Source organism: Varanus komodoensis, unplaced genomic scaffold, assembly GCF_004798865.1.
Source record: "Varanus komodoensis strain SLA01 unplaced genomic scaffold, ASM479886v1 scaffold120, whole genome shotgun sequence".
Taxonomy (NCBI): domain Eukaryota; kingdom Metazoa; phylum Chordata; class Lepidosauria; order Squamata; family Varanidae; genus Varanus; species Varanus komodoensis.
In genome coordinates this window covers 285,031-429,209 of record NW_025335350.1, presented here as the reverse complement: position 1 = coordinate 429,209, position 144,179 = coordinate 285,031, and the positions used below count along the sequence as shown (strand labels likewise).

The 144,179-nt window shown below is 44.9% G+C and overlaps 2 protein-coding genes across 2 annotated transcripts; one reads left to right on the top strand and one right to left on the bottom strand.

Annotated features, from left to right (window-relative positions):
* Positions 1-1,664: 1,664 nt before the first annotated feature.
* Positions 1,665-10,603, bottom strand: LOC123019364 (major histocompatibility complex class I-related gene protein-like). The gene is given in 5 exon segments (XM_044422191.1): positions 1,665-1,927; positions 3,877-4,152; positions 5,223-5,313; positions 5,315-5,484; positions 10,549-10,603. Coding segments are annotated over 5 exon segments (855 nt in total).
* Positions 10,604-30,373: 19,770 nt separating this feature from the next.
* Positions 30,374-91,506, top strand: LOC123019363 (vomeronasal type-2 receptor 26-like). The gene is made up of 4 exons (XM_044422190.1): positions 30,374-30,520; positions 81,839-82,075; positions 89,475-89,601; positions 90,596-91,506. Exons 1-4 carry the CDS (start codon positions 30,374-30,376, stop codon positions 91,504-91,506), a joined length of 1,422 nt encoding a protein of 473 aa, XP_044278125.1.
* Positions 91,507-144,179: the final 52,673 nt, after the last annotated feature.

Sequence of the window (144,179 nt, the reverse complement as noted above, 5' to 3'; positions counted from 1 at the left end):
TGGTGCGAAAATCCCACTGAGTGGCCCCACAACTCCATCGGCTCCACATCGCCAATACTGCAGGTGCTCCCGAAGGCGCTGACAGAAGGTGGGACAGGACAGAGCAGCAAATGGGCTCTGAAGTCGTCCCCCGACTGACTTCCCCACCCAAAAAGGGGGGCAAACGTGGCAAGAAGGCTCACTTACTGTGCAAACAGATGCCCCTGATTGCAGCTGCCAGGAGGAGGATGACAAGGACGAGCATCCCCACAATGCCCCTGACAAGGTGCCCTGGGCTGGGTGATGACACTGAATTGAGACAATAGTGCACCCATTGAGGGGAAGCAAAAAAACAGCATGGAGCTGTCCCATAATTATTATTATTGCATTACATTTCTACACCACTCATCCTGACTTCAGCCAGGCCGAACCTACTTAGCTTCCAAGATAAGGCAGGATCAGGCACTGCGGGCTATTTAGAAACTGTTGGGGGGAGGCCTGCAATGGCTGAAGGACTGGGGAGTCAAGCGAGGAGACACTGAAGATGGTGGAGAGGGATCTCCATGAAACAGCCCTGCCCCCTCATTCCCCCAGCAGGTTTTGCAAAGTCCTGCTGGGGCTGTGGTGGAATGAGGGGAATTTTTTTTAATATTTAGCCTGTATGCTCTGGCCGTTTTTAATTGTTTTCACAGATGTTTAGTTTATTATGTTTTAATTGGTTTTATAGTGCCCTGATCACTGCAGATGGGGACTGCAGCCAAGAAATTAAAAGACGCTTGCTCCTGGGGAGGAAAGTTATGACAAATCTAGATAGCATACTAAAAAGCAGAGACATCACCCTGCCGACAAAAGTGCGTATAGTCAAGGCTATGGTTTTCCCAGTTGCAATGTATGGCTGTGAAAGTTGGACCATACAGAAGGCTGAGTGCTGAAGATTTGAGGCCTTTGAATTGTGGTGCTGGTGGAGACTCCTGTGAGTCCCTTGGACAGCAAGGCGATCAAACCTGTCAGTCCTAGAAGAGATCAACCCTGACTGCTCTTTAGAAGGCAAGATACTGAAGATGAAACTCCAATACTTTGGCCACCTAATGAGAAGGAAAGACTCACTGGAGAAGAGCCTAAAGCTGGGAACAATAGATGGCAAAAGAAGAAGGGGACAGCAGAGGATGAGGTGGCTAGATGGAGTCACTGAAGCAGTCAGTGTGAGCTTAGGTGGACTCCGGGGGCTGGTGAAGGACGGGAAGGCCTGGAGGAATGTTGTCCATGGGGTCTCGATGGGTCGGACACAACTTCACGACTAACAACATAGTGCCCCGAATACCGCAAGTGCTGGCAAAAAGTCTCACAGCTCCGCAGATGTGCAAGCCGACGGAGGGGGGGCAGCCAGGTTTTGGCTCTGATATGACTGCAGCTCACATCCAGCAAAGCAGGAGTGCCCAGCCAGAAAGGGCCATGTCCCTCTTATTGTCTGCACAATCCAACTAATTTGCACTCAAGAGCACACACAGGGGGGCTGCGCTGTGGCCTGTGAGGCAGCCAGGTTCTTGTTTCCACACCCCCTCCCCACACACCTTGTGCAAAAAGAGCAATCTCCCCCCTCCACTCTGGAAGGAAGACCCCCCCCCCCCACAAACACACCCACTACCAGTCCAGACTCTCACCTCCGGGCTCCTCCCAGGCAAAGTTCACAGATCCTCCAAGCTGTCATGCCCCACACGGCACCGGAAGCGCTCCCGGTCCCTGGGGTCAATCTTGACACTGGCCCAAGTGAAGTAGGTCCCGTCTGAGTTGGGGGTCATGAGGCCACGGAAGGTGTCCTGGGTCCAGACCTCCTCATCCCTTGTCCAGGCGATCTCCATCTCCTTGGGGTAGAAGCCGTGGGCCCGGCAGAGCAGGGTCTCCATGCCATCCTGGTCTGCTCGGCTTGTCACCTTCAGCGTGGGCTGCTCTGAAAAGGAAAAAGGCAGCCTCAGAGTTAACACAGAACCCTCCCAGCGCCGGGCAGGATGGATGCACTATAGCGAGCAGGAAAATACTCCTGGGGGAGCTCACCCTGTTAGACAGACTCGGACCCCTCCTGCAGAACCCCAAGGAGCAAAACCTTGAAGCCTCAAAGGGATGTCTCAGCCTCTGCTGTCATCCTGACACGAGTGGAAAGTCCTTAAGTGCAGCGTGTGGTTCACAGACCCACCTCAGGCATCTTAGAGGCATATCCCACCCCATCTCCATGGCTGCATTTGAACCCCCTGAAATGAAGCTCAAAAACGACACACCGCTGAGGCTGGTCAGGACTGCCCCTTTCATGGGAATGACCTGCAGGGGCTTGTCTCAACACTCTTGTCTCTTGGGTCCTTCCCTACGCCTATGTCAGACTTTATGCAGGTTGCTGTCTATTTCTGTGAAAGGCCCTGAAAGAGACAGAATTCCTTATACTGCTCCAAGTTGCTCTGAAAGTTGGAAATGCAACAATTCTCTTCTCTGCTCTTGATCTTCCAGCAGCTGAGACAACGGAAGTGTTACAAAGCAGCCTACACAGAATTTCAAGAGGATGCAGAGCCAGGAGAATAACTATGGGCCATTTTTTGTTATTTTCCACTAGTTCTATTTTAGAAATGTGGACTCCCAGACAGGCCAGTCTGCACATGCTCTGGGGCACTGAACTCTTACAAGGACTTTTAAACACCTGTCCATATCAGAAATAAAAAGGCACTCTGCACATGCTCACAGACATGGATCCTGAAGAGTCTGAATGCAGAAAAAGAAAGCACAGCTTCTTCAGGCAACCTCAGGCATAAAACGCTTGCAGAGAATTGGATGTTTGAGGCACACTGGAATGGACTTGCCTCCTCCAGGGAGCTTTAGGGTTCCCTTTTATTTGTATAATTGATTTATGTCCCAACTTTTTCGTTCTTTTAAAGAACTCAAAGTGGCTTACATCGTAAAAGCATAAGAAAAGCCCTGCTGGTGTTGGGAAAATTTGGATAAATCCTGGCAGAAAATGTTGCTTATGTGTGCTTCTGTGTTATAAAATCAAACCTGCATTCCTTCTCAAAAGCATTGGCTTTCCAAGTCTAGTCACTGTTCAATATTACTGTAGCTTTAAGAAAATGGCTCTAGTTCTTCTTGCAGTAAGCCAGAGCAGACAGGCCATTCAGTTGAATATCTATTATATACATTCACAACATAGCTAAATAACCCCTGTAGGAATTCAGTTTACCAGGATGTATCTATTTTGCTGGCCCAGAGCGCTCCATGAGCCCTGGCCAGTCAGAAAGGTGCGGATGGGTCACTCAGGATCTCGGCCTTCCTGATAATGGAATGAAACACATGGGCTTATGATTTCAGGGACGATTTCTCAATAGCCTGACTTTACATGTCTAAGCAGACCCAGAGATGGGTTCAAGTTTCTGGATTCTACTGAACTGAAATGTCAATACACTGCAATTAGAAATGCTGTAATCTCATTGTCACTGTATGATTGGCTGATCTTCCTTTATCTGTTCTGTATATGATGACCTCAGAATTTCATTGTAATGTCTGCATTCTGTCATCAATTGCCCTGTAGCCTGTGTACGTGACCAGGAGCGTATAAAATATCCTGTACTTGTATTGAAACCTCGCAGTCGAGTCCACCTCTGCCTGCCCGGTAATGCATTATTGTGAGTTCTACCAAAGGAACCTGGGGTAAACAATAAAGCAGCAGATGGTCTTAATGCTTGACCTTTCCCACAAACCCGAGTTTTATTTCCTCCTCACAAATTGAAATTCCGGGATTCGGTCACTGGATCAGAGCAAGGGTTTTCTAGTCCAGTACTCAATATGAACGATGGCAAACCAGCTGCCTGCAGGATCCCTCCAGCTGGATGGTGCAACACCTCCATTTGCCCCCTGACACACCTGTCCTCAGCAGAGCCTCCTTCCCATAGTGCAGGAACCTCTGCAGCCACTCAACACACTCCTCCTCCAGGTAGGCCTCCATGTACCGGTTGTGCCTTGAGTCTGCATCCCACTTCCTCTTGCTGCTTTGGGCCGTGGCATCCGTGGCCGTCCAGGTGAGGGTCTCCTGGTCAAAGGTGAGGTAGTCCTTCCCGTAGTAGCCATTCTGCCAAAACTCTCCTTTCCTCCCGTCCCTGCTCAGCTCACAGCCATACATCTCCTGTCAGATGTGAAGCCCTGAAAGATGTGTGCAGGAGCTCAGCAGAGGGTGGGGGATGTGGGGATGATGGGTCACCATTCCCTCCCCCTATATCTCCCCTGTGTGGGAAAGCAAAACAAAAAAGTGTACTTCATGCCCCAAGTGAGCCTCCTCATTCGCCTAAGTACCCCTTCCCAGCTCGATGGACACTCCTCACTGCTTTGGGGTATTCTTGTCCCTCCCCTGTGCCAACATAATGACCTTTATGGAGGACAGAGGGGGCAGGGATGGGAAGTGAGGATGCCTGCAATGGTCAATAAGCTGCATGGGATGCTAATAAGCTCCTCATTGATTCCTCCCTACTTAAGGTACAAAACCCCGAAGATGTCCATCCAAATTGCTGCCACGTCACACTGGAGGAACGGAGACTGGGGGAACCCAGACCGAGGTCAAAATGGAGGCTGGAATTGGGCTCACAGGCAGCAGGGACAATTCCATGGCAGCAGCCACTGGCAAAGAATGTTGGAGGAGGCCCACATCCATCCACGCAGAATGAAGAAATCTACGCCCGAGCACACCTGAGCTTCCTCTTGGGCTGTCTTTTGGCTGGACATTAAATGCAGCTCTAAATCCACGCAGTTGCTATCAGAAAGGGAGCTTTGATCACTTCCTCCAGAGTTTGTGTCAAATGCAATACTCCTGTGCACACCAGTTGTTGGGGAGCATGGGTGTGGGGGCTGCCACACTCCCTTCCTGCATCCAGATTCCTTGGGCAGTGGGTGCTTGCTCTGAGAGCAGAAGGCTGAGCTGGGTGGCCCTGTGGCCTGATCCTGCACCAGCGCTCTTCGCCGTACTGATGACAGAGCCCGGCACCCTTGTGCAGGACAGAAATGGCCTCTCTGATTCTGCCTTCCAGCCTTCCTGCTCCCGATAGTCTCTCTGGGGTGTGCGTGCAAGTGGAGAATTGTCACCCCACTTCTCTCAAGCACCCCCTTCTGGAGTGGTTAAGCTGACGGGGGAGTGGGAAGAGCGGAATCTTGCCAGGGACCCCCATTTCCCCCTCCCAGTACCCCCTTCTTCCCAACTCCCACCTGCACCCCACACTCACCACCACCATGCTCATAGTGGGAGTTCGCGGCCTGCAGGCTCTTTCTGAAAAACACTTCATTGTCCCTCGCTACCACAGTCTCTTTCTCCCACGTATGTAGGATAATTCTCTGTGACCTTCTGCATCCAGGGCACCAGAGGCTCCTGCCTCCGTGTGTTGCTGTTGTAGCAAGTGATGGGCTGGTCATCCAGGAAGACCACAACGAAGAACCCAGACTCAGACACCATGGTGTAAAGATAGTGCAGGCTGTGGGATGAAGACCCTGGAAAAGGCACAGAGATGGGGCAGACTTAGAGTTTCTATTTCAACCCCACCCCCTTAGCCACAATGGGTCTCAGGGCAGGATACAAAGCATGTTATAAAACAACAAATAAATGATACTTACTTAAGAAACAAGCATCCTGAGAACATCTACAATAAATCATCTCAATGACCTCCCTATAACCTGATTTCTTAACCACTAAAAACACCATAAATGGTGCAATAGGATAAAAAATAAACAATCACTATAAAATTGATAAAATTGTCTTTAGAGATCTTTTACCAATTAAAATATCAAGTTAATAAAAATATGTTCACCTAGTGCTGAAAAGACAAAAGAGATAGCTCCAGGCAAACCTCCTTGGGTAACTGATTCCAAAGTTGGGGTGCCACTGCTGAGAAGGCCCTTCTCCTTGTTACCCCCTTCCTTGTCTCCTTCAAAGGGCCTCCTTAAGAAGGACTCTGAAGAGGACCTGAACAGCCCAGGAAGGCACATATAGAAGGAGGCATGCCTTTAAATGTCCTGGCCTCAAGCAGTTGAGGACTTTATATATCAATGTCACCACTTTGGATTGGGCCTGGATTTCAGTGGTGTAACGAAGGGGTTGTCAACGTTTTTACAGCTGGGGACTGGAAAAAATAGGAAAATTATTACAGGGACTGCTGAGGCAGAAATAAAATTAAAAGCATCACCTATAAAATATAGCAGTTTGTGTATTACTTTTTAAATATAATACCAAAAAATGAAAAATACTCTAAAATAACCAGAATCCCAGCAGTAAAAATCCTAATAAAAATAAAATAGTGAAATTAAATGTAATCAAATACAACTGAAATTTTTAGAGAGCAATATTTAATTGGAATAAGCATAGCACAAAATCTGCTCTCACTTCTTTTCGAGAATATGTGATCACAGATTTACAATAGCAAAATACAAAACCAATATAAATGCAATTCTATACCCACAGAAAATGCAAATTCAAACACAATATTAACAACGGAGAAGTCCAAAATCAACCAAAGTAATTACAACCATATTCATAATGTTAAATCATGATATTTAACACCCTTCTCAAAGTGCCATACACACCAGCACAGACTGGCTGAGAAAAAACAACCCTGCAGAACGCACTTCCCTCCCCAGCAGAACACACGGCAGAGAAGGACCTGGTCTCAGACCCTGCCCAAAGGGTGGACCAGCATGGCTCCCAGCTGGCACCCCTTAAGCTGCCTCTCCCCTCCCCAACCTCCTTGGCAGAGGAAGAGGGGGAGAATTGGCAGCAAGAGCATAGCCAGCCCCCACGCGGCTCCATAGCGAGTGCAATGCAGCTGTTGTGCGTGAGCAGGAAGGGCCAGTGACAGTCCACAGACCACCAGCTGACAACCACTGGTCTAATGGAATGTTGGCTGAGATGTCTCCAATGTGCATTGACACCCAGCTCCTTCGGCCGCTGCTTTCCTCCAAGACAGGTGAGGCCGTGACAGGGCTGAAGCAGCACCTGGGCCCTGGAAGAGGCTGCACAAAGGCCAAACCACGGGGCCCAACCCGGATGGTGCACCACCAGTGGATGGGGTGTCTGGCCCACTGTGAGGGGGTCACTCCCCCTCCTCAAGAATTGCATTTGTGGTTTAGGGGTGCTCCTGGGTCCAGCAGCGAGAGAGCCCGGAGGCACAGACAGACCAAGTAGCATGGGACTCCTTTGCCCAGTCGCCTGGGGAGCAGACAAAGAACATCCCTATCGGGGCAGAGCCAGCCTAGCTGCAGGGATCCATACTCAGGTAATCTCTCACTAGATTCTAGATGTTTCTGCAGAAGTATTTGAATACTGTAATACAGAAGCTTCAGCTACAAGGCTGCTAGTGAAAGTGGCTAACATGTTTGAACTGCACCCGTATTTTTTCACCTGCCAGCCCTTTTCTGATGCCAAGTCAAAGCTGAAAGGGTTGGTATTACCTGGTTTGGTGCCAGGTTACCTGAGGCATCACCCCTTCCCACAGATATCTGCTGAGAATGGAAACATGCTAAAATTGTGCTCAGCAGACTTCCTGCACAGGCCTGGCCTAAGAAGTGAGGTGAGTGGCTGCTGAGAGGGTGGTTTCACTCTCCAGAGTAAAACTTAGTTTTGTGGCATCTGCAAATACAGGAAGCAGAAACACCGGAAATTAGCCAAAAGGGTTCTTTGGACGGATTCCTTTCTGTTTGTACGTTGGGGGCAGAAAACATGCATGGAGTACTACAGAACCAAACAAAAACATGACAGCCAGGGGACGGGGGTCCAGAACGATTCAAGAAAAAAACAAAAACAATAGTTTTTTCTCCATTTTGCCTTGAATGCTTTTTATTTTTATTTTGTATTTTTTTGCTTTTTTCTGAAGCACTGAAACATTTTGAATATGAAAGGAGGCAGAGACCCCCTTTTTTCCACAGTTAATTTCTTAAAAATGGTCAGATCTTTGTCTGCTTGACACATAAGGAGAGGTCAGTTTCTTGCAAGGGCAAATAGGTTTATTTACAATTCAATGCATGGATCCATGGGTGCCCAAGACAGGAACACCCAATGCTAATTCCATTAGGGTTATATAGAATACACAAAAGGGGAGTGAATACAATACACAGGAAAGTGATTGGATGCTTTGATATGGATAGGAAAGTGATTGGATACAGTCACAGCACCATAAAGAAAAGTTACATTTCACTCTAATTAGATGCCTTTGACAGGCCTTCTAAACTAAAGTTGCCTTGAACAGGCTGGCCAAGTTAAGTAAACAAAAAGGTTACATGTGTGAACTTACAGGATTAGGAGGGGCACTTTAGTAAGTCTATAAAACACAGAGATTACACTTTGACAGTTACCCACTAATGGAGTGGGGTCATCTGGTCTTCACCACCAGACACGAGGCATCTCTTGATGTGTTTATGGCAGGGCAGTGAGGTGGGATGGTAGCACTTGTTTTTCTGAGTACAGAAGTAGGAATACATAGGTTGGTTGTCAGTTTTGTTTTCAACATTAACTTGTGGCCTGTTTCCTATAGACTGGGCCAAACTTAAGGGGTGCCAGATTCCTGGAGTTCAGCAGCCTGTAGCTGCATTTTTAACAAAAGTTTGCAGAATTTAAAAATGATCAGGATGCAGTCCTACAGCCCAAAGTCACCCAGTTGCCTCCACAGCTGAGTGGGGAATGGAGCCTAGACCTCCTGAGCACCAGTCCAAGACTCTAACCACAATGCTATATTGTGGGGCTGAATCAGAGGGATGCCCAAAAGGGCTTATTTGACATGCCTTTCATGGGTGGCATGAAGCACAGAGAGTTGTGCTTCTTTTTTACCCCCAACCCAGTTTTCCCCCTGGCAACATGCAGCTGGTGTGTTCCCAGAGCCTTGTCTTGCAGACAAGGGAGCGCAAGATTTGCTCATGTGACTCCAGACAGCTAAATTGGGGACTGAAGCTGAAGCCCCCTTTCTTTCAAGGGGGGACAAAACAGGGAAGGAAAGATCCTTTTCCTCAGAATGGGGTGGGCCCGGGAAAGGGAATCAGGCCTAAGAAAGTCCCAAAAGCATCCTGGAGTTGGAATATTAAAGAATTAATGACAAATTTAGTAACAGCTGCAAGATTAATCAAAGAATTGAAAAGTGCAAATTGATTATCAATTGAGTGACTGCTGTAGAGAAGTTTGGAATATAGGTATTAATGACAAATTGACTTGTGAGATTAAAGTGAAAAGGGTATATTAAAAAGCATAATTTTGATGGTACTTGGGGTCCATTTATTATGTGTTTTATAAAAGGGAAATGATTTGAACCTTCATAAGAATTATTGCAAATCTGGAAAGGGGACAGAGCTTTTTGAAATAGTTTGTGAAAGATTTTTTAAATCATACATCCAACGGTCCTGGTGGTGGGACGCAGGGGTTTTTGTTGTTGTTGTTGTTCTATCTTAATAGTATGTTTAATGTTGTTTGCTTTTACTTTAATGTATGTGTTTAATTGCATTCTATATTTTTAAAATTAATAAAAAGAAAACGTAGAAACAGAATGCATAAGGGTGCTGCCTTCATTTTCAGTTCAGGAAAGGAAGGATGAGAGGACCGAAATACCAAACATCCCATTCAGAGCAAGAATATTAGCTTATGAGCGCATTAAGCAATCCCACGCCCTCGCTGCCTTCTTCACACTTAGGGGGAGACGGTTAAGATTGCAATTCAGGCAGGAGGAGGCCTTTTAATGCATATATCGGCGCGTGGGTCTCCGGAAAACATCACAACGCGGCCGACTGTAGAACAGCCTTTGCAGCCAAAAAGGACCGATGGCTCTTCTCACCTCCCGCTGCCCTTGCTCCGCCCACTCAGACAAGGCAGCCAATCAGACAGCTACCCCCTCCCGCTAGCTACGAAGAAGATGCTCCCCGATAAGCAAACGCCCCTTCGCACCCGCCGCATCCGTGACTTGTTTTGCGTGCTCCACCGCTGCGAAGCTGCCGGAAAGAATCGGAGCTGAGTAGCAAGAGCGAGGGACCGGGTTCCGTCGCTTCGGGTTTGGAAGCCCAGTTCTGGCTGCTCAGAGGCGCCCGGGCTCTGCAAACGCCGCTTCAGAAAGCCATGTTCTCAGATTGCGCGCATGCCCGGGCCCTGCCTTCTTGCAAGGGACCCGGGAATCCTGGGGAGCGCCTCCGCCTCATCCTCTCCGCCTCGCAACGGCCTCTGCGACAGGTTGGGCTGCGCGGCACTGACTGCCCCACGCACTCCGCGAGTGCCCCGGCCGAGATCCCGAAACCTCCGCCGAGGGCGGTCGGAGCTGCCCGGCGTCCCTTCAGGGCGGGCCGGCCCCAAGCTCCGAGCGCCAGCGCCTCCGTGCGGGGCGAGGGTGACGCGCGCTTTCCCCGGCGTTGGGGCATGCATGCGGCGGGCGCTGCCCGGTGGGAGCGCAGGCAGGGAAAGGCGCGTCCGTCAAGGGCTCGGGCTCTGCCTGGGAGCGGGGTCGGCGCCCCTCCCGCTCCGCATTTTAGGGGAAACTGGGGGCCAACGTCTCTCCTTTGCACTGACAAAGATTGAACCCCGGAGGGACTCACCGGCAGGGTCTCCCAGCAGGAGGGCAACAACCCGCAGCAGCAAAAGGATCCCCATTTCGGTCTGAGAGCGGCTGCCCGCCTTGATCCAGCTAGTCTGACTACTCCGGATACTGACACTTGTCCTCCCACTCCGCAGTAACCGTGCCGAGAGCGGGGATTGGCCGAGGGGAAAGTATCCAGCCAATAAGAAGGAGAAGTTTCCATTTCCATCGTGGTTCCTTGGAGGATCACGAGGCGGAGATTTTGCAGTAAAAGGGCGGTCTGCTCGGACGTTGCTACCGGAATGCGAGTCTATCAGGTGTTTTTTTCGAGAATGAGGGAGGAGGTGGAGCTGGGAGGTCGAACATACACGGTTAATGCGCATCCTGATGATGCCAACTTTCTGGAGCAGTCCTGGACATAAGAACCAAAGGGGGGTGGTGCTGTACCGGACCAGGTCCACCCCGCCCAGCCTCTGTTCCCGCAGCGGCCAACCAGCTCCCAAAGAAAGTCTGCCAGCAGGACTTGAGGGCAATTGCACCCCCCTGCCTGTGCTCCCGGGCACAGACAGATGGCCTCTGAAAACCAGAGAGAGCACGTGGCCATGAGGACTAGTAGCCTTGAGTGGCCTTTTCCTCCATGGATTTGCCCAATCGGCCTTTCGAGCCACCCACATTAGCGGCTATCCATCCCAATACCTTGTGGTGGTGAGTTCCACAGGAAAATCTGTGCTGCCTGAAGAAACCCTTCCTTTCTTCCCTGCTGCTGGAGAGAAGGTGAGCAGGGTGTCAAGCAGTCCTATTGGGGAAGAGGGGATTGCCTGGTGGGATTCAGGTCATGCTGGGTGTCTAGCACTTAAGGCTTTGGAGAACCACAGGCAGGCCACTGGTTGGGTGTAGGTGGAAGATGCAGCGGCCTCCACTGCTCAAGAAGGGAAAACCCTGCAGCAGTTTCAAAAGCTGTAATCAGAATGGAGGGGCAGGATGAGACACTGAAGTCTGTTTACAGAGATCAGGAAAGGGCCAATGAGCTGCAAGTTTCCAGCCAAAAACCAGAAGTGTGTAAAAGCCACTGCCTTGCTCAGCATGTTTATAGTACATGTGCGTGATCATAAAATCCAGGTAAGCTTTGCTTTCCTTGTTGGGAGGCCAACAGCCCTCTCTCCTTGGCACATGGGCTGTTCTGAATGAGGCTTACTGGCCTTTTTATGGAAATTGTTCCCAGGTCCCATTTCCTCTTTGTCAGTTGGCATAGTCAACGAAATGTTCCACATCCTCCCCTGGTTCTTTGCTGAGCCCTAGCTGGATGTCACAGGGGCTGAGATAGGGCAGGGTTCATCTCCTGGGAGCATCCCAAATTCTGGTCAGGATGGGTTGGAGCAGGCACCTCCAGCTGCGCTCGCCATCCAAGGGCAGCCCAGTTGGTGCAATGACCTCTGTACATGGACTGCCATCTGTAGATACCTGGTATAAATGCGCTCTTCCACAGCTGAGCTTCAGGTTTGCCATTGAGTAGGGGGCAGGTTTTAAGGAAGATGCACCCCAACAAGAGAACAGGTGGCACCTCTGGGAAGGGGAAGCCAAAACACTTTGGCAAATTTCCAAGCAGCTATTTTACAGGAAAAACAGTTCAGGGAAAAAAAAACTTAAAACATCTGGCAGAGGCTTGTAAAGAGGCCTGCACACCTGCATCTCTGTGGAAGAGTCAGGGTGGCCCAGTGGTTGAGAGTGCCAGATGGGAATCAGGAGAGCTGGGTTTTAGTCCACTTTTTGATTTTTAATTCTATTAATAACAATAATCAACTAGGACAAAGTAATGCAAATGTAAAATGCATCATAAAAATAGAGGGGAAAAAACAACACAAGATACAAAAAAGCTATATATACAAAACTAGTGAACCCCTCCACCAGGAGCATGGCTGCACACTATTTATTCCTTCATTTCTGTCTTCCCCTTTGCTTCTAGCCCTGACTTTGCACTGTTTCAGGAATGCCCCCTTCCATCCAGAATTGCACTGAATCAGCCAAAGGTTTGATAGCCTTCCCTCTTATTAGTACATACTCAAGAAACAAACCCCATGTATCAGTAATATCATTTTCTCTCAGTCCATTTTAAACCTTAATTCCACATGTAAACAGCTGTGTTCCAAACTTCTTTATACTTTTCAGTTAACTGAAGACTGCATTTCTCCTTCCAATTCTTTCCCCTTATCAGTTTTCCTGCTTTTACCACATTTCTTATTAATTCTTTTATATTCCATTAATTTTCCAAAAATATGCTCCCCACGGAGGTTCGCTTGGCACCATCGCTTTATTCTTTTCAGCGTCAGGCAGACCTTTTTAACTTCCCATTATTTTAGCAGTTAATTGATTTTATCATTATTTATCGGATGCAATGTGCTGTGTGTTGCTGTTGTGTATTAATTAATTAATTAATTAATTACAATATTTATATCCCATCCTTTACAAAATGTTCCATGATGGCTTATTAACTATAAATATTCAAACAATAAATAGTTTTAACAAAATACAACATAATAAGCTTAGCAAAACATAGCTGAGCATATGATGTTAAACCCAAATTAAAATATTAAAACATTAAAATATTGGGCAAATAAAAAGGTTTTAATTGTTTATTTATTTATATGTGTTTATTTTATTTATACTTATATGATTGTTTTGTTTTTGCTTTTAGTAAGCCATCCAGAGACTTAAGTATTGGGAGGCAAATAAAAATGTTAAATAAATAAATAAAATATTAAGTGCAATAGTATTTCTTGGTTCTAGTCCCAGAAAGATCTGCAAGATTCACAGCCCCATTACTGCCCAGCCTTCCTCATGGTCCAACTGTTTCAGCTGTAACTAGGAAAACCATAGCCTTGACTGTATGAACTTTCGTTGGCAGAGTGATGTCTCTGCTTTTTAGCATGGTGTCTAGGTTTGCCTTTGCTCTCCTCCCAAGGAGGAAGTGTCTTTTAATTTCTTGGCTGCAGTGACCATCTGCGGTGATCTTGGAGTCCAAGTAAATAAAATCTGTCCCTACCTCCATTTCATCCCCATCCATTTGCCCAGGAAGTGATAGGACTGGGTTCCATGATCATAGCTTTCTTAATGTTGAGTTTCAAGCCAACTCTTGTGCTCTCCTCATTCACCCACCTCAAAAGGCTCTTTAGTTCCTCTTCACTTTCTGCCATTGGAGTGGTATCATCTGCATATCTGAGGTTGTTGATATTTCTCCCAGCAATCTTAATTCCAACTGGTGATTCATTTAGATGCCAGGAAGCACTTCCTGACAGTTAGGACCCCGAGGGTGTGGAATGGGCTTCCACGAGAGGTCATTGAGGCCCCATCTGTACGGGTGTACAAAGATAGGCTGGACGGTAATGGCAGAAAGATTAAGAAAACATATAGAAAAACAGATCCAAACAGACAAAACTGTATTTGTGCTTAAAAGAAATATGAAAGGCCATATAAGTTTTGTGACTGATGCAACTTAATGGGTGAAGAAGAATAGGAAAGAGTCTGCCTTTCTTTTTTTAGATGCAAAGAAAGCCTTTGCTAACATGGCTCAGTTCACAACGGGCAGCTCTCCTCCCCCCGCCACACAGTAACCAGGGGCCATTGCAGCTGGGGGGCACTCCGGCTGACCCCCTGGCTGCTCTGCCTGACCGGAGGGGCACAGGTGGATTGGGCAAACCTCTCTGGCAAGATCGGCAGCAGCACCGGCGGCTCCCCAAGCTTTGTGAGGGCTTCTCTGGGCACCCCGTGGGCAGGGCAGCTTCTGGGCACCAGTCAATGCACTGTGCAAACCCCTGATGGTGCTCCCCTGCTAGGCCACCTCCCCACTGGAGCCTTGGCAAAGGGGGGGCTCCTGTTCACCAACCGGACACGTGCCTCAAGGCAGGCTTCCCGCAGAGGATTTTTCCCTGCAGCTACGAAGGCGACGTGGGGCAATTTCAGGAAACACCCAGAAAGGCATCCTCAGTCTTGGCCCCAAGAAAAAACTCACACAAGGAAGCTTACAAATATAAACAATATATATTAGTTATTATTAATATATAGTACCTTTGCATATAAGTTAGATTATGAATGAACGTTATATACACATAATACATAGAATATAAATTAAGAGACGAGAAGAGTGAAGGCTGCTTTGAAAAAAGGCCTCCCGCACCAGGACTTCCACAGCCAAATAGTGCTTTTTTGGGCAGGGTGGGGCGAAAGCAGCAGGAGGGACAGTGTGGGGCTTAATGCAGGGGGTATTTTCCACCATAAAATGCTTTTTATGCTGGACTTCCTTCTGGCTTCCCCAGCCCCTCAGCACCGGGGGTCCTGTCAATCATCACAAAGCAGGATTATGTTTGCTGTGCACCAGAGGAGGGACTGGAGTCCACAGAGCTGATGGCAGTGTGAAGGTTTAGGGACTCATGAGGAGGCAGAGGGGCTCGCCCCGTTTCCTGGGATGTTTAATGGAGCAGTGCTGAAGACTGGAGGGCATAGGTAGGCATCTGCTTGGGCAGAACAACATGTGGGCTGTGGGAGATGCAGGTGAGTGGTGGCTGTGCAGCATTGCTGGCCGGGGAAGGAGTAGCAGGGTTGAAAGAAGGAGATAAAGGAAACAGAGGAAGGGAAAAGGGAGGGGGAGAGCAGGACCAAGGAAGAAATGTGCTCCTCTTGGGTGAATCTGACCAGGGTTGAAGGCAAACAGGAACTCTTCGAATGGGAAACCCACAGCATGACTTTGGTGGGCTCTTCTGGTCTTAACATGCTCACAGAAATGCTGCAGGAGAAACAAAAAAGAGGGTGGAGTTAAATCAACACGATGGATCTCTCAGCGTGGGGGCACCAAAATTCTTCTGGTCCAAGCCATGGAGGAGGCCGTTGGCCATGGCATATCACACAAAACATGTGCTGGAGGGGAAGAGCAGGAGCACCCCCAGAGCACGCCTGTGGCAGATGGCCCGAGCAAGTGAGCCAAGTTGCACACTCTATGAAGGCAACAGATGTGGAGGGGGAAATCCCATCCTGTCCCCAAAATAGGACTCCCATACTGGCCCCATGCAAAACTGGTCCTTCAGACTGACAGCACAAAGGTGCAGCCATGGATGGTTTGTGTAGATATCATTCTCACCCCACAGTTCTGGAAAGCCCGAGATCTGGGCCACAGGAGGGAGGAAGCCCCTTAAAATCTGGGCACTTCCCCAGCATGTCCAAACCCATTTCCCTGCAACATGCACACACGATTGTCAGGGGGCAGAAGCTCCATGCTACTTGCAGCAAATGGAGCAAAAAGAGGGAATCAGTATCAGTGTTCTTGCTCAGGGGAAGAGTCCCCTTCTCTGCAGTCCCTTTCCTCCCCCTTCCCCCCACAGCTTCCTTCCCTCACATTACAGATTTGGACATTTGCTCATTTAGCCAATTTCTGCACCTCCCAAGTGCCTGGGACAACTGCTTAGTCAAGGGGATCTTGCTGGCCAGGCAAGGGCACGTGCCCCAGAAGGCCAAGAATGGGGGTGTCCCAGCCCTCCTGCACTGTCTCAGCCTGCTCTTCAATCCCAGAAGTTTGCCTTCATCCCTGGGAAGCTGCCTGAATTCCAAGATGCCTGTTTCTGGGAACCCCCTTTGCTCTCCCGTCACACACCCCGGGCATCTCATGGCCTCAGGGTGGGGCAGGAGGGCAGTCATCAGCCCGACTGCTGCGGGTGCATGGCTGGCATTCGGGGTGTTACTCCCACTCTGGGGTCCCAACAAAAAGTTTCTCTCAAAGGTAATTTGTCCAGCCAGGAGCCCCCTTCCTGGGGAGCAGGAGGGCTCCCTCCTCTCTGCCCTTCAAGCAAAGACCTGCTGGAGGATGAATCTTCCCCCAGATGGCAGCAGGGCAGGAAAGAGTTAAATAAGGACAGGCTCTTCCGAAATGGGGACGAAGTGACCTGCAGGGGGCTGCACCCCTCTATCCTGTGCCCCTCTCGAGGGCAAGATGCCCCAAGCGCCCCATCGGCTCTGTGCTGGCCAGGCACATTTTGCAGAGGCTGGGATGGGGCAGCTGTGAGCAAAGCAACTCAAAGAGACTGGCCTCCGATGGCAGGGAGAATGCAAGGATGCTTCACACTCTGGAGAGAAGAGGGACCTCACCCGGGCACTGCCGCAGCACGGCCTTCCTCCCTTTGCAGGTGGGCAGGTGCTGATGGGGCTCACAAAGCCACGAGAGCTTCGTGTACTGTCCAAGCCTGCCACGGTTCTGGCCACATGCCTGACTTTTGGCTGATAAGCCCTTGACAAGCTGTGGCTGTTCCAGACCATGATTTAATGCCCTGTCATGGAGCCCAAGCCCAGGAGTGGCGGATGGGGGTATGAAGCCCCCCGCTCGGTGTGGCTTGGGAAGACCCCCTGCTGCTCTGGCCAGGGCGCTCAAGCACTTGGGGCAGCCGGCAATGGCGGGCGTGAGAGCTGCTGCCACTCAGTGCAGCTTTTTCTTCCTGTACTTTTCCTGGAGGGGGGAGTTTAACATCCGGCTCTCCACCATCCCCTCCCAAGGGGCCACAGCTGTAACATGGGGGCTGCCTCCAGCAGTCTCCGCTTTTGCTGCAGCTCAGGGTGCCATCAGAGCCCCCTCCACCCCAGACAGGGGGCACGTACTTGCTCACAGGCACTGCACTGAGTCCCCAAAACTTTTGGGTCTGGGAAAATCTGGACCATGGAAACCATGGTGCCAGGTTTGGATGAAGGGAGAAACCATGGTGGTGGAAACCAAGGAACAGGCTGTCGCCTCTTTCTCCCATGCGGAAATGCTACAACAGCGTTTGGAGGACATGACAAACCATCCTTCACAAGAACCCCCGTGGCCTGTTGTGTTGTGTTGTGTTGTGTGAACCTGTCTACTGTACACATTCAGCTGTCAGAATCCAACTTCAATCAAAGATTGTGAATTCATCTGCTCCATCTCTGTTCCAATAATGAGTAAGTGCTGCCCAGACTTTTGCTAAAATGTGCATTATTTTCTCCCATAGATGGAAGCTTTTCATGTAATGAAATTCAAGGGGAGTCAGGTGCCAAGGCTGCTGGAGGACCAGGAGGGGCAGATAATGAAAATACGGGGTACTGTAAATTACATCCAAGGACATGGAGTTTCACACTCCCTGCGAGAGCCGGAGATTTAGGGGCTGAAGGCAAACGCTTCTCAGCTAGTGAACGTCAGGAGGTGTCCCCCCTTGGGCTATCTGATGGAGCACCAGGGGATATATGGCAGGAGCTCAGACAGCTCGTGGTTCCCCTTTTTGGAGAGGCTCCCTGTTGCTGCTCGAGGACACCCCGCTATCTTGCTGGAGAGGAGGCTGTACCAAGGACTGCACTCTGCATCAGAGTTGGAGCAGTGCAGTTTGCTGTTTTCTGCCCATTATATTTCCCCCCAAAAATTCCATCCACTGAAGCATTTTGGTGCTGCGATTCTGGTGCTCCCACAACGGCCACAGCGACTGAAGGCAGAGCTGGGACAGGTTCGCCTGCTGAAACGAAACTCCTGCTAAGGCCACACCATTCAAGCACACCCAAGAGAGTCCAGAGGACGTCTCTGCGTCTCAGGCTCCCACTGCTGCCCGCTAGACATCCTGCTGGTGAGAATAATACTAATGGAAGCAGGAGGATTGAAATGGATAATACATGGAAGCACAGGGGTTCTGATGAAGACTGAGTGTGAATGCAGCTGGAATATCTGGAATACCTGGAATACCTGAAACACCATGCTTGTGGGATTTGTTGGTTTGTCGTATCTCTGCCAAGACAGAATTAGAAAATTAGAGCTGGAAGAGACCCCTGGAGAAACCCTGCCTTCTCCAATGAAATAAGGCTTTTGGAAAATAAAACCCCCCAGTCTTTTTTTATAATAAGTTAATTCAAAATAACCCTAAAACAAAAGAAAACTAAAAACAACTTCAATCATCAGAAACATCGGACATGCTGGGTCAGCCCCCACATTCTTTTCTATTTATGATAACTTAAAAACATATTTAAATAATATTTAAATATTAAACCCAAAGACTCTCTTGTGCCTTCCAGCCACTGGGATTTGGGTTTCTGTTCCGAACTTCAGAGGTTTTATTTATTTATTTATTTATTTATTAAAACATTTTTATGCCGCCCCATTCGCCGAAGCCTCGGGGCGGCTTACAACAATAAGTTAAAAATAACTATAACATTAAATTTAAAAATATAAACATTAAGTTAAAAATACAAATTACCAAAATAAAATAAGCCACCCTGGCCAGATAAAATCCAATAATATTAACAATTAAAATGCCGCTTAAATAAAAAGGTCTTCGCTTGGCGCCGAAAAACAAATAACGACAGCGCCAGGCGGACATCTCTTGGGAGCGCATTCCGTAACTTAGGTGCCACCGCAGAGAAAGTCCTCCTCCGAGTACCCACCCTCTTAATTTCTTTCATGGAGGGTTCCCGGAGAAGGGCCTCTCCCACCGATCTCAAGGGGCGGCCGGGCATATATGGATGTAAGTGCTCCTTCAGGTAACCAGGACCCAAGCTGTTTAGGGCTTTATAGGTCATCACCAACACCTTGAATTGGGCCCGGACTTCAATGGGAAGCCAGTGAAGCTGACGGAGAACTGGAGTCAAGTGAACATAACACCCAGTCCCTGTCAGCAGCCTGGCAGCTCTATTTTGAACCAATTGAAGAATCCGGACCGTCTTCAAGCGTAGCCCAACAAAGAGCGCGTTACAAAAGTCAAGACGGGAAGTCACCAGTGCATTTGTCACTGTCGCGAGGCAGTCGTACTCCAGGTAGGGGCACAGCTGATGAATCAGCCAAAGCTGAAGGAAAGCGCTCCTCGCCACTGCTGTCACCTGAGCTTCCAGTGAAAGCTCCGGGTCAAGGAGCACTCCCAGGCTGCGGACCTTGTCCCTAAGAGGGAGTGCAACCCCATTCAGGACTAGGTTTAATTCACCCTCTCCGAAGCCCGATCAGCCAACCAACAGGACCTCCGTCTTGTCTGGATTGAGCTTCAGTGTATTGGCCCTCATCCAGCCCATAACCTCGGCCAGGCACTGATTCAGTACAGCCACTGCCTCACCTGGATTGGTGGAAAACGAGAGGTAGAGCTGGGTATCATCAGCGTACTGATGGTTCCGTAGCCCACACCTCCTGATGACCTCTCCCAGTGGTTTCATGTTGATGTTGAACAGCAAAGGGGACAAAATGGACCCCTGCGGTACTCCATGGCATAACTGCCATGGCGCAGAGCCATAGTCCCCCAGCACCACCTTCTGGAACCGGCCATTGAGATAGGAGCGGAACCACTGCAAAGCAGTGCCTCTGACCCCCAATCAAAAAAGCCAATCATGGTGGCTTTCCTGGCCAGGAAGCTGCCTGGTACAGTCAACAAAGCAAAGCTGATCACCTTCAGCATGCTGGTCTTCTGCAGTGTCTGGGTGTCTTTTGTGCCCTCCTACCTGAGTACCAAGGGGAAGTACATGGTGACCGTGCAGGTCTTCTCCATCTTGGCCTCCAGTGCTGGGCTGCTGGGCTGCATCTTCCTTCCCAAGTGCTACATCATTATCCTGAGACCTGACCTGAATTCAAAGGAACATCTCATGATCAAAAACAATGATACCCTTTGACTGAAATATTTCAGCTTTCGAATGGGACTTTGCACATCTCCTAACAGGGTGGTCTTTTCAATAGTGGCCCCCAGGTATTTCCATGCACCCTCCAGAGGACCACACTTGGCTACCTACTATGTGACTTTCAGGGCTATGTGAAGTCTTTTGTATTCTATGCATGAGAGTTCTTCAGCATTTCTTACATGTAACATGTAATAGTAGCTTGAGATCCTTGCAATATTGCTGGATTTCACTGTGACTTTTAATTAGTTTTTCATGGCTTTGAAAAATTTTTATTTTTCATGTTGCTGTATTTGGTCCATTTTGACCTTGTGAATCACCAATTTATTGGCTTGCTACATTAAAGAAATATAGATAACAATCCAGCAAGCACTGCCACTTGTCTTTTGTCAACAGGCTCCTGATAGTCTTACATTCATTTCCCGCTCTTCATCTTCTTGCATGGTGGCCAAAGCAGCTCACATGCTCCTCTAAAGTTTATCCTCAAAACAACAATTTAACTGTTGTTACTGCTTAATGATCACCTATTGAGGTTCATGTCCAAGTGGGTACAAGTACCTAACTCTTCCCAAAAAAAGACGAGCATGGTTGGAGCCCCTTTATTGTCAAGCCACTTCTCTCCTCTCCTCAAAAAAAGAGAGGTCACCCTGTTGAGCTTTAGTCAGGCTGTATCTTAAGATCTGCTGTCTGCCAGGTAATTTTGAGCTTCAGAACCCCTCAAAAGGAGGCACTTGGCTTCCAGAAAGCATTGAATGGGTTGAGATCTGGTGCTGGAGTTTAGTGTATGCTGCCAGGCAGAACAAGGTCTGGTTTTGCATTGAAGCAAACCCACACACATGACTTGCAATGGAAAGGAAAATTGATTCCTGTGAAAAGCAGAGGACTGGCCCAGGCTTTTTTCTTGATGGTTTCTGGACAGCAAATATGCCTGTTGCATCCCGATCTTCCTCTGGATGTTTGATAAGACAAGGAGAACAATGCTGGATAAACCCAGTTCCTTAGCCTGTTGCTATTGCCCTATGTGGGCAAGACATGATTCACGGCCTTGACAAGTAGGAACCCACCTGCATCTGAGGGCAGCTTGACACTTGATTTCCATGTTTGAGTTTACAAATGTGATTGGCCATCAATATGGATTTATCCGTGTGGTTCAAACGGATGTCCTGGAGCAATTGGATCATCCTGTGCAATTATCCTGTCTCCTGATATAGGACAGCCGCAAGTTCCTTGTGGGGTGGGGGTCATTCAAGTTTTGGTCCTGATTGAGGTTAATGAATGAGTTCACTTTTGTTGCTTTTCTCAAATAGGGAAACTTCTTCAACCTCCCTACCCAGTCTAAGCTTTTCAGGAAATGCTGCTTATCAGAACATACACTCCTGGGGCAAGGAGACCTGATTCTGACTTTGGAGAAGTACAATCCTGCAACCTAAAGGGAAAGGTTGGCCACATCAGCCCATGTGGGATCTCTGTTAAAATTCCTGGCCAAGCAGAATGGCCCATTTGCTGCCCTTGCACAGATTGCAGGGTGGTGCCAGCAGCTTTGCGGAGCCTTTTCCCCCTCCCTGTACTGCTCCCAGAGCTGCACCAAGCCCAGGACGTTCCCACACTGAGGCTTCTGCTCCCATGGTTGTTATGTTCTGGATCTCACTAGCATCCCAAAGGAAGTGTGCAGTTAAATGAAAGGGGATCTCGTCCTCTTGAAGCACCATACCCATGAAACTCCCCAGTCTCGAAGTCCCCAGTCTGCAAGGCCCACGTGCTGTGACAGGTGATGTGACTGCAGTGCTCAGTGAAGTCTTCATTGACTTAGGCACCTGATCAGTTTGACTGTAACTGTTTTGCTATGTGTTTTATTTGCAATGACGCCCTCCTCTCCTGTGATTTCTTCTTCTGAAGGACTGGAATGAGGACTTACATCATGCTCAATCCTATTCATGCATCATAAACCAAGGGCAGTGCCCAGTTTCTGATTGCCATTCTGAATGGCATGAAGTGAGTTGCAAGAAAAGGCTGGGGAGACCATGCATGGAGTAGGATACCCTGCCTTGAGTTTAATTTATGTTCCCTGAGCTCTGTATCCAGTGGAGGAAGGCTGGACCATTTGTGTCTCCAGGCTGTGCTGCACAGACTTCAGACACCTATGGAGAGCAAGCTTCTTTCCCCTGGTCTCAGTCAGGACTTACCTGCTTTGTTTTCTATAAGGATTCATTATTTCATTCATTATATTTAAGTCCAATCTTTTCATTTCATCCAAGCAATGGAAGGAGGGTTAAATAATACTCCTTCCCTCTATTTTATCTGCACAAAAACCAGCTGGATGGGCCACATCTGGCCCAAGGCCACCAAGGGAGTTTCATGGCTTAGTCGGAACCAGAATCCTGATCTGCTGTGTTCCAGTCCAGCAACCCTAACAACTAGCCCTCACTGGCTCCCCTTCGTGGAAAACCCTCTGATACTGTTGCAATTGTGCGGCTGTGCAACAGGGTTTGCTTGGTGGGCATGGGTGATCTTGAGTTTGTCTGCTTTGCTGCTGCCCAAGGTCAATTCAATGTTTTCTCCTTTCATTTTAATATGTTTTAGTGTCATTTGTGTTATGAGCAACTGTAAACATGTTAGATACTATGCACCATGAAAAATAAATAAATACATGAAGAAATAAACAAAGCATTTTACCAAAACAGCAGATGTATTCGCAAGAGAAACCAGGGAGGTTTGGGGAACAATTGCTAGTTGGGTTTTAATAGCAAGGCTGAGCAGAGGGCACTGGGCCCCAGCAGAGCAGATGCAAATGAAAACCAGTGGTTCAGCCTCCCTGGAGTGTGTTGGGCTTTGCACAGTAAAATCTAATCAATTCATTGAGGCCCTCTTGAGTGTTTGGTTCAGACAGCCAGGACTCCATTCTGTCCTTCAGGGATGAATTTCCTTGTCCCAGAGAGTCTCTCTAAGCAAAATGTGCATCTCCTCTCAGAGAAGATTTTCCTCTCTCCCTGCCAGAACACACATGATTCTTCCCCAACATCTCCCACATCCACATCTTCACTTCATATGAGAACTCAGGCTGTTCTGCATGTCCCATTGATGGTGGCAATGCTGAACTCCCTTTCCTTCTTTTCAGATGCAGAGCTTTGCACCAGGTGCCCAGAAGATCACCACCCAAAGAAAGGCCAAGACCAATGCATCCCCAAGGAGATAGACTTCCTCTCCTATGAAGAATCTTTGGGTATCTTTCTGGCTTTTTTGCCCTCATCTCTTCTTTGATCACAGGGTTCATGTTAGGAATTTTCATCAAATTCCTTGAAATTCCAGTAGTCAAGGCCATCAGCCAGGAGATTACCTGTCTTCTTGGTTTCCCTCCTACTTTCCTTTTTGTCCTCCTTCCTGTACATTGGGCAGTCAAGCAAAGTGACTTGACTGCTCTGTCAGACCACAATGACCGTCATATTCCCAGTGGCTGTGTGTGCTGTGCTGGCCAAGAACATCATAGTGGTGCTGGCTTTCTTGCCCACCAAGCCTGGCAATAAATTGAAGAAATGGGTGGGCAAATGTTTCGCATGCTCCATTGTAATGTCCTGTTCCAGTGTCCAGGTTGTCATCTGCTCCATCTGGCTGGGGGTCTCTTTGCCATTCCCTAACTTTGACATGCATTCCTTGCCTGAAGAGAGAATTCTGTGTGGCAGTGAGAGATATTTTTCCATATTTTGCACAGCCCTTGGATACATGGGCTTCCTGGCTGCCATCCATTTCACTATGGTTCTCCTTGCCGGGAAGCCGCCAGAGGCCTTCAACGAAGCCTAGCTGATCACCTTCAGCATGTTGGTCTTTGCAGTGTCCTCCTGCCTGAGCACCAAGGGAAGTAGAGGGTTGCTGTGCAGGTCTTCTCCTTTCCGGCCTCCAGTGCTGGTTACTTGGCTTCATCTTCCTTCCCAAGTGCTACATCATTCTCCTGTGGCCTGATCGAAATGCAAAGCAGCATCTCACTGTCAAAACTAAAGATGGCATCTGATTGGTGTATGAGATGCTGAAGGATTTTATCCCTGAACCTTTTGAATAGGATTCACATCTTATGGTGGAGATGAAAGATATAGCTGTAATTTCTGGGGCATGTTTCTCTGGAAGGACTTATTAATTTATATAATATTCCTCTTTTTTTCTTTTAGTGATTTCAAGGCCGCTTATCTATTCTTCCCCCTCCTACCATTAAGTAAATCCTCAGACTTACTGAAGTATTCACAGGCTTCCTTGTCTTCTTGACCTGGCTTTCAATAGCAAGCTGGTGGGGGAAAGCACATCTTTTTTTTTTTTTTTTTGAAAATTTTATTAAGATTTTTACAACTAGAACCACAAACAACAATCGTCACACACACCAGATTTACTGGATCAGCCCCCTACTATGTTTTAATAACAATAACAATAACAATAATAATACATATCTTTTAACATTTTATGATCCAACTAGAATCCATTTATAATAACTTGAAAGCATCATTAGATCAAAACCAAGTCCCTAGCCAATAAAATAATAATGATGATAGTAATCCAAATTGGATAAAAGTCAGTATCTTTCTCCTCCACATCCATAAAATCAAGTTCATCATTCCCTACAAAGTCCTATTTCTCTTAAACAATGTCAAAGGAAAGCATCTCCAAGTTAAATGAGATTACAATATTTTCTTTCTCCTTCAGTGGTAAATTTGATCTAAACATTTCTGGACAATTCAAAATCTTTTCAATTCTCTAACAGCAAATAACTTCCTCACTACCACAATTACATATAAACATCAAAAAATATCCATTTAACATCTCTACAATTTTCTTACCTACTCTACTTAATAATGAGTAATACTTACAATATCTTTTAGAACATTTTTCTTTAAGCTAAATTACTAGTGTTTCATCTCACTTTAACACCATTTAATCAAGTATGGTTAGTTCCATATAAAAGTCCAGCTGTTTACAGTCTTTAACATATACCATCAACAACAATAGCTTATTAGAAATACAGTCAAAGATATCCATTTAACAATAGTATCTTTTAAACAGAATTTCATCAAGCTAAATTGCTACTATTTCACCAGCAATAATAGCTTAGCCTTTCTACATCACATGTGAACATGTCAAGCTATATGAATCACCCTTTTAATTATTTATTTATTAATTAATTATTATTATTATTATTTATTTATTTTGGAATAGAATTTCTCTTATCTTTAACACGCCTACCATGTTTATTTTTTCTTTTTCTTTACCCCTCTACCAGACCTTTCTGTTTTTTGTTTTTTGTTTTTTTTTTTTCCATTAAACCACTGTAATGTCTGTAATGGAGTCTTCAGTTGCAGCCACATAAACATAAGCTCTTTCAGATGATCAGCTAGATTGTCCTTCTCTAAGATAACATGCAGATCCCACAGAAGCTTGCTTCATAATGTCTGCAATAAATCATGTGTCTTGAGTTGTGGCCAAACTGTCTTCTTTTCCAGCATACCACGCAGCTCAGTTGCACTTATTTTCTCTCCAGTTTCAGATTTTCCTTCTGCTTGTTGGATATTTTGCATATTCTGTTCAGGTGTAGGTTGCTTATCTAAGGTGAAATTGATAGCAATATATAATTTAGCAAAGCCACTTTTCTGTTCAGTTAAAAAACAATCAAGTTGCTCTAAAACAGTTTTCTGACGCATTATTATCTCCTGCTGGGATAACTGCAACACTATTAGCGAAGATCGTATTTCCAGAAATGAACTCTGTATTTCCTCCATGATAGCAGTAAATTATCAAGACTTGGCAAATGTCCAAGGGTCCCTGGAACAAAGAGAAAGATGGCCACTACTGCTTGGCAGCAGTCCAAGACCAACAAATGGGAGAAAGATCCTCTATTACTCAGTTCCACAGCACAATTATTTGCCCTTAGAGAGATTAGAAGAAAATAAAACTTTTCCTTATTTACAAGCAGTTCTATCTTTCTCTCCATTATGCAGTTCGCTGCTTCAACTCCATGGGGGTGGGGAGAGGTTTTATTCCCCCTCCATCCGAAGGCCTTTTTAATTAGCAAAAAAATACAGCTTATTCCACAGGTATCATTGCAGAGAAAAAAAGAAACAAAAATACGTTCCAATAGATCCGGTATGTTCACAAAAGCTAAAACAAAAACTAAAAAAAGTAGCATGTCGAGAACTTATAGAGGGCAGCATTCCCTCTGGTGCTGGCTGACTGAAGAAAGCTTGATTTCCTCCCACTAAATGTGGAATTGCCATTTCCACATCTTATGGGGGATTCTCCAAGTAATCTATATTAGCTCCTACAGAGCTTAGATTGAGTCCCACAGCCCTCGACCAGGCCGGTACCAGCATGATAATGGAGGTTTGTTAATCATGTCTGTATTGTTCCGACGCCATACTTCTTCTCCCGGGAAAAGCAAATCTTCAAGCAGATCCCCTGTTATACAGCAGGCAAACTTCTTTGGAATACCCTGCAGATTTTCTAGTGGTGGTTAAGGGAACCCCAAGTCTTTTTTTTTTTTTTTTTGCATATTTTGCATGGGCTCAAAGGGCTGGAACTGCCCTGAGGGTGGAGTCCAGACATTTTGGGTATTTTCATTTTGGAAGAGGCCATTCCCATGGACAAGAATGGCTGCCTCACATCAGGGAGATCATTCCTTGATGGATGCTAAATGTGAACATTCCTTCTAGAAGAAATGCTGTATTACCATGAAACCTGCCAAGCTCTAATAAAGGATGAATGAAAAAAGAAGCAGTCTCTAAGGAAAGCAAGAAAAGAGATGTTCTGCTCACCTGGTAGAGCTGCTGCTCCACCTTTGGGCAGCTGGAACATGCCAAGAGCGTGCTTGTGCTGGAACTGAGTGGGGTGGTTGCCTGATGCAACAACGCAGTGCTACCATATGCCTCAGTTAGCAAATGTGTGAAGTGTTCACAGATCAGATGAGTTCATTGGTGGTCCTGTCCAGGAATGGGGAAGGAAGTAGCTTTCCAGCTGTGCATCATTGGTTGTTTCCAGAAATGTGTGAGAAGTGGACTGTATGTCATTGTGGTAGGAATCACCTGGAAACCCTGGATTTGCTCCCTCTACTCTGCTCCTGACACTGACAATTTGCAGGCTGAATGCCAGGAGTAGAGCCCCACACTATCACTGCCTGAAAAGCATTCTGCTTCTGTGCTTTTCCCTGGACACAAGTTTCCTTCAGTGGGCATTTGCAAACTTCCTGCAAACTTGGCTCATTTTCCAAGAGTGAGCAATGCAAGAAGAGAAACCTTTTAATGCTAGATTGGTGGATTCCATCAGACTTCAGCAGAACCCTGGTCATTGCCACAACTCCACATACCATATGGCTACTCTTGTCTGGTGGGAAGGAGCCAGAGGTCCAGGCTTACCAGCTGTGGAAATCCAGCATGCCTATCAATTGAAACAATGAGGAAAGCTGCAGAGGGCCACATGTAGCCCACAGCTCGGGTATCAAAAGAAGTTCACCATATGGTTCAAAACAAGTTCACCCACGTTGGAAGGTGGGTCCCTGAGAGAGCTTTGGCCAAGTTCTCGTATACCACACGTTCTGATGCAAAAAGAGAACTAACAACATGTTTTTCCCCCTCTGTGCCCCTGAGCCATGAGACACACCATGGGTCCAGAGCAATTACAGTTGATTCCGGCCAATACACAAGGGGCTATCTCGAGTTTACTTTTGAGACAAATAATGGCAATGCCAGGAGATACCATGCCTTTTGTCTGAGAGTCTGACTGTGCGGAATGCCCACAATGCTCTTCAGGGCCTGGGATGAGACTCAGAGCAGGCAAAGTGATGCAGGAACTGTGCACAGGTGAAGTTTAGAAAAGCCCCATTTGGCTCTGATAAGAGTGCATCTGTGGGACTTCAGGGTCAGAGAATTCTGGTTGAGCTGGGTCTGCAAGTGAGAAGAGTAGGCACATGGGGCATGTGGGAATCTCGTCAATGTATCCCAATGCCAGTGTTCCTGCTGATTCTGCTTCTGCTGTTGCTGCCTCATGCAGTTTCTGAGATGCAGAAGACAAATTGTCCAGGGGATATGTTTACAGAAGGAGCTTATAACTATCACCAGCAAGGAAACTACCTGATCAGTGGTGTTGTTTCTTCACAGTCTTTTCAGCATCAGCCACTCTATTTTTTTTCTGAATCACCAGCCAAGTCGAGGGAGAGGTAAGTCATGATGCTCACATGCTTTCCAACCGCCACTCCAGTTCTGCCCCTCTCTGGGTTTGAGCCTTAGGGAGAAACATTTGTTTGCTTTAACCTGCATGACATGACCCAGGCTGAAGCCAAGTGGGCTTTTCCTTGGGGCTACCCAAAGCATTGCTGGCATCACATAGTTCCATTGCCACCCCTGCAGCACTGCTTATTATGTAGCAGCAAATGAGCTGGATTTCTCTGAGTTTTGCCATTCTGAATGAGATAGCATGAAAACCATTGTGGACCATGTGTGGAGAAGTCAGGGAGGGTACAGACCAGGCAAGCTTTCTTGGCATGAGAATGGGGATGTTTCCTTCAATTACTTCCCCTTGGCATCCTTGGGAGGAGAGATTATGCCTCCCAAGACCTTCTTTGGAAAAAGTCACAAAGACCCTGTTGGAAAAGGACAGTTAGATGACTGCCCCATCTCTGGAAGTACTCTGGTACTGATCAGAAAATCAGATACTTCTGCTGGAAAGGAAAGTGAATGCCAAAGCCTCTCCACATCTTGCGTGAAAGGCAGGTTCTTGTGCAGCAGGAGTTTGAAATAACTCTCTCCATGTGTGTGTATGTGTGTGTTTGTGAGAGATTATGCTTGGTGCAAATATTTATTCATGGATCATGGTCCACCACCACTGGGGCTTTTCTTCTAGCCTTCAGCACCCCAAGAATAAATGAATATACAGTGAGCCATGATGCACCAGACCAATGGTCCATGCAGGCCAGGATTTGATGGTCAGAGTACCCAATGGGGGGAGAGTGGGAATCTCAAAAGCAGGATAGAGAGCAATAAAGCCTCTCCACATGCATTTCCAGGAGGGGATGTTCATATGATCCTGCCTCTGATAGGGATGTGTGAACAATCTCTCTGTGGGATCAAATCCATTGCATTCTTTCTTTTTGGCTCTCTGGGGGACAGCTCACTTTGCTTTAGCCCAGAGTCCAACTTCCTGGTGAGTGTGTCCAGCACTTGTGAATGCCCTCCAGGAAGTGAGCCACATGCCTTGTGCAACCAGCACCCACTCATGCAGCTAATGCAGCTGCCCTCTGAGTGGCAGAAAATGTTGCTGAAGAAGGCAGGTGTTGGGGCTCACTGGGAATGCTGCCCTGTGACTGCTGGCAGCACAACACTCAAAGGCCAGGAGTAGCTTCCATTTCAGCGGTCATCACAGATGTGGAAGCTTGAAGAAGGGGTGGTCTGCAAGCATTCACACACTTCTTCTCATGTCCGCATAGTTTGGAAGAGCCAGTTGAGCACATGAGGAAGCCTTCAAGTGCTCAGAGTAGGGATTTGAAGAAGGGATTCTTTGAAGTTTCATCCCAACTCCAGCCTCTGATTGCTAAGGCAGCACAGACTCATTAAAACTCACATAAAGTCATCAGAGTTAATAGCCCTGACTAGGGTTGGTATGAACTGTTCAGGAATCCACCCCTGCAGAATCTGTGGACTTCCTCCCATGCTTGGCCCAGCCATGCAATGTAAGCTGAGTAAAAAGGAAATCCATCCAAAATTTTTCCTACTAACTGGTGTCGGTGTCACTGGTGGTCATCGACGAAAGGGACTGATTGTGCAGCATGCGGGGCTTAATTCCTTTGTAAATTCCTGCAATCTCGGGGTGTGCTCGGGTACTGTAATGAACTCAGACTCTTCATTGTTGTCTATCTGGGAAGCCAAAACCAGGGAATCCAACAGATTTTCTGCATATCCTAAGCTGTAGCTGCACCAGCTGCAAGCGGAATCCATGATTTAACTGCATGCTGTCTGATTTAACCCTTCTCAGTATTCTCATCATGCATCCTGAATTATTTATGAACCTTCTTCTTACAATGAGCATAATTTCTATTTCTCTCAAGTTGCAGTTTCCACATTCTGTTTTACTGGCACGTGCTGTCCTTCCTGCTTTCCATTCATGAGATCAACAAGAAACCCAGGCTCTTACGCAACTTCAGCTTGGGCTACGACATTTATGAGAGCCATTCTGATGCTTGGACGGCTTCCTATGCCATGCTAGGCCTGCCTGCTGGTGGGGAAAGCCACCTTCCCAACTTCAGCTGTGGGAAGAAGAAGAACCTGCTGGCCATTCTTGAAGGAAGTGAATCAGAAGTGTCCACTCTCATTTCTGCCATGTCAGGCATCTACAAGATTCCTCAGGTAAGCCCTGGGAGGGTAAGAGAGCCCAGCTCCACCCAAATCCAGCTAGGCTTGGCTTGGCTCAGCTCTTTTCCTAAAGCACCTTCACCCACCTACAGAACATGTCCTCTGCTGAGGGTGTTGCAGCTGGGAACTGGTGCTTTGAAATGGGAAGGGATTACAACCAAGGGTATTCTCCTTGGAATACAGAAACCACATGCAAGAAGTACATAGCAAATATCATAATGCAGAATGGAAAATTGTGTGTGTAAAATCAAAATACATAACTCCTAATACAGTATGACAATTGAAAAAATCCCTTTTTGACAACTAAGGAAGAGGAAACCCAACATATACAAAAGCTGTGAAGTGAAAAGTCAGGCAAACATATTTCAAACAAGGCAACTGACCAATGAGCAAAAAACTGTCCAATGAGATTTTCTTCCATCAAACTAGTGCCTTGAAAAAGGAGGAAACCCTTGGTCAGTCCAAAGCGAAAACAAAAAGAGCCATTTCAGGATGCTCACCTACTGGTTACTGTTCTGGTCCTGCATAGGCACTTGCTAGGCTGGGGTCAGCTTGGGAGAGGTCTTGTCTCTCAGCAGAGGAGGGCCCCACTTTTGCCCAAGCAACTATTGATTTGCTATCTTAGAGATGATCCTTGAGATGTTTAGTCCCTCCGTTCTTCCTCAACTTCCACTTCTCTTGTGATGAGCTTTTGCTAAGAGATTTCATGTTCTTGCGATTCTGATGTTCATCCGAATTACAAAAGAGTGCAAACTTCCAGGCTCTTCCTCTCTCCATTAGATCAGTTATGGCTTGGTTGACCCTTTTCTGGAGGATCAGACTCAGTTTCCATTCATCCACCAGATGGCCCCAAAGGAAGAAACCCAATACTTGGGCATTGTCCAACTGGTTGCAAGTTTTGGTTGGACATGGATTGGTCTCTTTTCCCCCGACAATGAAAATGGAGAAAAATTTGTGAGGTTGATGATCCCATTGATGATCACTCATGGAATCTGCACTGCCTTCACAAAAAGACTACCACAAAAAAACCTTGCCACAGTGCCTGAAGCTGATCTGTATTTTTCGTGGGGACAAGTGAATGTTGCTGTTTTCTATGCAGACTCTTATTATGGCTGTGCTCCAATTTTCATCTTCCCAATAATACATGGAGGGGGACCAATTGGAGGAAAGGTCTGGATCACCACCACTGTGACAGACATGAATATGTATTTACTGTATGATTCCAATTTCCTTCAGCCTCTCCATGGATCTTTGTCCTTTGTCATGAAGAGCCCCCAGAAGACAAGACTTGACCACTATTATCCACGTTCTCATGCTACAGATCAATTTTGGCAGAATGCTTTTCATTGTTTTTATTCAAAGCATGCTTTTTCCATGAAAAATTGGTCAAGGTATTCAGAGAAGCAGAAACTGGAGGTGCTTCCCCATGAAGAGCTGGAAAGGGTCTTTTCACAAGACAGCTTTCTTATTTACAACAGTGTCCAAATTTTAGCCCATGCCTTAAATGCTGCATCTTCATCCCGATTCAATGGAAAATTGATGGCTGGAAGAGGAGACAGACTGCAAATGCAGAAGCTGCAGCCCTGGCAGGTACTCCTCTATTCTGTTCTTTTTTCACAGAAAATGGCAAAAGATTTGGGTTCAGCTGAGCATATTTGTGGGCCAGGGTATCATCATGCCTATTGCATGGCATTGCAGAAGGGGAAATTTAGCTGACTTTCCTGCCTTCACTCTACCCTGAAAATGCTACATGGGCATGCACTCTAAAATGTCCTGGGAGCAATTTCTCTTTCCTCTGAACCATATAAGGACACTGAGAATGTTTTTCTAACAAAACTGTTCTGGACTCCAAGAGTTTCAGGTACTAATACCGAGTTGCTAGCAAATCCTTTTTGGCTCAGTTTCTTGAGAAGGTGTTGTCGGGGAATGTGCAGGCAGTGTGAATGATGCCCATGTTCTACTAGTTGCTGGTCTAACTCCAGAATGAATCAGACTTTCTCCCCTTATGGATAACCTCCATATACGTGAGAGGGTGACTTGACCCAGTTCTTTCCACCTGCCCTATCATTCCACTTTGATCCACTCACTTTTAAAATGAAACCTGTTATACATTGGATGGATTTCAATAATGTGTATCTAGTTGCTGGTATCTTCTTTTTGGCTCAGGTTCCTGAGAAGGTCCTGTTGGGTCATTTGCCACTATCTTAAGGATGCCAATGTTCCAGAGGTTGGTGGTCTAGTTCTAGACCTCAGAGGGATGACCTGGTCCCTATCCTAACATTTGACTTAGTCCAGGATGGATGAACCTCAGAGAGAAAACTGAGTGGGCTCAACTTAGTTTTTTCAATCTGCTCTATCATTCAACTTGTATACACACATCCCTGGTATCCTGCAGGGCTAGCTTCATTTTTGCAATGTTATGGGTACTGCTCCAACCTGCACAGCTTGTTTCAGAGAGGTCAGTGTTTCACCCCTCCATCCCTGAGCTCTTCAGTCCCACAAAGCACAGTCTTGCTCGCAATCATTCCTTTGAATGTTGAAAAAAGTCAGCTTGCAGGTGAGATGTGCCACTATATCCCTGTAATCTCTGCTGGTACAGCCATGATGGTCCCTGACCAGTGCCAGGATTCAGTAATGTGCTGGATGAGGGTCAGTGGCATATTTTTGGATCCTGGCAAAAACAGCCTGAGTCCAAGACATGGTGCAGGAAGAGAACTTTGTGGTTGCTTAGGACCAAAAATAAGTCTAACAAGTGAGTCCTGGAAAAAATCAGGCCAGGCTTTTTCCTGAAAGCAAGCTTGATGAAAGAGAGACTTTCTTGTTTCAGACACACAATGAGAAGGGAAGGCTCCCTGGAGAGGACCATGATCTCAGGGAAAGCTGAGGGTCAGGAAGGTATGGAAGACTAAGTATGAGTTGGATTACTTCCATGAGGAATCCCCGAGCCTTGAATTTGCAAAAGCTTAGCAGGGCAGTGAAAGGTGGGACACTGTGGAGGGCCTGTATTCCTATGGTTGCCGTAAGGGAATGAAATAACTAGAGAAAGATCAACAGCCTCTTTCAAGTGGTTCCCACTTGATGACCTTGGTAGCTGGTCTTGCATTCTCCCTTGAAGGAGTGGTCTCCTGGCCTGGTCTACACACAGAAGTCCAAGCTCTACTGGAGGATTGATCATTTTGGCAGCTCAAATGCTTTTGCACCTCCTTGTCTTGCATTCCCTCTGTGAGTATTCATGGAAGGTACAATTTGGCTCCACTGGTGATGGTAGGCATTGTTCAACTCAGTCCTTTATTTCTGCAATGTGCTCTGTGCAGAGCTACCCCTGAAAGAAGCATGAGAGCTCCCACCATGGCAGAATGCTACTTTGAAATCCCCCCCTTGGCAACCATCAGAAGAAGACTGTTGAATGTCGATATTCCCACGCCACCACTGGTATGGATATGTCTTTCCAGGCAAGCATGAACTAATGGAGACATCTTGCCACCATGTTCATGAGCATTTTGCTTTCTCACTTCATTCTGATATTGTGTATTTTTCAGTATTGTTTTGACCTTGATTGATCATTGATCTGATCAAGTGTTTTTGGTATGAAGCAGCTTCAAATACTGAGGAAAGTAATCAGGAAGTTCAAACTGTCACACAACCAAAGAATCATGATCCTGCACACAGGCTCCAAGATTCACAGATGTTTGCCCAACCTTGTGGGAAAAGTCCAGCTTGTCATGCTCCCAGTGGACTTATAAGTTTCTGCAGTCAGCTTAATGTGCTTTATGATGCCTGGCACTTCTTCCGGCTCCATCCATTCCATTGATTTCCAGCAGCTCACTTAGTCAAAGTGTTTGCAGTGATGACTCTGAGTGTTGTTCTCCTGTTGATTTCCTATAGTGTAGTAGCGTTGATTATGCCATTTCCTTCTTCCGAAAACAAAACAAAACAAAAAAACCCAGTATGATAAACCCATTCTTACTCAAAACACTGAAGTCTTCTCTTCCAGTGGTACTGTCATTTTCAAAGAAACCTCTTATAGATTGGATGAATTTCAATCACAAGTACCTAATTCCTGGTACCGCCTTTCTTGTTAAGGTGTTGTCAGGTCAGTTGCAGCTGGGATGCCCATGTTCTAGAGGCTGCTGGTCTAGTTCTGGTCCTCAGATGGATGACTAGAACCCTATTCCTAAACATTGATGCAATCCCAAGATGGATGACCTGCTAAGAGAAAATTATAGGGCTGGAACCAGTGCTTTCTTACGTGTGGTATCATTCCACATGAATATGCTCATCCCTGGCATCCATAAGTGCAAGCTTGAACTTTGGGATGTTTTAGGTACCAAATTTCTGTGATTCTGCCCAAACCTGCGCTGCTGCTTTTAGGAAGTGCATAGAGAATCCTGATTCTGCATGCTGGAACAACTCCTCAGGGAAGAATTTGCCCACCTCTTTGAGACAAGTGCAGCTTGTGAAGCCATCAGTGATGTTCCAAGGATCTTTCAGCCATGGTGACATGGAGACTTCCAGCCAGAGCAAAGGCCCATCTTCACATGATTTCAGTGAAGATGTACGAACTTGGGATCTACTCCCTTCCAAGCAAATAGAATCACAGCATCATAGGATAGTAGAGTTTATTTTTGAAAATTCCTTGTGTGGGAGAGCCCATCCCCTCACTAGGCAGCTGTTTCCACTGTCCTAATGCTGTGATAATGAGGAAGCTTTCCTGATGTCCAGCCTGAATCTGGGTTTTTGCAACTTGAATTGATTCTTCTGGGTCTTACACTGTGGGATCAGGGAGAAGAGAGCTTGACGTTCCTCTTTGTGACATCCTGTGAGTTTCTGATAGAGGGACATCATGTCCCCTCTCAGCCTTCTCTTTTCAAGGCTGAGCATGCCCAATTCCCTCAGTCTCTCCTTATAGAGCAGTGTGTCAAGTCGTGGATCATATTATTGCCCTCCTCAGGGCTACTTTCTTAAATAATACATTATCTCAATAACACTGGCCATTGGGCAGGTGTTGTTATGTCTTCTTCATCTATGTTATGTCTTCTTTTGTTTGTTATGTAGTAAATTCATATCCACCTCAAGGCCCTGGATTGCTTTACAGATTCAATGCAACTCATATTTGGACTCCCCATTCATCTTCTGCTTTCAACTCTCCCTAACAGAATTGTCTTCTCCAGAGTGCCCTGCCTCCTTTTGAAGTGCTTGTGGAGACAAAAAGTGGAGGGGAGAGAGGAGACAGCATTTTCATGGAGACCACCATAATACTGAGTGTAGCAATTTCACCCTCAATGGATGGCCTTCAACAGGGAACCCCTACCTCAACGGAATCCCTGTCTTGTACTGCTGGTGGCTTTTGTAGCAGGGCATTCCTGAGGTCAACTATCCCTCTAAATGCCTCTATGTGACTGAGAGGTTTTCTCTCTTCAGCCCCAACCAGCCTGGTCCAGAACAGGAATCTGAGAGACTTCTGGAGGGACCAGCTGGGAATGCTGGGTTTCAGTGAAAGGGAGCTTCTCTGCATGAAATCACTGATTCTGCTCATCTGCAAAATGCTAAGGGGAATAGATGGAGATCAAATACGGTGTCTCAACTGGGAAATCTGAGTGCAGATGGGATGCTCCTTATCTTCAGTAAACTGAATTCAGACCGAAGGAGGCTAAACTACTGAACATCCTTTCAACCCAGGGAGTTCTAGGGCTATGGAGTGGCAAAGAGATGCAATTAAGTAATAAATTAAGTTAACATGTTGTCTTCTCTTTCAAACTAGTTCCACCATTTCTTAAGAGGCATCAGACATTCTAACACTTCCATGGATGGGCTTCATTTGGACAAGAATGGATGGCTGGAAGTCCAATTTGTTATTGGGAATTGGGTGCTGTTTCCAAATCACACCCCTGAAATAGTGACGATTGGGAGTTGGAAGACAGTGGAATTCTCAGGGAGAAAGCTCAGCATTAACCCAGGTGCCATTGTGTGGCCCAAGCATTTTAACAAGGTGGGGGAAATCATTTCTGTCCTATTATTGCATGTGGATCAGTAATGATATATTAATATGTGGGTCAACATGTATAGGACCTGTATTACCATTCACTGCAAACCTATGTGGTGAAGGCAGCACATAACACATAACAAGAGTTGCACTTGTGCCCATACATGCAAAATCGCCTTTCCATGAAAACCTCCTCATTGTACCACAGGCAAGGGAGGGCTCTGCTCCCCCAGAATTTCCCATGATTGTTGCTCTAGTACCTCAGTGCACAAGAAGCAGGTTGAGTTAGGAATCTTTTCCTGATATCTAGCATGAATATTGTTTCCTTTAACTTGAGTCTAATATTCTGTGTCCTGCTCTGTGGGATGATGGAGAAGAGATTCTTTCCTCCTCTTTGTGAAAGCCTTTCAAGTACTTGTAGAGTGCTTTCCTATTGCACCTCAGTCTTCTCTACTCAGGGCAAATCTAGCTAATTGCTCTCAGTCTCTCCTTACAGTGCTTTGTTTCCAGACTTTGGGTCATCTTTATTGTCCTCTCCTCAAATATACTGATACGGATACCTGTAATGTAACAGCAAATTGTGTCAAGCATGCCTTTTGAGTCAATTCCATTATCAATCGTGCGGCTACAAGATGATATATAAAAGTGCTAAATATATAAATAAATTGCACAGTTCAGTTATGTTCAATTCACATTGAAAAGATCAATTTCAATGCTCGAACAAATGAGTGCATGAAACTGGCTTCCTTGCCATTCATACTGTATAAAATAGCCGCACTCCAGAATCATTTCAAAAGGGTCTGGTTGTCAGTGGGAATTGAGCTCCCACTGGGCACATCAGACCTTACAATTCACTGCCAAGAAATGGACTCCTCACACTGTTCCCTCTCCTCACTGCCAGGTGGCGCCTCATTCTAGGTGCGTGGAGAGCTGCCGCCGTGGTTATGCCAAACAGATTCAGGAGGGGAAGCCACCCTGCTGCTACACCTGTGCCCTGTGTGCATATGGGACTATCTCCACAAAGGAAGGTGGGTCTCCACAGAGGAAGTGCTTTTCCTTCCAGATGTAGGATAAATGGCTGCATTTTCCTAAACTCTCTGTGTAACTAGTGCCTCATTTCCAAAGGAGTCATCAACCCTGAGTGAGCTGTTCAGTGAGCAAGCAGGAACCCTTTCAGCTCTAGCTGCCTGTCAATGGAACACCCTGAAACTCATGTACTGCCAAAGGTGATGTTATCCCTGAGGCAGGGGAAGCCTTCTTCATGTGGTCAGCCTTTTTATCAGTGTTGATGACAAAATGCATCATCTCAATTGTGATGAAGTCCTTTTCTTCTTAGGAATTAACCAATGTTCCCTTCAGGACATTACTGGGGAGCATAGCTTGTGAAGTCAGGTCTGTACCCAAGTGGGTCTGCAACCATGGCCAATCCATGGCCAATCCATCCTGTTCCTGTGATTTGGAAGCAACCTCCGCAAGATGTTGAGTCAGATCCTGACCCTTTTTAGGAACTAGACAAATTGTCTACTCAACTCTGCATTGTAGGCCACATAACAAGGTAGTAAAATAAAATGAAGGAAGGCCATTTCCTTCCACATGAAGTTGGTTCACACAACCAGTTGCTGTGGATATGAACATGGAAAACTGCAGATCTACTCCCTTAACCTTTTGGGCTTTGGCACAGCTAAGCATCACCCACCCATCTATCCATCCATCCATCCATCCATCCATCCATCTATTGGAGTTATATTCCAGACCTTTAGCCAGAATCTCCAAACTTTATCAACATTTCATTGAACTCATATTGACTCTTAAGTTGTGACTTTCACTATCTCCATCATGTCCTCCAGAGATGGGGTGGCATGTCCTGAAACTGCAGGGCCTCGCGTGATTGGTGATGCAACACACACAGCCAGGGAAGCAAAGGTGTGTCCTATCCCTGGGGAATTTGGCCTCTCCAGCTCTCGGACCACATACAATTATTTTCTGAGGTTCCCCACATCCTTTTTTTTACAAAATGCAGTAGATGCTGTTCTGGATGTACCATTGATGGTGGCATTGGTGGCTTTCCTTCTTTCCAGATGCAGAGCAATGCAGCAGGTGTCCTGAAGATCAACACCCAAACAAGGACCGAATTCACTGTGTCCCCAAGAGAATTACCTTCCTCTCCTATGAGGAAACTCTGGGAATTCTCCTGGCTTTCTTCACCCTCATTTGGGTTTTAACTGCAGGCATTACGTTGGGAATCTTCATTAAATTTCAAGAAACTGCAATTGTCAAAGCCAACAACAGGAACCTCTCCTACATTCTCCTCGTTTCCCTCCTGCTTTCCTTCTTGTCTTCCTTCCTCTTCATTGGTCAGCCAAGGAAAGCAACTTGCCTGTTCCGACAAACAGTCTTCAGCATCATCTTCTCAGTAGCCACCTCTAGTGTGCTGGCCAAAACCATCACTGTGGTGCTGGTGTTCTTGGCCACCAAGCCAGGCAACAGAGTGAAGAGATGGCTGGGACAAAGCTTGGCCAACTCCATTGTCATTTCGTGTTCCACTGTCCAACTGGTCATCTGCTCCATCTGGCTGGCCATAGCTCCACCCTTCCCAGACTCAGACTTGCACTCCCAGCCTGGACACATCATCCTACAGTGCAATGAAGGGTCTCTCATGATGTTCTACACTGCCCTAGGCTACATGGGCTTTCTGGCCACCATCTGCTTCATGGTGGCCTTCCTGGCCAGGAAGCTGCCGGGTGCCTTCAATGAAGCAAAGTTGATCACCTTCAGCATGCTGGTCTTCTGCAGTGTCTGGGTATCCTTTGTGCCCTCCTACCTGAGCACCAAGGGGAAGTACATGGTGGCCGTGCAGGTCTTCTCCATCTTGGCCTCCAGTGCTGGGCTGCTGGGCTTCATCTTCCTTCCCAAGTGCTACATCATCGTGTTGAGGCCTGAGCTGAATATGAAGGAACACCTCATGATCAATAGCTATGATACCATCTGACTGAAGTGTTTCAGCTTGGGATTGGGATTTTGCATATCTCCTAACAGGGTGGTCTTTTCAGTAGTGGTCCCCAGGTCATTCATTAACCCCCCCAGAGAACATGACCTGGCTCCCTACTTTGTGACTTGTGGTGCTATGTGAAAACTTTCCTCTTCTTCAACGCATCACAATTCATCAACATTTGTTGTTTTAAATCTGGAATGGTAGCTTTAGATCATTGCATTATTGCTGAATTTCAGTGTGGCCTTTAATTACATTTTCATTTCTTTGAATTTTTTTTAAATTTTTCATGTGGCTGTATTTTGTGCTCTTAGTCTTATGAATCAGCCATTTATTGGCTTGCTACAATAAAGGAATGTAGATAATAATCCAGCCAGCACTGCCACTTCTCTTTTGTCAACAGACTCCTGATATTCTTACATTCGTTCCCACTCCTCACCTTCTTGCATGGTGGCTGAAGCAGCTCATGTGCTTCTCTAAAGTTTATCCTCAAAACAACAACATTTTAACATCTGTAACTGGTTAATGATCACCTTTCGAGGTTAATGACTGAGTGGGGATGAAAACCTAACTCTTCCCAAAAACGCCAAGCATGGTTGGAGCCTCTTCATTGTCAAGCCACTTCTCTCCGCTCCTCAGAAAAGGGAGGTCTCCTTCTTGAGCTTCAGCCTGGCTGTATCTTAAGATCTGCTGTCTGCCAGGTAATCTTGAGCTTCAGAACCCCTCAAAAGGAGTCACTTGGCCTCCAGAAAGCATTTAATGGGTTGAGATCCGGTGCTTGAGTTTAGTGCATGTTTCCAGACAGAACAAGGTCTGGTTTTGCATTGAAGCAGATACACTCACATGACTTGCAATGGAAAGGAAAATTTCTGACTTCCTGGCTGTCATCTGCTTCAAGGTGACTTTTCTGGCCAGGAAGCTGCCTGGGGCCTTCAATGAAGCGAAGCTGATCACCTTCAGCATGTTGGTCTTCTGCAGTGTCTGGGTGTCCTTTGTGCCCTCCTACCTGAGAACCAAGGGGAAGTACATGGTGGCTGTGCAGGTCTTCTCCATCTTGGCCTCCAGTTATGTGTTGCTGGGCTACATCTTTCTCTCCAATCTGATTTAACATCTGATTAATATGATCAGTGTTTAGCCTGGGAGTGAGTCTCTAGATGCCTGCTAACAGGATGGTCTTTTTGTAGTGGCCCCAAGGTGATAGAATGCACCCCCTAGAGGTCCTTACCAACTTGTGACCTTTTGATGGCATGTAAAGACTTTGGTATTCTGAGCATATGAAGTTGTTCAGCCTGTGTTGTTTTCAGAGTTGCCTTGTAGATTTAGATCTTTGCAGTGTTTCTGTTTTTCAGTCTGGCTTTTTAGTTGGAGTGTCAAGGTTTTGAGTTTTACATTTTTATCTTGCTGCATTTTCTCCCTTTAACAGTTGTGAACCACCGAGAGGGTTTTGGCAATCAGATTGCTGCATTAATAGAAGATAGGAAATAATCCAGGCAATGCTTCCATATCTTGTTTTTTCAGCAGACCCCCTGGCACCAATTGCACCTCATATTGTTGCTTTTCTTGTTATTGGATCTGTTTCTCAATGTTCTTCCTCTTGCATGGTAGCCCCTCTGGGTCATGAGTTTATCCCTTCCTGCATTCCATTCTCCATACTATTCCCTACTATTAAAACATAGATGTGGCTCGGAGTCTGTGACTTGCTCAAGTTTCCCTTCTCAGATCCATGGCAAAGTGGGACTACAACCTGCATCTTCCCAGTCCAGGAATCAAATGGGACAGAATCCTGCTGACTTTGCACTTGATGGCCAGAGTGCTGAAGGGATTGGGGGTGGAGGCAATTGTCAAAGTCCACAGTAAAGTTTACATCTGGTTTCAGATGCATGTTAACCCACTCTAGCTTCAACAACCCATAAAGCAAGTCACGAACTGCCAAGGGATGTAAAAATACACCACCCCACCATAAGCAGTCTGAATTCAGGTGACCACATACAGCCCCATGGTTTCCTGTTGTGCAAGCTCACTGCTTGGTTGCACAACATGACAACCAACCCTTTTTAGTCATCATACTCCACGGTTTCACCATGGTTTACCCAAACAATGACCTACAGTTTCTTTGTTAAAGCAATTTTATCATTTCTGCATTTTCATGGTGTTCACCACCTTGAATGTTGTTTCAAATCACTTGGTTTCAAGTCATGTTGCCCTTTGGAAATATTTGAATGAATGGAAGCAGCTGTTGGAAGAGTTCTAGCTTTGGATTTGATGCTGCTGTTGGAAGAGAAGCCACTAAGAGATCTGCTGCCGGCCCATCATGTGGCATCAGCTTTGTTTATGTCACCAGGATGAACTGGACAAAACAATTGTAGAGATGCATCTGACCAAAGCCACCACAAATGTCGCTTTAGGAATACTATCCAAACAGCATTCCTGAGCACCTCCAGGGTGTGATGTTCCTCCCAGTAACACTTGGTGAAGAGCATCTTAGGACCAGAGAGAAATTGAACCAGAGTCCAGGGAGCAGAGCTCTGGAATTCATTGCTAAGGCCGGAACAGCAAAGCTGAGATGAATGTAGGACTCTGTATATCCTGTGCAGTTACTCACAATGAAACTTTGAAAATAATATTTAGGCTTCTCCTGCTTGAAGGCATTTTCCCCAAGGCAGAGAAATGCAGTGTGTTGCAAGTATATGAAGCTGGTGCAGGGCATGAGCTTAAAAAAGCTTTTGGACTTTTGAATACATTGCAGAATAGTTCAATATGGTGATCAACACCATTGAGGGAGCAGGATTCCTTCAGAGAGGTGGTCCTGACCATTCCTTAACATATAGGGCTGGAAGAGCAGGGCTTAGTGAAGAATTCAAGAATGGGATGTATGTGCCACACCAAATGAGGAAAGAGTGAGCAAACACTTTCTGCCCTCCATGACCTGTGGGGGACTAACCCATCCACATTCATGCTCACCAAACTTAGGGTCAGAGTTCTTTCCCTTCCCCACAGATATGATTTTATGTCTTGATAGGCTTGGTTATTGGGCAGTACAGAAGTGGAATCAATCAATCAATCAACCAGTCATGGCTTCAGAGGCCTGGCATGAGCACATGTGGGAGGCATTCCATTCTTCCTTTCTGGGACAATCAACACTGAAAAAGGAAGAACAATTGTCCCAGGGCTCCTCTACCCACGTGCATCTCTTGGGGCTGAAGAGGGAGGGTGAGCACAAAGAAAAGGGCACTTGCCCAGCAAGAATGGTGAGACGAATCAACGTTTTCCCATGGGGGAAGAGAGTGGAGGCAAGGGAAGCGGGCCAAGCTTCCAGGAGGGCCACAGGAATGGCAGGTGGCAGGAAATGTGCTGGTGTTCAACTGGGCCATGCATCTTTGCCCTGCAAACAGTCCTCTCACTTCCCAGCAGTGGATCTGCTATTAGGAGATCCCTGAGGGCCCTACTCTCCAAAGAGATCTTCTCCACTGCTCAGGGCTCCCAGATTGTGACCCCAAAACATCTGGGCCACAGTGTGTTGGGGGCTGCCTTATTGAGCAAAACACTCTTTCCACTCATCCTCGAAGTGGTGGCAGAGAAGCAAGAGATTCAAGGATGGTGTCTCCACTAGTCCATATGACCATAGACAAACAGACAGATAGAAAGAATGTGAGTGCTGAAGGCAACAGAGGGAAAAGGGAACATATTGATGAATGATGTACTCAGGGCTGTTGTCCCAGCACTAATAACTGAATGCCAAACATAGTCTCAATTATGTTTTTCTCTCTCCCTACTCTGGACCCAAGGGGCACAGAATGGGTTCAGCAGCAGAGAGGATGCTTTTGCTGTTAGGGATATTCAAAAAGATGATGAATTACTTTGAAACCTGTCAAAACACTGGAGGTGTCCTTGAGATTGCTTTTTGGGATAATCAACAAAACCTCAAAGACCTGTGTCTGGCAAGAGCTTGCACTATGCGTGGAAGCATGGTCTGCCCCTGCTGGCAAACCTTGAAAGTAGTCCAAAGGGCAGCAGAGAGATCCTGGTGGCCCCTTGTCCAATCTGACCCTTTCTGGGCTATGGTCAGGGGTGAAAAATTCTGGACCTGCAGATGCTCAAATGGTGGTCATGGGGTTATGAGGACCACATCCAGCCTTTTTTGCATAACTTGCTGCTGCTACTCCTTTGGGGAACTGGAGTGTGTCACCAGCTTCGGTGTTCTGGAACTGAGTGGGGAAGCTGCCTGTTGCAGTCAACTCAGCCCAACCAAATGCCTCAGTTACCAAAGAAAAAATTCACATATCAGATAAACTCCCTGGTGGTCCTCTCAAGAGGTAGGAAGGAAGTAACCTGACAACTGTGCACCATTGGTTTTTTTCCAGGGATGTTGGAGAAGTTGATTGCATGCAACTGGGGTAGGAATCTACTAAAAACCCTGGATTGCCTCTCCCTACTCTGGCGCACATTGCAATGCCACAAACTCTGACTTCCTGCCCAACATTTGTGCGCTGATCTCCCGGAATGAAGCCACTCACTACCACTGCCTCAACAGCAGCCCCTTTCTGTGCACATAGAAACAGAGAAAAAGAGTGAGTCAGAAGGGGTCCCCCAAACCATCTAGTCTGATCCCCGACTCCAGCCAGCTCCACTAACAAAATGCCCACCATGTGCATGTCCAGCCTATCTTTGAAGACCCTCACCGATGGAGCCACAACGACCTCTCGTGGAAGTCCATTCCACACCCTCGGGAACCTAACTGTCAGGAAGTGCTTCCTGGTATCCAAATAGAACCTTGGTTCCCTGAGTTTTGCTCCATTGGAGCATGCCCTGCCTTCCTCTGCAGGGGATAACAAGTCTCTACCCATCTCCGTGTGACATCCCCTCACATACATATATGTTGCCAACAGATCCCCTCTGAGTCTCCTCTTCTCCAGGCTGAAGAGACCCAGTTCCCTCAGTCTCGCCTCATACCCCATCCCCTGCAAACCAGCCACCAACCTTGTGGCCGTACCCTGCACTGACTCTAACCTGGCTATATCCTTTCTGCAATGAGGGGCCCAAAACTGAGCACAATACTCCAGTTGTGGGTGCACCAGAGTCGTGTAGAGTGGTAGCAATACCTCTCTGGATCTAGAAGCCATGCTTCTGGCTATGCAACCAAGGGTGGCGTTTGCCCTCTTGACCACCGCATCATGCTGATGACTCATGTTTAGCCTGCAGTCAACCAGTACCCCGAGGTCCCTTTCACAAGTGCTGCTCTCCAGTCACTTGTCCCCTAAGCTGTACTTATGGCACCTATTCCTATGCCCCAAGTGCAAGACCTTGCACTTATTCATATTGAACACCATTCTGTTGTCTCCTGCCCACTTCCGTAGGCTGTTCAGATCCTTTTGGATCTGGAGTACCTGCTCCTCAGTTGTGGCCACTGCCCCAGTTTTAGTATCACCTGCGAATTTGATCAGCAGACTGTTCACCCTTTCTTCCATGTCATTTATGGAAAGATTAAACAGGATCAACCCCAGGACAGAGCCCTGGGTGACCCTGCTTGTCACTGGCCACTATCCTGACAATTCCCCACTAATGGTTACCCTCTGCTCTCGATCAGTCAACCATTCCCTAATCCACCTGACAGTGCTTTGGTGTATCCCAAAACTCCTCAGTTTCTCAACTAGGATATCATGGGGCACTTTGTCAAAGGCCTTGCTGAAATCCAGCTATACCATTTCCACTGCATCCCCTCCATCTAGCCAGCTTGAAACCTTGTCATAGAATTCCACAAGGTATGTCTGGCAGGACCTGTTTTCACGGAAGCCGTGTTGTGTGGCTGTCAGCCTCCCTTCCCTATCTAGCATCACTAGATCTCTCTCTATTATGAGCCTTTCCATTGTTTTTCCTACAATGGACATAATGCTAACAGAGTTGTAATTCCCCATGTCCCTTCTACTACCCTTTTTGAAAATTGGGACCGCTGATTCCACCCTCCAGTCCTCTGGCACTTCACCCGTTCTCCACGAGGCCTCAAAAATGGAGGCCAGCAGGCGTGAGAGAACCCCTGACAACCCTCTAAGTACTCTTAGGTGTAACCCCTCAGGACGTAGCACCTTTGTAATGTCCAATGCCCTGAGGAGCCACTCGACTTCTAGGGGGTGACTCTAATCTGTGCCCCTAAATCCCCAGCCTCATCTAATCTCCTATGCGGATCTCCCCCATCCTGCTTTGGGGAGAACACACAGGCAAAATAGTCATTAAGCATCTTTGCCTGCTCCCTCATATGAGTCACTGGGTCTCCTTCCTCCTTATTTAGTGGTCCCACCACTTGTCTCCCCTTCCTCTTCCTATTTACATGCTGAAAGAAGCCCTTTTTGTTGCTTTTGATATTCTTGGCAAGTCTTAGCTTGTAATCAGCCTTAGCCTTGCAAAGAATCCTTCTGAATTGGGCCTCCTACTCCAAGTATACCCTCTTGTCTATTTGCCCCAGTAGCCATTTTCTTTGGATGTTCCTCTTTCGTCTAATCCCTCAAACGACCTCCTTTCACATCCATGGCGGCACTCTCCTCCGACTCCCTACCTTACTAACTAGAGATATCGTCAAGGCTTCCACCTCCAAAACCTCTCTTTCGAGTGCCATCCACCCCTTCTCATCTCGCTTACCTTCCAGTAACCTATCCCAGGAGACTTTCCCCAGTCTGGCCTTCAGTTGGCCACAGTTGACCCTCTTGAAGTCCCAGCTTCTAGTGCTTGACCTGCTGCATATCCCCCATCCCCTGATCTCAAAACAGAGGATGGAGTGATCACTTGCATCCAGAGCTCCCCTAATCTGTACTTCATCTTTCAGCTCCTCTCTATTGGTCAAGACCAAGTGATGGATGTTCCCCCCACCACCACCTCTCGGACATTCTGTGTAAAAAACCCTCTCTCTATAGCTTCTAGGAAGTGACGTGACCTGGTTGTCACCCCTGAGTGAGTCTCCGAAGTAATATCCAGGAGATTGAAATTTCCCATAATTACTGTGTCTGTCCCCTGATATATCCTTAGAATCTGATCTGTCAGGAAATCATCCAGGGTCTCAAGTTGACCTGGAGGGAGATAACATTCCCCCACTGTAAAGTCTCCTTCCCTGTCAAAACCTCTAAGTTTCACCCAGACTGCCTCTACCAAAACCCCATCTGTGCTGTATTCTATCTCACTGCATCCTATCCCTTCCCTGACGTATAAAGCCACACCCCCACCCCTCTTTCCCTTCCTGTCCTTTCTAAAAAGCTGATACCCCTCTATTTCCATATTCCAGTCTTGCCTTTCATTCCACCAAGTTTCTGTGATTTCCAGCAGGTCATACCCTCCTATTCCCAGGAGAGCTTCAAGCTCTTCCTGCTTATTACCCATGCTCCTACCATTGGTGTACATGCACCTCAACTCCTTCCCACTGCTTCCTTTCCTTGGGTTCCCAGCCTCCTCCTTCCTCCCATTCTCTGTGATACCTGGCCCCTCTCTGTAGGAGTCCTGCCAGTCCCTGCAGTACCTCTAAAACCCTACTCCCAGAGCCCTGATCCTCTCCCCACACTAGTCAAGTGCAGACATGTTCCAGTGAGACCTAACCCCTCCCCGCTTCCCGACTCAGTTTAAATTCTTCCAGACAAAGTTTGCTAGAGCATCTCCAAAGGACCTTTTCCCCATCCTTGTGAGGTTCAACCCATCCCTTGCCAGAATTCCATTGGCAAGAATTCGGGTGCCGTGGTCAAAGAACCCGAAGTGTTTCTTCTGGCACCACATCCTAAGCCAGTCGTTCACCTCGGAGGCACTCCTGTCCCTGCCGGGCCCAAATCCCCGGACTGGTAAGCTCGATGAGAAGGACACTTAGGCCTTTAGCTCCCTGAGTTTCTTCCCCAAGGCCTCAAAGTCCCTGGTGATCCCGACCACCCCCTGTCTGGCTACATTGTTTGTGCCCACGTGGATCACCAGGAGTGGCTGGTGACCCCCAGAGCGAATAAGACACTCCACTCTGTCCTTCACATGCCGGATGCATGTGCCCAGCAGGAACCAAACCTCCCTTGTCTCCAGGTTGGGCCAGCACACCGCTGCCTCAGTGCCCCTCAGCAGGGAGTCCCCAACAACAATCACCCGCCGCCGTGTCTTCCCGGTGGTGGTGGGCAGCCATGCTCTGGCCCTCGCCTCTCCTGCAGCTGCCCCCTTGCTGCTTGTGGTCCCAGGCTGGGGGGCCCTGCTGGTTCCCTCAGGCCTTATCAGCCCCAGCCTCTCCAAGCGGAGAGACCTGTTTCCCAGCTCCAGATTGGTGCCAGGAGAATGAGGAGGCCATGCTGGCCTCCTCCTCCTGTGGGTGACATGCCTCCATGTCTTCCCGGCTGCTCCTCCCATGGCCTCTCCTTCCACCCTCTGTCCAGAGGGAGGCTGCTCTGGGGGGGGGGGCTTGGAGAGATCTCTTGGCCCTCAGGTACCTCAGCTCCTCTAGCAGGACCACAAGCTTGCACCAAGGGCAAGTGTAACCCTGCCTCTCCTGGGGGAGAAGGGCAAACATGTCACAGCTGTCGCAGCAGACAGCTACACCCATGACTCCTGCCTAGGCAATCTCCTGGTCTGCCTTTAGGAACTCTTCCGAGATCCTACCTTGGTCCCCTGCCATGTCTGTCCTGCAGTACCCCTTACCCAGCCAGTTCTCCCAGACAAAAACCCACACACACAAGGATAAAATAAAATTTAAATTGGAGGAAAAACAAAGCAAAGCAAAGCTCAACACAAACAAAACAAAACAAAAACAAAGAAAGAAACAAAACAAAAACCCTCAGCCTCCCAGGGAAGGGAGTCTCTGGGCAGCCCGGGAAGCAGCTAAGTGGTGCAGAGAAGGGACGACGCCCTTAACAAGTCCCTGTTTGTGCCATGTCCATCGGTGCTGCCAACAGCTAAGCGCAGCCTTATAAAGTCAGTCCCTCAGGCCGATGGCCCCACCTGTCTGCTTCCTCCTCACCCCTCTAGCCTCTCTGGCCCTGCCTCCCTTTCTCTCTTCTGCTCCTGACCCTCTGCTCCTGTGCCCAGCTCCTACATCCCCTTTACACAATCTTTGTTCCATGAGTGCTGGGAAACTTCCTCTGAGCTTGGCCCAATTTAGATGAGTGGTCCAAGAAAGAATTGGAGCCCATTTATGCTAGAGTGGTGGATTCTTTTAGGCTTCAACCCAACCCTAGTCATTACCAAAACAATGCACACCACATAGTTTATCGTGTCTGGAGAGGAGGGGAAGGACCACTTTTATCAGGTTGGGAGATCAACCTGGCTATCAATTGAAACACAGATGAAATCTGCAGAGTGCCACATTTTGCCCACAGCTGAGATATCAAAAGATCTTCCTTATCTCGGTTCCTTTTTAGGCCTCTGACAGAGCTCTGGCCAAGGTCCCATTTCCCACATCCTCTGCTTGAAAAAGCTATAGGCTCTTCAAAGAGAACTATCTACATGTTTTCCTCCCTCTATGCCCTGTGCCATGAGACACAGAATGAGTCCAGCAGAAGAGATCATAACTCTCTCCCATTGTGTGATCAGAATCAGAGTGATTAATGTTGATTCCAGCCAACACCCTTGTGACCTCCTTGAGATTTCTTTTTAGAAAAATAAGGGAAATGCAAGGAGGATGGCATGCCTTGTGCCTGAGAGTCTGGCTTTGTGAAACACCAACAGTGCTCTTAAGGGCCTTGGTGAGGCTGAGGGTAGGCAGAGAGATGCAGGGACTGTGCCCACATGAAGTTCACAGAAGGCCCCTTTGGCTCAGGTGTGAGTGCATCTGTGGGCCTGAAGAGTCAGAGATTTCTGGTTGAGCTGGGTCTGCGGGTGAGAAAAGCAGGCACATGGGGCATGTGGGAATTTCACCAAGGTATCCCTATGCCAGTGCTCCTATTGCTTCTGCTGTTGCCTCATGCGGTTTCTGAGATGCAGCAGACAAATTGTCCTGTGTGTATGTTTAGAGAAGGAGCATATAACTATTATTGGCCAGGAGACCACCTGATCAGTGGTGTTGTTTCTTCATATGCATTTAGTGATCAGCCACACTATGCTCTTTATGAAACACCAGCCAAGCAGAGGGAGAGGTAAGCCACGATGCTCTCATGCTTGCCAACCAACACACCAGTTGTGCCCAGGAGGCAGCCAATAGTTCTGGTCCCCACAGTCATCCCCTTGAAACTTATGCTCTGTACTTTGCCCCTCTTGTGCTTTTTGAAAGCTAATAGGAAGAATCCTGACCAGCAGTCTCACAATTGTCTGGACAGTGCTTGCATGGTTTGAAGGGAAATACCTGTTTGCTTCAACTTGCATGGCAGAACCCAGGCTGAAGCCAAGTGGGCTTTTCCTAGGAGTTTCCCAAATCAGTGCTGCCATCGCATGGCTCCCCTGCCATCACTGCTTATTATGCAGCAGCAAATGAGTTGGATGTCTCTGAGGTTCAGCTCCTCTCAATGAGGTAGCATGAAAAACATCGTGGACCATCTGTGAAGTCAGGGAGGGTGAACTCAGGCAAGTTCCATGGCATGAGGATGGGGATGTTTCCTTCAATTATTTCCACTTGGGATCTAGGGAAGGAGAGGAGATCATGCTTCCCAAAGCCTTCCCTGAAATTGCCTTCTGCCAGATGAATGTTGCACCTCTCTCACTCTCATGTCAATGAGAAAATCAAAAACTTCTGATGGGGAGGGAATGAACGAATGTGCCTGTGAGGATTCTCAGTGCAAAGTAGTTTCTGTGACTTCATCAGGGATTGTGGCACACCATGAGTTGGGACTTCTCATCTACCCTTCAGCATCCCAAGAAGACATACATATACGGAGAGCCATGCTGCATCAGACCAATGGTCCATCCAAGCCAACATCTGATGTCTGATGTATGCAGTAGCCAATAGGGTGTCTGTGGGAATCACAAACTAGGAAGGAGAGTAATAAAACCTCTGCATTTGCAGCAAGATGGGTTCAGATGATTCTGCCTCTGATAGGGATGTGTGAACAATCCCTCTGTGGGTGGAAATCCCTCGCATTCCTTGGGCTTGGCTCCCTATAGGCCAGCTCAGTTTGCTGCAGCCCAGAGTCCAAGTTCCTGTAATGTGTCACCAGCACTTGTGAGGAGCTATCCAAGACATGGGCCACACACCTTGGAAAAGCAGAGCCCCCTCACACACCAAGTGCAGCTGCCCTTTCAGTGGCTGATACTGATGCTGTACAAGGCAGGTGGTGGTGGGATAACTGGAATGCTGCTCCAGTGACTGCTGGCCTCATCCACATCACAGGCTAGGAGTAGCTCCTTTGTAAGCAGTCACAACAGATGTGGAATCTTTCATAAGAGGTGGTCTGCAAGCATTTACAGATTCCTTCTCAGGTCAACAAAGTTTGGAAGAGCTGGATGTTCATTAGAGGAAGTCTGCAAATATTAGGAGGGTGGATTCTGAGATGTTTCATCTCAAACCCAGCATTTGATGTGAGATGCAACATACATCAGAACTGGCCTTCTCCCTCAGGAGTTTGTCATATTGAAGCAATGGATGTTAGTGGTCCCGGCCAGGGTTCATATGAGTACTTTTGAAATCCACTGCTGCAGCATCTGTGCACTTCCTCTCATGCTTGGCCCAGTCCTGGAAAATAAGCCAAGACAAAATGAAATTGGTTCACTGTACATCCCCACTGGCTGTCAATAGTGGGAATGGAAGAACAGCAGGGATTGTGCAACATGTGGAACATCTGACAAATGCTGGATGCAGTCAGCATATTGAATCTGGGAAATAAAAAACCAGTGAATCCAATGGATTTTCTGCTCAACTCAGATTCCTTTCACATCCCTAGCCATGACTGCAGCAGATCCAAGTGACTGCAGCCCTCATACATCTGTGTGCCATCTGAACAAATCCTTCTCTTTATGTATTCGGGAACTCCTCTGAATCTTCATTAAAATGAGCCCTGGTTCTATAATTTTTGCATTGCAGTTTTGAAGATGTGAGGTACTGGCATGTGTTATCATTCCTGCTTTCCATCCATGAGATCAACCAGAATCACAGGCTGTTACAAAACATCAGCCTGGGCTATGACATCTATGAGAGCCATTTTGATGGCAGGACTACTTCCTATGCCATGCTCGGCCTGCCTGCTACTGGGGAAAGCCCCCTTCCCAATTTCAGCTGTGGAAAGAATAAGAACCTGCTGACCATTCTTGAAAGAACTGAATCAAACTTCTCCACTCTTATTCCAGTCATGTCAGGCATCTACAAGATTCCTCAGGTAGGACTGGGGAAGAGAAGGAAGGACAGTTCCATCAAAATCCAGTGATCACCTTCTCAGGTCACCCTCTTCCAAAGCACCATGGCCCAGTGAAGAAATATGTCCTCTGATGAGGGTGCTGTAGACAAAATTGTCCTTGGAATATACAAAACCAGCAAATCCCTAATTGAAGTGATGCCACCATTTTACATTGTTCCATACAGATGAGCGGATGTGTGAAAAGCATGAAGCAAGGGTAATGTAGCATCATGCAGAATGAAAAGTTTCATGTGTAAAATCAAAATAATTAAGTCCTAATGCAGTATGAAAATGTGAAAAACACTTTGGTGACAACTTTGAACAAGAAAAACCAAAGTATGGAAAAGTTGTGAAGTGAAAACCTTGCCCAAGGCATTTGAAAATATTGATTGATGATTGATTGATTGATTGATTGATTGATTTACAGCTTTTCTAAACTGTCCACTACAGGTGCCTCAGGATGGTTTTACAATAAAAAAAGAACAAAATGAAAATGAGCACAGCATCCAAAACTTCTGGTAAATGAAACCGTTAAAACCTATTAAACATGAAAACGCACTCTCCCTACCCAGCTATAGCATTCCAAGTGTAGAGATGATCCTTAGGATGTTTTATCCCTCCCTTTTCCTCCCACTACCCTTGTGATGGGCCCCTGCTTAGACATTTCATGTTCATGAGCTTTGGATGTCCCTCCAAAAGACAAAAGAGTGCCAGCTACCAGGCTCATCTTTTCTGTATTAGATCAGTTATGGTTTGGTTAACCCTGTTCTGGAGGATCACACTCAGTTTCCATTCATCTACCGAGTGGCCCCAAAGGAAGAGATGGTATCTCTGGGCATCGTTCAACTGGCTTTGAGTTTTCATTAGACATGGATCAGTCTCTTTTTCCCCAACTCTGAAAGTGGAGAAAAGTTTGTGAGTTCTGTGACCCTGTTGATGATCAGTCATGGAATCTGCATTGCCTTCACAAAAAGGTTACCATGAAAAAACATACACAGAGTGTCTCAAAATGACCTTTTTGTTGCATGGGGAGAAGTGAATGTAGTCACTTCAACAAAAGGTCAACAAAAAATGACCTTTTTGTCGCATGGGGAGAAGTGAATGTAGTTGTTTTCTATGCAGACTCTCACTAAAATTTTGGTTCTATTTGGATTATGCATGCAATACTTGGAAGTGAACAAATGGGAGGCAAGGTTTGGATCACAACCCCTTTGGAAGAATCTAATTTGAACTTAATGTCCAATCCTGATTCCTGTCAGGATCTCCATGGGTCTTTGTCCTTCATCATGAAGACCTCCAAGAAGGCAAGACATGACCATGACATTCCATTTTCTCATGGTACCGCACGGTTTTGGCAGAATGCTTTCCATTGTCTCTACTCAGAGTATGCTTTTTCCTTGAAAAGTTGGTCAAGCTACAGAGAGAAGGAGAACCTGGAAATGCTTCCCCAGGAGGAACTGGAAAGAGTCGTTTCTCAAGACAGCTTCACTAATTACAACGTTGTCCAAATGGTAGCCAGTGCCTTAAATGCTGCATCTTCATCCCAATCCAAGCAGATATTGAAGGCTAGAAGAAGAGAAAGACTGCACGAGCAGAAGTTGAGACCCTGGCAGGTATTTCCTTTCCTGCTGTGGTATCACAGCAACTGGCACAAGATTCGGGTTTGAGTTGCGCTAGCATAAGTTACAGGAAATCTTCTTGCCTCTGGAGTAACAGTTCAGAACGGGTTGCTGATCGCAGTCCTCTGCCTTTGCTAAGTCCTCAAAGTGCTACCTGGGCTTGCATTCAGAAATGTCCTGGGAGCATTTGCCCTTTCCTCTGAACCCAAAAGAATGCTGTGTGCCATTTCCTGACATTACTTGCAGCATCTGTTTGCTTTCTTTGTTGATATATTCAGAGGTCATCCAGAAGTCTATCACCTCTGCTGGCACATCCATTCCAGTGATTTCCACCTGATGAGCTCACTAAGTTCTTGCAGTGATGCTTCTGAGCAGTGTCCTCCTGATGAGTTCCCATTCTGTCATTTACCAAAAGGGCATGAGTGTGACCAACACATCCTTTCACAAAGTGTTGGTACTACGTAGGGATGCTACCATCTTTAAGGAAATTTTTTCTAGACTGCATACATTTCAGTAATTGCGACCTCGTTGCTCATAACTCCTTTCTTGCTCAGATTTGTCAGAGGGTGTTGTCAGTTCTTTTGCAGGCAATGTGAAGGATTCCTATGGTCGCCTGATGGATGACCCTCTGAGACAAAGTGGGTGGGCTTGACCCAGTTCCTTCTCTATCATTCCACTTTGATATGCTCCTCCCTGGTGTCTTGCTGAGCAAGCTTCAGTTTTGGGATGAACTTTTAACTGATAGTGCTACATGTCTTCCTCTTCTTCCTGATGATGCTAATGAAGGTGGTGGAACAGAGAAAATGACAGAAAGCCGTCTAGAAAGGCCTTGGAAATTGGTGGCAGCCTATAAATATAAATCTCCTTCATAGATTACTGCCTTGTCATGGTGAAGGGGCCTGCGTAGCTCAATGAAGCTATGAGCTATGCTGTGCAGGGTCAACCAACATGGACAGGTCACAGCAGAGAGCTCTGACAAAATGTAATCCACTGGAAAAGGAAATGGCAACCCACTCCAGTATCTTTAACATGAAAACCCCATGGAAAGTATCAAAAGGCTAAAAGATACGACACTGGAAGGAGAGCACCCCTGGTTGGAAGGTGTCCAGTGTGCTACTGGGGAAGAGTGGAGGGCTAGTAGTAGTAGCACCAGAAAGAGTGAAGCAACATGGTCACAGCCAAAAGGACCCTCAGTTGTGGATATATCTGATGGTGAAAGGAAAGTCCAATACTATGAGGAACAATACTGCATAGGAACCTGGAATGTAAGATCCATGAATCAAGGTAAGCTGAACGTTGTCAAACAAGAGATGGCAAGACTGAACATCGACATCTTAGGAATCAGTGAACTAAAATGGACAGGAATGGGTGAATTCAATTCAGACGACCATCAGGTATACTAATGCAGGCAAGAATCCCTCAGAAGAAATGGAGTGCCTTTCATTGTCAATAAAAGAGTAGGGAAAGCAGTACTGGGATACAATCTCCAAAATGACAGAATGAGCTCAGTTCGAATCCAAGGAAAACAACCATTCAACATCACAATAGTCCAGGTCTATGCCCCAACTACTGGTACTGAAGAGGCTGAAGTTGACCAGTTCTATGAAGGCCTACAACACCTTCTAGAGTTAACATACAAAAATGATGTCCTTATCATCATGGGGGATTGGAATGCTAAAGTAGGAAGCCAAAAGATAACTGGAATAACAGGCAAGTTTGGCCTTGGAGTAAAAAATGAAGTAGGGCACAGGCTGGTAGAACTTTGTGAAGAGAGTGTGCTGGTCATAGCAAACACTCTTTTCCAACAACCCAAGAGAGGACTCTACACATGAACATCACCAGCTGATCAACACAGAAATCAGATTGAATATGTGCTCTGCAGCCAAATATGAAGAAGCTCTATATAGTCAGTAAAAACTAGAGCAGGAGCTGACTGTGGCTCAGATCATGAGCTTCAGATTGAAAAATTTAGGCTTAAGTTGCAGAAAGGAGGGAAAAGCACCAGGCCACTCAGGTATGTTCTAAATCTTATCCCTGATGAATATACAGTAAAGGTGAAAAATAGATTTAAGGAATTAGATCTGATAGACAGAGTGCCTGAAGAACTATGGATGGAGGTTCACAACATTGTACAAGAGGCAGCAACTAAAACCACCCCAAAGAAAAAGAAATGCAAGAAAGCAAAATGGCTCTCTGCGGAAGCTTTTCAAATAGCTGAGGAAAGAAGGAAAGTGAAAGGCAAGAGAGAAAGTTACAAACAATTGTATGCAGAATTCCAGAGAATAACTAGAAGAGGTAAGAATGCCTTCTTAAATGAACAGTGCAAAGAAATAGAAGAAAACAATAGAATAAGGCAGACCAGAGATCTCTTCAAGAAAATTGGAGATATGAAGGGAATGTTTCATGCAAGGATGGGCATTATAAAGGACCAAAATGGCAGGGACCTAAAAGAGGCAGAAGAGATTAAGAAGAGGTGGCAAGATTACACAGAACCATACAAGAAAGAGCTTAACATCCCTGATAACCATGATGGGGTGGTCACTGACCTCGAGTCAGACATCCTGGAATGTGAAGTCAAATGAGCCTTAGGAAGTATGAGCAACAAAAAAACTAGTGGAGGGGACACTATTCCAGCTGAGCTATTCCAAATTCTAAAAGTCGATGCAGTAAAAGTGCTACACTCAATATGCCAGTAAATTTGGAAAACTCAACAGTGGCCACAGGATTGGAACAGGTCAGTTTACATTCCCATCCCAAAGAAGGGCAATGCCAAAGAATGTTCAAACTACCTCACCATTGCACTCATTTCACATGCGAGCAAAGTGATGCTCAAAATCCTACAAGCTAGGCTCCAGAAGTATGTGGACCAAGAACTACCAGAAGTACAGGCAGGATTTCGAAGAGGCAGAGGAACTAGAGATTAAATAGCCAACATACACTGGATCATGGAGAAAGCTAGGGAGTTCCTGAAAAACATCTACTTCATTGACTATGCTAAAGCCTTTGATTGCGTGGATCACAACCAATTGTGGCAAGTTCTTAAAGAGATGGGAGTACCAGACCATCTTATTTTGTCTCTTAAGAAACCTATATATGGGTCAAGAAACAACAGTGAGAACTGGACACGGAACCACTGATTGGTTCAAAATTGAGAAAGGAGTTCGGCAAGGCTGTATACTGTTGCCCTGTCTATTTAACTTATATGCAGAGCACATCATGAGAAAGGCGGAGATAGATGCTTCACCAGTTGGAATTAAGATTGCTGGGAGAAATATCAACAACCTCAGATATGCAGATGATACCACTCTCATGGCAGAAAGTGAAGAGGAACTAAAGACCCTCTTGATGTGGGTGAGGGAGGAGAGCACAAAAGTTGGCTTGCAACTCAACATTAAGAAAACTAAGATCATGGCATCCGGTCCTTTCACTTCCTGGCAAATAGATGGGGAAGAAATGGAGGTAGTGACAGATTTTATTTTCCTGGGCTCCAAGATCACCGCAGATGGGGACTGCAGCCAAGAAATTAAAAGATGCTTGCTCCTCGGGAGGAAAGCTATGGCAAATCTAGATAGCATACTGAAAAGCAGAGACATCACCCTGCCAAAAGAAGTGCGTATAGTTGAGGCTATGGTTTTCCCAGTTGCAATGTATGGCTATGAAAGTTGGACCATAAGGAAGGCTGAGTGCAAAGTAATTGAGGCCTTTGAATTGTGGTGCTGGAGAAGACTCCTGCGAGTCCCTTGGACTGCAAGGCGATCAATGCGATCAAACCGGTCAGTCCTAGAGGAGATCAACCCTGACTGCTCTTTAGAAGGCCAGATCCTGAAGATGAAACTCAAATACTTTGGCCACCTAATGAGAAGGAAGGACTCCCTGGAGAAGAGCCTAATGCTGGGAACAATAGATGGGAAAAGAAGAAAGGGACGGCAGAGGATGAGGTGGCTAGACGGAGTCACTGAACCAGTTTGTGTGAGCTTAGGTGGACTCCGGGTGATGGTGGAGGACAGAAAGTCCTGAAGGAGTGTTGTTCATGGGGTCGCGATGGGTCGGACACAACTTCGCGACTAACAGCAAGAACAACATAATATAAATTCATACATACATACATACATACATACATAACAGAGCAGGAGTTGCCCTTTTAAGATGTGACGTGTCTATTCTGAATTAGCTTCCCAAACAAGAGAGGAATTTCAATGTGCATTGAAGCCAGATCTCAAATCCTCTTAAGAAACAGCCATTTAGTAGAATTCTGCCCAATTAATTCAGAATTATTAATGATGAATGAGGGCATTTTTTGTTGCCCCACACCAAGATCTTGAATGAGTGCTCTTGGAAACCTTTCTGAAAAGGCAAAATAGATTATGTCCACAGTATTTCTGCTGTTCACTTTAAATATACTGATATACATATACCCTTAATTTTAGAAATAACATCCAAGAAATGACATCTGTTCCTCAAGGTTACTTTGGTAATCAATTCCACTAGCGATCAGTTCAGTCTTGCTCACTTCACGTCTAAGGGAAAGACTTAAATACTTAGAAATCTGAGTGGATCCAATTGATTTAGTGTAGTACATAAATTGGCCAAACTCAGATATTATTTCAAACAGGGACTGGTGGTCACTGGGACTAAACATCCCACTGGGAATGTACAGACCATCTGATTCACTCCCATGAAATTGACTCCTCACACTGTGCCTGCTCGTTCTCTTCACTGCCAGGTGGCACCTCGTTCCAGGTGCTTGGAGAGCTGTTGCCCTGGTTATGCCAAGGAGACTCAGGAAGGGAAGCAGCCCTGCTGCTACGCTTGTGCCTGTGTGCGGGAGGGACCATCTCCACTCAGGAAGGTGGGTCTCCACAAAGGAAATGCTTTTCCCTTCAAACATAGGGCAAATGGTGGAGTCTGCCCAAACTCTCTACATGTAATGTGAAAGGAACAGCTTAGTGAGCAAGCAGGGAGCCTTTTCAGTTTTGGCCCTGTCTCAATGGAACACCTTACCCAGAATGACTTATACACCGCCATATGTGATGAGATACCAGTGCCAAGGTAAGACATCAGCATTTGCTCAGCCACTTCAGCAGTGTTGATGCTCTAGCTCCTTGCATCCTCTCAATTGTGAAGAAGTCCTCTTCTTAGGAATTAGCTGAAGTTCAATGTAGCTTATGAGGTCAGGACAGGATCCAAGTGGGGCTCCACGCATGGCCATTCCATCCTGCCCCGTGAGGTGGCTGCTCAAGCAACCTGCACAAGACCTTCTCTCAGATCCTGACCCTCTTTAAAAATTGGAGGAACTACCTACTCAGCGGTGCATTGTAGGAAGCATAAAAGTGTAATAGAATAAAGTGGTAGAAGCCCACTTCCTACCACTTGAACTTGGTCCACACAGCCACTTGTTCTGGAGAAGCAAATGGGAAAACTTCAGAACTACACCCTGAACCATGCTGGGCTTAACACAGCTGAGCATCACCTATTAATTCATTTATTGATTTATTAGATTTACATTCCACCCTTTTTACCCTAATATTCACTTTTTAGTGCTGACTATCACATGCGCCATCATGTCCTCCAGAGATGAACTGGTATATCCTGAAACTGGATGGCCTTATGTGGATGGTGATGCCACAGACAGAGCCTGGGAAGCAAAAGGTGTGTCCTCTCCCTGGGAAATTCAGCCTTTGTCCCTGTCAAACCTCATATGATTATGCCCTGATGTTTCCTACCACTTTTCTTTGCTAAATGCAGTAGATGCTGTTCTGGATCTCCCATGGAGCGTGGCAATGCTGAATAGTCTTCCCTTCTTTCCAGATGCAGAGCAGTGCAGCAGGTGTCCTGAAGATCAGCACCCAAAAAAGGACTGAGATCATTGTATCCCCAAGAGAATTACCTTCCTCTCCTGTGAGGAACCTTTGGGGATTCTCCTGGCTTCCTTTGCCCTAATTTGGCTTTTAAGCTCAGCCTTTACATTTGGAATCTTCATCAAGTTCCGAGAAACTCCAATAGTCAAAGTCAACAACAGGAACCTCTCCTACATCCTCCTTGTCTCCCTCCTGCTTTCCTTATTGTCTTCCTTCCTCTTTATCAGAAGGCCAAGCAAAGCAACTTGCCTGCTCCGACAAACAACCTTCAGCATCATATTCTCAGTAGCCACCTCAAGTGTGTTGGCCAAAACCATCACTGTGGTGCTGGCCTTCCTGGCCACCAAGCCAGGAAACAGAGAGAAGAGATGACAGACAGAGTTTGGCCAACTCCATTGTCATTTCATGTTCCAGTGTCCAACTGGTCATCTGCTCCATCTGGCTGGCCATGACTCCACCTTTCCCTGACATGCACTCCGAACCTGGACACATCCTCCTACAGTGCAATGAAGGGTCTCTTACAATGTTCTGCACTGTCCTCGGCTACATGGGCTTCCTGACCACCATCTGCTTCACGGTGGCTTTCCTGGCAAGGAACCTGCCAGGGGCCTTAAATGAAGCCAAGATGATCACCTTCAGCATGCTGGTCTTCTGCAGTGTATGGGTGTCCTTCGTGCCCTCCTACCTAAGCACGAAGGGGAAGTACATGGTGGCCGTGCAGGTCTTCTCTATCCTGGCCTCCAGTTCAGGGCTGTTGTGCTACATCTTTCTTCCCAAGTGCTACATCATTGTCCTGAGGCCTGATCTGAAGGAACATCTCATAATAAAAACCAAAGTTGCCATCTGATCCATGTGTTTAGCCTGGAACTGGTACTCTGGATATCTGCAAAAAGGATGGTTTTTTCAGCAGTGGTTCCCAGGTAGTTTAATGCACCCCCTAGAGAGGCTCACCTTGCTATCTAGTTTGTTATCTTTGGTGCTATATGAAGACTTGTGTCTTCTCAGCATCACTGTTCTTCAGCATTTGTTGCTTTATACATGTCATAGTACTTTTAGAGCTTTAGAATTGCTGTGACTTTTAATTGCAGTGTCAAGGTTTTGAAATTTTACATATTTCAGTTTGCTGTATTTTCATCCCTGTAACTGTTGTGAACCATCCAGAGAGTCTTGGCTATTGGCTTGCCACAATAAAGAATAGAGATAATAATCCAGCCAGCACTGCTGCATCTCTTTTGTCAACAGGCTCCTCCTTTTCTTACAATCATTTCTCACTCATCATCTTCTTGCATGGTGTTCAAAGCATCCCACAAGGTCATGCTCCTCAACATTGCATCCTCAAAATAACAAACTTGCAATAAACTCTTTGCACAAAACTTCCAAGCAGAGGGAGGTGAACAAGGACCACCCCATCCCATTCCCTCCCGTCCCATCCCATCCTGTCCCTTTCCTCTTCTGTACTGCCTAACTACAAAAGCTCAGCTGGTACATTCTGTGTATTTGGCAAAAGGTGTGGATGGGCGACTTGAACCACTAAATCACAGGGGCAGATTGGAATGGGCAGGGGTGTCACCCCACTTGGAGACTGCCATCAGGTCAAAAGAAGTCTGGAAAATATGATTGTTTAATCCAAAAAGAAAAAGGGGAATTCATGCCAAAGAAAGGCACTAATAGATGCCCATTAACATTCTTTCTTTAATCCAACAGCTGCCCCATTGCTGAACAATGGAGGGAGCTGACTTAATACCTAATCAATTGACTGCTGATTTATGTTCAGCCTGCTGTCGACTAGTACCAGAGATCCCTTTCACAAGTGCTGATCTTCGGCCAATTGACCCCATCCTGTACCTGTGGCACATATTTCTGTATCCCAAGTGTAAGACCTTGCATTTAACCACATGGAACACCACCCTGTTGTCCCCTCGGCATTTCTGTAGTCTGTCCAGATCCTTTTGGAAGCAGAGTACCTGCTCCTCAGTTGTGGCCACCACCCCCATTGTAGTATCGTCTGTGAATTAGAAAAGAAGACTTGTCACCCCCTCATCCATTTCATTGATGAAAAGATAGAACAGGATCATTCCCAGAACTGAGCCCCTTTAGCCCAAATAGCCAACGTGCATAATCCTTTTAGAGAGCTCATATTGACTCTTTAGTACTGACTGTCAGGTGAGCCATCATGTCCTCCCGAGATGGACTGTTTTCTCCTGTAGCTGAATGACCTTGTGTGATGGTGATGCCTAAGACAGAGCCTGTGAAACAAAAGGTCTGTCCCCTCCCTGGGAACTTCAGCCTCTGTCCCTGTCAGCCCAAATACGATTATGTCCCAATGTTACCCACCACCCCTTCTTTGCTAAATGCAGTAGATGCTGTTCTGGATGTCCTATTGTTGGTGGCAATGCTGAACTCACTTTCTTTCTTTGCAGATGAAGAGCATTACACCAGGTGCCCAGAAGATAAGCACCCAAAGACTGGGACCAATGCATTCCCAAGGAAATAACCTTTCTCTCCTATGATGAACCTGTGAGTATCCTTCTGTCTATTTTTACCCTCTTGTCTTCTTTGATCACAGGGTTCGTGTTAGGAATCTTCATCAAATTCCTAGATACTACACTAGTCAAGGCCAATATGCAGGACCTCTCATATGTCCTCCTGCTCTCCCTCCTACTTTCTGTTCATTGGGCAGCCAAGCAAGCCAACTTGCTTGTTCTGACAAACTGTGTTCAGCATTATCTTCTTGGTTGCCATGTCTTCTGTGCTGGCCAAAACCATCACTGTTGTGCTGTCCTTCCTGGCCACCAAGCCAGGCAACAAGGTCAAGAAGTGGCTGGGGAAGAGTTTGGCATGCTCCATTGTAATTTCCTGTTCTGGTGTCCTGGTTGTCATCTGATCAATCTGGCTGGGTGTCTCTTCCCCATTCTGTGACTCTGACATTCATTCCTTGCCCGATGAGGTAATTCTGCAATGCAATGAATGTTCTGTGGCCATGTTTTGCACAGCCCTCAGATACATGGGCTTCCTAGCCACTATTTCATTCTGGCTTTCAGTGCCAGGAAGCTTCCTGGGGCCTTCAATGAAGCCAGGCTGATCACCTTCAGCATGCTAGTCTTCTGCAGAGTCTGGCTTTCCTTTGTGCCCTCCTACTTGAGCACCAAGGGGAAGTACAAGGTTGCCATGCAGGTCATCTCCATACTGGTCTCCAGTGCTGGGTTACTGTGCTGCATTTTCTTCCCAAGTGCTATTTTATTGTCCTGAGGCCTGATCTCAATACAAAGCAGCATCTCACAGTTGAAAGTAAAGATGGCATCTGATTGGTGTATGAGATCCTGAAGGATCCCCCCCCCCCCACACCAGCACAATTTGGATAGGAATCACATCTTATGTCAGAGATGAAAAAATAGCTGTCATACGTGGGGCATGTTTCTCTGGCAGGACATATATTTTTATTTACATCCATTTTCTTTTTTCCTTTCAGTGATCTCTGTGCTGGAACTGAGTGGGGTGGTTGCCCGATTGAACAACTCAGTCCCATCAAATAGTTCAGTTACCAAATGTGTAAACCTTTCAAACACCAGGTAAGTTGATTAGTGGTCCTGTCCGGGTATAGGGAAGGAAGTAGATCCGTAGCTGTGCACCATTGGTTGTTACTAGGAATGTGTGAGAAATCGATTGGGATAAATATCTGCTGGATACACTGGCTTGACTCCCTCTACTAAAGTCCACTTTGTAGTGCCATGCCTCTGAGTTCCTGCACAGCACTTCCAGGCAGATCCCCAGGAGTGGAGCCTAGTACTACCACTGTTGATAAAGCTTAACTCTTCTGTGCTCCGCCCAGTCACACAGGTTTTCTTCCATGAGTGTTGGCAAAATTCCTCTGTGCTTGACCCATTTTCTCAGAAAGACCAAGACACAGCAGAAACTCTTTGATGCTAACAGGGGGATTCCACTATATTTCAACCAAACCCTACACCTCATAGCTTATTTTGCCTGGAGAGAAGGAGGGAAAGGACCACATTTACCAAGTTGGAAAACCTACATGGCTATCAATTGAAACAATGAGGAAAGCTGCAGAGGGCCACAGCTGGGATATCAATAGATGTTCCTGATCCGGGTTCCTTTACAGAGGGGTCTCTGATAGAGGTCTTTCCAAGTTCCCTTTTACCACATCCTCTGATGCAAAATATGCAGCCTCGTGAAAGAGCAACATGTTTTTCTCCCTCCATCCATCTGTGCCTTGAGACACAGAAAGGGTCCAGCTGCAGAGAGGCTCTCTCACCCCCACTGGATGGTCATCAACAGTGTTATTACTTTTGAGTCCAGCCAATGTTCTAGAGACCTTCTTGAAATGTTGCTTGAGACAAATAAAGCAAATGGCAAAATCCAGGGGAATGGTAGGAGGCCCCATGGCTTGTGTTTGAGAAACTGGCTATGTGGGAAACCTGCAGTGCTCTTGAGGACCTGGGTTGATATCCAGAGATGGGGGAAGAAAACAGATTGGCAGATGTGCAGCATCTGTTGTTTCTTGGGATGTGTGAGAAATCAATTGGATGTTATTGGAGTAGGAATTCACTGGAAACCCTGGGTTGGCTCCCTGTACTCTGGTCTACATTGTAGTGCCATGCCTCTGAACACATGCCCAGTGTGTGCATGCTGCTCCCAAGAAAGGAGCTGTTCACTATGACTGCTTGGGAAGTAACCCTCTTGTGTTCACCTCCCTGTTACATCTCCATGTATTCTTCATGTCCCCTTTTTTCCTCTGGGAGCATTTCTTTAAGCCAATCAAACACATCACCTCTACATTCCCTCCATTCTGTAGATGGTCACTCGCTGATTCTTCTTGGATAAAGATTAGCTCTATGATTTTGCTTCTAAGCCTAATACTAATGCTAACACTAACCCTAACCTAACCCTAGCCCCAGCCCAAACCCTGAACTTTTTCTTCCAGTTGATATTCTTTTTGATTAATAATGTATCTCCATTGCCTTAGCTTTACTTAGTACTTTGTGTTCTATGACATAATCGTCAAAGCTCAAATGTGAAAATCCAAACTCTTTACCATTTTTTAATTCTCTGCTTTCATTGGAGTAACGGTCTGAGTAATGATCTGTGTTGATTTAGTTTTGACTTCTTCCATCTTTTTTCCTAGGCATTTCAAATGTTCTTTTACCCTACTGCTTGCTTCTCCTAGTTCTTTAATACATGACACTAGCATTTTTCTAAAATCATTCATCCTATCAGATCCTGCCATCTCTTCATTTTCTTGAGCTCCTTCTGCTATTTGCTCTTCAGATGCTGAAGCTGTAATTCTAGTAAAACAAAGATCTGACAGCTTCTGTATATTTTGCTGGATTTTTTTGTGACATTCATCAAACGTCCATTTGAGCATAATGTACTCTCACTTAAGCTCATGCTGACAGCTTCAGTGACTCCATCTAGCCACCTCATTCTCTGCTGTCCCCTTCCTCTTTTGCCATTTATTGTTCCCAGCATTAGGCTCTTCTCCAGTGAGTCCTTCCTTCTCCTGCCTTGTCCAAAGGACTCCACACCTGGGTTCTTGATGGACTTAAATAGTTCTTCATTGTTGTCTATTTAGTATTTTTTCACATGTTAGTGTCCTTTATAGTTTAAACCTATTAGGAATCTAAGTAGGATGACAGAATGACCAACATATTTTTAGGCCATCTGTTTCACAGCTTCCTCCTTCTGAGATATTGGAAAATCTTGGCCTTTCTGTTTGCCATTCAGGAGGTCAACCAGAATCCCAGAATATTGCCCAACAACACCCTGGACTACAACAACTACGAGAGTTATTTCAATGCCAAATGACTTCTTATGCCATGCTTGGCCTGGCTGCTGGTGGGGAAAGACACCTTCCCAACGACAGCTGTAGGCAAAAGAAGAACCTGCTGGTCATCCTGGAAGGGAGTGACCCTGATCTCTCCATCCTTATTTTGGCCATGTCTGGCATCTACAAGATCCCACACCTAGGAATTGGAAGGAGAATCCATGAGATAGTTTGGCCATCTGCCTCCCTGTACTGTCCTCATGTTTAGACAGTGTTAGACATTTCAGAGTAATATATATTGGATATTTATCTGGAAAAAAAGAACAGCACAAAAGAAGAACACAAAACAGCACTCTCTATATCTCTTTCCTAGATGACTTATGGATGCATTGATCCTGTTCTTGAAGATAAAACTCAATTTCCTTTTGCCTACCAAATGGCCCCAAAGGAAGATACCCAGTACTTGGGCATCATCCAGCAACTCCTCTTTTTTGGGTGGACTTGAATCAGTCTCTTTGCCCCAGACACTGACAATGGGAAGAGATTCCTGAATGCCCTGACCCCTTTGATAATCAGTCATGCAATCTGCTTTGCCTTCACAAAAGGGATGCCATGAAAAAGCATACTCAGAATGTCTCAGCAAGAAGTGCCCATCAAGTGGGGAAAAGTGAATGTGGCTGTTTACTATGCAGACTCTTACTATGGCTGTTTTTTGATACACAACATACTGGAAAAGGAATGCTTTGGGGTGAAGGTCTGGATCACAACAACCTTGCAGGATATAAAGGTAAATTTGCCTCTGGATCCAGATGACTTCCTGCTATTTCATGGTCCTTTGTCCTTCATCATTAAACCCACAAGAAGCATGAAACATGACTACTACCTTCCATGATCCACTGATACTTATTTATTTTGGGATGATGCCTTTTCTTGCTCCTATTCAGAGCATGTTTTGAACCACTGATTGATTCAAAATTGAGAAAGGAGTTCAGCAAGGCTATATACTGTCGCCCTGCCTATTTAACTTATATTGAGAGCTCATCATGAGAAAGGCGGGCCTAGATGAATCACCAGTTGGAATTAAGATTGCTGGGAAAATATCAACAACCTCAGACATGCAGATGATACTACTCTCATGGCAGAAAGTGAAGAGCTTCTTGATGTGGGTGAAGGGGGAGAGCACAAATATTGGCTCGAAACTCAACATGAAGAAAACTAAGATCATGGCATCCAGTCCTCTCACTTCCTGGCAAATAGATGGGGAAGAAATGAAGGTAGTGACAGATTTTATTTTCCTGGGCTCCAAGTTCACCGCAGACGGTTACTACAGCCAAGAAATTAAAAGATGCTTGCTCCTCGGGAGGAAAGCTATGGCAAATCTACATAGCATACTAAAAATCAGAGACATCACCCTGCAAACAAAAGTGTGCATAGTCAAGGGTATGGTTTTCCCAGTTACAATGTATGGCTATGAAAGTTGGACCATAAGGAAGGCTGAGTGCCGAAGAATTGAGGCCTTTGAATTGTGGTGCTGGGGAAGACTCCTGCTAGTCCTTGGACAGCAAGTCTATCAAGGAGATCAAACTGGTCAGTCCAAGCGGAGATCAACCCTGACTGCTCTTTAGAAGGCCAGATCCTGAAGATGAAACTCAAATACTTTGGCCACCTAATGAGAAAGACTCAGCGGAGAAGAGTCTAATGCTGGGAAAAATAGATGGCAAAAGAAGAAGGGGATGACAGAGAATGAGGCGGTTAGATAGAGTCACTGAAGCAGTTGGTGTGAGCTTGAGTGGACTCTGGGGAATGGTGGAGGACATGAAGGCCTGGAGGAATGTTGTCCATGGGGTCACTCTGGGTCGGACATGACTTTGCGACTAAAAACAACAACAACATTCAGAACATGTTTTCTCCATAAGAACTTAGACTTTGTGCACAGAGAAAGAGGAACTGGAGAGTCTGTCCCAGGAGGTTGTTGAAAGAGCCCTGTCTCAAGACAGCTTCAGTATATACAATGGCGTCCAAGTTGTGGCCCATGCCATACATGCTGCATCTTCATCCCGAACCAAGTGGACATTGATGGTGGGTGGAGGAGACAGGTTGGAACTTCCAAGGCTGAAGCCATGGCAGGTATTTTCCTTTCCTGTTTTCATCATCACTGGTAATGGAGAAAGACTTAGGAGCTGGGCTCGCACAACATGGCAAACAACTATGTACTGGCAAAGAGCAGGAGAGGGCAGGTGCAAAGAGATGGTGTTCCTACAATAGAAGAAGCAGTATCACCACAAGTTTTAAGAAAGCCCTTGTAGACTTCCTGGATTTGAGAGCTACCACCTACTTGATGAAACTTCCTTGCTGGCTCAGGTTCTTGAGAAGGTGCTAGCAGATCAGTTGCAGGAAGGTTTGGGAGATACCAGTTTTCTGGACAAATTTAATCTGTTTTCTGCATCAGAACTGGTCACAAAGCATTGCCTTCAGAGAGTTAGAAAAAGGAGGCTTGAGCATGGTATTTCTTTTTGCTTTATCATTACACTTTGGTGCTTCAAGCCTTATGGTCCCCTGAACTGATTATTTATTTATTTATTTATTTATTTGCACATCCATTAAAACAATCATTTCTGCACTGGTTGTAGCTGAAGCTCCTTGGGCTGCTTACCACAAAACATGAAAAGAACAGAATAAAACCTAAACAAACATTAACTGAAGTAAAAATAATTTTCAATAGCCTAAAAGAATATTAGAAGACAATAAAAAGCAATAAAAAGACCGAGCTAAGTTGAGAAATTTACTCAAGGATGGAAAGCTTATTATGATCAATTGAACTGAAAGTGGTTGATCCTCACTTGTCCTCATAGTTCCTGAGCTGTGCAGGTCAACTGGGTTGCTTAATGACTCCATGAAGTTTTTGGGAACCTCATTAGGGGATCTGGAGCCAAGGGTCATGAGAATGCCGATGCTATGGAGCTCCTTGTTCTTCTCACTTCTGCATCATGAACGTCCCTTGCTGTATGAAAGTGTAGCCATGGAAGTCCCTTACCAAGGCTTGGACTCCATGATGTCTGCTCTGCACGTGATTCTTGCATGGAGTGACCATGTGGGAAAGTGGTTCCCATGCTCATGAGCTCACTATCCTTCTCCTTGAAAAACCCATTTTAACTCTAATGCCTTGCATGGCTTTGCACTGCAGGACCTGTTGAGTGTGATCTGGTCGCACAGCACACTCGACCTCTGAGGTCTTCCTCCAGAAGAAGCCTGGAGGGTGGCAACCAGGGAGAGGCCTTTTTCCATGGTGTCCACCAATCTATGGAACATCCTCCATACTTTAAGAATCTAAGTGGCTCCTCTGGGGCTTAAGGGGGATTGCCCACCCCAGGGGTTTGACAGAGTTACTATTTGTTATTCATCGTTGTTTTTTTTTCTCTTTGTAATTTTTCAAATTGTTTTAATGCTTTTATGATATCTTTATTGCATAGTATTGAATGTTTTGTGGTTTGTTGGAACCACTCAGAGAGCTTTGTCTTTGGGGTGATACTCAGAGAAACTAGTAATAACAATAATAATATCAATACTCCCTGTCTTTCCCTCCAAGAGGTCCAAGGCAGAATACTTCATGCCCCTCCTCTTCATTTTATTCTCGCAACAGTCTTATGTGATGGGGTGAGAATATATGCTTGCCCAAAATCCCCAAGAGAGTTTTGTTGCTGAGTGGAGAGCAGAACCCATGTGACTTAAATTGCACTCCAGCAGCACAAGTTCTGCTCCTGCCCAGGCTGGTTCCTTGTTCTGTACAGTGTACTTTCCTCTGAAGGTGCCTATCACTGAGAAGGGCTCTGCAGCTCTCAGCCTTCATCACTGCAGGATCTCACAGCCTCGGCAGATGGGGTATGATTTGGCTCAGCTCACAGCTGATTGAGACTCAGAGTTAGGATGGGATGAATATGGAAAGCTCCTCCTTCCCATGCTTTTCAAGTTCCTTTTCATGGGGCAAAGCTCAGGGAACCAGGTGTCAGGTTGGATGTCAGGAAGTGACGAGCCTAATGACTCAGAGGACTTGTTCACAAGCGCAAGAGAACAAGAACCTCCCAGCGAGAGTCAGGCCTTAGAGCAAGAAGATTTCTACTTGGTGCCCATTGCACAAAACCCCCCCACCTGACTTTGAGGAAGTTTTCCTTCAGCCTGAACAAGGCAACATTCTTCAGAGAGATAACATTGCTAGGCAACCAGCTGGAGAGCCCATTGATATAGAGAGAGCTGAACAGAGGAGAAGACTTCAGTGCTTGAGCCAATTAGAGGTGAGGGGAAGTGAAAATAGAAGGGAGAGGAGTTTATCTAGCCCTCATGGGGAGGGGCGTTCCCATCGGGTGAAGGGTGTGTCATAAATCTGAGATAGGTCAGAAAGGAGGGGGCAACTGTGCTGCTTAGAACTGCTATTAACAGCTCCTGTATTATTCATTGCCTGCGTATCTTTGGAGCTTTTTAGAATAAAAGGCTTTAAAACAATTTTGCCTGTTCCTGTGTGAGTAATTAGGAAGCATGCTCTGGCCTCACGACAGGAAGTATTTCCGGATGGTTAGGATCCCAAAGATATGGAATGTGCTTGCACCGGAGGTAATGGGGACTCCATCACTGAGGTGTTCAGGAAAATATTGGATAACCACGTGCGTATTACATAAGTGTATCCAGTGGGAGCAAGGGTCAGATGAGATGGCCAAGGAGGCCCCGTCTGACCTGCTCTTTTTCTATCTTCTATTCTCCTTCATCTTTATACTTTCATGTTCTCTTAAGAAAAACCCAACTCTCCAATATTTCTGTGGAAGGGCTCTATTTTCATGAAAATGCGGAGTTCAATGCTGGTTTTGACTTCGTAAATTGGGTGCTGTTTCCCAGTAGAACATGCGGTCGAGTCACAGTTGGGAGTGTGAAGAGAGAGGCCTCCCCTGATGCAACACTCACACTCAAGGAGGAAGCCATTGAGTGGCCCTGGCTTTTTAATAAGGTGGGGCAAATAACTTGTGCAATGTCGTTCAAGATCTATGAATCTGTTGGAGAATATGTACAGGCCATTTTGTGCACACTTGTCTGGGAAAGGAAGTTCCACTGAACAGAAAGGGACATGTTCTTGTGTGAATGCATTCAGTATTGTCTTCCCAAGGGAACCTTCTTCTAGCAGTGCAGGCCAGGAAGAGTTTATTGCCACCAAGCCTTCCTGTCTTGGGATTTTTGCTCTGGTTTCCCTAAGAAAGCATGAAGAGAACCCTCCAGCTGGACTCCACACCAAGAATGTGTGAGGAATCCCTTTAGGGGTGGGAATCTGTGAGATTCCTTAGGCTCAGTTCCCTGCACTCTTGTTCACTTTCTTGCAGCCATGTGTATGAGTTCCTTGTGAGTACACCCAGGACTCCCTAGTGCTCTCCCGGAATTGAGCCCTGCGTGACCTCTGCATGAGCAGCTTCTGTCTTTCATGTCATGTGCAGCAACCTTTGCTTGTGTGACTGCATGTGACAAGGAAGAAGGTTGCCAGTTTTGTGGCTAGGATTCCAGGTGCATTCAAGGACATTCTCATTGCTTGGCTTGCTGTCTACTGTGTACACAAAGAACTCTGCAAATGAGAGGGATGGATTCCTCATGGTTATTGGAGTCTGGACTTCAAAGGTGCTTCTTTATGAGGCTTGGATTGAGCTGTCTCCTGCCTTGTTCACAGGATGTTACAGGAAGTCCAGATGGTGACATCCTTCCCAGCTATCTCCTATATTTTCCTACTGCCTTGGTCTTGTTCACCCAAAGAACCTTCAGTGTCTCATCCAGTGTCCACAAATCCACTCTGAATACTCTTCTGCTCAACAGACTTTCCTTTCATAGCTTTGGCTTCTGGCAGTTGATTCTTCTCTTCCTCTTCCTCCTGTTTGGTGAAGAAGAACACAGATTAGGGAGTGAGATAATGATAGAGGAGTCGCCATTTCAGTTGTGGCCCCTTGATTATGACATAGCTTCACAAAGAAGATAAGAACTCTCCACCTTCTTTGTCAGCATCCAAATGAGTAGCAAAAGCATTGAAAAGAAATCATTTGGTGGTGTTCTTCCACTCATGCACAGAAAAGAACCTGAATGAATAAATCCACCCAACCATGCAGCACAGCTGTCACTGGGGCGAGGCAATAGGGGTCATCCCCAAATCTAGGATTCAAATCTGTTGACAAAAATGCTCCTAATATTTTTCTCATGATGCTCCTTCTCTTTGTTGCAAGACCATACCTCATTCCAGGTGTGTTGAGAGCTGTCATCCTGGCTTTGTCAAGGAGGTCCAGCAAGGGAAGCCACGCTGCTGCTATTCTTGCACTCCATGTGCAGTGGGACCATGTCCACTGAGGAAAGGGGGCTCCCTTGAGAATTAGGCAAATGCTAAGTCTGCCCAAACTCTACCTTAGGGGTCTTTTTGGTTGTGGCACCCTTCTCATGCAATGCCCTACCAAGAAAGGCATAATTGCTGCCAAAATGGGAGTCCTCCCAGTGCCGCCTGAAAGTCTCGTCATCTTCCTAGCCATTGCATTCGTTCCTAGCTATTACATAAGTCTACTCTGTATGGTGAATGGGAGGCATTGCTCTCCTTCTGCTCTTTATGTTCTTACTGTTCAAGAATCTGCTTCAGAGTAAAGTGGCTTACAGATATTAAATTAAAAATCAGTGTGAATACTCTTCGAATCTCAGCTGATCCAGCTCCCCATTCCATTCTTCCCCTGCAGTTTGACTCTGCAAGCAGTCCTTCCTGCCCATCCTTTTGTGCAATGCAGTTCACTGTGACTATGATGGAGCTTTAATGGGATTTGCATTGGAATCCCAAGGTGGGCAGGAAGGCTCCTTGCTGGTTTGGATGGTCAAGGGATTCCCTCTGTTGGAGCCCTTTGGACTTACCCCATGCCAGAAACGAGTGCTTCCTCCACTTCCAAGTGGGGCCAATTTGCTAAACAGATTCTGGAGTGGCAGAGTGGACAGGGTGCTGGGTACTGCCCTGAAGACCCTTCCTGACTCCAGTCTTGAAAACCCCCATGATTCCCTGTATGAAGTGGGTTGAAAGATGTGACTTGGGGGTGGGGACAAACTGTGGAGCAGGAAGCATCCTTAGCACACACGTGCCCCACCAGGAATCACAATCAAAATTGAAACAGGCCCATCCTTCGAAAAGCCAGCCTGTCAACATTACATACAGAACCTGTGCACTATTTTCCTGGTTCAGATGACATGCAGAAAGCTCTACTCCATTTTACTGGACAGGGAAAGGCTCTCTTGGAGGACATTTACTAAATGTATATCCCACCATTTTTCTTAAAATGAACTCAAAGTGCCTGTTAGAATTCTCCTCTTCCTGCTCTCAGTCTTAACCCCATGATAACAACCCTGTGAGGTAGGTTTTGCTGAGAGTCTAGGAGTTACCCAAAGATGCCCAGTAGGCTCCATGGATGAGTGAGAACTAGAATCCTGAGTCCCAGTCCCACTCTCTTAGCCCCTGCACCACATGGGGTCCCAGAGTATATGCAAAGAGCCCTTGGAAACATGCTGTGATCTTGTGGCAGATGGACAGAAGTTCTTTGGAACAAAAAGGGGCAAAATTTTTGAGCATCATGTTCCATCAATGGGAAAAATAAGGTGGGGTGATGCAGGATAGCTGCTTTTGCTCCTCCACATAATAGACATCCCCTGGAGCTCACAATATTGAGGAAAAGCCTTAGCTGCCAGGCAGTCCAAGGTATCACGTTGGGCTCTTCTGAAGATACAAACAGGAGAACCAGACAGATACTATGAAGAACAGTGTGATGCTAAACACCTTTGCTACTCCTTCCTTGAGTATGATTGGTCCATCAACTTCACAAGTGACTCTGCGGCTCCCACAGACTTCGGAGTGCCCCACAGAGACAGGTTTCCTTGAGACCCTCTTTCAGGGTGAAGTCTCATGTCAACACTTCTGAGCAGTGCGCATAGCTTTTCCCAGGGGACATTTCCTTTTTCCCTGCCAGACCACAAGATTGTTTCCTGGCATCGCCCACATCCCCATCTTCAGGACATATGAAAAGAACTCAGGCTGTTCTGGATGCCCCATTGATGGTGGGAATGCTGAAGTTGCTTTCATTCTTTCCAGATGCAGAGCACTGCAGAAGGTGTCCAGAAGATCAGCATCCAATCCAGGACAGAGACCAATGCATCCCCAAGGGATTCACCTCCCTGTCCTATGCAGAACCTTTGGGAATTGTCCTAGCTTCCTTTGTCCTAATCTCTTCTTTTTCCTCAGTTGTGGTGTTAGCAATCTACATTGTATGCTGAGACACTCCACTGGTCAAGGCCAACAACCGGGACCTCTCCTATGTCCTCGTTTCCCTCCTGGTTTCCTTCCCATCATCCTTCCCGTCATCCTTCCTGTTCATCGGCAAGCCCAGCAAAGTGACTTGCCTGCTGCGACAAACAGCCTTCAGCATCATCTTCTCAGTGGCTGTTTCTTCTGTGCTGGCCAAAACCATCACTGTGGTGCTGGCCTTCTTGGCCACCAAGCCAGGGAACAGAGTGAAGAGGTGCCTGGGGAGGATTCTGGCCAGCTCCATTGTCCTTTCTTGTTCCAGTGTCCAGGCTTTCATCTGCTCCATCTGGCTGGGTATGGCTCCCCCTTTCCCTGACTCAGACATGCATTCACTGCCTGGAGAGATCATTCTGCAATGCAATGAAGGCTCTATGGTCATGTTTTACACTGTCCTTGGCTACATGGGCTTCCTGGCTGTCATCTGCTTCACGGTGGCTTTCCTGGCCAGGAACCTGCCAGGGGCCTTCAATGAAGTGAAGCTGATCACTTTCAGCATGCTGGTCTTCTGCAGTGTCTGGGTGTCCTTCGTGTCCTTTTACCTGAGCACCAAGGGGAAGTACATGGTGGCTGTTCAGGTCTTCTCCATCTTGGCCTCCAGTGCTGGGCTGCTTGTCTGCATCTTCCTTCCCAAGTGGTACGTCATTGTCCTGAGGCCTGAGCTGAATACGAAGGAACATCTAATGATCAAAAGCAAAGCTATCTTTTGATTTGTGTTTTTAGCCTGGGACCGGGACTCTGGATATTTGCTAATAGGATGGTCCCCAGGGGATTGAATGCCCCCCCAAGAGAAGTTCACCTGGCTACCTATTTGTGGCTCTTGGCGTCAAGGGAAGACTTTTGCCTTCTTCTCAGCATGAAAGTCCTTAAGCATTTGCTGCTTGAAACATATAATAGTAGTTTTACAGTCTTGCAATTGCTGGATTTTGCTGTGGTTTTTAATTGGGGTGCCAAGTTTTTGAAACGTTTACATTTTTGATTGTGCTATATTTTCAACCTTGTAACTGAATTACAAGGTTCTCTGAATATCCAGAGAATTTTGACTACCGGCTTGTGACAATAAAGAATATATATAATAATCAAGGCAACACTTCAGCATCCCTTTTGCGAACAGGCTCCTTTTATTCTTACAATCATTTACCACTCTTAATCTTCTTGCATGGTGGCCAAACCATCTGATGAGGTCATGCACATTTACATTCTGTCCTCAAAACAACAAACGTACAATGTCTCTGACCAGTTTAAGTTCACCTTTGGGGGTTCATGTGGAGTCTATGTCTTCCCAAACCTTTTCTATGTCTTCCCAAACAAGCCAGGCAGTAGAGCTCAAGTTCAGAGCTTGAGCATAAAGCTTGAGTGCTGAGATGTTGAGTGTCCAGAATGAGTCCATCTCTTTTCCTAGTCCCTGGTACAAATACCATTTCTCTCTTTTAATGTGTAAGCTGCCCTCTGGCTCCCTCTTGCCTCTTTGAATAAGGCTCCCATGAAGAGGGAGATGAACAAGGACCTCCATGTCACTTGTTCTGCCCCCTGAAGTAAATGGATGACTGTCCTCTTTACCAATCTCCTGCTAGATGGGTTGGTATGTGATCTTGCTGGTCAAGACTTCCTTTCTGGTGGAGATACCTGGACTCTTAGCCCAGTGCTTTTCAAGTGCCGGTCCATGGACTGGCACCAGTCCACTGGTAGTTCCTCCCAGTCCGTGAAAGAGCCTCTATCTTGCCCCTACATGACAGCTACAGCCACTTGACACAGACCAGGGCAGTGGAAGGCTAGCTCAGAAAGAGCCAGATGGGAGCTGGGAGCAGTGTGGGGCAAGGTCTGACCTGGCAAGGACCAGAAGACCAGGCCATTTTCTGTCCTGTTTTTTTGATGGGAATGGAAAAGCTGAGACGGTCTGGCACTGAGTACACTTTCTCAACCAATCCATGCTGGTATTTTGGGGGGTTTGAATGGGTGGAGTTCATTGCATTGCAGTATTTAAAATTATGAATATTACTCTATTACATAGGTTTGATTTTGCATTGTTCTGCTGTTCATGTTCTATTTGAATTTTTATGTGCTATGTGTCTAGGATTATGTTAATATTGCTTTTGTATTTTGCTATTGTGCATTTTTGATCAAGCATTCTTGAAAAGAAGCAGCAGCAGATTTTGCACTAGCCTGATTTGAATTACATCTTGCTCTCTAAATCCTGTAGTTAGAAACATAGAAACATAGAAAAAGAGTGAGTCAGAAAGGGTCTCCTGGATCATATAATCTGACCCCCGGCTCCAGCCAGCTCCTCTCATGACATGCTGTACATTGTTGCATTCAATTTAATTTAATTTAATTTCAATATTTTAGTTTAATCACTTTTTTGATGATCAGTTTTTGGGTATTTTAGGGAATTTTTTTTTTTGGTATTATATTCAAAAACTAAAACACAAAAGATTATATTACACATTTAAGTCTTCTTATTTCTGCATAAGAGCTCCCCAAAATAATTTTCCTACTTTTACCAGTCCCGAGCTGCAAAAAGGATGAACACCTCTTCTTAGCCCTTCCTTCCAAGCTTGAATAGTGTGGACAAGACACGATTTGGGGTCATTTTATTTATTTATTTCTTTATTTTTGGATTTCTATCCTGCCTTTTTCCTACAAAGGGCTCAAAGCATCTTACATCTCCTCCTCCATCTTATCCCCACAACAACAACCCTGTGAGCTGAGAGTTGGGCTGAGAGTCTGAGACTAGCCCAAAGTCACCCAGTTGGCTCCATGGCCGAGCGGGGACTAGAACCCACATCATCTGAGTCCCAGTCCCATGCTCTTAACCACTACGTCACACTGGCCATCCCACAGAGGAGCCCCTCAATGAGAGGGCAGCTCGACACTGAGTCTGGCATTTGCATTTCCATGCCTGTGTTCATGGATATGATCATCCGTTATTGTGTGTTAATCTGTATGGTGCAAAGTGATTGTCTGGAGGGAACGGAGTATCCTGTGCAGTTTTCCTATCTGATTATATGGGTCAGTACCAAGTTCGGTTGGACTGGGGTCCATTGTTAGTCCTTGTTGAGTTCACTGAGTGAGTTCACTTTGAACTTTTGCCCAAATACCGAATTGTGAATGGGGAACATTCTCCAGCCTTGTTTCCAAGAGAGCTTTTCATGAGATGCTACTTTTCAAAGAAGGCACTGCTGGGACATTCCCACAGCCTAATGGAGAATCTTGGCCACTTCCGCTCATATGAGGTCTCTCTTTAAAGGCCTGACCAAGGTACGTGATCCTTTTGCTGCACTTGCCCAGAATTCAGGGTGTTGCTAGCAGCTTTGCAGAGACTTTCCCCACTTGCTGCACTGCTTCTGGATCTGCAGTGAGTCCAGGAAGCTGCAGGGATGAGGCTTCTGCTCCCACAATTACTGCAATCACTGTGATTCCTGCCACTTCTCGCCAAAACTCGAAGGATTTCTGAGTCACCTTTCTGTTCAGGAATGGCACAAGCAGTATCACATGCCACTCGCAAAACATGTTCATGGAGGCAGCAGAAGTTCTGGCAAGGGTGGTGTCAGGATTGGAACCATTCCACTGAGGGCCTGGGCTGATCCTCAGGGAAACTGGGAGGCGAGGGCTCTGCTGGGGTGAGATTTCCACCCATTCCCTTCCGGTTGTAAGCCATGGCTTGCCACCCAGCACATCAGTCACCCCCTTCCCCATCCAGTGCCCAAGAGAAGGCGGGAGTTAACTGATCATTTGTTAATTCCATATCTCCAAGAAAGGTGAAAAATATGTCAGCTCCATGATGGTCTCAAACAGTAATAAAATTCATTAATGGCCACAGCATAAGGAAAGGGGTTGATCTGCCCAGCACCCCGATTTAACCATGGCTGGCCTCATGCCCGCTGTCATGCTGACTGGGATTCTGCCCCTTCAGGAGCCCACATACTTCCTCTCCAAGCAGTGGTTTCACACAGCACTCTTAAGTCCCAATTTCTGGAATTTAAAAAAGTACTGAGAGAATGGAAAGTAACTGCCCACACGTAAGATGAGCAGAGCAGGTTCATCTGAGAGGCATCAAAGTGCAATCCAAGGAAGGAACCACATGTTTTGAACCAGAGGAAGCCTGCACGTGGATGCCACACTTTCCGCAAATGGCTCAGACCAAAAAGCAGCTCCGGGGATTTAGGCACAGGACCCAGCAAGGTCGGCTGGGAGAAACCCAGGAACCCAGTCTCAGCAAAGATGCTTACGCCATATCTCTCGCAGTCTGAACAGTGGTTCAGGGCAATAGCTGCAAAGGTCAGCATTGCTTTGCATGCCTGGTCCAGGGGAGCTGTTCCATGAGCCAGTGCACAAGATCGAAAGTCTTCCCTGTGGTTTGTGTGTCTCCCTCCCACCCAAGGTTTCCTCAGTTCTGCAGCAAGCACTGTGGCTGGGCTCAGGATACACAACAAGCAGCCCCGTGTGGTTGTCACAGCCCAGCCATTGCAAACAGTTAGAATAGAGGGAAGAAATGCAAGGGCCAAAACTCAGGGTCATCTGGGAACATAATGGATTGGTCAGGAGTGGGAAAAGGCCACAGGACAAGGTGGGTTCAGCAAAGAGGATGAAGGCCCTGCCAGAGAGAGAATGGGGAAAAGCATGCACATGCACAAGCATGACCATGACACAAAGGATGAATTCAGGGTCCATCTGAAAGACCTTTGTGATGCGGAATCCTTTATCTTCAAAGCAGTGGCACAGAAGTTTTGCATTGTTTCTGTACAAGCCACAACTACAAAGTGTTTGGAATCCTTCATAGATCACCGCTCTCCTTGTTCGCGTTGCAACAAAACTCCCTGGAGTCCGCACCTCCTTGATTTGCGAACACCCTCTCCTGCTCAGGTCACTCTTGAAAATGAGTCGAGCTGAGGGAAAGTCCATGAGCATGAACAGGGGTCCAGCTGCTCCAGCAGCAGTACAAAGAAGGGCTTGAGTGCATGCATGGAGGAGGGATGCAGAAAGGCTCAGCATGTGCTGCAAGAAGTGAGACACATGTGCAAGAGAGCAGGCTGGTGTGCAAGGAGCTGACCCAAAGGAATCGGATGCATTCCCACCCCAAACCGTTTCCTCACACAACCCTCATCTCCACCAAGCTCACAGCTTCAACTGATTCTAAACTCCCAGAACACAACACACAGTCAGAGGCACTGATCTTTCGGATGTGTATGGTGAGTAGGACAGAAAACATTCGGACATCAAGGCTGGCCTGAGCCCCTGTCCTGACAAGACCCGGTTCCCAAGAATTTTTTTCATACGATGTGCTGACAAACATCCAAAACTGTACCCTAGTGACTGCCAATGTCCCAAATGCATTTAGGGAGTCTCTGAAGCCTTCTGTGAATACCTCCGGCCCACAACAAGCCCCACTTTGGTGGGGGGGGGAGCATGTATCTCCCCTGCCCAAGTAAACATGTAAGGTACTGGGCCCCATGGCAAACAAAAAGGTAAGTAAAGAAATATACAAAACTTTTTAGCAAAGTAGCTGATGTTTTCAGTGGAGAAACCAGGGAGGTTTGGGGAAAAATTGCTACTAGTGCTGCTAATAGCAAGACTGAGCAGAGGCCACTGGGCCCCACAGTGATGCAGATGCCAATGGAAAGCAGCGGATCAGCCTCCCAGGCGTGTGTTGGGCTTTGTACAGTCGAGTATCATCAATTCATTGAGGACATCCTGAGTGTTTGGTTCAGGCTGTCCGGAGCTCCATCCTGTCCCTCAGGGATGAGTTTCCTGGATCATGCAAGAGCAGAAGCCCATTCATGCTAGAGTGGTGGATTCCACTAGACTTCAGTCGAAGGCCAATCATTCCCACAACTCCCTATACCATATGGCTAATCTTGCCTGGGGGAAGGAGGGGGAGGATCACCTTTACCAGCTGTGGAAGCCAGGATGCCTATCGATTCAAACAATGAGGAAAGCTGAAGAGGGCCACATATAGCCCATGGCTGGGATATCAAAAGATGTTCACCACATGGGCATGTTGGCAGGTGGGTCTCTAACAGAGTCCTGGCCAAGCTCCCATTTACCACACCCTCTGATGCAAAATTTGTAGGCTGTTCAAAGAGGATTAACAACATGTTTTCCCCCCTCCGTGTTGTGTGCCATGAGACAAGCAATGGGTCCTGCAGCAGAAGGGTTGTCTCTCTCCCATAGGGTGATCAAAAACAGAGTGATTATTGTTGATTTCAGCCAATGCTCCTGGGCCCTTTTTGAGATTGCATTTGAGCCTAATAAGGCAACACCAGGAAACGTTGTGCTTTGTGGCTGAGAGTCTGGCTGTTGGGACATCAGCAGAGCTCTTGAGGACCTGGGAAAGGCTGAAGGCAGGCAGAGAGATGCAGGGACTGTGCCCACTGAAGCTTAGAAAAGCCCCCTTTGGCTCAGATGTGAGTGCATCTGTGTGTCTGCAGGGTCAGAGATTTCTGGTTGAGCTGGGGGTGCGGATGAGAAGAGCAGGCACATGAGGCTTGTGGGAATTGAACAAAGGTATCCCAATGCAGGTTTTCATGCTGCTTCTGCTGCTCCCTCATGCAGTTTCTGAAATGCAGAAGACAAAATGTCCTTGGAATATGTTTATGGAAGCAGCATATAACTATTATCAGCCAGGAGACTACTTGATCAGCAGCATTGTTTCTTCACAACCATTTATATATCAGCCACAGTTTGTTTTTTATAAATCACCAGCCAAGTGGAGCGAGGAGTAAGTCATGATGCTCACATGCTTTCCAACTGGCATTTCAGTTCCACCCCTCTCCAGGAGACAGCCCATAGTTCTGGTCCCACAGTCACCCGCTAGGAATTTCTGCTCTGCATTTTGCCCCTCTTGTGCTTTCTAAAGGCAAATAGGAAGAATTTCCTAAGCTCTCATGTGTCTGGCCATGGCTTGCATGGTTTGAGCCTTGAGGAGAAACATCTGTTTGCTTCAACTTGCATGACAGAAGCCAGGCTGAAGCCAAGTGGACTTTCTTTGGGCTGCCCAAATCACTGATTCCTGCCACTTTCCTATTATGAATGAGCAAATGTGTTGGATCTCAGTGAGTTTCAGCTTTGCTAAATAAGGTAGCAACAAACCATTATGGACCATCTGTTGGGAAGTCAGGGAGGCTGAATGCCAGGCAGGGTTCCTTGGCATGAGGATGGGGATGTTTCTTTCAAGTATTTGCATCTTTGGGAGGAGAGGGCATCTTAAGGAGGAGAGGAGATTATACTTCCCAAGTCCTTCCCTGACATACCCAAGTGGAAAATATCAGCCAGATGAATGTTCCATCTCTGTCACTCTCATGTGAATGAGAAAATCAAATACTTCTGATGGGGAGCAAATGAATGAATGTGTCTGAGAGTGTTCTAGGTGCAAAGTAGTTTCTGTGACTCCTTCAGGGATTGTGGCACACCAGTATTTGGTGTATGCAGTAGCCAACGGGGGGCCAGGAGGAATCACAAAACATGGAAGGAGGGCAATAAAACTTCTCCATTTGTGTTTTCAGCAAGGGATGTTCATATGATCCTGCCTCTGATATGGATGTGTGAACAATCTCTCTGTGGGCAGAAATCCATCTCATTCCTCTGGCGGCTGACTCACTTTGCTGCGGCCCAAAGTCTAAGTTGCTGGTTAGTGTGACAAGCACTTGTGAGGACCTCTCCAAGACATGGGCCACACACCTTGGGAAAGCAGAGCCCTCTCACACACCAAGTGCAGCTGCCCTTGAGTGGTGCAACTGATGTCAAAAAAGGCAGGTGGTGGGTGGCTGACTTGCAATGTGGCTCCTGTGACTCCTGGTGGCATCACCCTCGCATACCAGGAGGTCGATATAGATTGGTGGAGCAAGATGAGCACAAGATGAAGCCTGCAAAAGCTTGGAGGAGGTATTCTGATCAGATTATTGTCAAGCCGAGCCTTTGTTAAGAGACAAAACATAAAGTCATCAGAAGTAGTCTTCTCCTATTGAAGCCATCAAAGTTAGTGGCCCAGACAAAGGTTCCTCTGCACACTTTTGGAATGCACCACTGCAGAATCTGTGCACTTCCTCTCATGCTTAGCCCAGCCCTGCAAAGCAAGCTGAGTCCAGATGCTGCCACAGTCAGCGCTGGGCATGGAAGAATCATGCTAATTGTGCAGCATGTGAGACTATTCCCATGAAACATCCAGGAAATGCTTTGTGTGCTCAGCAGCAACTTCAGCTCTGGGTTGATCTGAATAGATATTGAATCAGGGAAGCCAAAACCATGGAATGCAATGGATTTTCTGGATAACTCAAATTCCTTTCACATCCCTAGCCATGGCTGCACCTGCTGCAAGTGAATGCCATCATTCATTTGTGCGCTGTCTGAATGAATCCTTTTCTTTCTGTATTCAGAAACTCCTCTGAATCTTCTCCATGAAATGAGCCCAGATCCTATAATTCTTGCATTTCAGTTTCCAAGTTGTGAGGTATTGGCATGTGTTGTCCTTCCTGCTTTTCATCCATGAGATCAACGAGAATCCCAGGCTCTTACCCAACATCACTCTGGGCTACGACATCTATGAGAGCCATTTTGATGCCAGGACAACTTCCTATGCCATGCTGGGCCTGCCTGCTGCTTGGGAAAGCCACCTTCCCAACTTCAGCTGTGGGAAGAAGAAGAACCTGCTGGCCATTCTCGAAGGAACTGAATCAGACTTCTCTACTCTTATTGCAGCCATGTCGGGCATCTACAAGATTCCTCAGGTAGGACTGTGGAGGGGAATGGAGGCCAGCTCTATCCAAATCCAACTAGCACCGGCTTGGCTCAGCCCTCTTCCAAAAGCACCATTGCCCACCGAGGAAAACTGTCCTCTGCTGAGGGGGCTTAAGGTGGAAACTGGTGCTTTGAAGAGGAAAGCTGTTACAAGCAGGCAAAGTTGTCCTTGGAATACAGAATACCAGCAAAACCCTTACTGAAGGGATGCCACCATTTCACATTGTTCCTTGCAGATGAGTGGATGTGTGAAAAGCATGTAGCAAGGGCATAACTGCCATCATGCTGAATGAAAAATTGCATGTGTGAAATTCAAATATTTAACTCTTAATGCAGTATGGCAATGTGAAAAACACCTTGGTGACAAATTAGAAAGGGGAAAGCCAGAGCATGGAAAAGGTGTGCAGTGAAATCTTTGCCAAACACATTTGATAATATTGATTGGTTGATTTACAGCTTTTATATACTGTCCACCACAAGTGTCTCGGGATGGTTTTACAATAAAAGCAGCACAAAATAAAATGGTGCACAGCATCCAAAACTTCTAGTAAATAAATCCCACCTTACATACTTCTTGGGGAGTGGGCTATGAAAAACCTCCATAGCGAAATCCTGGACAATATGAGTGTCTAGAATGCCCACAAGGTGGCACTTTAGAAAGGCAAGCAAGACAACAGCACTTTGGTGGAACTTGGAGGAATATATTTTTCTTTGAGGACATGGAAAAAGCCAGTCATATCTCTCACTGGGATGTTCCTTATGAGGAACAGGGCAACTGTCCAATGAGAATTCCTTCCATCAGCCTAGTATTTTGAAGAAGGAGAAAATCCACAGTCACTGCAAAATGGAAAGGAAGAGCCATCTTAGTTGCTCATCTAGTCTCGTCTACTCTGTTCCTGTCCTGTCACTTGCTAGGCTGGTGTGGGGTTGGGAGAGGTCTTGACTCTCTGCAGAGAAGGGCTCCACTCTCCCCAAAGAAATATTGAATTGCTTCTGTAGATATGATCCTTGAGATGTTTTCTCCCTCCCTTTTTCCTCAACCTCCACTTCCTGTGTGATGGGCCTTTGCTTAGAGATTTCATGTTCACAGCCTTCTGATGTTCCTCCTACAGACAAAAGAGTGAAAACTAGCAGGAACTTCCTCTCTTCATTAGGTCAGTTATGGCTTGGTTAACCCTGCTCTGGAGGACCGCACTCAGTTTCCATTCGTCTACCAGATGGCCCCAAAGGAAGAGACTGTATCCTTGGGCATCATCCAACTGGCTTTGAGTTTTTGTTGGACATGGATTGGACTCTTTGTGCCAGACACTGAAAATGGAGAAAAATTTGAGAAGTCAGCAATCCCATTGATGATCAATCATGGAATCTGCATTGCCTTCACAAAAAGGCTACCACAAAAAAACGTACTTGGAATGTCTCATGGTCATTTGTCTGCTACATGGGGAGAAGTGAATGCAGCTGTTCTCTATGCAGCCTCTTTCTATGGCTGCGCTCCAATTTGGATGATGCATAGCATACATGGAAGTGAACAAATTGGAGGAAAGGTCTGGATCACCACCACTGTGCAAGACTTTAACACCTACTTAATGCATAGTACTGATTTCTTTCAGGCTCTCCATGGAACTTTCTCCTTCATCATGAAGAGCCCCCAGAAGTCAACATTCAGCCATCACAAACTATTTTCTAAAGCTACATATTGGTTTTGGCAGAATGCTTTTAACTGTTTCTATTCAAAGCATGCTTTTTCCATGAAAAGTTGGTCAAGCTACAGGCAGAAGGAGAAACTGGAGATGATCCCCCAGGAGGAGCTGGAAAGGGTCTTCTCTCCAGGCACCTTCAGCATTTACCTCATTATCCAAATGATGGCTGGTGCCTTAAATGCTGCATCTTCACCCCAATCCATGTGGGCATTGTTGAATGGAACGGGAGATGGACTGCAGGGGCAGAAGCTGCAGCCATGGCAGGTATTCCCTTTCCTCATGTGGAATCACAGCAACAGGCACAAGATTTGGGGTTCAGTTACAGGACATCTTGCCGATGGCATGTCATATCAGAAGTGTATATTTAGCTGATTTTCCTGCCTTTTCTCTCCCCTCAAAATGCTTCCTGGGAGCATTTGCACTTTCCTTGAAACCACTCAGTATGCTATGTCCTGTTTCCTGAAATTGCTTTCAGCATATGTTTGCTTTCTTTGTTGATGTAATCAGAGGCCATTCAGAAGTCTGTCACCCCTGCTGACCCCATCCATTCCATTGATTTTCACCTGATGAGCTGGCAAAGGTCTTGCAATGAAGCTTCTGACCAATGTCATCCTGTTGAGCTCCCCTAGTGCCGATTACTGAAAGGGCATGAGTGTGACAAAAATGTTCTTACCCAAAGGGGTACTACCATTTTTTAAGAAAGCTTTTCTAGCTTGCATAAATTTCAGTAACTGCTACCTTGTTGCTCACAACTCCTTTCTGGGTCAGGTTCTTGAGAAGGTGTTGTCAGGTATTTTGCAGCCTATGTGGAGGATGCCCATTGTCCCCTGATGGATGACCCTCCTACAGAAAGTGGTTGGGCTTGTCCCAGTTCTTTCTCCCTTCTCTATCATTCCACTTTGATATGCTCCACCCTGGGATCCTGCAGGGTAAGCTTCAGTTTGGGGATGTTATGGGTACTGCATTTCAGTGCCTCTGCTCCAACCTCCACACCTGCTTTTAGAAAGAAGCTAGAGAGATCAGGGTGCGGCAGTTGAACCCTCAGCCGTTCAATCCCACAAAACATGTTCTTGTTTATAAACCTTCTTTCAAATGAGTAGCTTCCATTTTGCCAATGTCAGGATGGGCCCTGGAGCAAAAGATGGACAGCATACTGATTAAATGTGTCTCTATGTCCCTGATAATTCTGCTGGAGCTGTAGCCATGGCAGTCCTCCACCAGTGCCTGCACTCAATAATGCACTGGAAGATGGTAGGTAGAGTATTTTTGGATCCTGGGAGAATAGAGCCTGTGACAGAAAAATGGTGCTGAAGGAGCTTGGTGGTTAATCAGGACCAACAGGAGGAGTAACATGTGAATCCTGGAACAAAGTAGGGCAGGAGTTTCCCTGAAAGCAAGAATGATTAGAGTGTGGCTGCTGCATTTCAGCTGCCCAAGGAGAAGGTAAGGCTCCCTGGAGATGACCATGATGCTAGGGAAAGCTGAGGGACAGGAAGGCATGGAAGACTAAGATGGAATGTCTCCATAAAGGAAGCCAGTGCCTTGAATTTACAAGAGCGGAACAGACTGGTGAAAGAGGGCCTCCATTCCTAGAGTAATCAGAAGTTGGAAATGACTTGATGGCACGTAATAACAAGAGGAAGTTCCTATACCTGATGGCAAAGTCTCCAAGACTGGGAGAAAAACTTCATCACTTGATATTTGGTGTTACTTTCTCCCAGAAGGAGCGGTCCCTGGCCCATTCTACATGCAGAACTCCAAGCTTGATTGAGATGCTCTGGTATCTCAATTGTCTTTGCACCAGTTTTCCTTGCATTCCATCTGTGAGTATTTTAGGAAGGGGCAGGTTGGCTCCCCTAGTCCAGGCAGGCATTGGTTAACTAAGTGCTGGATTACTGCATTGTGCTCTGTGGAGAGCTACCCCTGAAAGATGCATGAAAGCTGCAACCATGGCAGAATGCAGCTTGTCAGGGGCCACCCTACTTCTTCCTGGAATGTCCCTGCTAAAGATCTTGAACTGGCTGCCCATCTCCATTTGTGTGAGGTTGGAGGTTGTCCTATTCTCAATACCTTGTATCAGGGGAGATGAGGACATGCCATCTCCTTGACCATCCTGTCCAGTCATTGAGCAGTACTGAAGAGACATCAACATACTTTAAAAACCCCCTTGGCAACAGCCAAAAGAAGACCCTTTAATGCCACAAACAAGTCCAGGTTGTGACTGGACACTACCAGTTGAGTTCCAAGTATCTTCCTGCCATGCTGACATTGTTGTCCCATGGTTGCTCCTTGGTGCCTGAGGGAGAGGAATTGGCAAATTCCCTGCTGGGGAGTTGGTTTGTTGCCATTTCAGAGACTTCTAGCTGGAGCAAAGACCCATCATCACAGCAGTTCTGTGTAGACATGTGCATTTAGAACGTATTCCAGATACCGCCAAGTGCCACATTATGTCTAGACAGCACTGGCTATCAGGCAGTTGATGTTGTTATTTCTTCTCCATCTATGTTATATCTTCTTTGACTACGTGATGTGCCATCAAGTCATCTCCAGCTTATGTTATCATGTGGATGAGAGCCCACCGCAATATGCTGACCACAACAGCTCTATTCAGGTCTTCCACACTCAAGGATGCGACTTCCTTTACAAATTCCATCCATCTCATATTTGGACTTCCATTTCATCTTCTTTCAACTCTCTCTAACAGGATTGTCTTTTCCAAGGAGTTCTGCCTTCTCATGAAGTGTCTAAAGAGACAACACTTCCATGAAGGTCCCCAGAATGAAAAGGCTGGTGAATTGGCCTCTATCTTGAGGGGACTCCTCTCATGATGGTGCTGGTAACAGGACATTCCTGTGGGCAACTATCCCCAAAGATGTGCCTCTAGAAGGTTTTCTCTCATCAGCCACAACCAGCCAGATCAGGAACAGGAATCTGGGAGATACCTGGAGGGACTAGCTGAGATTTCTAGGTTTTTGTGCAAAAGGAGCTTCACTACATGATATTGCTTATCTTGCTCAGCTGCAAAATGGTAAGGGAGGAGAGAAAAGATATGAAAGGAAGTTCTGAGCTGTGAAATAAGAGTTCAGAAAAAAATGTGTGTTTGCTTCTATAAATAGCAGATTAGAACTCAAAGCAAAGATGGCTGTTGAACATCCTTTCAACCCAGAGAACTCTACAGCTGTGGGTCAGCATACAAATCTAATAATTAGATAAATGAGTGAATGAGTGAATGAATTAATGGATGAATGGATAATATAAACTTTTTTCCTTCTCTGTCATTCTAGTTCCACAATTTCTTAAGAGAAATCTGGCATTCTAACACTTCCATTGATGGGCTGCAGTTGGACGAGCATGGACAGCTGGAAGCCGACTTGGATATTGTGAATTGGGTGCTTTTTCCCAATCGTACCCCTGGATTGGTGACCATTGGGAGTTGGATGAGAGAGGAACTCCCTGGGAGAAAGCTCAGCATCAACCCAGAAGCCATTGTGTGGCCCAGGCATTTTAACAAGGTGGGGGAAATTTTTTCTGTCCTATTATTGGCATGCAAATCATGTCAACTATCTGGGCAATAGTACATTTGAGACATCCATTGTAAGTATAAATGTCATGTCCAACTTCTGGCTTTCTTTCCATTTCATGGAGATGCTGCAGAGCTCCTTCTTGCCTCCACAAAGATTTAGCAAATGCACTGACCTGCTGTGGTGGTCATTGGGAGATTTTGAGAGAAGTGTCCCTGGAATGCTCAGAACATTCAGCTCCATTTTTGCCCATAGAGCAGAACACAGGGAAAACAGAAATCTTCTAAAACTGTGTCTGTGTGAACTGAATTATGACAAGTTGCAGATTGCATTGTTTTCTAGTTTGAAGGCACAGAATGGGAAGCCTGGGTGCTCCCAAAGTCATTGCATTCCCTGTGAAAGAAGAAGAGGTGTTTCTGGATGCAGCAGAGCCAGCAGAGGGCCAAGTGACTTCTGGGGACTGGAGCAAGAGGCAGCTTCTCTGGGGGGAATGTAGCTCTCCCGTGTCCATGAGTAAAAGCCTGGCCTGTATTCTCCATGAGTTGGGAACCTCATGTGTTTATGAATACCATGCTGAATGGGGCTCGTAGCCACAACAATACTACATCATTGTGGAAGCCTGACTTCCTAGCGGCAAACATACCAGGCAGACACTTTTCTTGAAGGCAAAGAAAGACACCACCTGCATGTTCACAAAGTCATAGAATCAGAGTGTTGGAAGGGACCAAGTAGGCTATCAGGTCCAAACTCCACTGGTAAGGGACAGCAGTTTACACCATCCAACTCACATGACTGTCCAGTTGCATCTGGCATGCATCCAGTGTGGGAGAACCCACAATTTCCCTGTGCAACTGGTTCCGCTGCCATATTGCTCGAACAGTTAGGAATGGCTTTTGTTTCTTTGTTCCTTTGTTTTTGATATCTAGCCTCAATTTGCATTTTTTCAACTTGAATCCATTCTTCCATCTCCTAAACACTGGGATAAAGAAGAAGAGATGGTGACCTTTCTCTCTGTGACATCCTTCCAAAAATGGAGTTCTCTCCTATATTCCTTCTCTTCTCAAGTCTAAATGCAGTCCAGTTTCCTCACTCTCCTCACAGGGCTTTGTTTCCAGACCCTGGTCTTCTTTTCTCCCCTCTTCTGACCCCTGCCCAACCCTTCTGCATCTTTCTTCAACTTTGGTGCCCAGAACTGGGCATGGCACTCCAGATAAGGCCTAATCAGTGCTCAATAAAGTGAATCTTCATGGGATTTGGAAGTTAGCCTTCTATTTATGCAGCATGTGGTATTAAAATAGCACTTGTCATTTTTGCAGCTTCGTCGCACTGTTGACTCAAATTCACCTTGTGATCTACACCAATTCCAAGATCCTTCTCCCATACAATATTGTTGAGCTGAGTATTCCGCATTTGGTGGCCAAACAATTGGCTTCTTTTTCTTAGGTGCAAAACTTAGCATGATCTCGCTGTACTGCCTTTAGTCTACCACTTTGTCCTATCGAGATCATATGAATTCAATTTATATCTTCCAGCATAATATTTATTGAAAGAAAAAAGAACAGTTCCATAATTCCTTTTAACTGGCAGTGTTTCCCTTGGAGTCTTCCTCTTCTTCCTGATGCTGCTGATGATGGTGGTGGAAAAGACAAAGCAACAGAGAGCAGGAAGGGCCCTTCTCAGGTGTGGCCCCTCAGTTCTAAACAAGAGATGGACTATCTCCACATTCACTGAAGCCTGCAGTCAAATCTTCCTAAAGAATAGCAATTTGGGACAATCATGCCAATTTTATTCAAAATTATTAATGATGAATGAGGGCATTTCTTGCTGCCCCACACTAGCACGTCAAATGGGTTCTGTTGGAAAGCTTTTCTGAATGGCACTTCTGTTCCACAGGGATATTTTGTGAATCAATTCCATCAGCAATTTTACAATATTTTACTTTTCAGCCTTGACCACTCGACATCTAAAGAAAGGATGTCAGTGCTCAGAAAGCGGAGTGAGGAAACTGGTTTAGTGTAGTACATAAATTTGCCACACTCAACAGTTGATTCAAAAAGGTACTCGTGGTGACTTGGACAAGACATCCTAGTGGAAATGTACAGAACATCCAATTCACTGCTGAGAAATAGACTCTTCACACTGCTCCTTCTCTTCTTCTTCTCTGCCAGGTGGTACCTCATTCCAGGTGTGTGGAAAGCTGTCACCCTGGTTATGCCAAGGAGAGTCAGGAAGGGAAGCCGCCCTGCTGCTATGTTTGTGCCCCATGTGCAGAAGGGACCATCTCCACTCATGAAGGTAGGTCTCCACAAAGAAAATTGTTTTCCATTTGAACGCAGGGTAAATGCTGGAGTCTGCCCAAACTCTCTATGTGTAATGTGAAAGAAAAAGCTTAGTGAGCAAGCAGGGAGCCTTTTTGGTTGTGGCCCCCTGTCAATGGAACACTGTACTCAAGATGACTCACACACTACCAAAGATGTTGTGATCCCAGTGGCAAGGAAAGACATCTTCATTTGCTCCGTCATTTTAGGAGTGTAGATTGTCTTGTTCTTTACATTATCTCAACTGTGATGAAGTCCTCTTCTTTTTAGGAATTAGCTCATGTTCACGTTAGGACATTAATGTTGAGGGTAGCTTTTGTAGTCAGGAAAGTACTCAAGTGAGGCTCTAACCATGTATATTCCATCCTGTCCATGGGATTTGGCTGTTCACAAAACACCCCCAAGGTGTTCTGACAGACCCTGACCTTCTTTAGCAACTTGTGGAACTACCTACATGGCTTTCCGTTATAGGTAGAATAGAAATGAAATAAACCAAAATTGAAATTATCCATTTCCTACCACTTGAACTAGTTTCACAGAGCCACTTGTTCTGGAGAAGCAAATCTTAAAACTGCTGAACTGTGTGCTGAAATATGGTGGGTTTAACACAGTTGAGCATCACCTGTTTGTTTGTTTGTCTGATTGATTTATATGCCACCGCTTTAGCCAGAAAGGCCATAGTTTATTATCCTTTCTTTGAGCTCATATTGACTTTTTAGTTCCAACTGCCAGGAGCTCCATTATGTCCTCCAGATTTGAGCTGACATGTCCTGCAATTTCACAGCATCTTGTGATGGTGATGCCACAGACAGAGCCTGGGAAGCAAAAGGTGTGTCCCCTCCCTGGGGACATTGGGCTCTGTCCCTGCCAGATCACACATGATTACCTCCTGATGTCTCGCAGGTGCAGTAGATGCTGTCTGGATGTCCCATTGATGGTGGCATTGCTGAAGTGGGTTTCCTTCTTTCCAGATGCAGAGCAGTGCAGCAGGTGTCCTGACGATCAGCACCCAAACAAGGACCAAGATCACTGTGTCCCAAAGAAAATTACCTTCCTCTCCTATGAGGAACCCTTGGGGATTCTCCTTGTTTCCTTTGCACTAATTTGCCTTTTAAGTTCAGGCATTACACTTGGAATCTTCATTAAATGTGGAGAAACTGCAATTGTCAAAGCCAACAACAGGAACCTCTCCTACACTCTCCTCATCTCCCTCCTGCTCTGCTTTTTGTCTTCCTTCCTGTTCATCGGCCAGCCAAGCAAAGTGACTTGCCTGGTCCAACAAACGGCTTTCAGCATCATCTTCTCAGTTGCCACGTCCAGTGTGCTATCAAAAACCATCACTGTGGTTCTGGCCTTTCTGGCCACCAAGCCAGGGAACAAGGTTAGAAAGTGGTTGGGAAGAAGCCTTGCAACAGCTATTGTCATGTCATGTTCCAGTGTCCAGGTCGCCATTTGTTCCATCTGGCTGGGCTTCTCTCCACCATTCCCAGACTCTGACATGCATTCCCAGACTGGACACATCATCCTCCAATGTAATGAAGGGTCTCTCTCCATGTTCTACACTGCCCTCAGCTACATGGGGTTCCTGGCTGCCATCTGCTTCATGGTGGCTTTCCTGGCCAGGAAGCTTCCTGGGGCCTTCAATGAAGCCAAGCTGATCACATTCAGCATGCTGGTCTTCTGCAGTGTCTGGGTGTCCTTTGTGCCCTCCTACCTGAGCACCACGGGCAAGTACATGGTGGCTGTGCAGGTCTTCTCCATCTTGGCCTCCAGCGCTGGGCTGCTGGGCTGCATTTTCCTTCCCAAGTGCTACATCATTGTCCTGAGGCCTGATCTGAATACAAAGGAACATCTCATGATCAAAAGCCAAGTTACCACCTGATTTGTGTGTTTAGAGTGAGTCTCTGGATTTTTTCTAACAGGATAGTTTTTTCAGTAGTGGCCTCAGGAGATTCAATGCACCCCCTAGAGAGGCTCAGCTGGCTATTTGCTTTGTGACCTTTGGTTCTATATGAAGATTTGTGTCTTTCGTTCAGTATCAAAGCCCTTCAGTATTTGCTACTTATGCTACATGTGATGGTACTTTTAGAGCTTTAGAATTGCTGAATGTTGCTGTGGCATTTAATTGTGATGCCAAAGTATTGAAAGTTTTACATTTTTCATCGTGCTATGTTTTTGTCCCTGTAACTGTTTTGATCTATCTAGACAGTTTTGTGTATTGATTTGCTTCAATAAAGAATATATATAAAAATCCAGAAAGCACTGCTGTTTCTCCATTAATGGCTGCAGCATAAGGAAAGGTTACGGGAAGCTGATCTTCTGCAGGAGTTCATGCATGAAAGTGAAACTATTCCATTTGTTATAACAACAAACAACTCTTTGCTGCCACCCTGTAGCAACAGGTATCTTGACTACCTAATTTTTTCTGTGACTTTCTGCTCCCACGTTGTGGCCACTTTCCTTTATAACAGGCTGTTCTAATAAATTGTTCAAATAAATTCTTTATCTTCATCATAAAAAGAATTCATGCATCATCATTGGCACCCACATCCACGATGGTAAGCCCAACACATCAAGCAAAAACTGTGGATCTGGAAAAATATCAAAAAAGACACAGATAACACTCTCGGCAATGCAAGCATCTATCCAAGAGTCTATTCAAAATGCCATTCAAAAATTGGCCTCGGAACAAATTGAAAGACTGGATAAACTGGATAGTCATGTTTTGGACATGAATAATCAACTTACAGATATTCGACTCAAAATAGTACAAAATGAACAAAAAATACAAGGAATGGAAAAGAAGACTGATGATATTGATGAGAAAACTGAAAAGATGGATAAAGAGATGCAACAATTAATACAAACAAATAAGTCAGAATGGGATTCAGTTGCTATACTGGAGATGGAGAAGGTGTCTAATTACCTATGATTTCACAATATACCAGAGGCAAAAAAATGTAAACTTAAGTGACTTAATAAACACTATGTTAGCGGACACTCCTGGCTTGGAAAGGGAAGAGATCAATAAAGAGATTGACCTGGTTTATAGAGTCAATTGAAACTATGTAAGAAGGCATAAACTCCTGAGGGAAGTTCATGCTAAATTTAGAAAAACATTTGTAAGAGATCATGTCCTCAGAGCTTCACGTCATAAACCATTAAAATTTGATGATGTACATGATGTAACTGTTTTGAAATAAATACCATGGAAAATCAGAGAAGGATAGAAGAAGCAGCAATTTCTCACTTCCAAGTTGATGATGAAAGGAATTATGTTTAGATGGATCAAACCAGAAGGGATATTTTTTACTTGGAATTCCACAGGATTCAGACAGGATTCAATCTTCAAAGCCCAATAATTTTATGAAAAATTTAGAAGTTCATTTGAAGACAAAGAGCGGACTGAAGAAAAGGAAAGAAGGAAAAATGGCGAGGCAATGGATGTACCATCTTACCACCCAGAAGAAGGAGAAATAGTAACTTTAGACCAAGAAGGGGACAAACAGTCATTAGAGCCAAAAGAAAAAAGGTAGAAGCGTGAAACCTAAATACAAAATACAATCTGTATTTTAAAAATACTGCTCTTAAAATGGAAGGAAGAATTGAATTATTTCCTCTGAACATAAATGGATTAAATTCACCTTCTAAGCAGAAAAGGACTTTCTCTCAAGTTCAAAAATAGAAATTAGATGTAATTTGCTTACAAGAAATATACATAAAAAGACAAAACCACAAACCTTTAGAATGTCCAAAACTTGGCAAGTTATTTATATCTTCCACTCATCAAAAGAAAAGAGGTTTGGCTTTATATATTAAAGAAAAATTGGATCCTAAATATATCTTTTTCAGATGAAGATGGTAGAATTCTATAGGTTGAAGTGTCAATTAAAAAAAAAAAGTGCGTCTGGTGGAGATCTATGCACCTAATGATCATCAAGAAGCTTTTTACCAGAAATTACACATTCTACTTTTACAAACAGAATATCAAACTCTGTGTTTAATGGGAGACTTTGATGCAATTGTCGACAAAAAATATATACTTCAAGAGTGACATTAATGGTAAGAGATGAAGGAGAATACTTCCAAAGTCCTTCTTTAATATACTAGAGGAATTTAGGCTAATAGTTGTCTAGAGACACAAAAGCACAATTTCAGCCAAGTATACTTTTTACTCAAATAGAAATAGGTCATTGTCTAGAATTGATATGTTTTGGATAACCCCAAACCTAATTCCAGATCTGTTAGAAGCTGAAATAGATACAAATGTCTGGGCCAATCACAATCCTATAACCATGACTTTGAAAGGAACAATAAGAACACCTAGATGGACACTCAATAAATCTTTATTAAAAAATAGAAATCTTTAAAGAAGAAATAAATGAATTATTTTTTCCAAGAAAATAAAGTTGAAGAAAGCTCCCTACAAAATGTCTGGGACACTGTTAAAGCATATGTCAGAGGCTTGATTATAACCTATTCAGCAAAAACAAATAAAAAGAGAAAAGAAGTATGACTTAAACTAATAGATGAGTTGATGAAGCTTGAACAGGAGTTACAGGAAGTCTCATCAAAAAAGGACCTCAAGATACAGATGAATACTTTAAAACATAAATTTGAATCTTTTAAATACAAATGAGTTAGCTAAACAAATGAAACTGACTAAACATTTTTTTTAATGCGAACAAACCAGATTGATGGTAGCCTATAAATTAAAGAAGGAAAGAGAAAAGAAATTAATACTCAAGATGAAAGATGGAGGACAACTACAGGTACAAAGTGTGTCAACTAAGAAAATAGTGCAAGACTTCTTTACAAAGCTATATCAAGCTAAAGAAATATCAATTGAGAAGGTTTATGAATATATTCAAAAGGAACATCTACCAAAACTGCAGGAGAAATATAAAAAAATATTAAATGAGGAAATAACAATGACAGAAGTAATTGAAGTGATTAAGAGACAAACGAATGATAAAACCCCTGACCTGGATGGACTACCAGAGGAGTATTATAAATGTTTTGAAGTAATTTTATGTACACCTCTAAAGGTTATATGCAGTGCTGCATTGTTAGATGCCAAAATACCAAACAGTTGGATTGAGGCAAATATTACCTTAATTCCGAAAGAAGATACGGACTTGACACAGATTAAAATCTATAGACCTATATCACTTTTAAATGTGGATTATAAAATTCTTGCTTCTGTAGTGGAAAAAGACTGAAGAAATACCTAATAGACTTTGTACATACTTATCAAAACAGTTTTTTACCTAAGAGACAAATAAGGAACACTGTGAGAATTATCTTGGATATCTTAGAATACTATGAAATGCATTCTGAAAAATCAATGGCACTATTGTTTTTAGATGCACAGAAGGTCTTTGACAATGTTAACTGGCAATTCATGCAACAGCAATTAGAACAAATGGAATTTGGTGGAAAATTTATTAATGTGATATTAAGTATCTATCAAAAACAAACTGCCAGGATAATAATCAATGGAGAATTTACAGACACTATAGACATTCAAAAGGGCACAAGACAAGGATGCCCCTTATCACCATTGTTATTTATATTGATTCTAGAAGTTTTAAACAGAAAGGTTAGAGAAGATATGGATATTAAAGGTGCTACAATCAGTGATTAAAACTATAAACTTCAAGCATTTACAGATGACTTAGTCTTTATCCTAGTAGATCCTTTGGTAACATTGCCCAAACTCTTAAAAAAGATAGAAGATTATGGTGAAGATTATAGTGAAGATTATGGGATGAAAATAAATAGAGAAAAGACTAAACTGTTAGTGAAAAATCTCTCATTGGAGAAGAAAACAACTTTGAGGGAGCGAGTAGACCTTCAAATTGTTAAAAAGGTTACATATTTGGGAATATAGATGCACTATACTGAAAGAGCACAACTATGTTAAACTATGTAAGGAGATTAAAAGTGATCCAGAAAAATGGGCTAATTTGCAATTATCACTGTTGGGAAGAAAAGCAATAGTTAAAATGAATATATTACCAAAGTTTTTTTTTCTCATTTCAAACAATTCCTATAAAAATTGATTAAAAAGTTCTTTGATGATTTAAATACTCAAGTTCTGAGATTCATATGGCAAAAGAAGAAATCAAGGATTAAGTTAAAAATGCTTCAGGAAGCCAAAGGGAATGGGGGCTTTGGCCTTCCTGATTGGTTGCTGTATTATCAAGCCTGTGTTTTAATGTGGTTAAAAGAATGGATAACTTTAAGAAATAAGAGAATTTTACATCTTGAAGGATATGATTTACAAATGGGATGGCATGCTTTTATGTGGTAAGAGAAGTGTAAGACACACGGCTATTTCTTAAACCATTATATTAGAAATTCATTGATGTCGGTCTGGGAAAAGCTAAAGACAAAGCTTTATACTAAGTTGCCAAGATGGCATTCCCCTGTGGAAGCTCTTACATATCCAAATGCACTAAACTTTAATATGATTGTGAGATATGATGATATTTTAGATAATGATAGAAAATTGAAACCAAATCAAGAATTACAGGAACACGTATTGATATTTCTTGGTGGCATAAGGTACAAATACAATCGAGATATACTAAAGACTATAGAATGTATGGTTTTTATAAGGAACTAACAACATTTGATCAAATAATTTCAAAATCACATGAAAAAATGATTAAAAGATTGTATAATTTTCTTTTGGACATGAAAATGGAAGAAGAACAAGTTCAGAAAACTATAACATGGGAACAAAATTTTGGATATAATATTGAGTTACAGAAATGGCAAAAGCTGTGGGAAAGAAATCTCAAGATAACCTTAGCAACTACATATAAAGAAAACCTTTATAAAATGATTTATAGTTATTTATTCCCAAGTACACTAGCAAAAATGTTCCCATATATGTCAAAAGGATGTTGGAAATGTAAGCACAAAAGTAAGCCCCGGTACATTTTAACAAAATGCATAAATGGCTTGGGTAAAAATGCATAAATGGCTTGAGGAAATGCTACAAAACCTTTAATATTTGAACATGGAGTATTTCTAGTAGGCATTATTCCTGATGATTTTGATAAACAATGTATATATTTGATCGCACATGTAATTACTGCGACGAGGATTGCATTTGCCCAACATTGGATGAATGAAGAGCCACCAACCAAAGAGCTGATTTTAAAAAAGATTTTGAATTGTGCAGAAATGGACAGATTGATTTTGTCTTTGAAGGAGAAGGAAGATACATACTTCTATCAAAACGAAATCTTTTTATTATTGGTTAGAGAAATGGGAATACATGTAGAATTAATTATAGTTATTGATTGTAAAAAAAAACGAAAAAAAAAAAAACCTAAGATGTCAACCCAGTATGTCCGATGTCTCAGGAATAATTGTTGTTTTAATTTTAGATTTGTAGAGAAAATAATAAATTTGAAAAGAAGAAGAAGAAGAAGAAGAAGAAGAAGAAGAAGAAGAAGAAGAAGAAATCCTGTGCCCTCACCCGAGATGAGCAGGGCATGGTCCTCCTGGAGACATTGAAGTTCATCCCAAGGCAGGAACCACATTTTTCCAGCTGGTAGGAAGTCTGCATGGGTACTAGGCTTTCTGCAAATGGCTTGGACCACAAAGCAGCTCCAAGAATTTCTTCACAGGCCCTAGCAAGGCTGGCTGGGAGAAACCTGGGAATGTAATCTCAGCTAAGATGCTCATGCTGCATCTCTTGTGGTAAATGCAGAGCAGCGGAAGGCAATTGTTGCAAAGGTCAGGGCGGCTTTCCATGCCTGGTCCAGTGAAGTGTTTCTGGTAGCCAGCGCTCAAGACCTAAAGCCATCCCCGTGCTTTGTGGGTCTCTGCCCCACCCAGAGTTTCCTCAGATCTGCAGCATAGCACTGTGCTGGGCTCAGACGATACAAAAAGCAGCCACGTGTGGCTTCTATGGCCCTGGCATTGCAGTCTGTTGGAATGGGGGAGAACATGTGTGAGGGCCAAAAATCGGGGCTGTCTGGGAGGTAATGGATTGGTCAGGAGTGGGAAAAGTCCACAAAACAAGCAAAGAGGTTCAGCAAAGAGGATGAAGGCCCTGCCAGAGAGAAAATGGGGGCAAGCAGGCACATGTGCAAGCATGACCAAGACACAAGGGATACATCCCAAGTCCATCAGAATGACCTTTGTGATATGGAATTCTTTTTCTTCAAAGCAGTGGCACAGAGGTTTTGCATTGTTCCTGTACAAGACTCGCCTACAAACCTGCATGGAATCCTTCATAGATCACTGTTTTTCATGTTCGTGTTTTTGTGAAAGTCCCTGGAGTCCACCCTTCTTCAGTTTATGAACACCCTCCCCTGCCTGTCTAGAAAGTGAGCTGAAGTGAGAGGAAGTCCACGAGCATGCGCAGAGGTCCGGCTGCACTACCTGCAGCACAAAGAAGGCTGCGAACACTTCACAGGATAGGGAGCTGTGTGTGCAGCCGTTGTGCAGAGCTCGATTGCTGTGGGAAGACTCAGTGTGCCCTCCAGAAAGTGAGATGAATCTTCAAGAAAGTGGGCTGACATGCAGGGAGCAGAGCTGAGAGGAAGAACACGAAGAAGGAAACGCAAACAGTTTCCTCACACATCCCTTGTTTCCACCAAGCTCACAGCTTCAATAAATGCCGAACTACCAGAATGCAACACACAGTCACAGTCCTGAGGCAGGAATACTTTGAATGTGTCTGGTGAGCAGGACAGGAAACATTTGGGCATCAAGGCCAGCCTCAACCCCTGCACTGACAGGGACCCAGCTCTCATAAGTTCCTTTTTCGAATGAGGTGCTGTCGACCTTCCAAAACTATGCCCTGGTGACTGCAAATGCCCCCAATGCAAGCTTCATTTGCTCTCATCCTGCACATTTTCCAGAAATGCCATATGTGCACTGAAGTTGTTTTGGGAACAAGCAGGTCAATTCCAGCCCAGCCCCACCACAGCCCAGCCCTATTCTGTACTGCCCGAAGTTGAACTTCTGTGGGTGTGTTACTGCATAGTTGGCAAAAAGTGTGAATGGGCAACTTGAACCAATAAATCCAAGCAGGGCTGGGATGGGCAGGGGAGCTGCCCCACTCAGAGTCTGCCCTCAGGTCAAAAGCCACCTTCACTAAAGATGTCTTGAAAATATGATTATTTAATCCATAAGAAAAGGGGGAATTCATGCCAAAGAAATACACTGATAGACCCCAGAAACATTCCTTCTTTTAATCCAACTTCTGTTCCATTATGCAAACACAGAAAGAGCTGACTTAATGCCTAATCAATTGACTGCTGACACATGTTCAGCCTGCAGTCAACAAGTACCCCGAGATCCCTTTCTCAAGTGCTGTTCTCCAGCCACTTGACCCCATCCTGTTCCCATGACACATATTTCGGTGTCCCAAGTGTAGAACCTGGAATTTAACTGTATGGAACACCATCCTGTTATTGCCTACACATTTCTATAGTCTGTCCAGAGCTTTTGCACCCAGAGTCTCTGCTCCTCAGATTTGGCCACCACCCCCATTTTAGTATCATCTGTGAATTTGCACCGCAGACTTGTCACTCCCTCTTCCAGGTCACTGATGGAAAGGTTGAACAGGATCATTCCCAGGACAGAGAGCCAGGGGACGCCGCTCATCACTGACTGCCATTTAAATGATTCCCCACTAACAGTTACCCTCTACTTTCGGTCTGTCAACCATGCCCTAATCCATCAGACAGTGCATCTGCCTGATGGATTTCGGTCTATCCCAAAATCCTTCAATTTCTGAACCAGGATATCATGCAGCACTTTGTCCAAGCCCTTCCTCAAATCAAGGCAATGCACATCCACTTTGTCCTCTTTGTCTAGCCACTTCAACACCTTGCCATGGAATTCCACAAGGTTCATCTGGCAGCACTTGTTTTGTGGAAGCCATATTGTGTGGTTGCCAACCTTCCTTTCCTACTAGAGTTTCCAGAACATTTCCTATGAGTCATTCAATCATCTTACACAGAATGGACATGGCTTTTATTTATTTATTTATTTATTTATTTATTTAAAAATTTCTATGCCGCCCCTTGCCAAAGCCTCGGGGCTGCTCACAACACAAAATAAAATACAATAAAATACAAAAATATGTTCCTTCAACTACCCTTTTGAATATTGGGACCACTGATACCACCCTCCAGTTCTCTGGAACCTCACCTGTTCTCCAAGAGGCCTCAAAAATGGAGGCCAGCAGACATGAGAGTACTCCCACCGACTCTTTATGTATCTTCCAGTTTAACCCATCAGGACTTGGCACCCTTGTATCATCCAGTGCCCTGAGGAGCTCCTTGACTTCAAGTGGGATTACCATAATCTGTACCCTAAATCCCCAGCCTCACACAATCTCCCATGTGAATCTCCCCCATCCTACTTTGTGGAGATCACAAAGGCAAAATACTCTTTTAGCATTTGTGCCTGTTCCCTAACATCAGTCACCTTCCTCCTTTTTAAGCTGCTCCACCGCCTGCCTCCCATTCCTCTTGCTATTTACATGTTGATAGAGGCCCTTTTTTGCTCCTGATATTCCTTGCAAGTCTCAGCCCATAACCAGCTTTAGCCTTGCCAAGAATCCATCTGCAATGAACCTCCTCCACCCGGTATATCCTTTTGTCTACTTGCCCACGGGGTAGTAGGTTCCTCTTATGACTAATGACTCTTCCCATTTCTCTTCTCATTCACAGCGCTGCTCTCCTTCACCTTCCCACCTTGCTACCTAGTGGCATCATCAAGGCTTGCACCTTCAAGACCTTCTTTTTGAGTGCCATCCACCCCTCCTGAAATCCCTTGCCTTCCAGTGCCATTTCCCAGGGAACTCTCCCCAGTCTGGCCCTCGTGAAGTTCCAGCTTCTAATACTCAACCTGCCACTCACCCCTTTCCCCTGAACTCAAAGAAAAGAATGGCATGATCACTCACATGAAAACAGGAAACCCCACACAGCCTGGACACAGAAATGATTGCCAGATTGATAGCTCTTTCTTGAATCTGTGGGTGGAGGTGCATGGCTGTTTTAGTTGGTGGAGAGATTTGTCTGGTTAAATCAGCAAAGCTTATCTTCAGGTCTCACACTGGTTGAGGCCCCATCGGTGATTGTGTTCAAAGATGGACTAGACATGCACATAGAAACATAACAGAGAAACAGAGAAACAGAACGAGTCAGAAGGGGTCTCCTGGGCCATTTAGTCTGACCCCCGGCTTCAGCCAGCTCTTCTCAAGGGGGAGGCCCCTTCTGAGTCACTCTGTTTCCATGTGTCCTTCCCTCGGGATGCTCACAAACATGGTTATTTACTGTTATTGCTGCCAAAGCCCTCGAGTCATTCCTGCGATCACCCCTGTGACTAATCAATGAAACCTCAGAATCCACATCCAGGTCAGGCAAGCACTTGCACTGTGCAGAGAAGCTCCGTGCCTAAAACACGTTGGTGCCACCAAAGAATTGGAATGATCATTGGTGCAGGTAAGGAGGAGAAAGGGGCCTCTGGTAGTTTCTGAGAGCCCTGCTTTACTCAGGATTCTGTGTAGTGCAAAGGTGTTTCTTTACCTATTCAAGTTCCACACCAGCTGAGAGGCAGAGCAAAGCCATGTGGTAAGAGCTTCCTGGAGTCTCTGGATGAGCTGGGATGCAGACAAGAGCAGCAGCTGCCACCAGGGATCTCCCGCAGTCCAGCAAAGCCGCAATGTTGCTGCTCCTGCTCCTCCTGCTGCTGCCTCACACAGCCTGTGAGAGAGAAGAGTGTCCCTGGAACCTCCTGGGTGATGGAGCACTCCTGTATCACCAGCCAGGAGACTACCTGCTGAGTGGAGTCATTTCTTCCCAGTTTTTCCAGCAGCAGCAGCCATAAGCCTTTTTGGAGTCCCCCTTGAGCAGGGTTGAATGGTGAGTCATGTGGATTCAGTGCTTCTCCAACTGCACTGGAGTTGTCTCCACCATGTGGAGACCACCCATGTTTCTGGTCCCCTCATCGTCCTTAGGAATCCCCTCTCTATCTTTTGACCTTATTTGCTCTTGGTAAAAAAAATTGTGAGCTCCATGAACTCAAGGGCAGCATCGAATGCCACATGCTTGCTTATGGCTGGCCATTGCTTGTCTGCTTTGAAGCTGAATGACAGAGGGCTACATGCATCAAACCCCATATGAAGACCTAGGCTGGAGCCACGGCAGCTGTTTCTTGGCGTGGCCTCACTCCTGCAGCCATGGCACAGTTTCTGACTCCATTTCCAGCATTTCTTGCAGTTATGAGCTTTCAAGACATCTCTGCTTACAGGTAGCTGCCCATTATGGAGTAGCAAATGTAGCTGAATGAATTTGGCTCCAGCTTTACCCAAGTAGGAAGAATGAATTGCATAACAGACACTTCCTGGAGAAGTTGTGGAGGGTGGCTACTCTGACAGAGTACATTAGCATGATATCTGGATGTTAATTGAAACCTTTAGCCCTCAGTATGTTGGAGAGGAAGAGGTGGTGTGTTTTTTTTTTAAACTGCAGTCCGTGTTTGACATACTGAGTGCGAAAATATCAGCTAAACAAAAGGGCCACAATCTTGTACTAGGAGAAATGCTGCATCCAGGGCTTGAAATGAATGAAAGAACCACCCTGTTTCCTTGGTGAGAGGCAGGTCTCTCTCCTATCACTGATTGCAAAATTAGAGATGAACTATTCAAAACAATCTCCAGTTGGATGCTGTGTGTTCATTACAGATGCAAAATAGTTTCTGCAACTGCTTCGAGAATTGTAGGAATCAGAAGTAAATCCAAGGACTTCCACTCTGCTTTTCTCCATGATGTGGTTGTTGTTAATATGTTCTTTTGTATGTCATCAAGCAGTTTCAGATCTATCACCACCAAAATGTTCCCTCTGTGAAAGCCTTGAACAGCTTTCAATCTCAAGGCCCGGCTTCCTTTTTGGAGTTCATCCATCTCATGCATGGGCCTCCTCCTCCTCTTCTGCCTCTGACTTACTCTAGCAGTATTGTCTTCTCCAGAGAGAATTGCTTTCTCGTGATCTGCCCATAGTACAACAGCTTCAGTTTAGTCATTTTTCCTTTGAGGGAAAGCTCTGCTTGGGTTTGGATTAGGACAAACTTGTTCATCTTTCTGGCAGTCCAGTGAATTTGCATCGCTGTCCTCCAGCTTTCAGAACCGTACATGTTAGCCAGGAATAAAATAGTTTGGGTTATCCTGGTCTTGCTCTCCAGTGAAGAAACCTTGCACTTGATGAAAATAAGTACAGTTGTGATCAATGAGACTTGGATCTTGCTTTTGTTTTACACTGTAGCCAGTCAGATGCTACAGAGAAACCCAAAAGTAGCACAGAGACCGATACCACCCTTCTCCTCTGGTGTTCCCCACACATGATGTATATATTCATAATATCGTGAGGGGGAAGATGGTGAGGAGGAGGGCCTTTTCCATCACAGCACCCTAGAAGTGCAACTCAGTCCCACAGGAGGTTATGTCCTTTTTTATTTTAGTTTTTTGATCTTATGATTAAATAAACTAATTTAATTACTTGCTTGTAATCTTATTAACAGTTCTGCTAATTTTAATGCTTATCATATATATAGATTTTATTGTCTTATTGGCTTTATTGTAAATTGTTGATTTTATTATATTGTTGAATTTATTTGTTGCAAGCTGTCCAGAAAGCTTATGGCTTATAGGCCAGCATATTGAATGAAGGAATGAAGGAATGAATACTTTTTCTGCTGTAATAGGCAACATAGAGTAATCGTGACTGGAAGGCATCGAAACCCTTCTCCTCCCTGCATCTGTCATATCCCATTGATTAATCTGTCTCCATCTCTGTCTCCATTTCTGTTTCCATCCCTATCTCATGAATAATGTGTTCATCACATTGCATTTATTTCCTGCTGGGGCATACAGAGATCCCTTCCTCTCCTTTAGGCTGAGGGCTCTGAGTGGCCAAAATCACCCAGTGATCTTCATGCCCTAGTGGGGAAGTTCAACAAGAGCCAGTCTGACTTTATAACCTACTACTCCTCTCTGGCTCTCAGGCATCCAAATGGCAGCCAGCACTACCATGCGTGCAAATGAATTCCATAGTTAAACTCTGGGCCCGTCAAGTAATTCTTTTTTTCCATTCTGAATATCTCACCAATCAGCTCCACAATTTCTGTAAGTGTAGGAGGCAGAGAGCTTTTCCTTCCTTTCTCCACAAAGGACATTAGTGTGTGCTTCTGGACACTGGAAAAACTGGGTAATAATCCTTCAGCTTCTCTGAAATCTTGTCCTTCTTAGTTCAGGAGATTTCGTTCAGTCACACAGCAGTCCAATGGACTCCACACCTGGGTTCTTGGTTTTGATGGACTTAAATGGTTCTTCATTGTTGCCTTGGTATTATTTTAATACCCTTTGTCACATGTTGATGTCCTTTATACTGTAAATCTATGAGAAATTTAAGTGGGATGACAGGATGACCTCCATATTTTAAGGTCATCTATTTCACAGCTTCCTCCTTCAGAGATACTGGAAAATCTTGGCCTTCCTCTTTGTCATTCAGGAGGTCAACCAGAATCCCAGAATATTGCCCATCATCACCCTGGGATACAGCATCTACGAGAGCCATTTCGATGCCAGAACGACTTCCTATGCCATGCTGGACTTGCCTGCTGATGGGAAAAGACACCTTCCCAACAACAGCTGTGGGCGAAAGAGGAACCCACTGGTCATTCTGGAAGGGAGTGAACCTCATCTCTCCATCCTTATTTCGGCCATGTCAGGCATCTACAAGATCCCACAGGCAGGAATTGGCAGGAGAAGCCAGCTCCCTTTAAATCTTGCTCAGCACAGCTTCACTACCAATCCTTTTCCAAAGAAGCTTCACCCACTGAGGAAATTGGTTGTCTGCATCATGTGCTCCAGATGATTCATTGTGTTTCAAAATGGGATGTAGTAATATGAAGGGAAAATATTCTTTCATAAAATGAGCAAAATACAAAGCCTTGAGATAGTTCGGTTGTCTGCCTCCCTGTACTGCCCTCATGTTTAGACAGAGTTAGACATTTCAGAGCAATATATATTCGATCTTTATCTGGAAAAAAGAACAGCACAAAAGAACACAAAACAGCACTCTCTATATCCCTTTCCTAGATCAGTTATGGATCCATTGATCCTGTTCTTGAAGATAGAACTCAGTTTCCTTTTGTCTATCGAATGGCCCCAAAGGAAGATACCCAGTACTTGGGCATCATCCAGCTACTCCTCTTATTTGGTTGGACATGGATTGGTCTCTTTGCCCCGGACACTGACAATGGGGAGAGGTTCCTGAATGCCCTGACTCCTTTGATGATCAGTCATGCAATATGTATTGCCTTCACTAAAAGGCTGCCACAAAAAAGCATACACAGAATGTCTCGGCATGAAGTATCCATTCTGTGGGGACAAGTGAATGCAGCTGTTTTCTATCCAGACTCTTACTATGGCTGTTTTGTACTACACAACATACTGGAAAAGGAACACTTCGGGGTGAAGGTCTGGATCACAACAACCTTTCAGAATATAAGTGTAAATTTGTCTCTGGATCTGGATGACTTCCTGCTATTTCATGGTTCTTTATCCTTCATCATTAAACCCACTGGAAGCATGAAACGTGACTACTACCTTCCACGATCAACTGATACCTTTTTCTTTTGGGATGATGCCTTTTCTTGCTCCTATTTCGAGCATGCTTTCTCCCTGAGAACTTGGACAATATGCACAGAGATAGAGGAACTGGAGAGGCTGTCCCAAGAGGATGTTGAAGGAGCCATGTCTCAAGACAGCTTCAGTATATACAATGGCGTCCAAGTTGTAGCCCATGCCTTGCATGCTGCATCTTCATTCTTAACCAAGTGGACATTGATGGTGGGTGGAGGAGACAGGTTGGAACTTCCAAGGCTGCAGCCATGGCAGGTACTTTCTTGTTTTCAGCATCACTGGAATTGGAGAAAGACTTAGGAGCTGGGCTCGCACAACATGGCAAACAACTATGTGCTGGCAGAGAGCAGGAGTGGGCAGGTGCAAAGAGATGGTGTCCCTACACTAGAAGGAGCAGTACCACCACAAGTGTTTAAGAAAGCCCTTGTAGACCTCCTGGATTTGAGAGCTACCACCTAGTTGATGAAAATTCCTTGTTGGCTCAGGTTCTTGAGAAGCTGCTAGCAGATCAGTTGCAGGAAGGTTTGGGATACACCAGTTGTCTGGACCAATTTCATCTGATTTCTGCATCAGAACTGGTCACAATGCATGACCTTCAGAGAGTAAGAGAAAGGAGGGTTTGAGCATGTTATTTCTTCTTGCTTTATCACTACACTTTGGTGCGTCAAGCCTTATGGTTCCTTGGATGGAGTATTTATTTATTTACTTAACCATTCAAATGATCATTTCTGTACTGCTTGTAGCTGAATCTCCTTGGGCTGCGTACAAAAAAGCATGAAAAGAACAGAATTCAACCGAAACAAGCATTAACTGAATTTTAAAAATAAATAAATAAATAAATAGCCTAAAAGAACATTGGAAGGCAATAAAAAGCTACAAAAAGTTCCAGCCTAGTCAAAGAATGTACTCAAGGATGGAGAGATTATTATCAATTTAACTAATTGTTGAAGAAAATATAGTTCGTATAAATGTTAGTACATGCTACTTTGAAGTTAACTGAATAGACTGGACAACTTTTGTCTGATGGAGAATTGAATTGCTTTGATGGGATTATGGCTGATGAAATTCTCTCTACTTTATGGATGTGTTTAAATGTTGATATCACACAGTATATTTTTGAATTGACCCTTGGCACCTGCCTTTCCATATCCCCCTTCCTTTCTTATTGCTTCTTGTGTAAATAATTTTTTAAAATGTTGGCAGCAAGTCCCAACCAAGAATAAAAGTAGGGTGCATTACTAAGTGTGTCAGGCCCCTGGCTGGCCAGGGAAGTATTTAGAGGCCCCCATAAAGAGGCCTGTCTTAACCTGGCATTTGTGGGGAAAATTTGGGTAAATCATGTCTGAAAAGCATTACTCCTGTGTGCCTTTGCATTGTGGGATCAAATCCTGTCTTCCTTCTCAAAAACCAAACTGTCACTGTTTAAAATGGCATTCCCCCACTCCTTTCTCTCACCTTTAGCTGTGGGCTACAGTAGACAGGCCATTCAGTCCAAATATACATTGTAAATAGTCATTGTTGGAATTCAGTTTACAAGGAAGTATCTTTTGGTAGAGGCTCCATGTGCCCTGGCCAATTCAGAATGTCTTGAGTCTAGATAAGAGTCTTGAGCTTATCATGCATAGTTTCTCAGTAGCTTGAATTTACATGTATTAAGCAGACCTGGAGATGGGTTCAAGCTACTGAACTAAAGTGTCAATACAGGCAATTAGAAATATTGTAATCTCATTGTTACAGTGTGATTGACTGACATTTCTTTATCTGTTCTGTATGTGATGACCTCAGAATCTTATTGTAATCTGCATTCTGTCATCAATTGCCCTGTACCTGTATGTGACTGGGCATGTATAAAAACTCTGTAGTTGTGTTGAAGCTTTGCAACAGAGTTCATCTCTGCCTGCCTGGTAATGCATGCATTATTGTGAGTACCGCGGGAACCTTGGGGTAAATACAATAAAGCCTCAAATGGTCTGGACGCTTGGTCTTTCCCACAAACCCAAGTTTTATTCCCTCTTCTCAAATTGAGATTCCAGGTTTCTGACACATTGAAGATAAGGCCTGTTTGATCCCAGGAAATGATTCCATTTTGGGGATGTTATTGGTTCTGTGCTCCAGGATCTCATCGCCAACCTGCAGGGTTGGCTTCAGAAAGTAACAGTGGCTGATCCTCACTTGTCCTCATAGTTCCTGAGCAGTGCAGTTCCACTGGTTGCTTAATGACTCCATGATGCTTTTGAAAACCTCATTAGGGGTCTGGAGCCAAGGGTCATGAGAATGTCAGTGCCTTGCAGCTCTGTGTCCTTCTCACATCTGCATCATGGATGTCACTTGGTGCATGAAAATTTGGCCATGGAAGTCCATGATCAGGGTATGGACTCCATGATATCCGCTCTGCATGTGATTCTTGCTAAGGGAGAGGCCCTGTGGGAAAGTGGTTCCCATACTGATGAGGTCACTCTGCATTTCCTCCAAAACCTATTTTAACTCTAAAGCCTTACATGACTTTGCACTGCAGGACCTGTTCTCACAGGAGGTTCTCACAGCCTTGGCAGATGGGGTGTGATTTATCCCAGGTCACAGCTGATTGAGACTCAGAGTTAGGGTGGGAAGAATATGGAATGATCCTTCCATCCTTTTCATGCTCCTTTTCTTGGGGCAAAGCTCAGGGAACCAGGTGTAAGTTTGGATGTCAGAAAGTACTTCCTGATGGTTAGGACCCCTAAGATATGGAATGGGATTCCATGGGAGGTAATGAGCACCCCATCAGTGAGGGTGTTCAAGGAAATATTGGACAACCACATGTTGTGCACTCCATGGGAGGAGTTGGCGGGAACCAGGGATCAGACAAGATGGCTGAGGAAGCCCCTTCTGACTTGCTCTCTTTCTAAGCTTCTATTCTCCTCCATCTTTCTAGTTTCATATGTTCCTAAGAAAAACCCAATTCTCCAATATTTCTGTGGAAGGGCTCTATTTTGATGAAATCAGGGAGCTCAAAACTGGCTTTGACATCATGAATTGGGTGCTGTTTCCCAATAGAACATGTGGTCGAGTTACAGTTGGGAGTGTGAAGAGAGAGGCCTCGCCTGATGCAACACCCTCAAGAAGGAAGCCATCATGTGGCCCTGGCATTTTAACAAGGTGGGACAATTAACTTGTGTCATGTCTGTCAAGATGTACGAATCCGTGGGATAATATGTGGAAGGCATTTTGGGGGATCCAGTGCACACTTGCCAGTGAAAGGAAGTTCTGCTGAGCAAAAGGGACCTTGTTCTTGTGAGAATGCGTGCAGGATTGTCTTGCCAAGAGAACCTTCTAGCAGTGCAGGTCAGGGATTCAAATCAGTTGACAAAAATGCTCCTAGTATTTTTTTTTTGTGTTGCTCCTTCTCTTTGTTGCCAGACCATACCTCATTCTAGATGTGCGGAGAGCTGTCGTCCTGGCTTTGTCAAGGAGGTCCAGGAAGGTAAGCCACCCTGCTGCTATGCTTGCACTCCATGTGCAGTGGGGACCATCTCCACTGTGGAAGATGGGTGACCTCAGAGGAAAGGGGGCTCCCTTGAAAATTAGGCAAATGCTAAGTCTTCCCAAACTCTACCTTAGGGGTCTTTTTGGTTGTGGCACCCTTCTCATGCAATGCCATACCCAGAAATGCATAATTGCTGCCAAAATTCGAATCTTCCCAGTGTCACTTGAAAGTGTCTTCATCTTCCTAGCCATTGCATTCTTTCCTAGCCATTAGAAAAGATGACAAAGTCAATCTATCCATTTCTGCACAGTCCAAGATCTTTTTTAGGATCAGTTCATCAGTGGGTGGTTCTTCACTTTTCCAGTGTTGAGCAAATGCAATCCTTGCCGCAGTAATTACATGTAAAATCAAGTACATTTCTTGTTTTCTAATATCATCAGGTATAATGCCTAATAAGAAAACTTCAGGTCTAAAAGCTAAAGATTTTTGTAAGAATTCCTCAAGCCATTTACGTATTTTTATCCAATACTTTTTCGCTTTACCACAAGTCCACCACATATGATAGAAGGTACCGATTTCATGTTTACATTTCCAACATCCATTTGACATATTTGGAAACATCTTAGCTAATCTATTTGATGACAGATACCATCTATAATGCATTTTATACAAGTTTTCTTTATCTGAAGTTGCTAATGTTACCTTAATATTTCTCTCCCACAGCTTTTGTCATTTTTCTAATTCAATATTATATCCAAAGTTTTGTGCCCATGTTATCATAGTTTCCTCAACCTGTTCATCTTCCATTCTCCTATCAAGTAAGAAATTATATAGTCTTTTAATCATTTTCTCTTCTGATTTAAGCATCACCTGAACAAATGCTGTTAAATCCTTATAAAAGCCCCAAGTTTTATAGGCTTTAACATATCTTGATTGTGTCTGCACCTTAGGCCACCAAGATCCTTGTTCTTGTGTGTCTTGATTCAATTTCAATCCTCCATCCTTATCCAGAATGTCATCACATCTTATGATCCCTTCAAAGTTCAATGTATTTGGATATACAAATCTTCCATAGGTGAAAGCCATCTTGGTAATTTATTATACAATTTTGTCTTTAACTTTTCCCACACTGACATTAATGATTTCCTAATATAGAGACTTAAAAAAGAGCCATGTAGCTTAGCCTTTTCATTCCACATATAAGCATGCCAGCCCATTTGCAAATCATGCCCTTCAAGATATAAGATTCTCTTATTTCTTAAAGTTATCTGTTCTTTTAGCCACGTTAAAACAGAAGCTTGATAGTACAGCATCCAATCAAGGAGACCAAAGCCCCCATTTTCTTTAGCCTCCTGAAGTATTTTTAGTTTCATCCATGGTTTCTTTTTTCTCCATATAAATCTTGAAATTTGAAAATTTAAATCATCAAAAATTTTCAATCAATTTTTATGGGAATCATTTGGAATAGAAACAAAAGCTTTGGTAATATATTCATTTTTACTAGTGCTATTCTTCCCAGCATGGATAATTGCAAATTAGCCCATTTTTCAAAATCACGCTTAATATCCCTCAATATTTTATCATAATTGTCTTCTTTCAGAGTGGTACACTTAACTGTAAGATAAATTCCCAAATATTTAACTTTTTTAACATTCTGAAAGTCTACTCATTCCTGCAGAGTTTTTCTCTTGTCCTGTGTAAAAATTTTTACTAACAATGTCATCTTTTCTCTATTTATTTTCATCCCAGTAACCTCGCCATATTCTTCAATCCTTTGTAGGAGTTTAGGCATTGTTACAAAGGGTTCCTCCGTTATGAAAACTAGATCATCTGCAAATGCTTGCAGTTTATAGCTTTCAAGGACCTCACCTTCCATGGCTGAATGTTCCAAAGCCTCTTGCCTTCCCCCTTCACTGAACCTTTTCGTCAGAACATGTGCCAGGAGTGTGTGGAAGGAGACGCTGTGGGCTGGTTAGAAGTGGTGGGTAAGGGTGATGGACTGCAAGTGTCCATGCAGTCTGGGTTCCAGTCACCACTCAGCCATGAAGTCACTGGGTGTCTTTGGGCTGTTTACTGGTGCTCAACCTAAGCTCCCTCAAAGAGTCATTCTTGTGAGGATAAAATCAGGAAAGAGGAACTATGTAAGCTGCCTTGGGTTCTTGCAAGAGGAAGAAAGGTGGGATGGGAGTGCAATGTCATAGTAGTAATAGTAGTCCATAAGAGAGGTAATGCGGGGCACAGTATTAGTAGTACAGGGGAGGGGTATTGGGTTTGCCCTATCCCACTCTTTTCTTGCCCATTAAGTATACAGAACAACATTGCAAACTTTGGCAACATCACCGTTGGGTCAAGATATTACTGGTGTAGACTTTTGTTAACAGATGCCTCCAGATATACTGGACTTCTCATCACTCCAAGGACAAGAGAAATGGTCACACTGGTTATGAAGGATGCTGGTTTTATTGCAGCATATCTCTAGGGAATGGGGTGGAAGCACACAGTCATGAGATCTGTAAGCTGAAGAATCCCCAAGAAAATGGTGCTGAGGAAGGTCATCAGAGACTGGGTTCAGGCAACATGTCAGCCTTCTGCAGAATCATTTTCAGGGTGCTTATCTAGCATTCAACCAGGATACCTATCTAGAAACCTGCATAAGAAGTGGAATTGCCAAGTAAAGTATTTACCTTGACTGAACTTGGAGTCAGAAATATAAGGATTATTTTTTGGGAAATCTTGAATTCAGTTTTCAAATTCTTGTATCAAATCGAAAGGCAAGATTGCATATTTTTTTCTATTTACAAGACTTTGTTTAGCCAACTTGTTGAAATGCATAAAAGGGCTTGCAACACTAGGTTGAAAGATTACTGATAATAGCTGCATTTCACTAGCAAAGTTAGCATGAGCACACGTAACATCTGATGGTGTCAATTAAACTGTCTGAACTTGAAAGATAACACATTGGAAGCCACAGACCGCTATAAACCTGAAGCCATGTTTGCATACAAATAGCAAGATCATGTGTACGTTTATTTTATGTGATATTGTGACAAAACATTGTCGTCTACAAATTTGTGCTCAAGGACTGAAGAATCAAGTTACATTAAAAATAGCAAAATAATAATAATAATAATAATAATAATAATAATAATAATAATAATCTCTTAATGTTTTAAGTAACTTAAGAATTTTGTGTTGGGCTTCATTTATAGCCAGCCTCAGCCCAATGTGGCCTGCAGTCGTTGGCTGGACACCCTTGATCTAAACCCATAGAAAATAGGATCAAAGTGCATAGTGATGTACTGGCAATGTCTCCCCTGCAGAAAAGGCTGATTTCACTGGAATCCATTCCGATATTCCAGTTCAGTTTCTTCCCAAATTGTCACATTTCTGTGGCTACTTTTACAATGATCACATTTAAGGAATTCCCAGGAAATGGCATTTGAAATTTGTGGAATTTCTTTTGTGTATGATACCCTATCTCCTTAATCCTGTTATCAAAAGAAGTTGATCAGAGGACCATATTACCCATGAGAGAAGACAAGAGTTCTCTTATGTAGTGATCATCTAAATGGTGTGCCATAAAAACTCCAGTGGTGAAAAAGGGTAATTCAGAACTTTGAATTATTGTTGTGAATAATGAAAAAAAATCACCAACTCAGGAAATGTTTAGATTATGTTTTTCTTGTGAGATGGTCTCTACTATTGAGACTGGGCCTCAAGACAATGATGTAGCATTTGGGGAGAAAGATGCATCCCAGGAGACCAGCCCCAGAGGCCAAGATGGAGAAGACCTCTACAGCCACAGCATACTTCCCCTTGGTGCTCAGGTAGGTGGGCACAAAGGACACCCACACACTGCAGAAGACCAGCATGCTAAAAGTGATGAACTTGGCTTCGTTGAAGCTGTCAGGCAGTTTCCTGCCCAGGAAAGCCACACTGCAGCTGAGGAGAGCCAGGAAGCCCATGTAAGCCAGGACAGTGTAAAACATGGTGACAGAGCCTTCATTGCATTCCATGATGATAACTCCAGCCAGGGTATGGAAGTCCAAGTCAGGAAATGGGGGAGAAGTCAGCAGCCAGACAACACAGATCACAGCTTGAACTAGAGGACAGGCCAGCACAGTGGAGGTTGTCAGTGGTGTTCCCAAGAGCTGACTTGCCATGTTTCCTGGCCTGGTGGCCATAAAGACCAAGACCACCAGAACAGTTTTTGCCAGCACACAAGAAACTGCAAGGGAGAAGGTGATGCCAAAAGCAGCTTGTCGCAGAAGACAGGTGAGCTTTGTGGGTCGACCGAAGAAGAGGAAGGAGCAGAGGAAGCAGAGCAGGAGAGAGATGAGGAGGGAATACGTAAGTTCTCGGTTGTTTGCTTTGACAATGGGTGTGTCATGATATTTAATGAATGTTGCCAACACAGCAGATGTGCCAAGACAGTGGAAAAGAACCAGAGAAACTAAAAGGATACCTAATATCTCTTCATGGGAAAGGAAGTGGATCTTCTTGGGGATGCACCAGTTGTGGTTCTTGTTTGGGTGCTGATCTTTTGGGCATGAAGCACATTGAGCTGAATCTGAAATGAGTAATAGCTGTGGAACCATTTCAACCAGGACACTCAAATTCTTTCTCTGGAGGCAAATAGCATCCTAAAAGGTAGATGAGGACATTTTCCCCTATCTTAATTTGCACCATTAATTGAGCTAAGGGAAATAGGCCATAAGTATAGAAACAAATAAAAACGTTCCCTCTTCAAACACTTTCATAAGGTTCATGTCTTTTATCATGTAGAACATTCTGTATCTAGAAATGCAAACCCACAAGTGCTAATATCTGTCACCTGCACTTCTACATGCATTTGTGCACAAGCTAAAGGAAGAATATTAAGCTCAATTTCTTTTCACATTGCACACTGATCTGTGAGATCTCTTTGTGATGAGGCTGGAGATCAGGCAGCAGAGACCACTCCTGAAGAATGGGCAATCTGGTTCTGGTTGCAGTAAAATCAGGCAGGAGGAACCCACCAGCTGTCCAAGTCAGTTTTTGGTCGAAACACCTTTAGGTCTCATGTAAACCCAGCCAAATGAGAAACAGGAGATTTGGAAGCATGAGGAAATACAAAGATGGAAAAGAATCTCCATATAAAAACATTCTTAAGCTACTGGAAATTCTTTACAAAGAACCTATATTTTGGAACCCCTCATGAGTCACTGCCTTGCTATGCCAAAAAGACTTGCATCGCACAATGAAGCTATGAGTTCTGCCATGCACTGCCACACCAGATGGACAAGTTGATAGCAGAGAGTTCTGACAAATGGTGATCCACTGGAGAAGAAAAAGGAAACACACTGCAGTACTCTTCCATTGAAAATCCCATCGACAGGTTGAAAGATATGATGCTGGAAGATGCACCCCACAGGTCAGAAGGTGTCTAATCTGGCCGCTAGTAGTGCCAGAAATAATGAAGCAAAAAGATCAAAGACAAAAAGATACTCAGTTGCAGGTGTATCTGGTGATGAAGGGAAAGTCTGATCCTGCAAAGAACATTACTGCATAGGAACCTGGAATGTAAGATCTATGACTCTTACATTCATACTTACAACCTTACCTATGAAAGGTAAGTTGGATGTGGTCCAACATGAGATGAGAAGACCAAACATCAGTATTTTGGGAATCAGTGAACTAAAATGGACAGGAATGGGTGAATTTAATTCAGAAGGCCATCATATATACTAATGTGGGCAAGAATCCCACAGAAGTAATGGAGTACTGTCACAGGCAATACAAGTGCAGGAAAAGCAGTACTGGGATACAATTGCCAAAATGAGAGAATGATCTCAGTTTGAATCCAAGGCAAACCATTCACCATCACTGTAGTCCAAGTCGATGCCCCAGCCACTGGTGCTGAAGAGGCTGAAGTTGACTGGTTCTATGAAGGCCTACAACACCTTCTAGAATTAACACCCCAAAATGATGTCCTTATCATCATGTGGAACTTTAATGCTAAAGTAGGAAGCCAAAAGATAACCGGAATAACAGGCAAGTTTGGCCTTGAAGTACAAAAGGAAGCAGGGCAAAGGCTGGCAGAAATTTTTCAGGAGGACATGCTGGTCATAGAAAACATTCTTTTCCATCAACCCAAGAGATGACTCTATGCATGGACATCACCAGATGGTAAACACAGAAATCAGATTGACTATGCGCTCTGCAGCCAAAGATGGAGAAGCTCTATACAGTCAGTAAACCAAGACCAGAAGCTGACTGTGGCTCAGATCATGAGCTTCTGGTTGCAAAATTCAGGCTTAAATTTAAGAAAGTAGGGAAATGCACTAGGCCACTCGGATATGACCTAAATCAAATCCCTGATGAATATACAGTAGAGATGACAGATCGATTTAAGGGATTAGATCTGATAGACAGAGTGCCTGAAGAACTATGGATGGAGGTTCGCAACATTGTATAAGAGGTTGCAACCAAAACCATCTCAAAGCAAAAGAAATGCAAGAAAGCAAAATGGCTGTCTGAGGAAGCTCTACAAATAGCTGAGGGAAGAAGGGAAGTGAACGGCAAGGAAAAATGAGAAAGGTACACCCAATAGAATGCAGAATTTCAGAAAATACCTAGAAGAGATAAGAATGCCTTCTTAAATGAACAGTGTAAAGAAATAGAGGAAAACAACAGAATAGGGAATACTAGAGATCTCGTCAAGAAAATTGGAGATATGAAGGGAAGATTTCATGCAAAGACGGGCATGATAAAGGACAAAAATGGCAAGGCCCAAACAGAGACAGAACAGATTAGGAAGAGCTGGCAATACTGCACAGAACAACTATACAAGAAAGATCTTGTTATCCTTGATAACCACGATGGTGTGATTGCTGACCTTGAGCCTGTCATCCTGGAATGTGAAGTTAAATGGGCCTTAGGAAGTCTTAGCGACAACAAAGCTAGCAGGGGAGACTGTATTCCAGCTGTGTTATCTTAAAAGATGATGCAGTCAAAGTGCTATACTCCATGTGCCAGCATCTTTGGACAACTTAGCAGTAGCCACAACATTGGAAAAGGTATGTCTAGGTTTAAATTCCAAAGAAGGGCAATGCCAAAGAATGTTCAAACTACCGCCACATTGCACTAATTTCTCATGCTAGCAAAGTAATGCTCAAAATCCTATAAGCTAGGCTCCAGCAATATGTGAACTACTAGAAATACACATAGGTTTTCAAAGAGGCAGAGGAACTAAAGCTCAAATTGTCAATGTACACTGGATCATGGAGCATGCATCTACTTCTATGTCTGCTTCATTGACTATGCTAAAGCCTTTGTGTGGATCACAGCAAATTGCGGTATGTTCTTAAAGAGATGGGAGTACAAGATCATCTTTTTTGTCACTTAAAGGAAGTTGTATGTGTGTCAAGAAGCAACAGTGAGAACTGGACATAGAACTACTGGGTGGTCTAAAATTGAGAAAGAGATATGGCAAGGCTGGATATATTAATCCTGCCTATTTAATTTGCTTGCAAGGCACATCATGCAAAAGACCGGACTAGATGAATCACAAGTTGGAATTGATGCAGTTGAATGAGGAGAGCACAAAAGTTTCCTTGAAACTCAACATTAAGAAAACTAAGATCATTCCTCTGGTCCTATCACTTTCTGGCAAATTGATGGGCAAGAAATGTAGGTAGTGAAAGATTTTATTTTCCTGGGCTCCAAGATCACCGCAGATGGGGACTGCAGCCAAGAAATTAAGAGATGCATGCTCCTTGGGAGGAAGGCTATGGCAAATCTAAACAGCATACAAAAAAGTAGAGGCATCACCCTGCTGACAAATGCTCATTTAATTTTCCCATTTGTAACATCTGGCTGTGCGAGTTGGACTATAAGGAAAACTGAGTGTGGGACTATTGAGGCCTTTGAGTTGTGGTACCGGAGAAGACTCCTGAGAGTCCCTTGGACTGCAGAGACATCAACTCAGTCAATCTTAAAGGAGATCAACCATGACTGCTCTTTAGAAGGCCAGATACTGAAGATGAAATTCAAACACTTTGGCCACCTAATGAGAAGGATGGACTCACTGGAGAAGACCCTAAAGCTGGGAAAAATTGAAGGGAAAAGGAGAAGGGGATGGCATAGGCTCAGGTGGCTTGCTGATGTCACTGGGGAGGTGGTGGGGGCTTGGATGGACTGCAGAGGATGGTGCAGCACAGGAGAGCCTGGAGGAAAGTTGTCCATGGGGTCGCTAATGGTTGGACAGAACTTAGCAACTAAACCCAAAAACACAGATATTTTGAAAATGTTGAACACTTCGTAAACCCACAAAGCACAGAGTCTGTAACATAGAGGGGGATGAAAACTTCCAAAGCTATAAAATCTCCTTTCTTTGTGCATTTTTTAGGCCCCACACAAATTTTATTTCATTATCTTTTGGTTTTACGTGTGGCTCATAATGTTTGAGGTACCTGTAGAGGTGGATATCTTGTCTGTTGCACAACGTTCACATGTGTAGCAGCAAACTGGCTTCCCTTCTGGAACTCTTGTCCAGTGTCCTGGAGAGCAGTGCTCCACACACCTTGCTTCTGGGACTCCCTGGGAGTAAAAAAAAAAACCTCATCCAGTTAAGGGGAAATAAGGGGGCTTTTTCTAAAGGGAAAGAAAGAAACACTTCTTGGAAGAGAGAAATGAGATGAAGAGCTACTGAACAGAAGTTACACCAGCAGGAAGTTAGCATTTCTTGACAGATGGCATCTGCCATCTGAGTAGAATAAAAGATTTCTGGATGCTTCTAGCTTCCACGACAATAATGGGACATTGGTTCCTTTCACATCCCTTCTGAGGAAGGCCCAGGTTCGTTGGAGCCTGGTTTCAACTCGGCCCATGCATAGGTCCATCGTGCCCATTCTTGCCTATCACTGGTAGTACCTGTCCAAGAATACAGGCATGGGACATAATTTTGAACCTCCCTGGGGTGTGCAGGGACAGACATTGGATTTCTGGAGTGTGAAGTTGTCCTTTACAAGTGGACAATAACACCCAGATTCCCACATGTGACTTTGGTCTCCAAAGGAAGCACAGCTTCTTTTCTGAAAGAGTAGAATTTTGCCATGCCTCTTCTTCCATGACCCATATGGTCAAGTCCAGCCCCACCTTTGTGGCCCAAATGATTGCTGCAGAGTGGATGGAGAAGTCTTGGCTTTGGGGCGCATCATGATCAACCCATCCAATCTTCACCTGGTACAAAGTTCCATTTGGAGACCACCTCCAGTTCAGGATCTCGTATCTTCTGTCTTTGTCAGTGAAAAACACTTCCTCCCCAGCACTGTTGTTAAACCGGACATTCCTCAGAGGATCTTGTATCTGAAAATGCAGAATAATTCAGAGCAGGGTGAAGTATTTTCCAGTCTAATCTGACTCCCTTCCAGCTCAGAGACCATTTTTTCCCTTGTTATTCTATTGTGAACTTAATTCGTTAGGTGCAGCCCCTTGGGTCATATCTGCACAGGTGATCCTGCAGGCTGGTTTGGGCAACCTTGGTTTCAATGTCTAACCACAGTCCTTGTACCATGACAAGGGAGCTGGAAAACATTGTCCTGGAACAGGCAGGAGCGCAGCATGTGGGTTCTTCCCCTGCTGCCAAAAAGGAAAATTCTGAGTGGGGCATCCCCACTGCCTTTTCTTGCATAAGTGTATTAAAATAGAACTACATATCTAAGGCTGGAGCTTGAATGCTTTCTCCCTTCTCAATTTGTATGATTTGGAAAGAATCGTTAGTCCAGGAACACCAGGAATCCCTGCTAAACTTTGCCTACTTTTGAATGTCCATTCACAGAAATTGCCATTGCATCTCCAAGGAGATAAATCCACAGGGGAAATTTCTCACTGTGGCCCTAAATTGGGCTTTCTCACAGATTAACTGTACATTCCAGGATTGTTGACTAAGCAACTACTAGGGCTACTTGAATAAGACCATGACACCTGGATGTAGACATTACCTGCCATGGTTGAATATTCAGAAGCTGTTTCCTTTCCCCCATTGATGAATATTTCAGTCCAGAAGAGGAAAGGGCATGCAGCGCATGTGCCACAGAGTAGACAGCATTGTAGATGCGGTAGCTGTGACTGGACATGTTCAATTCGAACATGAACTCACCTTGATCCTTCTGCATCTCCCTCCCTGTACACTTTGTTGTTGATGGGGGAAGGGGTTTTCCTGATCTCAGAAACTGACAGCCAAATTCCAATTCCCACCACCTATGAAGAAAGACATCTCCTTGAGTGTGGAATGGATCTAAAGCCAGGAAAAAAGCCTTGAATGCTGGAATATCTCTTGTAGGAGTTCTAAAGTGCAAAGCTCCATGAAGTGTCTTTGCAAGCATTCTATAGACAGAGTTTGCACTTGCTTCAAATTCTGAATGGGAGGTCAGGATCCAAACTTTCTGACATGGGATCTTTGTATTTTGTTCATGGATATGTAACTGGATTGTGAGCTGCAGTATTGCACTGTTGTCACCAAAGAAAACGATCACTTCTGGTTCCATCCAAGCAAGAGGAATGGATCCAGTTTTGACTTGATGCTCTTGTAGGTCACCAAGTGTTGAGAACCTTTCAGTGAAGGCAACACAGAGGTGTTTTTGCTGCAGGTGTGGGGTCACATTCTTGAGGAACCGTTCGCCATGGTCATCATTCTGAACAAGCAGCCCAATCCAGTTCCAGTGAAAATGCAGCAGCAGCCTGACTAGGCCCTCATACTGAGGAATTTCTTGTGCATTAATCTGGAAGAAAAGGCAGAAAACTTTACTTGTGCCCTGATATAATGGAACAATCAGAATAATAGCTGAAGCAAAGAAATTCCTGAAAATCTTTCATAACACACTTTGGTTGCATTTTGTAAACAAGAATGCTTCTTCTGTGGACTAAGCTTCCATCCTCTTGTAGCCATGACCTGAAATGAATGGAGTGCTATCCCAGGAAAGGCATTCCTCCTCCACCTAGGATATGTATGTATAACCATTAATTTCCCTCCTTTCCACCCCCATGCACCATGGGTCTGTTCTCCCAGAGACACAAGCAAATTCCCTCCCCTAGTGCACATGTGTCTAGCAATAAGAGTGGGATGGAACTTGGCCGCTGCAGAAGGACTAACCATGGCAAGAAAGAGATCCATCCATGAATTCCACCCTCCATGAATACCACTTTCCGTGAATTTTGAGGGCACATCTTGCTGTATGCATATTTCTAGCTTTGGAGTTTTAGGGCTGGTCTGCAGTGGCCATACTTAGAGAACAGAGGACAAATCCTCTGCTGGAATGAATATGTTCTCCCAATTGGCCCATCTCTCTTCAGATTGCCCAAATCTATCTCCAGATGAACCCATATACCTCTGGAATCTTGAAGACGCCCATCAAGGCTGCAATCTCTGATGAAAATCTGGAGTCAAAATCATGTATGATGGAGATAGGTTGATCCTGCTTGTCACATTTATAATTGGGAATCCTTCTCCCACGTGTAGACAGCAGGAAGAGGTTGTTCTGATGCATTACTATGACCAAGTCCCTGTGCTCATAAATGCGGAAGCCAAGAGTGATGTTGGAAAGGAGAAATGGATCCTTGTTGAGCTCAGTGGTGGCAAACACCAAAGCCTGGATGTGCTGGTAGTTCCTGATTATTGACCTGTCAAGGTGAAAGAAATATCAGAACACGAATGATGAGAAGTACAGAACAGGTGCATCTTTTTCATCACAAAAAGTATGCCAGCATCCTTTTCCTCAGGGTGAGTTACCAATAATACCTTAGACTGATCACACTTCCTTGAACATACCTCTTTCAATAATTTGTCAAAGGAAAACAGCAGAGAAAGAAGACTGCAGAGGCAATTGTTTTCATCCAGGACAGCAATGGGGACTTCCTTTAGTAAGCCAACGTGATTATAGAGCACCGCCAAAGGAGGAGGTGAAGGCAACATCCTCCCTTCCTCTCCCCATGCTTATACCTAGATGAACTCCTAGAATGGAACCTCTCTGTAGGGATCATGCTGGAGAGCCTCCTTCTGTCCTCCATGAATTTGCCTGAGTGTTTCTGAAGCAAACTTAAATCCAGGAGTCATCAGTGCATCTCCAACGTTCTGTGCTGCAGAGTTAGCTTTTGCTGATTGATCCAGACCTCCTCAAGGGAAGGACCTTGGGACAGGCTGCGGCCCCTGCTTCCCATGCAGTGGTTCTAAGATCAGTCCTGTTGATTAGGAAAACACTCCTTCAAGCCCCTGGACTGCAGATATGATTAATTCAAGTACATCAACACCCTCAGATGATGTTGCCTACCTATGCCTACCTCTGTAGAGTCACCTTTTGCTGAGTAAGCCAGAGCTGATCAAGGGAAGACAGTGGGACAGGTTGGGGTGCCTCCTTCTCATGCAGGAGCTGTCAGGATTAATCCTGGCTTGTCCATGGAGAGCTTGGAGGACTCTCCCTAATACCCCTGAATTGCAGCTTCCTCAATTGCTGCCTCTCTTAATTTTCTTAAGGTCTGCTTCCAACTAGTTACAGAGGATTGTCCTATCTAGAATTATCCAGATTATACTTTAGTTTGGAAGACAAATATTATGAAGAAAAGTGAATTTTTAAATTGGGGGAGCAGTTTACTGCCTCAGTGGGGAAAGAACCTGTGCTTACTGGAGGAGAAGAGAAGAAAGGGTAACTGAGGACAGAGGTTTTTGTCTCTTTTGGGGAATTCTTCCTGGAAAAGGAAGAAACTGTTATTCCTGAATTTACTCTTGATTTCAGGATTTTTGATGTGCTTTGTGTAAGTGTTACTCCATGCAAGAAATATAGCACTGAATGTCAATTAACTATCTCAACCCCAATTAACAGAGCCCATCATCGTGCAGCTTTGGCCCCCACCCCGACCCTTGCATGCAAAAGACTCCCTTCTACAATGTGGAATTGTCCAAGAAATGCCCTGTGGGGATCTCCAGATTTGCCCAGGATCTGGCTGGGAATACTGGGAGTTGTGGGTCAAAGGACCTCTTGCAGTTCAATGATGCGAAGGAGCAGATCTCCAGCTCACTTGCCTTGATTGCATCAGCTGCTCGAGTTCTTTTATCTGGAGCCTGCACATTACCTGAAAGTCTCACCCATGACTGCCATGAGGTCTAGGCTCTCAAGATGCTTCTGAGCAAGAACATCAAAGTGAACACAGAGGTCTTCAGCTCAGAAACTCAGTCAAGAAACTTATGCCAGAGATTCTTTCTTTCAAGGGGCATAGTTTGGGGTGGGAAGGAGTGCAATTCATTCTGTTTTGATGGAGATGCTTGCCAAAAGTTTTGCTCAGTCACTCTCAGAACTCAAGTGATTTGCAGCAGATCCAGCAGATTTAAAAGGAGGAAGGTGTCAGAGCTGAGCCCACCTTCTCCTCCATGTCCCAGATGGAGTCTGCTTGGGGCAGGGATGGCACAGCAGCCATTCATCTTACAGGGACTGTCAACATAAGAACAGCCACTGGTTCCCTCACACTGTGCAGCTTGCCCAGATCCCCTCAGGATGAGGCCCATGAAGAAACTCCAAGTCTGGCTGTCCCTTTTGGTTGAGGGCCTTCCTGGAAGTATTTATTTATTTAAAACAGTCCTATTAAAAATTTCTCAGGATGGTTTACAACACCATTAATATAATAGAATAAAAATAGAAATAAGAGTAGGAGTGGCACAGCATCGGATACAAAGTATAAAACCACCAATTAAAATAAATTAACAATTAAAATACTAGGAAAATAAAAAGGGTTTTGCCTGATGCAAAAAGGAAAGAAGCGTTAGCACCAGGTGAACCTCTCTGGGGAGCGTGTTTCACAATTGGGGCACCACCAAAGAGAAGGCCCTCCTCCGGGTAGTCACCCTTCTGATCTCTTTCAAGGACTGCTCCCAGAGGAGGGCCTCTGACTTAGATCTCAAGGGGCAGAAAGGCACATAGGGGAGAAGGCGCTCCTTCAGGTATCCCAGATCCAAGCTGTTTAGGACTTTATAGGTCATCACCAGCTCCTTAAATCAGGTCCGGACTTCACTTGGTAGTCAGTGTAAGCAATAGAGTTTGTAGTTGGAACTGGTAGTTGGAAGTTTTGCTGAGTCACTTCTGTTGCTCAAGTGCTCTGCCAGTAGATTCAGCAGGTCTTAAAGGATGAAGATCATAGAGTAGAGCCCCACCTTCCCATCCCTGTCTTGGATGGAGTCTGCTGGGGGCAAGGATGGCAGGAAAGCCTTGCATTTTACAGAGATTCTCAACATGAGAATAAACCACTGGTTCCCCCTGAATCTCTTGTTTGCCCAGCACATGTGCTCTTAAGCAGCATCCATGGCACAGCTCCCTGGAATGAGCCCCTAGTGTGACAGAAAACATGCAAACTTGCATCCCAGAACCCTTAGAGGGAAACCTACATTCCATTAGCTCGTCGCCTCATACGTGGTGTGGTATGAAACTCTTCTTGATTAGTATAGAAATATCTGCCAAGAAGTAAATTCCCACCAACAATCAGGTTTCCAGACCTGTAATAGTCTATTGGCTGCATAAACCGTGGGAACAAAGGACACAAGCCCCTCCACATCCTCTGGGTGGTCTGAGGTAGGAGCCAAAGCAGCAGCAAGAGTAGAACAATCATCAGTGGAAGAGGGAGGCTCTCCCTCCTCAGCTACTGAGAAGCAGGGAAAGCGTTCTCTTTGCAGCCTCACCAGGACTATTGTATCTCTGGAAGAGACGTACAGCTAGCTAGAGGTCAAATGCAGCTGCAGCCCCACACTGAGAGCTCTGGCACATTTGTATTCCGCATGCTTTCTCGGGGATTTCTATGTTATTGACTAGCTGGATGGAAATCTATGTGGAATTCAACAAGAATTTTCCATAACTCGGGGGCAGAGAAATAAGCAGAACCCAAGAGGGCTGGAGACAGAATAAGAGGTTTGCATCATGCTTACCTTTTATTATTATTATTATTATTATTATTATTATTATTATTATTATTATTATAACATTTCTATGCCGCCCCTTGCCGAAACCTCGGGGCGGCTTACAACACAATAAAATACATTGAAATACAATAGAACATAATAAATCACCATTAAATACAAAAATACAAAAAATACACTGAGTTACAAATATAAAATTAAAATTATCAGTATAAAATAAGTAAATAAATAATATAGGAGGAACCTTTGAGAATTGACTGTCCCTTTCTGCTCCTTGAACTATGGAAATCTAATCTGCATCAACCAGGAAGATGACCAGGCTTGAGTTAAAGGTTTCAGCAATATTGTTGACTTTTAAAGGATGGGCAGATTCAGGCTCTAGCTGTGCAGGGTCACTGCTGGCTGGGAAAGCTGCAATGTCTGAAGGACTTTCAACCTGCAGGGCCACCTAGGATGGTCCACCTGCATCATTTTCCACTTGTGCTCATTAAGGCTTTCCTGGACAGGCTAGAAGCCAGGAGATTCAAGCTAAATGCTTGCTGCAGACCAGGTTTTTGAAGTTCCAGAGGCTCCTGTTTTACCAGTGCCTGCTGAGGTGCATCCACTTGATTGTTCCTGTTCTTGTGTGCAGTCACGTCATCTCAGACTTCTGGCAGCTCTATGAATACTTCAGCTCCAAATTCTACAGTCCTTCTCCACCCTGATTGATTCATGTCAACTCAAGGCAGTGCCTGCCTTGATCCATCTCCTTTTTGGTCTTCCTCCCATTTTTCTGCCTTTGGCTTTCTTGGGCAAGGGTCTTTACCAGGTGGTTCCTGGCCACATCTAGGCCCTCTTGAACAATACAAAGTATCTCAATCCATTTTAATCACTCTCCAGCTTTGGGTTCAAAATGGAAGCTGTTTTTTTCATCCTCTGAAATGAGCTGTGCTTGGAGAAGGTCAGTGGAAACTTGTCTTGGATACCACTACCCACATCTGTTGGGAAAGTCCAAATAAATCCTCAAATAAAATGACATGCTTTTTTGCGTCCCTTAATATAAAATCTGGCAACAATGCCCTCCCTCCCCTTCCCCATCTGCAGGCCTTTTTCTTCCTAGTTCCTTCTCTGGGAAAAGGAAATGCAGCCCCAGGGTATGCTAATGATCCACCCACTTTTCAGATAAAGCAAGCTCCTAGGCAAAACTGAGTTGAGACAATGTTATCAGCTGATCAACTGCTCTGCTTCCTTTCCAATGTAAAATTCCTAGCCAGCTAATGTGTTGTATTATGGAATTTCGTATCTCTGCAAAAACCACAGCTTTTAAAACCTGTTAGATTTATTTAACTTCTGATTTTTTCATTTGTTATCTGTTACTCAAGCCTTTGGTAGGTCATGAGGTTTTCCCTGATGACTATAATGATTTCTCTGTGTTTCTCTAATGTGTCACATTGACCTTGCCTTTTCACCCATTCAGAAACACATCACTTCCCTGAAACTGCATACGTGGCCCACAGATTATAAAAAATTATGTGTATGCTTTGGAAGCTCTTAGTTCAGTATACTGGCTACCCAATAGCTCTGTGGTTTTTCTCTGTCAGTAATGTGTACCCAGGTGTTCTTTCAAACTGCTCAGATGGAGCATGCATCTTCCATGTGGTTCCAAGCATATATTCTCCTGGTTCTGCAATTCTGAGATCTCCTGATGCTTGCTTGCTTGGCATTTGAAGAGCCTAGGAGCAAGGGGATTATGACATCACCTCCTCCTCTGGCTCCTCACCACCAACCACATAGTCTGGATCTTGGAGCTCCATAATCTCATAGTCCTCCCCTGCTCTACCTGCCTGGCAGTGTCTGGATGCCATGTGATTGCACTACAAATCAAAGAACAGAAGTAGAATTTGAGCCACCCAGGGAAGGACAGTCACATGCAGGAGATCCATGCCAGGCCAGAGAAAGTCCTTCCTCACACAAACAGGAGACTTCATGTTGCTCACTGCAGCAAGATTTGGAGATGGGTTTGAATGGGAACAACCCATCCAGGGATACCTCTAACAATGTTGGCCAGACCTGAAGTAGAACAGCTGAGAGTGGACAAGAGGGCAAAAAGGGAATAGATCTGTCCCAGAGACATGGTCCTTGGTTGTCAGCTGCAATCAGGGTTCCACCTCTGGTAGGGAGGACACCAGAGCTTTCTTCACCCAGGAGACTCCCAGGAAGCTTGTATGCCATGAGGTGGCAGTACAGTGTTTCCTTGTTTTAAACACAGGTTTAAAATTGAGGCCAACTCAAAGAATAAATGAAACTCTATGCGATAAACAGAATAGCACACAGCAAAGAGAATGATATGCAATGATCAGAGTGCTGCCCTAGAATTTCTCAGGACTGCTTTCCTGGAAGGGAGGAAGGCTCAGAAGCCCCCAGCCTGGGAAGAGCAGGAAGCAACCAAAGCGAGGCTCCCTTGATGGGAACGTAGGCTGAGGAAGGGCCTGCTGTGCAGAGACAGGGCAGATTCAGGGACACTGCTGAAAGTGGAAGAAAGAGGAGAAATCACAGAGAAGTGAAGCTCTGCCTTGAGGAGACACCCTGGACTTATGAGACAATGAAAGGGACTGCTTGCAATGGTCTTCAGTGTCAGGAGGGAGAAAGATGGCAGCTCTTGGTGTGCTTTCTAAAGGCCGGCTGATGGGAAATTGGAGGAGGAGAAGAAAGATCAGGAGGGGACCTTTGAATGCCATCAATTCGATGTTGAGATTAGAGAAGCAAAGGCACACATCTCAACTCAAGACTCCCCAGGTATGCAGGCAGCATCTGTGAATGATGCATATATAGTGTTAGGTGGTTTTTCCAACACAAATGAGGTGGGTGCGGCTCTTGGCCCTGTGATGGGACATCAGCAAAGGAAGACATCCCAGTTAGACAGCCTCTCCCACAAGGATGGGGCCCAAACATACTCATAAGGAAAGTTTCTAGAAGGAAATGGTAGATTGGGCTGAACAAAGCACACTGTGCATGCTCAGAGATTCTTTTTGCATTTTTGTGCTTCCAGAAAATGCTTTGGTCAATAAAGAATGTTTTTCAAGACAAGTCTGTGGCTTTGATTTTGCAAGAGAAGAAGCACTGACTCATGAAATTTAGCTCTTTCTTTGCCTCTGATGCTGCTGCTGAGCCCTTTCTTGATCCAAATCCTCAATGAGGATGTAATCTTTATGTAATAGAAAAGAAGGGAAAGTGAGGTGCACTTGCTGCTTTTCTCTCAGGACAGCTATGTGCTTATAGTCATTCAAGGTAGTCACAGATTCATAGAATTATATAGTTAGGAGGTTGTGAAGTCCATCAGGTCCAACCCCCTGTTGTTGCAGGACACCAAGTTACACCATAAACTCAGATGGCTGCCCAGTTTCACCTTGAATGTCCCTAGTGTGGGGGAGCCCACCACCTCTCTAGGCAGCTGGTTCCACTGTTGTATCGCTCTGACAGTGAGGAAGCTTTTCCTGATGTCCAGCCTGAATCTGGGTTGTTGCAACTTGACTCGATTATTCTGTGTCCTCCACTCTGGTATCAGCAAGAAGAGATCTTGAACTTCCTCTTTCTGACTTCCTTTTAGGTACTTACAGAAGGGTAACATGCCCCCCTCAGTCTTCTCTTCTCAAGCATGCCCAGTTCTCTCAGTGTCTCCTTACACGGCAGTGTTATGCAACTCTGGATCAGTTGTATTGCCCTTCTCTGCACCATTCATTTTTTCTATGTCTTTCTTAAATCTTTGTGCCCAGTACTGGACACAGTGTTCCGGATGGAGTGTGACTAGTGAAGAGTATAGAGGAAATACTACCATTCTTGGTTTAGAAGTAATACTTGTGTTAAAGCATCCCAAAATAGAATTTGTTCTTTTGGTGACTGCATCACATTGTGGCTCATGTTTAGCCTGTTGTCCACAATGACTCTGAAGCTGTGCTTCCTTTATAATGTAACAATGCCTAGCCAGCTCATGCTTTGCCTTAAGGCATTTTGTCTCTCTGATTGCAAAACATTTTAAAACTGTTACATTTCTATAATACCTGATTGTTTTATATGTTATATGTTACCCAAGCCTTCGATGTGTCAGGAAGTTTTTCTTGATGCTTATAGTGATTTCTCAATGTTTCTCATTATTACCCATTTTCCTCACCTTCTCACTCAGAATTTCATCACTGCCTTGTAATTGCGTATGTGAGCCAAAACATAAAACAACTCTGTCTGTGCTCTGGAAGCTTATTGTCAGTTAGGAATACTGGCTACCAGGCAGCACTTTCGTATTTTGTCTCTGACAGAACAGTTCCTGGGTGACCTTGCAATGAACTGTTGAGGTTTGAGCATGTTGTCTTTTGTGTAGATCTGAGCATTCAGTCTCCCTTTCGGCTAATCTGAGATTCTCTGACACTCAGTACCCAATAGGTGCAGTGACCAGTTTCCCCTTCAAAGTCCCACTTTGGCACCCTGGAGAGGCTGCCAGGGGATGCACCATGCCTTCTTGCTTTGTTTTTGGGTTTTTTTTTTTTATGTAAAATGCATATTTGTAAAATTTTATCTGTAAAATGCAAAGTTAACTTAAAAACCACACTACTATATTCAAAGCCTTTGCTTTGCTCTTTCACCCTTTGGGGAAAAGGAAGAAACTCATTTTCAGTGTAGGAGGATCCTGCCAAATCTCTCTTTCCCAACATATTGAGGAAACTGCTTGCACCCATTTCCCCACCATGCATGCTGAGAGAGGCAGGGAGATCTTGTCCTTTCTTTGCACAAAGAGCAGAGTGATGTGAGGACACATGTTTCTGTTCCTGCAAGTCCCTGCAAGATGCTTCTCTCATCCCACCCATGCTTGCATTCCTACTGGAACATGGAGCTGGAGAATCTCTCTGTACAACTATCAGTTCAAGCTGTTATATTTCCAATGGTAAGGCAGTTGCCATTGCTGAAGTGCTCCTCACTGTCCTAACAACAGAAGAAGGACAATGCAGGATCAGAACAAAGTTCTGCCTAGGTCCACATCCCGTTGCTCCAGCATATTGGCATCTTGGTGTTCCACAAAGCAGGAAGGGAATCCCTATTTCCTTTTGTCAGTTGGAGCCAGCACATCCATTCAGACAACCCAGGGCTTTCTCTGACCATGGACTGGTTATGCCTCCTACATCAATACTGCTGACATTCAACTTTGGTGAAAAAAAAGCCCAAAGCAAAACCTATTCTCTGGGAATTTTAGTGCACACTTTGGCATAAAGGTGTAAGCAGTAGTTTCCAGATGGGTTCAAATGAAATGTTAAACATTCTGAACCAGTGTATTTATTAATCAAAACCATGGCGGAATGAAAATGAATATCATGATGAATCAGGATGTTTGTTTTTCAAGTAATAAAATGGAGAACTAACAAGGGGGCATGGTCCCAAAGGATTTAATTAGACTTGCTAATACAATACAGCATTGAAACAGACTTCTTTATGGATGGAAGGCACAAATTCAGGACCAGTTATAAATAAGTAGGGATGGAAGCAAAGTACTACAGCATCACATTCTTTATTATTTTATGAATACAATGAACATTGAGTAATACCACAGAGACAAAACAAGGAAATACCACCAAGGGTTGATCGACATTCAGTTTAGTCAAAGTATGTGCAAAAGGACAGAATGAATAAAATCATAACACCTTATTAACTCCAAGGTGCATTACACTAGACATGGAACCATTTTGAAACGCAAAAGAAACATTTGTAAATATGAAATAGAATAAAATAGCATAAAAAAAGTAGAGTAAAGAGAAACATTAGCACATGCATTGCAAATCCTTCAATGCTTCCTCTCAGCAGTCTTGACTCTTTGCTGTGTTGAAAGAGACTGAATGAATTTGAAAACCAAAGCATCTGGAGGTAGAACTTTTCCCACTTCCATAATAAAATGTTAAACTTCCTGATTACCTTTTCCTTACCAGATGATCTCTGGTGTTGAGATTGGGCCTCAACAAAATGATGTAGCATTTGGGGAGAAAGATGCATGCCAGGAGACCAGCCCCAGAGGCCAGGATGGAGAAGATCTCCACAGCCACCATGGTCTTCCCCTTGGTGCTCAGGTAGGTGGGCACAAAGGAGACCCACACACTGCAAAACAGCAGCATCCCAAAGGTGATAAACTTGGCTTATTATTTATTTATTTAGTTATTTAGTTATTAAAACATTTTTATGCCGCCCCATTTGCCGAAGCCTCGGGGCGGCTTACAACAATAAATAAAACCAATAAGTTAAAATACACATATAAATAATCATAATAATTTAAAACACACAATATAAAATAAGCTGCCCTGGCCAGATAAAATTCAGTGGTATTAACATTTAAAATGTTGCTTAAATAAAAAGGTCTTCGCCTGGCGCCGAAAAACAAATAACGACGGCGCCAGGCGGACCTCTCTGGGGAGCGCATTCCATAACTTAGGCGCCTCCGCTGAGAAAGCCCTCCTCCGAGTAGCCACCCTCCTAATTTCTCTCACGGGGGGCTCCCGGAGAAGGGCCTCTCCCGCCGATCTCAGGGGGTGACTGGGCATATATGGATGTAAGTGCTCCTTCAGGTAACCAGAACCCAAGCCGTTTAGGGCCTTATAGGTCATTACCAACACCTTCATTGAAGCTGTCAGGTAACTTTCTCACCAAGAAAGCCACCATGAAGCTGATGAGGGACAGGGTGCCCAGGTAACCCAGGACAGTGTAAAACACGGGGGAGCCTTCATGGCATTGCACAATGATCTCCCCAGCCAAGGAGTGGAAGTCTGAATTTGGGAATGGGGGAGAAGTCATCAGTCAGACAGCACAAATCATGGCCTGGAGGAGGGGACAGGACAATACAATCAAGGTTGTCAGAGGCCTCCCCAAGAACTTCCTTGCAATATTGCCAGGCTTGGTGGCCATGAAGACCAGTACCACAGTGACTGTCTTTGCCAAAATGGAGGCAAGGGCAACAGAAAAGATCACAGCAAAGCTGACTGGTTGGAGAAGACAGACGATCTTCATAGGCCTTCCAATAAAGAGGAAGGAGCAAAGGAAGCAAAGAAGGAGGGAGCCAAGGAGAACGTAGGAGAGATTGCAATTGTTGGCTCTGACAATAGGTGTATCCCGATATTTAACAAAAGTGAAAAGAACCAGGAGTGTGGTTAGTCGCAAGAGAAGCCCAAGAGAAGCTAAAGCGAGCTCTAGTGTCTCTTGGTAGGAAAGGAAGTGGATCTTCTTGGGGATGCACTGATCTTGGTTCTCATTTGGATGTTGATCTTCCAGGCACTGGACACAGTGGGCTGTATCTGGAATGAGCAACAGCCATTGGGGTATCTCAAAGGACAAACACATCCTGTTCTTTGACCCTTTCAGTACTGGCCATTGATTTCAATTTGCACAACTAGTTTTTGATGCACCTTGCCAACAGTGCAGCAGCTTTCTTCTTTCTTCTTCAATTTCTAAGGAATTCTTAATCACCCATGTCTCCCAATGGTTAGCTTTGTCCCTTAATGATTTCAGCATAGTGTACTGGTTCTTAAATATTTACTCCACTTAGAAATGGAAAGGCTCAAACCTGCAATGCTACGCTCACTTAATTTAAACCATCAGACAGAATCCTTAGGGTTTAAAGGCATCTATACAGTTGAACTCTTCCATTTACTGATCTTGCCATCGAGAAGGAATGAAATTCTGCTCAAACCCACCATCATTATGACAGTGGAAGCGAGAAAGCAACCACCTGCAAGCATCTTCGATTTATCAAAATGGAGTGCATAATTCTGAGTTCCTTTTGATTGTCTTTTATGTAATAATGCACACTGGCAGTATGTTGCTTAAGTGTTGAACTATGAATTATATTTTCTGTAACAAAGTGAACTGAAAAAAATTATGCAATGAACGTAATAACTATATGCATTCGCATACACATAAACAAACACACCACTTCTGGATTGAATGATAAGTTATGAGCTGGATCCCTACCTTTGCTCAAGTCATGGGAAAAATATGTGCAGTGTATTTCTTCCAATGCAGTGGCCCGAGAATGGGGCAACAGTGCTCTGAAAGATCTGATCAAGTCACTGGGCTTGGTGTGTAAGCATGCAAACATGACACACATGACCTGATCTAGATGGGTTTGGTTTTGCCTCTCGTGATCTTGGGAGCTTGGGAGAAAATCTATGTCCGATCTGGGAGTCTCCCACTGTCAGAGAGAGCATTTTCATAAAGAGCCAGTGGTGGGTACAATGTTGGACTGGGACAGGGAAGATCTGGAGTCTAGTCCCTGCTCTTGATGTTGTGTTCTATGTTTATTCCTCACAGCACAGCAGTGTCTCAGTAATACCTCTGCCTCCTACCACAACTTGTACATCCATCCCATATCTCCCCAACTTAAACTGCTTACCTGGGGGATCTTGTAGAGGCCCCAGACTGGAGCCATTTCTCTTGAGGATCTGGCACTGAGGCCTCCAAGGACAGAGTTCAGCATCCCTGCCCACCACAGTAATTGTTGGGGACCACCTGCTCTTGAGATGAGAGCAGAGATGAGCTGGCTTGGAAGGTCCTCCTTGCATTCTCATTGTTGTCATAGGTACAGAAGCCCAGTGTGAGGTTGGATAGGAGTCCTGCATCCTCATTGAGCTCATGGATCCAAATGCCAAGGCCAGGAAATGCTGGTATTTTTTCGGAACTGGTAATGTTCTATAATGAGAAAGAATAATAGAACAATAGAGTTGGAAGGGGCCATGAAGGTCATTGGGTCTAACCCTGTGCTCTTTCAGGACACCAAAATATTGCCAGAGAAGAATGGGCCAGTGCCTCAACACAATCCCTGTACTTTTGACAGGTTTGAAAGAGGGTTGGGTCAATTCTGCCTGCTCAGAGAGAACAGCAGGGGTTCACAGTGGAAGGGGGTCTATCTATTGTCTGGATCCCCACACAGACAATGTTAGAACACTTTGGGGAATGGTGGGTTCATTCTGCTGGGGATGGAGAGGCACTTCCCACAGTCAATGTGATGGCTTCCCAGACAAAGGAAATGCTGTAAATGGTTCAGGCTTTTGATTCCAACCAGGGAAACAGCCATCCTCAGCTTTAGCAGGGATGTCGTCATGAAGGAATAGCACTCCTGAGTAAAACCAGGACAGTTCTGGTTCTGGTTCTACTCTGAGATCCTTCCTAAGAAACTTACATATCATGGAAGCGACCAAAGTTTTGGGGAGTTTCTTTAAACAAGTTGGGTAAAGGTACAGCACTAACAAGTGGTAAATTCCCACCAACAAGGAGGTACCCTGGTTGGTAATAATTTTTCTGGAGCGGGAAAGGCCTGGTCAGGAAGCACGTGTTCCTCAGGATCCTTTCGGCAGCCTGAGGCAGGAGCCAAAGTAGCAAGAACAGCCAAACCATCAGCAGCCAGAAGGAGAGGTGGACCTCCAGAGATCTTCTCCTCAGTTAAATTTTACACTGCCAAAAAAGTGCATCAGTTTGCACAGAAATCAGCCAGAAGGAGAGGTGGATGTGAGGGATGCTGTTTGGGTGGCAGAATGACTGTTGCTTGCAGCAGACCCACTTCAAAGCATTCAAGGGTGTGTGAATCTTCAGCATGCTTTCTCCTGGATTTCTTTTTTCTTGATTTGGTGGGTGGAAACCCCAGGAATCAGCATGCTGTGCCTTCTTCCTGGGAGGAAAAGCAAAGAGGTGTGCATGGGGCTGAGATCCCTTTGCATTTCACAAGGAGAAAAAATATGTTGATGTGTCTCTTTGCTTGTCCCTAGGGCAGACAACTTCAAGGCATTTGACTTTAGTTCTTTGGTCCTGGCCTTGAGACTGTTTTTTTTAATGACTTTATGCTCACCTCATGTCTCTTTTGGTCACACCCAACTGGAATGTGGCCCATGGAAATGTTTCTGAAATGCAATTGAACTCTTGGGCTCAAAGAAGTTTTCCACTATTGCCCTGGTCCTTTGGGTTCTCTTTGGCCACCCTCCACAGAATCACAATCAATTTCAACACCCACTTCTTCTGTCTGTAGACAGCCAGCCTTAGTTAGGATCAGGGCACAGATTGGGCTGAACTGAGCAGGATACATGCAAAGCTGTGTTTTATGTTACATTTTGTATTGTTAAACTGTCTCGAGACTTTGGTAATGGGACAGTGTAGAAAAGTTTTAAATTAATAAAATAACTAAAGCAAAGAAAAAGTAAGTTTTCAAGTCCTGATGAAAGGGTGCCACTTTCCGTACAATAGACTCCATTTTCAAAATATATGCATTAGCAGACACTATCAGCATAAAGGAGCTTAGCAACAGCCACTGAATCTCCTCTTGTCTTGCAGCTGGTTCCAATTCAGCACAGCAGAAAAGCTGCAGGAGTGATATTTTTAAAATGGTAATACATGCAATCCTTCCCAAAGCAGGCTGGCCTGAATTTACCATGCAGGTGATGAGAACGCAGTAAGCAGTGTTTGTCTGTTTCAAACGCTTCTCCCAGTTCTCCAACCCTTTCTATATGGTCTCCACAACTTGTCTAAACTTAAGAAAGTGCTGGGTGCCACTTGCCAAATCACCCAGCCAAGCACAGATTGTCCTGCAGATGAGTATGCTGACAGCAAATGCATGGAATACTACAGTGGGAATACTACAGTGGAAAGAAGACTCACCTAATATGAGACCAACTTAGGTATGCTACTAATTCAGGAAGGAAGGCCTGGCCTGTAAGCTTGCAGGCAATACTAGACACCCCACCTCTCAAAGCAACCTGGCCTCTTTCACCAGGAAGTTCTGGCTGCCTTCAGGAAAGCTGCCTTCAGGTCTACCTGCCCCCATGTTGTGTGAAAGCTGCCCATGTCTCAATGTGAGGAGCACAGCAGGACATTCTGCAGCAATAGGGAGGGGGATGGAACTGTCTCGAGGATGACTTCATCTTCTTAGTGAGTGAAAGATGCTACACATGCTCCTTCCCCCACCCATGTGAAACAGAGATGGGGAAATCTCTGAAAGGCGCAAGAATCTTGGCCACACAGTTCCAGTTCTTCAGTTTATTTCTGCATTGTTGCCAAGAGCTCCTTTTATCCCTCAACATGCCTTTAAAAATGAACAAGGTTCAAGGAACATGAAATGCAATCCACCCACACTTTTTGAATCTGAACAGTAGCACTGCATAATTCCTGAGAGGATCCCTAATTCAAATGACCTGATGCATGGGTACTCAAAGTACCCCCCACCTGCACTGCCTTGGTAGTCCACGCCCATTGTCAGCACCTTTCAACTTGCCCCCAATTGAAAAAGTTTGAGGACCCCTGGCTTAACCTCATGGCATTGGAAGTACAAAACATATGGACAGCATAAGAAGCTGTGGCTGATATGAGCTTAGCCCAATCCATCTGGACAACAACAGCTGGAAAGCCTGAGCTGGGCTATGTCACTTTGGTATATGCAAAATTTTCCACAGTTTGTCAAGACAGCAGGTTCACACGTACAGTATTACCATGTTTCCAATATTTTATTTATGGTATTTTCCATAATTTAGTATACTATAATACTGCAGTTAGCATCACTAGAGAAAAGCCACACTGGTTGAAATTGAAGACAGAAGTCAACCTGAAATGGAGAGAATGGGACTCCTGAGAGAACAGAGTATTCTGGGTTATAATAATAATAAAAAAAAAGAAGTAGAGTCAAAAATTCTATTTAGACAAAAGAGATCTTATTCCCAAATCATAACCAAAAAAGATCAATAGTCATAGAATGTTACATCATTTGGAGGGAAAAATGAGGAAATGGTTGTTTCTGGAGGAAAGGGTTTGTCTGACTGTGTGTTCCATTGAACTCATGCAATTTCTGACTATCCCACAAGAGGGCATGACTGGCTGAGAGAAATCCATAACCACAAGAAGTACAGTGTGTCCTGCAGCATTCTATTGCAGGCATTTAACAACAGTTCCTGAAATTGGGTTAGCAGGACAACAGCATAAATATTCAGCTGAAAGATGTCACGAGGAATTGACACCCATTTGAAATGCATTTTCATTTCACTGGGAAACAGAAATATTTTAGCAGGGAGAAATGAATGTTCATTTCCACAAATGAACCTTTCTGGAAAGATCCTCATTGTGTCGCACAACATTCAACATATTTAGGTTTGATTCACGTTATTGACCTTCTGAAATCTGATTCTTTGTCAGGGAACTTGATTAGCATACAATACTATACCTTCTTTTTCCTGATAAGTTGATCCCTGATATTTAAATTGGGTCTCAGCAAAATAATATAGCATTTGGAGAGAATAATGAAAGCCAAAAGGCCAGCCCCAGAGGCCAAGATGGAGAAGACCTCCATGGCCACCATGGCCTTCCCCTTGGTGCTCAGGCAGGAGTGCACAAAGGAGACCCACACACTGCAGAATACTAGAATGCTGAAGGTGATGAACTTGGCTTCATTGAAGGTGTCAGGCAGTTTCCTTGCTAGGAAAGTCACCAAGAAAGAGACAATGGAGAACAGAGCCATGTAGTACAACAGCATGTAAAACAGTTTGGCTGAGCCTTTATTGCACTCCACTTTGATTGCCTGAGGGAAAGTATGAAAGTCCCGGGCTGGGAAAGGGAGAGAGGTCAGCAACCAAACAACACAGACCTCAGCTTGGATGAGGGGACAGGCCAGAACAATGGAGTTGGTCAGTTGTCTCCCCATGAGCTTTCTGGGCATGTTTCCTGGCTTGGTGGCCATGAAGGCCAGAACCACCATCACAGTATTCCCCAAAATGCAGGAAACAGCTGCAGAGAAGGAGATGCCAAAAGGAGCTTGTTTCAGAAGACAGATGACCTGCCCAGGTCGGCCAATGAACAAAAAGGCACAGAGGAAGTAGAGCAAGAGGAAGGAAAGGAGCATGTAGGTGAGGTTTCTGTTTTTGGCTTTCACAATCTGAGTGCCACAGTGCTTGATGAAGATTGCCAGCCCTACAGGTGTGAACAGTAAGAGGAGGAGAACCAGAGAAACAAAAATTAATCCAAATGTCCCACGATAAGAAAGGAAGTGGATCTTCTTTGGGATGCACCTATCTTGGTTCTTGTTTGATTGTTGATCTGGTGGGCATGGAACACAGTGGGATGCATCTGCAATGAGCAGCAAATTTTTGAATCAGTTTAATCAGTTTTCTGGGGGTGTGTGTCAGTTTGGTCCTTAAAGAAAGTAGTAGAAACAGCCATTTTGTAATTTCTTTTTAGTGACTTTCCACAAAAGTAAGACCTGGGTCACCAAAGGTATAAAAAGTATTTTATCATCACATCACAGACCCCTCTACCAAACTCGCATTCAGCTTAAGGCAGGAAGAAAATTCAGGAACTAGAAATGAACATCAGGGATGCATATGAATCAAAACATGATCTGTAGCTGCAGAGGCCTGTGCATTGTATACGTTGATGAGGAAACCCTAAAGGGATTATAGGAATCACTACAGTTAAATGGCCAATGTGCTTGACATTGATGTAACATGGCTTGGATGTTATAAAGATGGCTGAAGCTTGCCCTGCTTGGCATTCTACCCTGATATCTTCAGGTTTAATGGTTGAAGACAAAACAACCAAGCATGGAGACATGGTCCTTGAGTAATATTTCATGGAAAGCACATGAAAGGTATGTATGAAAGTAAACAAAACAAATCCTTCACCTGTGAGCTTCAATAAAATATTACATGTGTGATTAAATTATGAGATTATTAGTAGTAATTTAATTAAGTATTGAATGATACATTATTGTGCTTCTGATTTGATCAATAAAATAGTGAAAAACAGTGTTATATTACCAATATAACAATATTGTTCAGTAATTTGTGAATCTCTTGTAAGCCATAAAGCTGCAGCGATATGCAATTAAAATGGTACTTTTAAAGAAAATAGGCATTGGTGAAGTTTGCTCCATATCTAGGATACACCACTTTCCCCCATTCTACTTCAACAAGAACATTCTGCACTTCTTTATGGTTTCAAAACTCTGAGCTACCTGTTCAGTTGGAAACTGTCCCTTCTGGGCAACGGTCCCATCTGTAGCAACCAATTGGCTTCCCCTCCTGAACTTTTTTCCGTTGCCCTGAAAAGCACCTCTCCACACACCTGGCAAAGGGACTCACCTAAGAAGAAGATACATGCATTTGAGGGCATGAAGTTGCAACAATTGCTCTCAATATATTTCATCAGTGGAATTCCTCTCTTCATGATGCATGATGATCACCTATTTGACATCTTCTGGACTCCTGCAGGTTACTTGAAACCATCATAGAAGAGGCTCACGTGGGAGGCAGGAATTGGAAAGTAACAAATGCCTGTGTCCTGATGCCATCCAAGGGATGCCACATCTTTCAGATCCCTTTCCATCTCACCCTGAAGAGCATTGCCTCCCTGTGTTCCCAGAATGGGTTGGGAGCTAGGTTTCCCCCTTCTCTCTTTCAGAACAAGAGACCATTCTTTGGGGAAATCTCTTTATTCTCCAATGTATATCCAGCAAGCAATAACCAGTGAAAAAAGCAGCACTTAACGCAATCTAGAAACAACTCCTGAGAGTCTTCATTTTGACTAACCCTGGACCCCACCTGTCTGGGAGTGCCTTTGGGGATCAGGCAAGCCTCCTGGCTGAAATGGGCTGGGCCAGCCCTCCTCTCCCAGTACCATGCCACGGGATCAAGGGCAATGCCAGCCTCCTCCGGCTCTTGCCCCATGCCCACTTCCAGCTCTTGCGGACACTGTCTGTTCTCAGGGTCTTTCTGAATACCTGCAGATGGGGGCCATGAGATAAGCACTTATGCTTCTTGAAATCTTGGTATCTGGAAGCTCCATTTCTCAGGCCTCACCCTCCCTGTCTGAAGAGCCCTGCTCATACTGGTCTTGAAACACATGCCAAGAAGAACTCCATCTTTCCAATCGAACATCAAACAACCAGATCCTCCAATGCCATCCTAGTTGGGTGCCCTCCTTTTGACACACTCAGGTCACTGCTTGCCACAAGGATGATTGAAATACTTTTTCTGAGGCAGAAACTGGAACTTGGATGGCTCCCCTCTATTTGACCCAATCCTAGAGTCAAGCAGCTCTGTGTCTTTTGCCCTGACTGCTTGCACGTGTTCAGGGATCTTTTCCCAGAGCTACCTAGGAACACTGGCAGTGCATTCTGGGATATTTGTGTGCAAGCACGATGCTTTAGTGTTGGACATGGATCCCTTACAGCCTTCCATAGGCCTGTGGTCTTCTCTAGGAAGACTGCTTCAGTCCTAAAGGGACTGAATTAAAATAGTATTTAGTGCCCCTTCCATGCATTTTGGTCCCACCTTTGTAGCACATGTGATTGCATCTGCCTGAATGGTGAAGTACTGGCCTGAGGGAGCCATTAAGTCCATTCCTCCTACTTTCACATCAAATAAAGATCCTTTGGGGGACGAGACCCAGTTGAGGATGTCATATCTCTTCCCATCATCTGTGAAAGAGACTTCACCTCCCTCACTTTTGTAAAACCGAATGTTCCTCAAAGAGGCCAGAATCTGAAAGTAAAAAGAGACTTGGAAAGGGGATAAATACTCTGCTTCTGGTATTTTCTAACAGGTGGGGTCTACTCTCAAAAAGGGACTCATAAATATATACACTCTTGTCTTAGTGTAGTTTTTAAAATGCATTTTCCTTGGGCACCTTCTACAGAAATGCATTCACCCCATTGTTTGGGCATTCTTTCTTTGGTGTCTTCTGGTGACAACACAAGACCCCTTTACATATCTATTATATTTTGCACATGTCTTCATTTACTTTAAAAGAAATGCTTGCCATGAAAGAATATCCATGGAAAATATCTTTGGATCTTCAGAACAAATAGCCCTTCTCAGGGTTCACTCTCAGCTTCTAGTATCAGACCCATGATAAATCATCAGCATGGCTTTGAAAAGGTTGCCAAGTATGAAGAAGAAAGTTGCCTGCCATGGCTCAATATTCAGATGTCTCTGGCTTCCCCATCCCATTCCATGTTGGAATCCAGATAGTGCATGCAACAAGTATGCCAGTGAGTAAACACCATTGTAGACATTGTAGCTGTGGCGGGACATCCTCGTTTGGAAAAAGGAGGGTGACAATTCTTCTGGGTTCTCCTTCCCAGTACAGAGTCTGACTCGATGGGAGATGGGCATGCCTGATTTGAAAAATCTGCAGAAAAAAGCAAATTGCCCCCAGAAGATTGCCATGTTCCCTAAATGCCCATCTCAGCCTAAGAAAGGTGCCTCTCAGCTGGGATAGGACCTACCTGGGATTTAGAGGTAGGCCAGCTCAGGCACCTTCTCTTTCAAGCCTTTGCCAGAAACCTTAAACATTAGCAATTAGACAAGTGGATACACCCTAGAAGTTTTAGTTGGAACCACACTACCATAAAATATGGAAACAGTGTTAATATTGTTTCTATTAAGGGAGGGAAGTGTAAAATTTACTTTAGGATTGTAGAAGGTTGGAATACATCATAGGAAGCCAAGATTTCCTGGAGAAGACAATCATGTCAGGGAGAGCTGAAATTTGAACAAGAAAAGGAAGACCAAGGAAGAGATGGATGGGTGCACTCTGTAATGGGATCCCAGCCTTGAATATCGAACAGCTAAGCAAGCCCGCCATGGGCAGAAGGGCTCTCACTCAGAGGGTCACCATATATTGGGGATGACAGGACAAGGCATCAGCAAGAATCTCTCATGACTGAACCATTTCTTTGGTCTTTCAGGAGGTCAAGGGAAAAGGAAGAATCCCTGCAACTCCTGCTCTGAATAAATCAGTCTAGTTTTGACCATCCTGGAGACTAGAACCAAGTGTGATATCACACACAATTGGTTGAATGGGTGCATGCAGCCCCTCTTTGGTGATAGGGCTTGTCTCCAGGCAGCTACTTCTCTGAAGATAAGTGGATTTACAGGTATATCAATATAAGAACATGAGAGAAGGCCCTGCTGGATCAGACCCAAGGTCCATCTGGTCTAGCATTCTGCACACACGGCAGCAAAACAGCTGCTCATAGGACCCCTCAGGTGCGGGGGGCAAGGCTTCCTCCTGCCCAGCCCCTCAGCTGGTGCAAGCAGACCCGCCACACTGGATGCAGGAGGAGGCATGTGCCCAGGAAGGCTCAGAGCCACTTACTGCCTCCTCCCTTGTGAAGCTGCACAATTCCTCTTTGAGCCATCCAGGTTGGCGACTGTCACCACTTCCTTTGCTGTGTCAGCAAATCCCATCATCGAACTATACACTGTGCAAGAACCACTTCCTTCAATCTCTTCTCAGCTTTGCACTCATCAGCTTCATGGGTTGATCCTGGATCCAACTGTTATAGGAGAGGGAGAAAAATGGCTCCCCTTCTACTATCTCTACTACATGCATTATGTTAAATACCTCCTCTCATTCTGGCACATGAAGCAGGAATAATACTCTCAAGGTCTGAGAACCAATGGCTATTATCTGTGATAAATAATGAGAAACAGGAAAAGTGCCAGATGACTAGAGAAAGGCTAAAAATTTCCTCCTGGACAAAAAAGGAAAGGAAAAAAAAAGATGAACTTGGGATTTGCAGACCACTTCATATAATATCGGTCCTTGGAAAAAATGGGAAGCAAAATATTTAAAAAATCATTCTCCAACCACCTTGAAGAAAATGATAAAAGCTTACACGGATTTAACAAGACTAAATCCTGTCAGGCTAATTTAATCTCCCTTTTGACTGGGTAAACTCCCAAGTGGACAGCAGAAACACTGAGGATATAACCTACCTGGACTTTAGCAAAGCTTCCAGTATACTGCTGCATGACATCCTGATAAGCAATCTAGCAAAAATGGACTAGACAGAGAAACTATTGGGTGAATACAAAATTAACAGACACAAAGAGTGCTCACCAATGGCACCTTCTCAAACTGGAGGGAGGTAACTAGTGGGGTGTCACAGGGTTCAGTCCTGGGCCCAGTGCTCTTCAACATCTTTATTAATGTTTTAGATAAGGCAGTGCAAGGACCAATAATCAAATTTGCAGATGATACAAAACTGGATGTAATAGCAAACACCCTAGAAGACAGAATAGAGATCCTGAGTGATCCTGATAAACAGAATGAGATTCAATAGGGACAAATGCCAAATCCCCCACCTAGGAAAAAGAAACCTTTTCAGATCATCTGTAGTTGCTCAACTCATGTCTGAACAAGTGCTGGGAATTCACAAGTTCTGACAATTGTTCTGATCCCGTTGGACCAAGGTGAAGCAAAAGTGAGACACACTGCTTTTCTCCTTCCAAGATGCAAAGGGAGCCCAGTGATCGAGGGCTCTGGTGCTTTCTCTAGCCTGAAATTATCAGAATGACAGTAATTCTGGGGGGATCCCCATGAATTTCCAGCCAGCCACCCAGGAACACAGGAAATGGAAACAGCCCCTCAGGTTTTCCACAGGTCTGGGATGGTTTCTGGTCACTTGAGATTGGTTATTCCTGGCCAAGCTCTCATTCCCCTGCTACGGCCTGTGCAGTCATCACTCTTTGAATGCTGACATAGAAGTGAAGACCTTTTTCGGCTGGTGATGCACTGCCCACTGCTCCTGATGCTGCTGCTTTGGATCCTGCTGCAGACAACCCAAAGTGTTCTGAGAACCAGGTGCTCCTTGAGGAACACTATTGAATGGCAGGAGCATTACAGGCAGGGGGACCTCATCATTGGTGGGAATTTACTACTTGGCAGCTTTTATTATACAGAGACAGAAGGCTTTCAGCAATTAACCCTAATGAAGCACATTGCTATGCCAGTGTAGGTTTTCACAGGAGGAATCTGGAAAGGTGCTCACCTGTTTTGCTTTCATATGAGGGGGCTTCTTCCAGGAAGATTTGTTAGGGAAGCTGCTTGCGTTATGTCCAGATGTAGTAGGAGAGTCTCAAAGATGGTTCAGTTTTTGGCCACAACAAGGACATTGTGCGAGTGATGCAGGAGAACAGCCTCGTCCTGCTTTCTACTCAGGGGCAAATAGTTCCTAATTATAAATGTGACAGGAAAGATGAACAGTTCTCCATTATTGAAGGCCTGCACTCCAATTCCTCAAGGGAGATTGCATCCCTAAAGGGCATCTACAAGGTGCCACAGGTAAGGGGAAATCTGTGCAGACATGCAGGGATCTTGAATGCTTGGATGGACAGGACTATCTCTGAAAAGGGGTTTTCCCATGCAGCATGTGCATTGTCCGAGTCTTGGTTGGCAGGAGTGGGGAATCTTTGAACTTTGGTTAACCTGCCATGGGACAATTTTGCTGGGAGACAGGTAGTTCAGCTGGCTACCACGTGACTCATGTAATTCAGAAATGGGTCCTTTGTGTAGAAGTGTTTGTTTTGTGAGAAGTAAGAGGTCTTTTGACACCTTAGAGTCTCAGAGAGGAGCAATGTATTCAATACCATGTTATTTACTTGCTGCAAGCAACTAACAAAGGTAAGTTCAGGAGAATCATACCAAGTAATCGATCATTTTTCAGTCTGATATATATATAGAAAGATATAGATATAGGTATAGGTAAAGATACAGATAGTGCAATCAGGGGCAGCAATCCTATGAGAGACATAGAAACATAGAAACCAAGTGAGTCAGATGGGGACTGTTTTGTTTAGGGAAAATGAGACATGAAGCTCTTGAAAATATTACACATGGTGTGAATAAACAAGAAAGGGAGCTGTTTTTCTCCCTTTCCCATTCCACTCAAACCTGCTGTCACTCCATGAAGCTGATTGGTGGGTGAGTTCAGAGAAAACAAGGAAGCGCTTCTTCGCACAATGCATAGTCAAACTATGGAATTGACTGCCAGGGGAATTGGTGATGGCCACCAAATTGAATGGCATCAACAGGGGATTGGACAAATTTATGAAGCAGGAGGCTCTGAATGACTATTAGCCCTGCTGGCTTTGAGCCACTTACACCACCAGAGGCAGCACACCTCCATACGCCCATCGCTTGGGGATTGGTCAGATGAGGCTCTTCTACCCATCCTGCTTGAGGGATGCTGTGTGCAGCCAGTTTGCAGCCTTGTGAATGGAATACTGGCCTGATTGGACTTTAAGCCTGATCTAGCAGGAATTTTCTTTGTTCCATTGGCTATTCTTCCTGATAACTCTATGCAACCTCCAGTTGTGCTTATGTATACCACTTAGTGCAGAAGGTCACCCAGTGGGTGCTCCTGCATCCAAGTCTCTCCTGGGAATTTCCATGGCTGGTTGGTCACTGTGTGAACAGAATCCTGGAATTGATGGACAATTGATTTGATGCATCATAGCTCATCATAAGCTGTAGGTAAGGCACAGATGTATTTTTGGGAGGGGTTCTAGGTTTTTGGACTGGACTTAAATCATGGTTTTTAAATAAAAATATTTTGCGTGTCCCATTGTATGCCCATGCTAAGTGGGCTCAGTCAGACAAAATTATCATACTATGATTGGAGGCCTACAACCAGGAAGATCTAAATGAGTGCTC

Excerpts from the sequence above, each read along its gene's own strand:
- LOC123019363 (XM_044422190.1), top strand. The coding sequence starts at position 30,374 with ATGCTAGGCCTGCCTGCTGGTGGGGAAAGCCACCTTCCCAACTTCAGC. Across the intron at positions 82,076-89,474 it reads GCATCTACAAGATTCCTCAG|GTGGTACCTCATTCCAGGTG; the intron begins GTAGGACTGTGG and ends CTTCTCTGCCAG. Across the intron at positions 89,602-90,595 it reads GACCATCTCCACTCATGAAG|ATGCAGAGCAGTGCAGCAGG; the intron begins GTAGGTCTCCAC and ends CCTTCTTTCCAG.